This window comes from Orbicella faveolata, unplaced genomic scaffold (genome assembly GCF_042242905.1).
Source record: "Orbicella faveolata isolate gen_17 unplaced genomic scaffold, um_ofav_v1 contig_15, whole genome shotgun sequence".
NCBI lineage: Eukaryota > Metazoa > Cnidaria > Anthozoa > Scleractinia > Merulinidae > Orbicella > Orbicella faveolata.
In genome coordinates, this window is record NW_028301542.1 from 9,558,149 (window position 1) to 9,700,947 (window position 142,799).

Below are 142,799 nucleotides of genomic sequence, written 5' to 3' on the forward strand. Positions count from 1 at the left end.
GGGTCCGGATTTCGGCGAAATATTAGGAAGAAAAACATGAACATACAGTTGTTGCACACCACCTGTTGCCACAAGTGACTCATACTTTTCGCGCGTCTGTTCTCTTCAATGCTAACAGCTGATTGGCTAATATTTCACCTCAAAGTGACCAGTAGTTTGTGTTTACGCGCCCGCGAAATGCAGTCATCACCGCTTTAGGGCTTTTAAAATATAAAAATAAAGTTTACAAACTAGGAACACCCTTAGCAGGGCGACTGTTCAGCTCAGACGACTTAAACGATTGTTCTGTAGCTAACGTTAACATCCCTTTTTCAGCTAGGGTTTCGTAGTCTTCGGGAAATATAATATATGCGGAGCCCATTCAACGGTGCACTTGTCGAGTAAAAACCCATTAAAGCGTCAAGTTGTTGGGCATTGCATTGGGTTCTATGTGCTGTCGTGGAGACCCTCACAGCGCCCTTGGAAGGACCGAAGGAGCGATCGACTTGATATCAATTTGGTTCGACTGTATTTCACATAATTCTGCGTTTGGATCTATCAGCTACAACCCTGGCGAACGAGTCGACGCTATTGCTTGAATTATAATCATTTGCAACATAAACAGCTAATTAACCCCTTGGCACCGGTCAGGGCGTTAAAACGCGGTCTCCTCACACTTGGCTATGAATGGGCGCGAATTTGGACAAGAAGAATTCAGCGATGATCAGTTTCTTGCTGGCGGTGTAACTCTCATGTTAACTGGTCTCATTGGCTTTGTTGGTAACCTGCTTGTTTTGATTGTCACATACAGAATTCTCCGGCACAGACGAAATATCCCCAATATATTGATATTATTCTTAGCCTGGATAGACCTGCTGGTATTTCCTTTAGCGTATCCGCAGTCACTGATAAAGTACTTCTTCGGCTTTTACATTGGAGACTACGTGGCTTGCGACTTCCAAGCCACCACTATATCATTTTTATTTATGTTATCCATACTGCTGGTTGTTTTAATGAGTGTAGATCGCCTTCTAGCTTTGTATAAACCTTTTTATTACGATAAACACATGGTTTACGACAGGGAAAAAGTCAAGATTACAGCCATTGGTTTTGGATGTTCTGTACTCACTGTCAGTTTACTTCCAGCGTTTGGAGTCAGCAGAAATGTTCTACATTTTCCTGGGACATTCTGCCTGTTTGAGTGGGGTTCTGATACGGTAGAAGGTAAAGCACTCGTTTATATTTTTATGTCTGCGCTAGCGAGCGCTATGGTCCTTATTGTGACATGCAATTTACTCATTGTTGTTATGGCGTTAAGACTTTCAAATCGAAGGCAAAACAGTACAAATAAACCTCGTGAAGATCCGGAGGCGTCCAACGCAGGGAGTATAGAGCACCATCACTGTGTCTGTGGGAAAATGGAGCTTCAGTTTGCCAAGTTAAGCGGTGCTGTAGCAGTATCATTTGTCGGTTGCTGGAGTTTATTTTTAGTAAGTATAATTAATAGAATTCTTTATGTTCTAATTGCTCACTGTTTCGATCGAAAAAAATTCAGAGTAACAAGAATACGAATGTAGTTTGCCACTGTGGTGCGACTGATCTAGAGTTAGGCTTCAACTCAACTACTTTACAACTGTCCGAGAGATGACTGTGGAACGACAGGAGCAGACTGTGGTAAGACTATATCATAATACAGTGGTATGGCTGTGGCACAATAAGAGTGGACTGTGGTAAGACTATATCATAATACAGTGGTATGACTGTGGCACAACAGGAGTAGGACTGTGGTTATAAGACTTCTCACACGACAGTGGTATGACTGTGCCACGACAGTAGCATGACTGTGGTACAACAATGGAACGATTGCGAAACGACGACCATCTAATATGGTACGAAGGCATGGTGTGCCTGCAACCATTGACTGATTCGTTGGCTTTCAAAAGGAAGAAGATAGTAGGGCGAGAAAAGATTTAAAACAAAGTGGGGCGTATAACAGCAGCATTTTTGTTTGCGGTCCCTTGCCACATTTGCTCTTAGATCCGCCCATGGCTACGAGACTATGATCTAACTGCAATATCTCCAGAATAAACCTACAAGCTGTTTTCATCGAAACACGACCGCGTCTAGCGGAAACCAAGATCATATTCTCTTGCGGAAACTCGGTTGACGCTTTGCTTTCTTGTCTCAATTCTCAAATCCCAGCTTTTTTCATCTCATTGTTCCATTTTGATACCATTTTTCTGCCCATGCCACAAAGGCCTTCTAACCAGTTTAAGCCTAACTACAGTTTCTTTTTGTTATTTCCAGCTAAGAGTGACACTTATTCAAAGAGGTTGGTCATTTGATGAGTTGACAGACTTCACTGCAGTACGTCTTGCCTCCCTACACACAGTTGTTAACCCTTGGTTATACCCCTTGACTAGAAGGAAATACCGCGATGCATTCTGGTACCTACTAACGTTGTTTGCGTATTACGTCACATGTACATTAGTAGCCAGGCCTGGCACCACCCTAGGTGAGTATCAACCTCGATCCCGGACTCTCTCTCTCCTGTGCCTCACTCGTCGTTGAGAGAGTCACAGGAGAGAGAGCCCGGGATCAAGGGTGTGTGAGTATCAACCTGACATGCCAACAGTTTTATTTTTCTCGCAAACCATTATTTGCGTGTACTATTTAACCTGTTTAGTCTTACTTGCTATTACCTATACACCGGTCAACAGCTTTAAATAAATGTCTTGGAAGTGAAAGAGTTCTTTCATTGAATCGCATCTCTAGGAAATTGAATATTAAGTAAATGTTTCTTCTTACAGATGAAATTGTCGGTATACAGTCTGAAGCAAGCCAAGTTCGTGAACTCTACCAGGAGGAGCGACGACGCTCAAGTTCCCAGCGGCTAGTCAAATAAGAGCAAGATATCACATCTGTGAAACGTGAATGGCAGTTTTCGTTCCCAGGCCACTTAATACTTTTGGTCAGCAGGGGAACGACCGTGGTACACAGACATCGGAAGAAAAGTGGTGCATTTTCAGAATAAACGTTGTTTTTAGAGTTTGTTAAGGAGACGAGATATTAAAGACATTTGGCGGCAACATTGTTAACAAGTTGCTCGATTTTCAAATGTAAAATCAAAGAGCATTCTTTAGTATCTTAACATTTACAAATGAAAGTTGTGGTGACAGAAACCAGTCTTCTGTGTGGATGTTATTTTTGAAACAAGCCACCAAAAAAACAAAACAAAAGAAAAGAAAATTGAGCAAATTGTACATAGGAAAGAAACTTACAAAAAAAAAATAGACTTAACTTCCGGTACAAGTTGCTTTTGCCCCGTGTCCAAGTGACCAAGGTCTTGTGGACACGAGGGTACAGTGTGATGCACCACGATCCGAGTGATCTTGGATTGATCTGTTTAGTAAAGAACGCAAAATCCGTGATGGGCGGTAAATAGATAGGTAGATAGATATGGTTCAGGCAAGTTACGGGTTAATCAATTTTGGCTACGTAAGACAGGTACAAAACTGACGATGAATTGACGACCATTGATGGCGTTTGGTGCAGTTGATTTTGGAAATACGAGTTTCAACCACGCTGTACAGATTCAAGACATTTATTTATTTATTTATTTATTTATTTATTTAGTTAGTTAGTTAGTTAGTTAGTTAGTTGTTTAGTTATTTTTTAATTTTTTTTACGGGGACTGAGATGTAGACCTTGGAGACTCAAGCATTTGTAGCTATTTGTGACAGGCTGTTTTTAGCATTTTATTTTGTTAGTGTCCGATCCCTCAGTTCAAGCAACTCGTTTGCGTTTAAATCAAATTTGACAAAAAATAACAGGCTTAAAACGTTGAAGTGACGGGTTTCAGTCACGCAGAAAAATCTAAAGATGACGATGATTGGTTTAAAACTGACCTCTGAAGCGCATTTTCTGCGAATTAGCAAACAGGTATATAACTTACAAAAATTGATTGTTAGGTCTGTCAATATCTCACTGTATATATAGGCCTTTATTATATAAACGCGAGTGTTTTACTGGAAAATACACCACTTGTAAAATTTATACGAAACCACATCCGGAAGTCGGGTGGCGTATTTTCCATATCTCCACTAGTGAAGATATCGATGACTTCACTGATATCATGTTTGACCCTTCGATTCGATTCTCTGGGTTTTACAGTAATAATACAATACAGTCGAACCTTCCGTAAGCGACCACCCAAAATGTCAAGCCTTGGTGGTCGTTTACGAGAGCGTAGACCATATTGGGTTCAAATTCTGCCTCATTAGCATATGGTAACTGCAGAGACTTACCCCATGTTTTGAATGTTTTATTCACGTGAAAAGTCAATTCCGAGAAAAAAAATTCGGTACTATCAAATGGGAGATTCCCATCTCTTGTGCTACCCAGGAATGCGATAATGTTGCAACACTCTATTATCCAATTTTCGCTCTATTATCTGTCAAATGGTCGCTTACAGGAGGTTAAAAACAAAAGAAAATTTCAAACTTTTAGCTTTAAAAGTGGTCACGGTCGCTTACAAGAGGTGGTCGCTTACAAGAGGTTCCAAATATAATGATTTGACTTGGAAACTTTTTGTAGTTTAGAAAACCGGTCCCGAGGAGAGGTGGTCGCGTACGAGAGGTGGTCGCAACAGGAGGTTCGACTGTTTTTTGATACAACAGTTACTATATGTAACGCGAGCAAAATGTACAGTACTAACGATTTGAATGCAAATTTCACAACTTTAAAAATGATATCCATCGTCACGAAATCCTGTGTTTGAAATTTGTAGTCGTATTGGGTCCGGGCCTGAGATGTATGCTAACATAGGATGTTCACGGCTATCCTCAAATCTGGAGACAACTGAGAATTCCCAAGTGGATTGACTACATTTTCGTGGCGTAGCTTTCAGCCCCAAGGAGATTATTGACATTATTGACAGGGAAAAAAGATCATTAGCAAAAGCGACAGCTCTACTTGTACGGCATGCAAATAAAGCTATTAAAGAACACTGCGGTAACTCGCGCGAAGAAATGTTGTGCACGTTCATGGAAGCTCATGTCTAAATAGGACGCAAGTATAACAAGAGTACACTGCGGGGAAATGTTCCAAGCGGTTAATTTAGATAGCAGAGGCATCTTCGAAGATTCAGGTATATTAATTTTTGGGGTACATTTCGTAAATGAACAATTTGTTCAGTCGACACATGTATTTTTTATTTTGGGCAGTATGTTTAACGTTTTTTTATTGCTGTGTTTATGCCAGAGGCGCTTGTCTTTCCTTCGCTTAGGATAATTAATGAAGATATATATCCACCCATAGACTTTTCATGGCGTCCCGGCCATTCCTAACTTTTTGCGGTGGAATCAGCTCCGGGATCATTTAATTTGAGGTCCAGTTTGGGGATCATTTGCGGTCCGGGGTTCATTTGCGGTCCGGGATCATTTGCGGGCCTGTAGAGGCAGCCCTGGCCGGGGCCTTTGATTCTGTATGTCACATGATTCCTCTCTGGTTACCACAAGCGATCAGCCCATGCCTTTTAGTCCAAGATGTGTAATCGAGTCCAGCCCATAATTCATTTCGTGGCACCAATGTTTTGGAAGCGGATGTATGATCGCGAAGCCACGTCACGCCGACGCGTTTGGGCTAAACACGCTACAATTTTACCATTTTTTGACAATGTCTTCCATAGTTATAGCTGTGTTCAAAGAAACAATTGGTTTACTTGTGAGAAAAGGCAGGAATAAGGCAGCAGAGAAGTTAAAAGATGGCGATGTAACAAATCAAAAATTTCGTGGCTTGATCATCCGTGAAATTGACGATATCAAGTCCAAGTTGGAAGGGTTGTCAAGGAAAGATTTACTGGCAAGCATCAGCTTCTTCAAGGAAGGAATCGAGTTGTTGTATGAGGTGTTTGATAAGGCAAGGTCCAGAAGTGAGCGAGGTACCGTGAAGACACAAGCAGCTTGTGATGAAGCATTTTCTCTCGCGGAAGGTATGCGAAAGTTGGAGCTCAATGGCCTTGATGAATCAACTACGAGAGCGCTTGCCGACGCGAAAGAGAGATTTAAAGATGCCCGCAAGGAAGCAACAAGGGCCTTCGCTAATGAAGCTCTTGAATTATCAGACCGCATTCTAGCAATGCACTATCGAGTTATGGCGACAATACTAGAGAAACTAGACAATCCCGCGGATGCAGTAGCACCATGTAGAGTATACATTGAAGAGCTTCACTATCTGTCTGCTGTTCAAGAGTATTTTAATGTCGAGCTAACGAAAGGCTTACGGGCTCGATTTGGTAAGACTGAACGCAGAAAAGTTATTGCCAGCGTCTGTCACGTGAATTTTGTCATTTACGCCACCACGCTGATGGTCTGTTTCGGTAATAAGGAGCTGTCAAACTGGCCTTGCGTTGGCAGTGGGGAAGACAAAGTGAATCCATTGCGTGACGGAAGAGTAACTAAAATTCTGCGAAAACAAGGAATGGAATACTGTTGTGTCACACCATGGTCATTTGGTCAGGAGGGTGAAGAGGAGCAAAAGCTGAAGATCCCACAGGGTATCGCTACAAACTCCAGCGGAGACTTTTTTGTCGCAGACCGTGGGGATAACAACGTGAAGGTGTTTGACAGCAGCGGCAGTTTTACCAGTCCTTTCAGTCCTCCTACGGACGACGTAAATACAACGTTACAAGTTCTTGATGTGGTCTCAGACACGAATGACAACATCTACGTACTAGTCAAGTTAAATTCCTTTGGATCTGAGCACGTTGTTTACAAATTTAACAACACGGTTTATCTGCATGACAAGTTTCCTGTGAGAAAAGGGCACTGGCATAGACTGGCAGTCAATGACCGTGACCAAGTGTTGGTGCTGGGGAGATCAGATGGCGGTTTAGCGAGTGCTAGCGTGGAGCAAGAGGGGAGCGAAGAAAATGCTTCTTCCTCGCGTCCCAGGCGTGTCCGTGGGCTTCGCACTAATTATAAAGCATTGCGCTCCGCATTCAGCCCATCTAAATCACGTGTTCTGCCGACAAGGAGAACTGAGGAAAACGACGAAGTTGATGTGTTTGATACTGATGGACAGTTCGTTTGCAGCTTTGGAGAAGGACAGTTGAAGGATGCGAGGGACATTACCACTGTTAATGATGGCCGTGTTATGGTAGTGGACAGGGGCGATTCCTGTGTTCACATATTCAGTGAAGTTGGAGACCATCTTGACAAGTTTGCACTCCAAGGATGTTATTCCTTTCCTAAGATTGCATTTCACTGTGCAAGTAAACATGTCGTCGTCGCTGGTATAGACGAAGAGAAAGGCGTCCTGCATATGGAAATCTACACCAAGGATGGTGAGTTTGTGCGCAGCACTCAAATCGATGATGAAGAGATTGATGTCTTACAAGGGATTGCAGTGAATACCGAAGGTCGTATTGCGGCAGTTTTTGGAGTTGCCGATGTCAATTACAAGTTGCTTGTTGTATAAAAACATGTTATGGGGCCAGAATTGAACGTTTTTTTGTCGCATAAGCTTAAAGAAACTGAAAGCAAAGAAGTATAAGACGAAAAACTTGAAGAGCTGGATTGGAAACAACCGGTTAACATTGATTTGACTACCAACTGGCTTGATAGTTCAGTTGTTAGAGCGCTGCGCCGCTATCGCAGAGTTCGTGAGTTCGAATCCCGTTCAAGCCTGAATGATTTTTGTCAGGCTTTAATCGTTATATTAAAATATAACGATCAATCATGTCTTCATTGATCAATTTTCTTAACAATTATGAATAAGTGACCAAACAACAGTCCCCAAACCAGCTTTATCTTTATACAACAAACCCTGGAGTAATTCCACCTTCTCTGCTTTTTAAACATAGGTGTAGATGAAGATTATTGTAACACCTCTTTACACCTCCACTCAAAACAGTTATATTCATCTTTCCATTGTTAATATTGTTCGTAATGATAAAAGATTCATTTTTTTTTTTAATTATATCAGCGTTCCGGATGTTTATCAAAGAACAGTTGTTTAGGAGTCAGGGGCCATAATCGCTTAGGGCTCCTGTTAGAAGTACAAAATCAGTTATGACGTCTGTGACAGAGGAGAAATAACTCCAAAACTATGAGTAGGTTTATCTGTAATATTTGCTCTTCTTTATATCGTTATCGTAAATAGGTTCCGCACTTTACTTAGAATTGTAAACTTATCGTAATCTACTGGAAATGTCATGAGTTAAAAATGTATGCATCTTAAATATAGAACAATTACAAATTCATAAATGTTGACATAGAAAGAAACTTCCCTTTAAGCATTAAGATTACTTACGGTCCAGTATTTCATTAAGCTTCATTAATATCACTGTTCTTAGATGCGAAGTAGCATATTGTCAGCTAACACCGTTATTTACCTATATTTTGAGCAATTTCCTGAAACGTATCTTGAACGGAAGATATAAACGTTTAGCAATTTCCTTTACCGATGTTGGTATTGATGCGACTTGACTTACTTGTTTATTTTGTTGTAAACCTTAAAGTTCACCTGCCATTATTATCACACCGTAAGCACATATAAGCCCAATTTACCCCGAGTTAGCTTTGAGCTATGTACTACGAAGTTAAATCAACAATAAAGAGGACAAGAGAGTTCCAGATCTTTGCGAGTCCTTGCTAAGTCCTTGCTTGAATGGTTTGAACGCGTGGCCGTTCAAGCGAAAGCGTTTTTCTTCTTTTTTTTTTTTTCAGGCTTTATCACAATGTGTATTTAACTGGGATGGTTTTTCTTCTAAATCTTTATATTTAAACGCAGAACAAAAGTAAGAATATCACAAATTCTATTTCATGGAATGTTCAGTTGTCTATTTAGGATCCCAACGGATTTGTCAATACAATTAATGCAAATCCTGGTTGAGTTGTTTGCTTTTAAAGGAAGGCTTAAGGGTCAGGAACATGACTTCCTTAAGTTTCTGTGAAAACAAATATTACACCAATACAGGTAATAGCACTCAATTCTCGGAAAAGTGTTCCCAGTTTCCCAAATCCACAAAGCTACGCGAGGAAAAGGTCGGGGGCAGCTCATGCATAAATTAAATCAAATCAACCAGTCATGTGATCCGGCTTTACGTCGCCTAAGTATCCCCTGACAAGTGAGCTCAAGTAATTCAATGGCGCCTTCTGAAATTTAAACTTTTGTTGCTAGAGGAGTGTCGAGTGAACTCTTTGTAACGCAGGTCACCATGACCACCATGTCAATTCACCCTTTAATTCTGGTGCTGTAATTTTGCTGTTTATGTCCAAATCTTAAATATATTTTACACTTTTTTCTAATAGAATTACTCTGGAAGTGAAGCGTCGATTGCAAGATTAACAAGTCCATCAACCATCTCTGTTATTTAAAGGGCATGGAGGAAGGGTAGGTGCGGAGGGGTTATGGCCAGTTCATATTTGGTCGTTAATGTGATAGTTTTCATCAGTCCACCGATGCGCCTTGGTGAGAAATAACTTTAATTGTGCTGTGAAGAAACTGCTGGAAACAAACTTGACCCAGTTAAACTGTTACACTAAACGCTGCTGTAGGAAACCTTCACGGCTTCAACAAATTGAGGCTACATAACTGGAAATACAGTCTTGACTGAAATTCTGTTCAAAAAATAGAAAAAGCATTAAATTGTTCACTACTGATAGGTGTAGATACAATATCAACAATTCTGTATTGACATCTATGCTAAATTACGTATACTTTAGCCAATTCACTTGGACATTGGAAGTTATGTCAACAATCTGCAGTCATTATAGATAAGAATAACTTCAAAAAATTGCTATAAATATAATCTATGGCTATATTGAGAAAACTGACTCATAAAATCCTTCTTGTTGTTATCTATAGTATTATAGAAAGGTATATCAGGTTATTCTACCTTCTTCAGTAGAGGTTTTTGCACACAATATAAAATGTTCCATTATACTTCCGAGTAAAATGGTGTACAAACACAATCTCGAGGATTCGGACTTCACAAGTAACTCTATAACCATTACAACTAACTACGGCGACTTGCCGGTGCTAAATATATGATTGCTGCAATTTGAAAGTCAATTAACACGATTTATTTAAACTCTGATAAAGTCGAGGAAAGTAACTGTCTTAATTTTCTACTTAATTGCAGTCGATACTCCGCTAACAAAATGAATCATTTTGGTTCTTATTCTTGGTGACAAAAGGGTCAAGAGGGATGAAGTTGCGCCAGGAACACAACGATGTAATAAATGTTTAGTGTCAAATATAGGAAAAATAAGCACAAAATATCTTACTGATAAAATGTCCGACAGTCCAGCTGAGTGAGGTACTTTAAAAGCTAAACGATAATTTGATTTTCTCTTCTTTTTTCTAGAAGTCTCACTTCGTCTTATTCGTTGTAATAGTTTGTATAGATTGCTTGATGGTTTTAACGTCAATCATTAGACGTATCGCAAGGCAAACAGCAGTTATGATAAACAACACCCAAAAGGTTATCTTAAGGTACTTCATTAATAAACGACGATCCTGTTCGTTTCCTCGTCCGTTTGTGTAATCCTTCACCAACCTGATTCCTTTTCTCTGGCATATTTTTTCAACATTTTCGGCAATTACTGGTCTTCCCACGAAGTAACAGCGAGACTTCTTGTTAGTGGACTTAAGAGCTTTCTCGAAATCTATTCGCCCATTGATAAGCTGAATCTGTGTTTCTGCCTGGATATCATCTTCGCGTTCTTCGAGATTATCTCCTTCTTCCGCCGCACCGGTGACATAAAATTGGAAATTTACTGTTGCAGTGTTCTTCTCTTTGATCTTCTTCAGGAGTTCGCCGATAGTTTTCCTCAAAAAATAGTAAAACGCTTTACATCGAACTGAGCAGAAGATGTCAATTTTAATCTTTCTGCATGTTTGGCTTCCGTGCTCAGATAATTCTGATTTGTGGGCCAGGCAGCTGAGGACATCCAAGATATAACCACAGCCAGATCCTGTCGCGAAGAGAACATAGTGCGATGGCGACTGTCCATCTGTCACGTCTACCATCTGTTTATACAACTTCCAAACGGATGAACGATACGGTCCCCACACGTGGAAATTTGGAGTATCCGAATTGTGAGCGAGCCAGCTCGTCCATGGCAGGCACATTTGCTCCTTCTCCTCTAATATCGATATCACAAAACCGATGTCCCATGTTGAATCTTGCGACACTTTGGCAAATGTCGTAAAGGGATGCGACCGTTGTGGCAGTATTCCTGTGCTTCCTTTCACCTGGTGTAGAAGATAGTAAACATCGCCAACAGCATGCTTCACTTCCTTGTCGAGTTTGATGTACATGATGACGTACTCGTTGTTTCCAATCACTTCTTTGCGAATAATGCGGCCATGATGATGTCGATAGATCCAAATGGAGAGCAGTCGGTCGAAACACCAGAGTGCGAGTATGGGAAGGTTGGTGACTTGTGACAGACCATGGGTGATCTTTCGAATGTTGTCAATAGCGTACCAGATTCCAGCAAAGATGTGCAAGGCCATTGCCAAAGAATAGCTTCCATGGTTTGCGTAATGCGATCTGCTCAGAGGAACAAAGATGCAGAATATGACAATTATGATCATGAAACGGTAGATCTCGTCAGCCGTCAGATGAACGCCTGTGTGGTCGTTAAATGTCCAGCCCTGAACAGCTGCAGGATCCCAGAATTCCGACCAGTTCAGGTGGTCTGGATACTTGCTATAGTTGAACGTGCTCGGTGGATAATACTTCAGGTTTGTGCCGTCAATAAGGGGTGGAACGAAAATCACCAGTACATGGGCCAGAGATGGTATAGCCATCAAGAATACTCCAGCGAACGTGTGAATTCTTGAATGAACAGCACGGATTCCGTCCAGTGTAATCCAGTTTGGAGCGATCTCGCTGATGAAGTTTGGAAAGCACCACAGCATCGTGTAAAACATCAAGTTCTGAGAGGTAATGATCATACGTGCTGTGACACCCCACACGACATTAGTGATTGTCTCACCAATGTTGTACCCCAAAGACGCTTGGGGAATTTTGCTGCTCGTCCAAGCACCACGTCACCTTTCAGAACAAATCGATCAACCACGCACAGTGTCGTCACGATCGTAAATACTATCCAAACTAAGTTTTCGTAAGAAATACTCAGGAATGGCCTTCTGCTTCGTCTGATGGAGTGCTTCGAGTTCTGGGAGGAATGCGCTTGATCCTCAGGAATGTCAATGAAAAATCCCAGTGACTTCGGTGAGACGTTGTTGCTTCTGGAAGGCGGTCTTGATTCTTTATGGCACTCTTCCACTTTCTGTAATATAAAAATAATTAGCTGTCAAGGAACACAGTGAAATGAAGTATTTGCCCTTTTTGACTTTCGACTTTGATATTTGTTATAGAATCACAAAAAACTTCCTTGAGAAAACACCATTGGGGGTTGTTAATAAATGGCTTCAGCAAAATCATTATACTCCGGATGCTAGTAAAGAGTGATATGAGGGATGAAATCTGCCGAAAACCACCAAAATAAGTGTATGTTTTCAAAAAAAAAAAAGGATCTATCATAGACTGTTTTGCTATTATAAATCGATTTTGTCTAAATGACCTTACTTTATTTTACTCTTAAAATTGTTGTTACTACCCATAGAAAAACGTAATCCCGCCTTGGATGAACGGCCCACCTACATACAGATGGGTACAGGTGGTAACAGCATGGAAACTAAAAAGGTTAAGTTACGTTGAAATTAATACAGTTTGTCACAGTTAACCGCGATTAGCCGAATACTTAAGTTCAAATTCAGTCAGAACCATTCAAGACCTGGTCGAATATATTTAGACCACCCCATCAGTCATTACAGAGGGAACCGCGATCTTGACTTGGAAGACTGTACGGTTCCATTGATGTGTAAACAATCAAATAACAATGTGAGAAGTGAGGGAATGATATATAGTGCCCACCTTCAAATCTTGTAGAAACTCTTGGCATTTAAAACCCGTCTCATCTGTGTATATATCCATGATGGCCTTAAAATACAACGTAGTTTGTGTTAAAATACCTTTCAAGGGTCTTGAAAAAGAGAACGTCTGACACAATTGACTGTTGAACGCGGAAGAAAGAAAAGGTATACAACTGCAATACCTTTTGCCTGTCAAGTTTAAAAGCTTTTCTAAGTCTGGTGTTTTGAGTAATGTTACTGACTAGCTGTAAATTTTTGTAATGGCTAACCTTTAATTCTCCCTTTTCGATGACCGCAGCAAGAAGCTGAAAGACATCCTCTGCCTGCTTGTCAAATGTATGGTTATTTTGTCCATTCCTGTGAATGGAAGGTAAAAGGGAAATGGAAAAACTAATTGCTGACAAGTGACCGTACTCGCAGCTGAAGCTAATATCAAAAAGGCAACTGTCTTGACTTAGACCCCTCCCTCAAGTTCGCAAATTTCATTACTAAATTAACATTAAATAAAATAGCAAATCAATTTTGGCCAACCAGTAATAATGAGGACATGCTTTAAAACTGTGTACGTCAATGTAATTGTATTTATCAAAGCAAGTACCTCTTTGAATTCTGATTGGACGCTTGGCACAGTAGATTCGAGAGGTCCATTTTACCCTTCATTAGCAGAGCAACTCTCTTTAGTAGCTCCGTCTTCTGAGGCTGCAAAGTGCTGTTCTGAGGCACAAAGGGTTCTTGTAAAGCAAACAAAAAATGAGGTGTCCTTTAACCCTAGCTTGGCAGTTGCTACTTTATACTATCATTAGATATCGTAAAGACATATAACACAACATACATAACATAACCCCCGGAGGTATGAACGTTTTACAGTTCTAGTGTTTCAATTTGATTATCTTTGTCAATATCTCTTTTAAACGGAGTTGAATGTCCTTCCATAGCTCCAAGTAGCTTTCTAAAGTTCACTGAAAGAGCATCTTACCCACGTGCCGAAAGTCACTCGTTGGATCCCTTGCAATTCTCTTTCCAAATACAGCCTCTGTAATTACCTGACATCTTTCTTATTGTGACTTCATCTAAGTGTAACATTTTGTCTCGCCATCTTGTTTTTATTGCTTGTCTTTTTACAGTGAAAAAAGTAAATACAACATAGGCCAGAAACAAAGTCAAAAGTAAATGAATGGATTGGTGAGTTCATACTAACCAACTCCTTTTGTGTCAAATTTGAAGGTAAACTTCTTATTAATTACTGGGTATTTCCTTAAATGTCATTTCTGAGAACTGTCTCCCAGTTCTTGATTTTCCCATTATCGTTAATATTTAGTTGGACCGTGTGTTCAGCGCGTTGTAAACAAAACGAGTACGAGATCTTGCTGAAGGAATTTTTGAACAGGCCATCTTGCAAAGAATAGGCGAAATGGACAAGTGGATGGAATGCTCCGCTTGCGAGTGAGCCTTGTCACCAGGTTCTCTCTCTCTCTCTTTTCCTTCTCTCAATTCAACAGTTAAAGCGTTTAAGAACACTATCATGGTGATTGGCTGCACTGGTTGTCAAAACGGTATCAAAATTAAAAAGAAAAAAGTACGTTCGCGCGCATGAAAAAACGCCTCTAGAAAGTCAGTACAAGATATTAAGTAAATCGTTGAAGGGAGAGAAATAGATCTTTTTACCTTGGGTGGTTTGTTCTTGAGAATTCTCGCTTTCAGACTTTCAAATAGTCGCGTGTACATGAACAAATAATTATTAGATGGATAAAAGAACAATTATCTAGAGAATATCACGTAGTCTGTACTCGGAAAGCAAATCGCCCAAGCTAAAATAATCAGTTTTTGAGCAATTTCTCCAAGGAAGACAATTTGCGAAAAAAATGCTGGACGTTTTCAATTTGACATCACAACCTTGTGCATGGGTAACCCATTTTAACCCTCCTCCCCGACCGTTTATAGCTTCAGTGCACTAGCTAGTATTAATTATTGAGATAATTACTGAGATCATTAACCGGTTTCCTTCATCAAAAGTATGCGTTTTGTTTCGAAATTATGCTAATTTTTCCGCTGCCTAGCTTTCTTCTCAGGCAGCAGGAAAAAAACAAGGAGAATTAAAATACTACTCTTAATTAAAATATGATACTCAACTCGATTTAAGTGTAAATTTTTTTCTCTGAGTTATTAGCAATTGTTATCAAATAGTTTATGAGAGATAAGAGTGACGAAATCTTACCAGTCTCAGCATCGTGCAAGAACTTTGACCAATTGAAGCAATTATCAGGGCTGTTGTGCACGCAGTATCGGTTCTGTATTTCTTCCACCTGTTCATCCGTTAAGAGCTCTTCAAACACTTCCTTCAGAGCTTTGTTAAAGTCACTAGCACTGACATACCCTGTCCTCAGTAGGTCACAACCATGGAAAAAGTCCTCCTGCTTAAAATTAAGAATAAAAACAAATTATTTGATGCTCAACTCTTGATTGTCGGTGTTCTATTAACGATGGAATTGTGGTAAATTCCCTTCATTGACCCCAGACCACTTACACTGAGCCACTTACGCTGACTTATCAGACGGTAAGTAAAGGAAGAAGAAGTTCAGAAAGTCATTTGTTCATAATTTTTTCCTAACGGTTGTCATTTAGCTTACATTGACGACAAACTATACCACGGGTTCCTACTTTAAGACAAAACAGAGCCTAACACCATAAACAGTCAATCAATCAATAACGTTATTCAATGAGTCTCTAGCAGACCACAAGAGACCTACTACTGGGCGTCTATCAGCTGTTAGTGGTCCAAAGAATTAATCACTAATTCTAAGACGACGGTCTCCTTTAACGTAGTTTTATAAACAGTCTTACCATAATCCCTCTTTCGCGAACAAATGTCCTGACTTTATCCATTAGTTTGTCCAATGGAAGAAACACAGAACCCGTGGATAATGTTTCGTCTGATGACCGCCTTCTGCAATGTCAGGTGGAATGCAAAAGCTGTTGTAATATACTTAAAACTAAAATGTTAGACTGCAATCTCCATCAACTTTCGTGACATGTAGTGGGTTAGCAGCAAGAAAAAAAAGTCTAGCGACAGACGTATTAGATATAGAATAACGATAAATCAGATTTTTTTGTCGTTGATTCTGCCTGTAGAAATTAATAACGGTTAAGAGTCCGAACCTATAGAAGGCACCTTTTTCTAAATCCACGTTATGTTGGGTTTCAAGGAAATATTCTTTTAAGTTATTAAGTCAGTTGAAAAAGCCTTTTGGGTGTTAGTTTTGTCCGAAATGACTGTTAAAATTCAGCCGACTTTTGCGGCTCTTTGTCAATCTTCTTCAAGGCAAATGTCTTTCGGCATAAAATCATTTCTAGTCGGTCCCCCTGGAATTAAGACTTCAAGTTACTTTCCAGCCGTCTTAAGTCAGCTGAAATGAGCCTTCCTGTGCAATTTTAAGACAGACGGATCTTTTTCTTCTGAAAACCCCTCAATATCACGCAAATGCGATATTGACAACTAAAAACATAAATGAAGAACAATTTGGAAAGGACTGGTCTCAGAGCTTAGTCTCATATAACAAATTAATACTTCTCTATAAATAAGTTGTCACTTTATGTGAAAATTCACATTAATAAGCCAACAAGCGAGCACATCGAGGCAAAGTGAACAAAAACTATACCTACCCTTCACTGCCTGACATGTCTGTAAGATCGATATATCCTGGGGAAAAAACAAATGTTACACGATCACTGGATAGAAAAGACTGTTCACAGTTTTCTTGTTTTCTCAGTTGATCTTTGAGAGCCTGACAAGAACTTACAGTGAACTTTAATCGTTTCACTTGATGTATTCTAACAAGACCTTGGGAATAGTCTATTAAAGTAGATTATGAGCTCGAGATTTCTATCGCGCGATAGTTGAAGGGCGCAGCCCGAGTCAACTATCACGCATAGAAATCCAGAGAGAAAACCTTATTGCTTTAGTATAAATCCACTTGTCGGCTTCAAAACTTTATCTGGATCCTCTTCACAGACACTTCGAAAACGCCAAGAAGCGGGCTCCATTTTGTTAACAAGGGTACACTGCTACGCTACTCACTATCTACAACAGAATAGTGAGTAGCGTAGCCAATCAGAGAACGGCATTTGTGATAGAACGCTAGCAGATTTATACTAAAGAGGAATAGTGGATGTGCAATGAACTGTTTGAAGCAAACATACCGCTTTCCACCGACATGGTAATACAGGATAACTAAATGGTCCTAGCAAAATGAAATACTCTCTAGACCTGTGAAGAAAAAAACGTACAGATACATGTGTACAAATGAAGTTGTCTTTTTTTTGGTTATTGTAGTTACATGTATATAGGCTATGCCAATGAATATATAAGAAAATAGTGCAGCCACATGATTTGATGTACGATGAAGGGCTTCATTTTCAGTAAAGTTTGTATTTGTTTTGTTAAGGTTTATCTATTGATATCCTGTTTACCATTGAAGCAAACTGAAAATGAACAATCTCTATATCTGATTTTTAACACCGAAAACATCTCGTTACAGTTTTTTTTCTTCCATGTTTTTTTACCCCATGAGGACTACAACTGGGCTGTCAGAGATATTTTCTGCAGCACATTAACCGTGAGATGTTTTGCTCGTTTCACACGTTATTTGTCTTCTACAGAACGCAGGAGGACTAAAAAATTATTGCATTTTATGCGTTTGTTGCATGTCCTATGTAATTTGTATTCCGACAAAAAGGTTCCTGTGAAGATTAATTTCACTGAGGAGCTTGCACGGACTTCAACTAAAATGTCACATTACACTTAGCTTGTAATTTTGTTTATGCATTCCAGTCAAGCGTTTTAATGCTTAATACTTAATCAATAAAATAACAAAACGCTTCTGTATCTGAAAAACAACTGAACAAAACTTCCCATTTATAGCTGGATTCATTGAAAAGGATTCTTCCATATATCACCGCCAAAAGTAGAAGATTGACAAAATAAGGATATAAGCTCAGTAGCAGATTACCCTAAATCAACTTATAATCAAGACCAATAAAGATATCGTTTAAGTAGCTGTTAAGTGCTTTTTATAACTTTGCACTTAAACTAAAAAACTTGTGCTTGAAAAAAAAGTCCGGAAAGCTAATTGTTATGACTTCTTGATAAGTATTACAAATGAAAAATAAAACAGCTAAAGAAATCGAAGCTAAATTTAGCATCCAGTCCAGTTCTGATTATTTTGGATTTTATTCTTGTTTCGACCTGCATTAAAAAGAGAAAGGAGCACCTCTAAAGTAGCGTGGCAAAGCCAATAAGCGAGAGACTTACATAACTTAAGGGTGCTTCACGTGACAGTGGCTTGCTCTGTTTGATGAATTAAGATCATCTAACTAAGCGTGGGGAAAAAATTCACGTGATCAAGAAGTGTTGAATCATATTTAGATATTTCCTCACCGTGGACACTGTTAGAGGCCTAGTTACGTATCTATTTGTCATAACGGGAACCCGATAATCATTACATGGTAAGACAGCTCTGGAGAACAGGAAAATGCTCCAAAACCCCTTCTGTAGCAAGTTCTTAAATCCATTAAGGACACGCTTTTCATCACAGTAATTTTTTTGTCTTTGGCGGCCATGTAAGGGTAGAACTTCAACCCCAGCCTCTTTCCCACTCGGAATTTCGATTGCGCGTGTCGAGATTTCCACAGAAAGAGAAAATGCTGACGGGCGGCGTTAACTTCTCACCTTATTTTTTAAAGTTCAATAGCATGGCCATGATCACAATGCTGCGTGTTGTTAACAGTTTTAGTTTGTTGTTGTCCTCTTGCCGTCTCTGTACCAGGCCAGAATATATCACCCTCGAGAAATCACTCCGTGCGACAGGCGCGGCTCGAAAACTCATCGTAGGTACACTATGTCAGGGTGTGAACGTTGCCTCACCCTATTTGGCATCGCGTAAATCTTGAGGCCTATTCAGTTCCCCAACGAGGTAGAAAATACAGTCTAATCCGACTTTTCGAGCCTCCAAGGAAAATGAAAATTGGTTTAAAAAGGCGAGTAGTTCAAGAAATTGCATGGGGACAAAGTAAAATTACAGTGTTTGACTGAGAAGAGAAAAACGACTTTTGGCTCGACTTACCGAGAGTTTCGAAAATTCGAGGGTTCAAGAAATCGAGATTCCAAGGTAAACCACATTCAACAATTAAAGCGGACCTTACCTCGGTCAGTTCCGTCGTTGATACATTAGAAGATGCGTTATTAGCGTGCCATGATTACTTGGAGGAGTTCATGAGGGATAAGGCAACCAAAGTCGGCTGCCTGCTGCATAAGCATTCAAAAAAGTACTTATTTGTGAATTCTCAGGCAAAATAACCGAAGCAAATGGAATTTACAGTATATGTATATGGGTCGTTGACCAAGTGTGATGCCAAGATGGCTTAATATTGGCCAAGTGTTTTATAAACACGCAAAAAGAGAAGAGGCCAAGCAATATCCAGCCATCTTGACCGAACAAGCTTGGTCAATAAAGGATTTATTAAATGGGGTAAAAGACAATTATTTTCTTGCGGATTTAGGTCATGTTGCTCGCTCTTGGAGCTAGCCATATGATAGTGGCTTTTCACGGATAGAGATTTCAGTATTGATCTTTCGGATCTCGTATATTCCGTAATTAGCGCTCAAAATTCTTTTCGTAAGGTCACGCTTGATGCTCGCTTAAATTCGAAAATGTCCAATGCTGTTTCCGTTGCATATTACACGCCTTTCCCGCCTTTCACGCGTTTCTTTGTTTCTGATTGAAGGCACTGAAAGTAAGGCCCCTGCAGCTGACAGTGACAGCTGACATTTCACCTCGTTTTCACCCGATTTAGGTTCCCCGGTAGTCGGGGAATGCACCTTTTTTCACGGCTTCGCTATACAATGCGGGGGCTGAGCGGGGTTTTGGCAGGGATTTCAGATCGCGATCTCTTCTACAAGACTTGGCTCAAGTTGCATGTTCGCAGAAAACATGGAGGATGAGCAACTGACGAAGAAGGTATAATTTCAATCGCTCAATATCATGCTTTTTCGGATCCATCGATTTTTTTTCTTCTATTTTTCAATAGACTGCAAGAAAAGGAAGAAAACGAAGAGGAAGGGAAAAAAATAAGTAACCTTGACTTCAGTGGTGAAATCATGTGAAAGCTCCAGTCGTTAAAAAAAATTATAATCTATTTCACGAATTGCGCTTGATGTTTAGAGGGCGAAGGGAGTTCACTCTGAATTTTTTTGCCCGCAATACGGGCTTTTTCTGCATTTCACTGACAGTAAAAGTGAATGCTCCGGGTATCCCTCTATGAGGGGCGGGGCGGGTGTTTCAAATGACTGGTGCATTACGACAGAACCGTTATGTCGGTGGAAATGGAATCCACCGGAAGTTCGAGTAACTTGAAGTGGACAAAAACTTTGTAACAAGAGTTTTTACATTGTATTGCAAACTTCTGTGCGACTGTTTTAAATACCTTCTCAAAAGAAATCATTTCTAACAACACCAAATGTCGAAAACCAATTTTAAGTTCATATGAAACGTGAAAGTACTCGTGAAATGAGACTGATAATGAAATTTTCCTGTGTTTGGACAATCGGCTCTGAACTTTGAAATTAATTTCCTCCAGTTCCCCTGAGTAATTTGTTTTGGTGTTATTTCAGACGACTCTTTTATATCTTGAGCTCATAGAAAATGCGAAAAAGACTGTAATGTACTTAACATTATTCTGGTACTGGGTTTTTGTCCACTTCAAACTGAAATTGCTCGATTTGTTATCGAATTTTGTCTTAATACTTGCAGGTTATAGCCAGACAATATTTCCTATGTCACTTCACGAGCCCGCTTTGTTGACCCTCAGTAAGCTGGATATTTAACTCATCCTCGCTTGTAAAAACAGATTTATTCCAGTGGACTGTGAACACCGCATTTCCCTTATCGCTATGATCAGCTTACGCCTTTTTTCCGCCAAGATCACCAGGTCTTTCATCCTATCAGTTTTCTTGATTAACTGCCACTAGTAATGAATAAGTCACTTGAACGATGAACACTTACATAAGACCAGCCGAGGAATGAATAGAAAGCATAAACACCCAGGTGCAAATGTATTATTTCCTCAGCTGACCAAGGTCACGTGGACACGAGGATACAGTGTGAATCGAACATTCCTGTGTAACCATTCCTTGCGTTCCTAATGTAAGGGTGCGTTTCTTCCGAAAACGGATTTTGCGTTTATTTTTTAAACAGATCAGTCCAAGATCTCTCGGATCATGGTGCGTCAAAGGAACCGAGGAATCCACTCTGGGAAAGGATTCTTCGGTTCCTTTGATGCACCACGATCCAAGTGATCTTGGATTGATCTGTTTAGTAAAGAACGCAAAATCCGATTTCGGATTTAAGAATCCAATCTTGGATTTTCCTAAAGAAAGGCACCCTTTAAGATCTCTTGAAGGGCGGTAGACAGATGGTTAGATAGATATGGTTCAGGCAACTTGCAGGCTAATCAATTTTGGCTACAAAAGACAGGTAGAAACCCAACGATGAATTGACGGCCACTGACGGCGTTTGGTGCAGTTGGTTTGGGAAATACGAGTTTCAACCACGCTGTACAGGTTCAAGAAACCTTATTTATTTATTTAGTTAGTTAGTTATTTGTATCGGTAATCATACGGTTTCGAGTTCAATTTGGAATTAAGGTGATTCCTTAGTATTGCATTGCGCATCCCTACTGCGCACGATTTTCGCGTCGTTAGCGCGCACATGAGCGCGTGCGCGTACAAAACGTAAGAGATTTCCCTGAGCGCGATAGCGAAATAAACGAGCACGGTGACCCCCACTTTTTACTTCATAATTTCAATGAGAACAATATTCTCAATAACTGAGGAAAAAATTAGCGGAAATCTAAGGCTACTTTTTTGGCAAATGAAATAAATACTACAGAGGGAGACATAACGGGCCCAACAGCGCATATCCAAATTATAGAGGGGGTAAGTTTCTAAAGAAGCTGTGGTGCTACGCCGGTAGGGGAGTATAACAAGATAATTTGGTTTTAGCAATTGGGTTAATAATGTGAATTGGCCACCATAAAGAGATTTGAAAGCTGACGTTTCGAGAGTTAGCCCTTGGTCGGAGCGAATCGAGGAATTGTAGGTTGTGTGTGGTTTATGTACAGAAAGATGGAGCTACGCTATTGGTTGGTGCATGGTAATATGAAAAACAACAGAATAAATTAGTTGAATGAAAAGCGTTCGTTGATACCGTGAGGATTAAGAGTGCCGATTTGAAAAATAAATTTTTGTTCTAGAGTTTTGCGGCTTTCCGTGCTTCCTTGATGTAGGGAAAAGCCGCAGACTGCCCTATGTTGCTCAGAATGATTGGGGAAATTATGATTTGTTCAAATTATGTTTCCTTTAAAGGATAAAAAAATGCAGGGTATTTGAAGACATTTTTTCTGGGACGTAGATGAATAAACAATCAAAGAAAGTCAAACTCCGTGTGATATAACACGCTGCATTGAAAAATAATCGAGCTTATTTGTTGCGCGCGGAGATTACTAAAAGTCACCTAAATAACCGTATTTGTTAGCACTGTGGCTTGAAAACAATAACGGTGACCCCCTCTTTTTACCACGTTTTTAACATCTCCTTGTCCTGTAACAACAGCATACCAAGTTTCATCGGAAATCTATGGCAGATTCTTTTACAAGGGAATCACCTTAATTCGCACGAGTGAGTTTTTCAAAATGCTGAATTTGCACGAGCCGCTAATTTCAGTTTTCTTGTAAAACTCACAAGTGCAAATTAATTCCAAATTGAACGAGAAAAAAAATCATATGATTACTTATTAATAATATAAACATGAAATGATTGGCGTGGAGGAAGTGCTGGAAGATCTTTCTTGAAGCCATTTTTTCTCACTCTCATTTTCAAAGTTTCTGCACAAAATTTTCGTCAGCATTTTACGTAATATCATTGGCTTAGAAAATTTCCTATTGTCTTTCAGCCCATCATAATCTAGAATTACGTTGTGTAATTTGCACTGGTATTACACTTGAACTGCACTGCTCTCGGCCACTCAGAATCGCGTAATTTTTTCATGTGTATAATTAAGTTATTTAGTTATTTTTTTTTACGGGGACTGAGATGTAGACCTTGGAGACTCAAGCATTTGTAGCTATTTGTGACACGCTGTTTTTAGCATTTTATTTTGTTAGTGTCCGAGCCCTCGGTTCACGCAACTCGCTTGTGTTTAAATCAAATTTGACAACAAATTACAGGCTTTTAACGTTTTAAAAAACGTTGAAGTGACGGGTTTCAGTCACGCAGAAAAATCTAAAGAATGGAATGAATGGATTAAAAACTAACCTCTGAAGCGCATTTTCTGCGAATTAACAAACAGGTATATAACTTACAAAAATTGATCGTTAGGTTTATCAATATTTCACTGTATATATAGACCTTTATTATATAAATGCGAGTGTTGTACTGGAAAATTCACCACTTGTAAAATTTATACGAACCACATCCGGGAGTCGGGTGGTGTATTTTCCATATCGAAGATATCGATGACTTCACTGATATCATGTTTGACCCTTCGATTCGATTTTCTGGGTTTTTCAGTAATAATACAATACAGTCGAACCTCCCATAAGTGCTTTCGGAAGGTGGTCGCTTACGAGAGCTTAGACCATATTGGGTTCAAATTCTGCCTCATTAGCATATGGTAACAGGAGAGACTTACCCCATGTTTTGAATGTTTTATTCATGTGAAAATTCAATTCCGAGAAAAATTCGCTTACGAGGGGTGGTCGCTTACAAGAGGTTTCAAATATAATGATTTGACTTGGAAACTTTTAGTAGGTAGAAAACCGGTCGCCGTGGAGAGGTGGTCGCAACTGGGGGTTCGACAACAGTTACTATATGTAACGCGAGCAAAATGTACAGTACTAACGATTTGAGTGCAAATTTCACAACTTTAAAAATGATATCCATCGTCACGAAATCCTGTGTTTGAAATTTGTAGTCGTATTGGGTCCGGGCCTAAGATGTATGCTAACACAGGATGTTCACGGCTATCCTCAAATATGGAGACAACTGAGAATTCCCAATTGGATTGACTACATTTTCGTGGCGTAGCGTTTAGCCCACAGGAGATTATTGACATTATTGACAGGAAAAAAAAAAGATCATTAGCAAAAGCGACAGCTCTACTCGTACGGCATGCAAATAAAGCTGTTGCTGGCCAACAATTGGTGAGAACACGAAAAGGATTTTTCTGTTTACATAAATGGTAAGGTGATACAGCTGCAAGAAAATAAAAAACGCAAGAAAATGATTTGAATGTATATTTTCATATAGGTTTCAAGACACCCCTTCCCCCCCTCCCCCCCCCCCCCCCCCCATCCACTACATATCATCATGGGTTGTTACTGCTCAGGGTGTTTTAGAACAAAACGAGACTGATAGTTACGAAGATTCCTTTCAAAGTTTCCAAGTCGATGGTTTATCCTGTCAGTAGGGAGCTTACGAATCGACGACTTTCGGACGACGGCGCCGTTGGGTCACCTTATAGTCTCGCGTCGTCGTCCTGTAGAAATTTGAATTTACGATTCGCAGTAAAGACGACGACGTTTATGCGCGACCGGCAAATTTTTATTGTCTCAGGAGCTCGAGAAAAAAAATACTCAAGACAGACCAACAAAATGTGCTAGCATGGCAGAAAAGAAAGCGCAGCTGTACGTCGAGAAAAATTTGGGTTCTAAAAGATTAGGCTGGCTATAAGACCACTCAAAACAACAGACGAAAAAATCGCCTAGCTCTCTAGTTGAGCTATCTAGTCCTTGTTTCTAACTGTCGACACGAATGCTAAAACCTTTTAGTCCTTTCAAATTCATTGTACACCAAAAAATGTCTTATATTTCAGTGAAGCGTGATTAAAATGAAAGATTTTTCATACAGCAATTTGCTTTTCATTCACACCGTGTCGTGCTTTGACCGCTTTCAGTGTTGGTTGAACTCATAGCGTTCGCCATGGCACTGTAGAAGGTCGTTTCTTGAACGAAAACAGGCAAATAAAATTAAAATCAAACATCAAGGACATGCCCCTAATGTGATACTTAAATTATCTGGCAAAAATACCCGAAGTATCGAGGGAAAACTTTGAAAACTAATCTCACGGCCTCCTGTTTCCAAGACGCCGGCAAATCGCTCTCACCAACGTCGTCGACTTTGGCGCGAAGCTGGGAAGTGCTCAGAAACGCATGCGCAGTGAGCATGTCACGCAATCTAACGGCGGCGTCGTGCAAAAGTCGTCGATTCGTAAGCTCCCTAGTTATATATGAACGACGACGTCTTCAGCCTGGACAGCTTGTACGAAATCATGAGTGAGCTAGCACGCTCAAAAAAGGCTATTTTTCAGGATTGGCTCTCGAGACAAAACAATGAGATCCATTGAAGCAAGTCTGATTTGTATCTGTGCCCCAGATTCAACCAAGAATACCTTTATACCATTTACAGAGAACTTCAAAGCCAAATCATAAGTTTATAGCTTAGATTCTTTCGTTCAGCCAGTTAATAAGCGGTCTAACGCTGCCTTAAACAGCTGGGCATTTTAGTCAGTTTTTCTTTTCTTCACTGAAATCCTTCATATGAACATGATACTAATTGTTACAAATCTAATTAAACATGTTCAGCGCCCAGAAAGACGAGCAGAAAAGACTCAGACAGGTTTGACTTACGTATTGACGAGGAGGGTACAAAAAACAAAGCCGTGCAAAATACAACCAGAAGCAACAACGCAGCCTTGTTATCCTAAAGCTTAAGAAAATTATGAATCAGCGACAGGGACTGTCAATTTAAATTTACCTGCAAAAGACTGAGCCATTATATTTACCATTTTGCTGGTAGTGATAGCGAGACCTGATCAAGTTTTCTTGTAGGCAGGTTTGCAGTCAGAGGCCCGTCGGAAGATTCAACCTTCACTTGCCGTTAAAGTGTCTCGATCGTCTCGTTGTTGGCTATTTTTATAACGATCGGCTACCTCCGCTGTGACTGACGTGGAAGTGATGTAAACGTTGAAGTATGCTTGGCTGTCACTGGACACGTTGTTCCTTTTCTGCTTGTTTGTTGGGCAAACTGATATCCTTTGTCGCTCAAGCTACACGGGATGTTTTCTTACAGTAGCACGTACCACCAGCACCAACGCATATCTGCCCATTATTGTCTTTCAGTTGTATAAAACTCATTACAGGTTTGCAATCCAAACCGTGGTTTGTAATCAAAACCGTGAATTCCTGGGCATTATTGCCAACGAGACAGGCGAGCGAAAACGCGATCCTGTCGAGGCGGCAGGATATAGAGCCGTGCGTAGTTTGATGGCTATGCAGAAAAAAATCTCATAATATGATCTTTCAGCTCGATTTTCGCGTAATCCGGTTCCGTCAGTTTTATGTTTTTGGCCAGATTAGGATGTAGTCGATGTTGTCGATATATCACACGAACCAATCAGAACACTATTTTTCTTTGTGACGTTACGAGACTTACTTGTTCAGCTCTCCTGGGTGCGGAACTATTTGCCTACTATTCTGCTTTTTGAGGCGTAGACATCGTGGATTTGTTGTGATTGAATCGTACAATTGTTAAAGCTCAGCAAGACCCGAGTTATTTTCTGGAATGAATTCGAGTGTTGTTTATTTGATTCAGAGTAACGCTCAGGATTTATTCGCCATCCGTTCGACGAATTATTTCGGTAAATAGTTTGTCTGACATTCTGCTTTTCGCTGTGGCTACATGTCCGGTAGCCGGACGGGTTTTTTAAAATACTCTGTGTCCGGCAGTGAGACTTAATTTTTTATTTTAAAGAGTAAAACGATGTAACAAGAACTTTATGATAGGCGACCCCAAGAGGAATCGAACCCGGATCACCGGCATGGCAAGCGACACCCATTACCACTGCGCCACGGCAACCGGCCGGTGTCACAGTGATTTGGGTATCCCCGTGTTTTGGGTACCCCCGTACCCAAATCCCTAGTGTTTTGGGTACCCAAAACACTGAAAGCGTAAAACTGGGGCAAGTGAAATCATCCACAATTCTGCTCAAAACCCATTTATTTTCTTACGAAGCTTTGTCTCAGTAAATTAAAGCATTCTTTTGCTTGATATAAACACAATAGGTCTCTTAAAATAGTCGCAATTCCTAACAGACTGTCTTACCCGAGTCCGCAGTTATAACGACATACAAAACCGGATTCACGCGCTAAAGATCCTTGTACAAACATGCGCTTGGTGCCTATCGATAACCCTTGAAATATACGTCATTTTAAACGAGAAAGGCGCTTTTTAAACCTCGGACAGTGCGGTGATTGAATTTAATCAATATGCGAACGAACACACTGAGATGCGGCCGTCTCGCAATATGCAGGTCTCAAGCTGTGACTGACCTCTGTGTATGTTGCCAGTCAGAAATAAACTTTGTCTTAGTCTTGTGTGTCGCTCTTTCCTTGACCATCCCTCCTTGTAAATTTTGCCGGCGAACAATTCTCTTTGCCATTAAAGAAGGTTTTTGTTTCGGAGACAAAATCAAACTAATTCTAAATAAAGTAGACAAGGCTAATCTTTGGAAACAAATAGATCAAGTAGGATACCCAAATCCCTAGTGATATGGGTATCCCTCCCGAAGTGTTGGCTTGTAATCATTTCTTTAATTCAGGGTAGCCAAATCAACCGAAGATAAAAACGCAAAGCAAACGTACCTAGAGAAAAGGCAATTTCAAGGGAGGAAAGGACTATAGAAATCAGTGTCCCCGGGTCAGTGCCAAACTGTAGGGAATACCCAAAACCCTAGTGATGTGGGTATCCCCTTCCAGAGAGTTTGTTTGTCCTCGTTTCTTTAATTCAGGGTAGCCAAATGGACCGAAGGTTAAAAGGAAAAGCAAACTTACAAAGACGAAAGTTATTTCAATGAGGAAAGAACCAGAAATGCCAAAATGTTGGGGATACCCAAATCCCTAGTGATATGGGTATCCCCTTCCAATATGTTTGGTTGTTGTTTCTTTAATTCAGGGTAGCCAAATCGACCAAAGATTAAAGGGAAAAACAAACTTACGAAGACGAAACTTATTCCAATGAGGAAAGGACTAGAAGCAGCTATAGAAATGCCAAAACGTTGGGGATACCCAAATCCCTAGTGATATGGGTAATCCCCTTCCAATATATTTGGTTGTTATTTGGTAAAAAGGTTTGCTTTGCCTTTTAATCCTCGGTCAATTTGGCTACCTTGAACTAAAGAAACGATAACAAACAAACACTCTAGAGAGGGATAACCATATCACTAGGGATTTGGGTATCCCTTACATTTTAGCATTTCCAAGTCCTTTCCTCATTGGAATGACTTTCGTCTTTGTAAGTTAGCTTTGCCCTCTTATCTTCGGTCGATTTGGCTGCCCTGAATTAAAGAAAGGATAACAACCACACATATTGGAAGGGGATACCCATATCACTAGGGATTTGGGTATCCCACTTTCCCGGTGTTCAAAGATCAAACGACTTAGTCCTGGCTACTTTATTTGCATTTTTTTTATAGATGTCTTCGAAGAAAAACTGTTTTAATGGCAAAATCTAATGGGAGGGATGGTCAAGAAAAGAGTGACAAATAAATAAGTCTAAGACAAAGTTTATTTCAGACAGGCAACCGTACACAGAGGTCAGTCATAGCTTGAGACCTGCGTATTGCGTGACGGCCGTATCTCAGTGTGTTCGCTCGCATATTGATTTTATTCAATCGCCGAACTATCCGAGGTTTAGAATGCGGCTTTCTTGTTTAGCTTTGTTTAAAATGACGTGCATTTCAAGGGTTATCGATGGGCGCCAAGCGCATGTTCATACAAGGAACTTTGGCGCGTAAATGTGTTTCCTATGTCGTTATAACTGCGGACTCGGATCAGACAGTCTGTTATAAATTGCAACTATTTTCAGCAACTTTATGTGTTTATATCAAGATTAAGAAAGTTTTAATTTACTGAGACAAAGCTTCGTAAGAGGAGAAATGGTTTTTCAGCAGAATTATGGGTGATTTCACTTGCCCCAGTCTGTGGTGCATAACGCTTTCAGTGTTTTGGGTATCCCGACTGGGGTACCCAAAACACTAGGGATTTGGGTACGGGGGTACCCAAAACACGGGGATACCCAAAACACGGGGATACCCGAAACACGGGGATACCCAAAACACGGGGATACCCAAATCACTGTGACACCGGTAGCCTTCCGAATTCGGACACGGATTACTTTGAAAAACCTGTCCGGCTGCCGGACATAGAGACACAGCGTCTGCTCGTTGAAGGTGAATGAAAAATAAGTTAGTAAAGGATCAATGAGCTGCATGTAATTTCGATTTAACACGTTTTCAGGGAGACGAAAGTGTTGAGCAGAGAACAGTGAAAAACAAGCTTGCATGTAATATGACGAAGATTATCAATGTTGTTTGTTTAATTTGAACGTGTTTTTAAAGGATTATTTGCAATCAATTCGGTGATTCGCGGTAAGGTTTTAGGTGATTAATGGTATATGTTTGGTTGGAAGTTTCTTTTAATTTCAAGAACTTTGCTCAGAGGTCGTCAGAAGTGAACTCGTTGGTTCGATTTGAGCTGTCAACACGAAATTTACTCTCAAAGAACGCTTTCGCTCGACTTAACACCTGAATGATTCAATCGCGACCAATCCAAGTTACACTCACCTTCAAAAAGCAGAATATCAGACAAACTACTTACCGAAATAATTCTTCGAACGGATGGCGAACGAATCCTGAGTGTTACCCTGAATCAAATAAACAACACTCGAATAATTTCATTCATTCGAATTCATTCCAGAAAACAACTCCGGTCTTGTTGAGCTTTAACAATTGTAGGATTCAGTCACAACAAACCCAAGATGCATACGCCTCAAAAAGCAGAATGGTAGGCAAAATAATCGCCCAACGAGGTCCCGCACGTAGGATTTTTAAAAATACAAAAAAATTAAGTGTTTAGCGTTTTGTTCACCCACTGAGTTGAAAAATAAACAATGTTGTGTTCAATTACAGCGATAATTTGAAACATTAACTAAAAGAAATTGATTTTAACACCTGTTGTACTATAAGTATCCCAAATAAATATCACAAAATTCAATGGACTCCTGTTTACTAACTCAATTCACTCGTTGGCACTTACCGATAGATACAAGATAACAACTGATAGATATATAACAACTGGTTTTATTTTATTTTTTGAGGCGTTAAGGGACTCTCCTGTGACCGAGTGACGTGTGCTAGCATAGTCAATTGGATTTAAGTCTATTCGTTACTTTACATCGTCTGCTGTGACAGCTGAGAAGTTTCAGGACACTTTGTCAAATCGCCACTGCTGTCATATATGGTCGTGGTGAATATTCAACCTTTCTTCCGGGTAGGAGTCATGTCCCTCGCCTATTTCTTTTCAGGACTGAGTTACATTTTGGAAGAATTCGTCCATTTGCTCATTTTCCTTAATTTTCCTTTTATGGTGTAATTCCAAACCGTAAACCAAGGGAACGGTCTCCAATCGGACTACATCGGTAAAGGTCTTCATAACACACTGGTGCGGGCTGTTTCAGTTTGGAATCGAAATGGTTCCACAACTGGAGTTGCTTTTGACAGCTCCAAAACGTCATAATGGATCGCTGTTTGCCGAGAATTAAAACAAAAAGTAAAAGAAACGACACTAGTATTTTAAATATCACTGCCAGTTTAATCATCTAGAAGTCTATAATTTACAAGCTATTGTTAGTTTTAACTCTATCATGTATATTTCCTATATAAAGCCGGGAAGAAAAAGCAGATTTAATTAAATAATAGTGATTAAAACAGGTACAATATCAGGGGTTTCTTGTGTTGCTCCAAGCCGCTGTACATGTTCATATGATCAACAACGCTGGGCGAGCTTGAACTAGCTCGTGGTCGTTTGTTTTAACATAACAATTTAAATTGTAAAGCAACGGTTGAAACTTCTGCTATTTCACTCATGACGTGTACGACTGACTCGTTAAGGTGATAAATGGAAATTTTACCGTAAAAATATCTAAAAACAATTAAAACAGGCATTACATGACGCCACTTAATACAACTAAAAGGCTACCACCAAACTTATCCATCTTGTGCTGGAGTGCCACCCATTATATAACGCACAACTTTTCGTAAAAAATAAATCAAACCTACATAACTCGCACTTCATTAAACACATTTATCACGTTTCACTCTTATTTTAATGGCTATAAAGTTTCTTCCGTAAAATGTTGCTCTATAGAGAGTATTCACTCACGTGTCCAGCAGCCATGCAAATTTATTAGAACAAAAGAAAGTGTTTACATAAGAAAAGAGTTGAACTCCCACAGAATTGGTCTGGTAAACCAGCATGGCCGCCGTTTCATTGTTTTGGAACAACAATAAGGCTGCCATGACGTCATGTGCATAAGCTCCATAACTCCATCATGAGCTCAAGAAGTTACGTCACGGTCTGCGCAATGTCTAGCCTACAGGTTTCAAGTTCGTTGTTTGTTATCCAAGTTAATCTTCTCCGTCCTTAACCATCCTTGTTCCTTTCTGGTTTATTAGTATCTCTTAAGTGGTTTTGCATCTTATTAAGCTATTATTTTCAGGTTTCCTTCAATTTAAAGGTACTTTAAAATACCGTGACTGAGCTCCTTAAGTCCCAGATTTGCTGGCTGACGGATATCTCCTATTAGACACCTTCTACTGGTGATGTGTTAACCTTAATTTCAATTTAAAAAGCGTTTAAATAAAAAATGCATTAAAAATTCCTACAAAACACACCTCGTGCTACATTTTACTAGTTTGAACTAAAAACAATGCAAAAATCGGTAAGAAATATCTGAAGAGACAACCGACTACAAATGAAATTTCCCGCCATTTTTCTCTCCAAACGATACGGGCAGACCAGAAATGAGCACTTAACGAGAAATTCAATAAATTTCTCGCCTTTTTCAATACATGCCCATGCAGTGAATACAGAGAAAATGGCGCAAAATTAACTGTGATCTATCGATCTTATTTCCCGCCATTTTTTTTAACACTATAGAAAGACCATTGTGTTCGTTCAAAACTTCAGCTTGCAAAATTTTTCCCAAAACAACCTAAACACGAATTGGGAACATATCCTAACGTATTTCGGTCACGAGAAAATTAAAGCTTTCGTCAAATGCAGTTTGCAAGTGTTTCCACAGAATTTTGCATTCGTTTTCCCCTGTTCAGTTGCAAGTTCTAATGTTAGACTACGTCAAACCTACATCTATCATGCTAGCTTTAACACTGCTAGTGAAACAATCCTGTTATTTCCTAGGTCTTTAAACTGTGTGACATTTCATCATACGGTGCAGCTAGTTCGTCTTCCGTGATAAAATGATTCTCGTCATCTTCTTGTTCCAGGCGGCTCATTGGCTTATTTCTTGCCATCAGCGTGTAATACCGGTATTTCATTTCACGGTGCTTGTACACAAAGAACCCAGCCACAGCCAGTAGAGCAACAATGACCACAACTCCCACGCCAATCAACGCCATATTGGTTTTGTTTGTCTCCTTAAAATAAGCCACTGTTCCATTGACCGGGACCTTGACCGTGACGTTGACCGTGACCGTGACAGTTGGCATCACGCAATCTTCTGTTGTAGTCGGCGGAACACCGTCCTTGGTCCAGCAAAGCACAGAACGCACGTAGGTTATATTGCGAGTACCGTTGATGCATTCGCCAGTAATCCTCGTGACGTCACCCTCCCGGCACTTTGGACATGCGTACAAGGACTTCCATACGAAGTAATATTGGCAGGATCCTCTCATGATGTCCGTGTACCTGTTTTCTCGGCCTGGGTTACCAACTCCAGCCGTGACGTCACACCGAAGATCGAGGACAGTGCTGTATAAACCTAAAAGACAGTATAAAAAGAGCCATCCATCAGTCAGTTTTATCCACAGAATATCGGACACTTGGAATCTTTTTCCAAGAGAAACTCGTAGTGCTATGAATGAAAAAATGTTTAAGGCTAGAGCCAATAGTTTTTTCATGGAGTGATGAGTACTCTAATTCCAGTTTTCTAACGTTAAATCATTATCTTCTCATCGCTAAATATCATATATTCCTCGCAAGAAATCAGTCAGATTTCCGAACTTAAAGATCTCCGAACTTGAAGGCTTTATTCCCTTATTGGAAAATAAAATCAAATGTGAAAGACAAATGGCCATTAAAAACTCAAACTTCAGAAAATACGAAGCTAAGTGGACCTCTCTCAGCATTCGCGATGCGTGAAGAATTTTCCCTTTTCCCTTTTCTTCCTTTGTATGTTCCAACAATGAAAGCTAAGGTGTCATATTTCTTTATTTTTTCGAATTTCTGTACTTTTTCTACATTTTCTTCTGTGTAGTGTATCCTAAAGGCTTAAGCGATATAATGTAATTCGGAAACTTGGCGTTACGTTCTTTGCGCTAGTAGTGTGTGTGCGTTAGTTTTTAGTATTAACGTTAGTAGCGTGTTTGTAAATTATTTTTGGTCTGTGCTTTAATAAGGTGAAAAAAAAAAGAATTGAATGCAGTGTACTATCGAGTATTGTATTAGCACTAATTTTGTACGTAGAAGTTTAAATTGTAAGTACTTTCAGCAGTGTTTTGTTGAATGTTAATTGAAAAAAAAAAAAATTTTTTTTAAAAATCCAGTTTTATATAGATATAATATGTACTTCTAACCAATTCGGTGATCTGTTTTTATATGGGGTCGTGGACTCTTCTACAGATTATTCCTTGGCCTTTTTCTTAGGAATTTATTATTGTGTTTACACGTAATTATTTTAGCGCCATGAATTGTAATAAACATTAAACAATACTAAACAATCACGGTTCACACTTGTTACACAAACGATCCCAGAAATCATAGCGCCGAGGGCTGACATTCAGTCTTCTCAAAGTTTCGGTGTGGTTAATAGCAGACACGTTCAGTTCAAAATGTAGCTATTAAAATTTGAGCATTCCATAAATTGTAAGACACTATCTGACATTGCCTTCCTCTACAAAAACAAGTTCAACCCACAGCTAATCTTCTTGACTCTACAAATGAAGAATAAAATGAGAGTGCATATGTTTACAGTTTACAGTTGTGTGCTCAGTAACCTGGCCCATGAATGAAAGCGAGGCTGGAGGTGACCTTGCTTTGATAAAGACCTCTCTGCTTTTGTCATGTAAATGCACCTAGTTAGCATTAGAACAACTTGATTTACACAACAAAAGCAGTGAGGTCTGTATCAAAACAAGGTCACCTCCAGCCTCGCTGCCATTCAAAGGCCAGGTCACTGAGCGGACAACGGTAAAATGGTCTATTCAAAAACGTTTCTTAAGGAATTTTCATAAAGAGCCGCCTTTGAGAAAACGGGGGCACAATTTAAGGTATCATGGTAGGTGGATTTTTACGAAAAATGCGAAAAATCTTTTTTTGGCTGTTCAAATTGAGAAAAATGAGATAAATATTTTGCAAAAAGAATGGGGGAAAGGGCTTTTTGACTTTTAAGTTAAAGCAAAAAAACTATTTTTGAATATTATTAACCCTTACAGCGCGTTGACACCTCTAATTAAAATTCACCGCCAGTTGTCACAAGTAACGCGAATTGCGGTGTGATATTTCATTTGTGCACGCGAACTGTTCCTGATCTGGTTGTTTCATCGCAAGTTGGCTTTCGTTCTTGTCAAATTTTCTTTATGTCAGGAAGAAAAATTCTTACCTATTTTCGTCTTCGAAGAGACCGAAGAGGCGAAAATCTGGTGGAACCCACAAGTTCAGCGTCGAACAAGATCTTTGGCTCTGAGCGACCGTAGGACGCACTGTAACCAAGAAGAATGGTTGAAGGAACTCGAGGACAATAGTCCTGCCAATGAAGCTAAAGGACAAAATACAACAAGTGCTAGTCGCACGAAATTGTTGTAGAACGGACGCGATTCCGAAACTTCCACAACGAGAGAGTCAAGCGCAAATATAGATGTTGACAATGTAGACCTCGAGATTTCCTCTTTTTCATGCTTCTTGGCTTCACGAGGCATGGTTTCAAAAAATGTCTGGAGAACGAAGGAGCCTAAACTTAAGCAACATAATACCAATGTCGCCGACGAAATCTTTTAAGTAAAAGATCACGGCAGTTCAACTTGTAGTTTGTCCATTATCAGACGACTTCACTGCGACGCGGGTTTCCGCGCCAGAATATTAGTCGTCTGTTTATTTCAAGTTGTCATAACCCATTGTGGTGGTAAACTGACTCATGCCGACATCTGTCAGTGCGGAGATTTTTAACACCTATTCATGCAAATCTCATAAAAGGTTTTTCGTGTTTTTCTCGATAAAATAACACTGCATATAAGAATGAACATTTTTAGTTCGTTTACGCGCGTCTTCCGATGGAATTGGCTGAAAATCGGTAGGTATGTTCTAGGATACCTCCTTCGGAAAAAAGTGTCGGGCTTAGTTTAATTTCGCTTCCGTTTCAAAGTTATGGCCTCTTTTGTAGAAGGAAACGTCCGCGTTAAAAATATCAAAGTTTAGGAGGGTGTAGAAAAAAAACCAAACCACATCTGGAAAATCGCAGACAAGATTTTTGAGGGTGATGCGTGAGAAAACATTTCCGATGTAAATCGCGCCGCTCCGATAATTCACGCACGGAAGCGAACCAGTTTAAGCGAGGCAGTGTTTCTGGGTATTTCTTTTAATATCACTGCGACAATAACTTTTTAGAAAATTTCAAAGATATGATTGTATTCCATAACTATTAAGCTTTCAGAAAATGTATAGGTTTGATGGAGTTTTCTTTCAAAGCGCCAGCGTAAGAGCGCGATTTCCAAACACTGTCAATCCACCTACCATGATACCTTAATAACCGTCGCGGTGCTTTCTCGAGTGCATTGGTACAGTAATTCAGCAAAGTATGCTTCCCTTACCACCCCTGTAGCACTTGTCTCCATGAAGTAAATCCACAAACAAACCAGATCTGATGTCCTCTTTTGGTCTGTAACCAATCACACTACCCACACTTATGTCACGTGAATACCATGAGGACCTGCACGCCATCACAGGCCGAGGAATCTTCAATCTAGTGGCACGATCCAGATACGTGCACGAGCTGTTATCATGATCATGAGTACAAAGGTTGACATAAAGAGAAGGCTGGTATGGCCAGATGCCGGGCCTACAAATCAAGGACAAAATCTCCTTCAACGAATGTTTTCTAGATATTGACAACTAGGCATGGATCTGTGGGAGGGGTGGGTAAATAGCTAAACTTATGTCACCATCACTAGGCATCAGACAGGCTAAAATGAAACAACTCTACTCTAAATGGCACGGGATAATAAAAAACATTTATTTCCTTTCTAAGTTCAGAAAGGGAATTGTGATAACAAGTTTTTTTTAGCCGCTTAAGTTGTTATCCTTGTTACAACAATCCAGAGGGAAACACGCTTGCAGCGACGGCGTTTGTCAGACTCGGAATCTATTACAGCAAAACAATCCAACGGGACGACAGAGAATACGCAGTTACTTGGCTCCAACAGCAGGGTTTAATCCAATAACATACTCAGAACGTAGCCAGGATATAACCAGAATGTAACCCAATACGGGATAGTGCTATCTGGTGTCCCACCACCGGAGGCGTAACCGAAGAACAATTTACAAAACACCTGTACTTATGCTAGACTCTAAACAAGTGATCTAATATTTCGTTTAGTAATCCTAAACCCCTACTGGCTGCCAATGAGCTCATTGTTGTTCTAGGCTATTCCATCGTAGGCAGTCAGTCATTCTGCTCGTACATGTTAACTACTTACAACTTCAGGAAGTTCTAACTACGAGGTGTTACACGATAACACAGATAGACAGGTGGTTACCATGGTTATTGGACTTTCACTTAACTGCTAACTGTTGGCTTTTTTTTTTTTAAGGCTATGAATATCGGAAAAAAAATACCAGAAAAATATGTATACTCGGATCTGATCCTTAAATATACAGTATTTATTTAAAACTGTATTATGTATTTTCTTGTAATATAAATTTGCAAGCTCAAAGTCACACTCCTTGATTAAAATGTTTATCATAACTTAACTGTAACCCGCATATAAGAACCTGCTTGACCTTGCTTGGCTAAACAGGTTCTTATATTTTTGGGTATTAAAATGGCAAATTTCTATCAGCAGGTTGTTAAACCACTAGGTTCTCACACGCGGTTTCTACTGTTATTCTTCGATCATTGGGGGAAGGAGACGGCTGGAGAATGACAGAAGACAGGTTTGGATTCTGTTCCTTACCTTCGTAAACCACCCCGATAGGGTTCTTGATCTAATACCACTTCAATCATTGGTCCAAAAGGACGAGACAGCATGTTCAGGTCATACACCACACCAGGGGCAGCAGTAAACCTACATCCACCAGTGGTGCAACCATCTTTTCCTGGGAGTGACTTTGTGTTGTTACCGCACTGAAGACATTTCTCGCTTCCCTTCTGGAAATTACAACAACTTACTATTTACTGAGTGAGTGAGTGAGTGAGCGAGCAAGTGACTTATTGACCGACTGACTGACTGACTGACTGATTGACTGACTGATTGACTGACTAACTGACCGACTGACGGACCGACTGGCTGATGTACTGACCGAATGACGGACCAAAGGACCGACGGACCGACTGACCAATGCACTGACTGCACGACAGACCGACCGACCGACGGACCGATCGATGGACCCACTGACCGACGGGCTGGCTGACCAAGAGCTTGGGTTAGGCAAAAAGCAGTACTTCAATTGAAAGGCATAACATAGCATTCCATTCAAGCAGACAGAGATCGTGAAATGTTAGCATTTATGTTGGGGTAAGGGATTACTATGGTAAGACAATTGCCAAGAAATCTAACCTCGGGGGTCAAGACTTATTTCTTGGCTGTGTTCACACTTGGTGCCCACCTGCCCAAGCACTGGCGCCTGGACACAAAATAGTGTTGCATTCAGACACTGGTACTCCAAGTATCCAAATACCATTTTTGGTTTAGTGCCCGAATTAAAGGTCGAGAACTGGTGTGACTACTTCGAAAAAAGGTGTGTTCACATTAGTGCCCAGCAAGAATTGTACTCGGGCACAGTCTCAACATGGCCTTTGAGTTGCGTTAGCTTTTTTTACTCTTACGAACTTACTTCCAGCAAGTACAAATCTACCTCGTGTATGACAAAATCATTAGTCACGGCACGTGAGCAAAGTGCAAACTAGTCACTTCTCATTCAATATGAGCTGTACCTGGGACGCAAAGTAGCCATCTGGACATGGCGTGCATTTCTCTGATCCAGGCGAACTTGCTGTTCCATTTGGACAAATTGTACAGTCAGTATTATCTGCTGTACTGTTGTACCCAGCTGGGCATGCTGTGCAGTTCTGAGCCTCTCCAGATGTTACCCCAAGAACACTTATATTGAAGAGCTTCGCCTCAAATGCTGTTGAAAGCGTTCGTGAATCATCCTCTTGATGGAAAACCCATCTGTGGAAGAATGGAGCAAGCAATAAAGTTGAAACTGTGTTCTCCCATTGAGACTCAATAGTTTTTGAAGTTAAACATTTTTAAATGATATTTTGTACCTGAAGGAATAGTTGCCCTCTTTCAAGGTATGAACATGATTCGTGATTTGGCCATCTCGTTTAGTGTAATGTCTGAATTGATAGCTTCCTTTAGGGCGTGTACAGTTCACTTGTTCCACAACTGTGTCATTAACATCCAACACTTGAAATATCAAGTTGCAGTCCTGGATCTTCGCTAAATGCTCGCCTCGTGCCATTTTTGGCGCTACTCCAGTCAGGTTACAAGTGACAGAGCAACTAAACACGATCTTTGCCAGTTCAGACCCCACCTCAAATATGGGTGACTGCAGTTCAGAGTGTACCTCCCCAACAACACGTGCTGTGCGAATGAGGTTGCCTGATGAGATCCATCCACCCTACAAAAGAACAAATTTTAACATCGTAATCTGCCGAAAATAAGCCCATGGGCTTTGCACATCATCAACAATTATTTGGGGTGGGGATGGGTGCAACAAGATTTGGGGAGAGAGTTTTTGAACGTCTCAAGAAAGGTGACCCTCTTAATAGCTTTATTGTGATTTTCAAAACACATCCCATGAAAATGTAAGCCTAATAACAATACAATTTAGAAACCACCCTGTAAGAAAGTGCACTCTGAAGGTCTTGTCTATTCTAACTTGATAGAAACAAAAAGTAGCACGAGCTGTTGATGGAATGATTGCATCATCAAAGAGAATTTACAAGAAATACAAAACATTTTCTCTGTGTTTCTATCAAATTATTGAAACATGAGTAGAAGTTTGGGAGAACGTACAAAAAGCTATAGGAACACTTGCATCTGCCTCATGTACCCAAGCTTTCAATCGTATTTCTATGACCCACTAGAAGACAGAAATTTTTTTTGATGGGATCTGCCCAGTTCACGAGTTCCAGACAAAGTCGAGTCACTACTTGTAGCCCAATAGCATTCCTGTTAGACTCATCAAGGTTCGGGTTAGCTTTCATTTGTAGATTTACAAGAATAACCTCATCAGATTAACCCACCAACAGTTACAGAAATTAGACAAATCGAACAAAGACAAACTTTGATAGGCCTAAAAGAAGAGATATCTGACTCTAACTAAAAGTGTTAACTCATAATTCTATAAAATATGAAATTAAATACAGAGGCCCAGTTAGGGTTGGGAGCTCTGAGTATCCAATATATCCCATTAATTATTGACCGAATATACCATATGCCATTACAGTGAAACCTGTATTAAGCCGACATCCTTGGGACCCTCACTAGTGTCCGCTTAATACAGGGTGTCCGCTCTAAGCAGGTTCCAATATGTTGAGCAATAATAGTTATTTATTAACCCTTTTGTAACACAGTGTACAATCAAAGACTAGCACAGTGCAATGTCCAGTCAATCAATGCATCAATATGGAATAATCACTTTGCTTTAAAATGACATCACTGAACAATGTTAAACGAGTCTCAGCTGAGCTTTTAGAAGTAAAAAGCCCTTGAAGTGTCCGCTTATAGCAGGTTTTGTGCAACAAAATGGCTTAATATTGGTGTCTGCGTCCACTTAACAGAGGTGTCCGCTGAATGCAGATTATTTTACAGTAAATGCAGGAAGAAAATTTTGGGACTCAAGCTGGTGTCGACTAATAGAGGGTGTCCGCTTAATATGGGGTCCGCTTAATACAGGTTTCACTGTAATTTAATCTAACAAAAGTTAACAATTTTTCTACTCCATATCCTGGGATATCGGTTCTAAGTATCCCATACCCCATTTATTCCCCCCTCCCCAAAATATCCTATATCCTGTAAATGTTTTACCTAAATATCTTAGATCCCGAAAAACCCTAATAGGGCTTCAACATAAGATAACTTGTTATATAGCTGGCGTTTTTCCCGCTAAAGCACGCCCATTCATTGGCTAGTGACATCTAACAATGAAACTGTTTACCGCCAAAAGGCCCGCCAAATGCCACGAGCACGCAACATTGCGAAAGCTATGACGTCAAACGGAAACAGCTCACTGTTACCCGCGAAATGTTGACCACTGTTGCACGTGATCAGAACATGCAGTTGAAGGTGGCCTAATGTTGTCGCTGGAATCTCAGCACGTTTTTCCAAATTTGCTTTTGTTTTTGACCTATTTAATAGTATTGCTATATAATTTTAACAAATAACTTAACGACTGGTCCCTTGGGAACGGTGAATTTTGTTTCCCTCATTTTTGGGAAACAAAATTCACTGTTCCCCTCAGGACCAGTCATTAAGTGTTAATTGTCACAAGGTGACACCAACCTTAACACTACAATCTCCTGCGCATTTCGCAGTGAAACCATCGGGTAAAGTATTGTTCCTCCATATGTAGTAATGTTTACCGGCCAAAGCCACATGACCAGCAACACATCCCTCACATTTCAAGCCAGATGACTTCAGACCTTTTTCACATGCTTTGCACTCCAGTTTTCCACCATTATTTTTAAGTTCAAAACCAGGCTGGCATCTACACGGACGTCTCTCTGGCTTGTGAGATAAAGATCCTGAATTTTTGCAAAGAACTCTTCCACCATTTAAACCTGAAAATTGTGGAATGACTTTGGATTAATAACATCTTGAAGTTCTTTGCAACTATGTAGAATAAAACTATTATTGATATCCAGAACAATCAAGGTCTTGGTAAGTGTTATCAACCTTCAGCTTCAGCTGATAACATCTAACTTGTCTTCTATCTATCTTGAGGAGGACATGGGGATTTGCCGTGTTACGGTGTTGATGTTTTTTAATGTGGTGATGCGGTGAATAAAATGTCTACTTGCGGTGTTGCGGTGATCTCAAACCCTATGATGTGCGATGTTTGTGTTTTTCACACTGCGGTGTTTGGTGAAATGAAATTGTTTGCGGTGCTGGGGGTTTTTGATTTACCATTCTCAAACCTAAATTTGACCTAAATTTGGCATGTAAACTTCGTTAATCCATGCTAATTTATGACAAACACGTACCATTGAGGTTAATAATTTGTAACAAAATACAGACCATCACTTTCTAGTCAATCTTCAACATGCTTAGGTTGCCTATCCGAAGCTGTTTTTATCTATACGTAACTTGACAATCGACAATCGAGCTCAGTGTACGGTAAACACGTGGAGGAGCGAGGACAGAAACAATCCTAGAAATTCTGGAAACGCCAAGGCCAAATATGATGTATTATTGACTGCGCAGCTTTTTTCTACGCAAAAAAGGAAAACGTGGCGAAAACTACCGGCAACAAAATATATTCAGATGTCACGTCGGCAGGGGAGAAAGAAGGCTTTCTAAGGTAAGGAAGCCTTGTAAATTACACACGTTTACTTTTTGTTTTTCCTTTTGCTATTCGGCTTCGTCTAGAGGTCATTCTGATACCGGTCTATACCCACTCCCAGGTCCTGCGACTTTCTTGACCTTCTATTTTTTCAAACGATTATCGATATCGAACGCAAACGCAGCTAGCTCCGGAAAGCAATACTTCCAGTCAAGATAGGGCTTCAGTCTGTGGGTTTATACACCAAGAAAAGTGAGCGAAGTACATGTAAAAGAAGAGAGAGATCTGGGGTAACAGCCATCTCTTGAGGCTCCTCTCTTTTTTCTTCGTCCGCATCAGCAGTATTGACACATGTGCAATGAAAAGCGTTGTAATGTGTTTATTTTGTGGAAAATTGTTGAGGTATAAAAGTACTGTTTTAAGTGTATATGAACGAATCATAGCGCTAAAAATACGAGTCGCGGTGACGGAGTTTCGTTGACTTTTCTTGCGATGATGCAGTGTTCGTTAATTTTTTTTGTGGTGTTGCGGTGTTCAGAACCCCCCCATGTCCCCCTCTATCTTGGATCCTGGCGTGATCAATCGATGAAACCGATAATCGATAACAGTCGATGGCAATCGATATCAATCGATAACAATTAATCGATTGATATCGGAAATCGATCACCAATCGATGGCCAAAAAATTTGTGTTTTTTAATTGCCATCGATTGTCATCGATTGTCATCAATTGTCCTCGATTGTCATTGATTGTCATCGATTTTCATCGATTGTCATCGATTACCATATCTTTTGGGGAGGTAAAAAAATGATTTGACAGGAGAAATATGACGACATGTAATTGTGAAGATCATCGTTACCATCAACAACAGTAACAATAACTTTATTGATCTCTCTAAATGCGGGTATAATGCAAGAAAATTAACATTGTTAACACAAACTAAACTGGGATGAAAATGTTCGTACTCTTTCAAGTTACAACAGAAACCTACGGTTTAAAGTTTTCTGGTTACTGGCAGTCCATGGGAAGAAAATGCTCATTGCCATCGTACAAAAATGAAACAAGATTAATACTTGCGAACATGAAGCTTGCAAATAACAATCTCAAGACGCGAGTCAGAACAAGTAAGAAATAGACTGACCCTACCAGACACATAATGGCCTGTATTGACGTGACTACATAAAGATAGGTTAAAATATCAAGATACAAGCCAAGTATTTCTAGTAAGAACAACAGGTGAAGCAACAAATAATAAAACCTTTTCCATTTTTCGTCATCATAGTACGGACACCATCCGAGCGCACGTTTCCGGACTCGAGCTTGTGATTATCGATTGGTCATCGATTGGCCGATAGCAATCGATAACAATTAACTAATTGTTATCGATTGATATCGATTGATCAATTGGTTTCCGATGATCGATTATCATCGATCGATCACGCCGGGCTTGGATATCATGAAAAACCTCATCCAATTATTGTGTATTATCATTCAGTACATACATTAATAATTATTTTCTGGCCCATTTGGATTACATGCCTTCTAATCTGAGTGTAGCAAAGGTTTATGTGACGAACAAAAGACACTATACTAAAAACCATGCCTGATTTGGTCTTGAGCGCCAGCACAGTGTATTTCTTCACATGCAACCCTCAACAATATGGTTAAAAATGTTAGCATACTACTCTAAACACCCTAACTGATATCAAAATCTGTGATTTAAACAACCAAATGAGATACAATCCATACTCATCTAAGCCAGCAATTGTATTTTGACCGGGCGAGCGCCATCAAGATGCATTATCTTAGATGTACGCTAACAAAATTATCTAGTAGTTATTCAGCAAAGGTGCTTGCATTGCAGGCTTAATAGCGGGATGTGAAGTAACCAGGTCAGCAATAAATATGAATTTAACAATTTTCATCATGAAGTAAATGATTACTACATCACAGATTCCTACAACTATTGCTATAGTATGTTATTCAAATTTGACAAATGTAAATGACAATGAAAGGCATTCCTGTCGAAACACATCTTCCTAACTTGAAAACACTGTACTTTATTTCTAAAAGTTATTTGTTGGTGACCCTAAGTTAGTGAAGTTTCATAGTAAGTGAAAAAGGGTTAAGTCTGCATACGAGCGAAGTAGCCCAGCAGGCCAGAGCTTATCCTGGTTTCTGTAGCATGATGTGACTAGGAGTATTTCTACTCCCCTCTGGATGGGAAGCTGGTCCATCACAGGGTTACCCCCAGAATTAAGGTTGCCAGTACCCATTTATACACCTTGGGTGGAGAGAGGCACTGTGAGAGTAAAGTGTCTTGCCCAAGAACACATTACAATGTCCCCAGCCAGGGCTCAAACCCGAACCGCTAGATCCAGAGTCAAGCACACTAACCATGAGGCCACCACATCTCCAGTGGCGTTTCTAACAGCAGACATCAAAAACAAGAACAGCATACACAGGTCAACAAATCTTTGACATCTCTACTCAATTTTTACAGTTATACACCAAAACTGAAACTATGCAAGAGTGTCTACTTTCTGGTATATTTCAATTACCAGTACGCTTTTTTTTTCTATTTTTTTGCTTCAAAAGCTATGTTGCCATGCATTCTTGTCTTAACATCACGACCTGACTAGTCCTAAGACAAAGTGACCTGGAAAGTGACCTCATGAAATTGGGAATCTTATTGCGAGCAAGTGTTAAGTATTTCTTTTCTTTTCAGTTAGTAATGCTTTGAAAAGTGATCAATTTTTTAAAGCTTTACAAGCATGTTTAATTTTCCACAATTTCCAGAGAAGTAACTTTGCACAACACTTCATTTAACTCACCTTGAACTGTCACAAAGTTAGGATACACTGTAGTATTACACTGTGTACCACTTTGGGGTGGTGTGCATGAACATGTATTCAGGTCTCCTGGAGCATCAATGATGTCATCAGTTGTGCAGTTAGGCAAAGGGAGACACTTTGATGCACCTAACATGGCATATGTATTTGGCGGACAAGGCTTACATTGGTTCTGACCTGAAAGCAGTGAAAAGAGGGAAAAGTACATACATCAAATGTGACCAAGAGGTAGCATATCAAGTCATTTAAAGGCAGGTAGAAATAACGGAAACTTGAAAACATCAAAACAAATGATGCAAACAGAATAGTAAATCAAAATTATACAGGAAAACTCCATAAGATAATACCAGGGCACTAAAACAACATTGGTTCTAATTATGGTTCATAAGTAAATATATCTTACTCAGTGTGCTGTATTGCAGTAAATTTTAGCATGCAAAAAAAGGAAAGCCTCTTGTGATTCTGGATTAATTTAATTTAATTTTAATTTCAGAATTCTTGGAAGTTATCTTAACCCATGACTGTCTTGAGTTTGTACTGGACAGGAGACAATATTGAGTTCATTAGTGTGTTTGAAAAGACCTTTTTGTGTTATGTAATCCTTTTGTGTCAGACTGTAATCGATCTGTTTCGCATACATTACGTCAGAACTTGGCCTTTTTCATTTATCAGTTGAATTTTAATCTTCAGCTTGTGCAGTAGAGATCATATCTTTTTCTTTTGGACATTTTAGTATATCGAGGACACTTGAACTATCGTAGAATGGTAGTCAAGGCATGGACATTTGGACTGTCGTACAATGTAGATTCAGAGTGTTCATGTAATTGTGCATACTCAAATAAATGTTTATCTGATAAACATGCATAACTGTCTCGCATTCTCCAAACCCTCCTTGTGTTTAGAGAGGCTATGTAAACACAGAATAAGTGCTCTATTGCTTGAGTACTTAGACTTTGTCAAGGGTTATATATTGAATACAAAATATACTTAAATGGAATTAAACATAGTTAACAACTAGGAGCTAGTCTGGTCAGTAGCGTTTTTAGTAAGCGGTTGTTAGTGTCTTGGCCGTCTGTTAGCATTTGTTAAGCATTTGGTGCATTCTGTAGCGTTTGATATAGTTCGATGAAATTTTACATAGTTTATGACCAGGAGCTAGTCTGGTCAGTAGCGTTTTTTGTAGGCGTTTGCAAGTGTCTTAGCCGTCTGTTAGCGTTTGTAAAGCGTTTGGTGCATTCAGTAGCATTTGTAGCAGTCATATGGTTGTGGGAGCCCTGGGGCTGACATTGTCCAGCAGTATTCTTGGTTAGTACATGTGGTGTTGCCCCATGTGCTTGCAGTGTGTTTGTTGCTCTGTTATTGTGGCGTTGTGGGTTGAATTATAGTAGTTTAGCGGTCCTTGGCGTTCCCTCCCTATCCCCCCTCTTTTCAGCAGTTTTTTTTCCTCTTTCCACTGAGCCATCTGGCTCGAGTGTGACGGGTTCCTGTAGGAGGGCCTGGTGCAGGGGGCTCGTGGCTTGGTTGTGGGTTGGGCAGACCAGTCAGGTGTTCTAGCGCCTTGGGGATGTGACTGCGGTTGCAGCCGCCAGGCTATGTAGGCACCTTCCCTCCACTAGCAACTTGGGGGTTAAACAATATTGAAATGTCTTCTTAAAAGGAAACTCAGGGGAGGAATTCCATCCTTCCCCCTCTACCTTGTAACATAGTGTGGGTATGAGTTTGCATACATGCACATCTGAAAGTTGACAAACACTACTTTACACAATAACCATCATCCATGCATAAACCAACCTTCCTGGGACTGATACTGGAAATACGAGCATGGAGTACAACTTGAAGAACCTTTCTTGGTATTGAAATAGCCTTGTGGGCATTGTTTACACGTCACATTTGGTTCCTCAGTACCAACCTGAAATAATAATAAATATTATTAATAATTATAACATTTGTTGCTGATATTTTAACAGTAAACATTAGGAAGCTGCATTATTATTGGGCGGCTTTCACCATGTGTGATATCCCATGTCAGTTTTGTTTTGCCCACTGTACATGTAAAGTAAAAAAATCCATGTTACTGACTGAGTGTCAGGGCTGGAATGGAAAACATTTGATTAAACTAACTCGAGTTGTACCAGACCAAGCACAGCTGCAATATCCCTTCAAAATGACTGAGAAACTCACTTATTCTTTGGAATTGACCCAGGGCTAAAACAGTGGTGGTTGACTGGTTGCCAGTGACGATTATCTGGTGAAAGTGGACCAAGGCCACAAATTAAGTTACAGTCTGATCACTTGACATAATTATGAATGATACATATTCTATATGGAGCTTAAAACTATTGAAATAACTTGGAGTTGTAGTAAAAAGCAAGAAAAAGTGAATTTTACCTTTCAAAAGTGACGAAAAGAGTCCAAAACCCATGGTCATTTTTTAAAATTGAACGTCCGCCATTTTGGACATCTTTCCTTCCGGTTACTTCCATAAAAGGAATGCCCGTCGCCATGCTGTGACATCACTATGCACATGCATTTTTTCACGTCAACAAAATTTGTGAAGAATCGATCTTGAGTCAAACCTACATCTAGCTTGCATTATGGCTGAGATCGAGCCTTATTCTTTTGAACCTATGCGAGACAGTTCAGAGTCAGAGGAAGACGATGTTCACAAGAGTCAAGATGAGCGCCGAAGAAGAAATACATCTTGGTGTGTATGCGAGTGTTCACTGTTGTGTGAACTGGGAAGTGCAACAAGGAAGCTGTAAATAAAATACAATTTCAGGTGAATAATACTTTTGTATTCAGCAGATGTTGATTATTTTGGCACTAGGAAGCTAATAAACAGCCATGGACTCAGTGGGAAGAAAGCGTTGTTTGATTTATTTCATTTATTTCATATATTTTGTTGTGGCGTGCGTGGAAGGCTCACTTGGCAGTGAAATGGTTGCGATATAACCTGTTATTTTGGTTCAGACATAGAGGCAGCGCAACCGACTTCTAGATGTATAACACAGCACCCTCTCCCTCAAACGATTTGTTTACAAAGGGAAGTCCTAACGATCGCTATCGAGGGTTTGTGTTAAGTGTGCAGAATGAGAGCACCAAGAGAACTAAATAACATGTAAGCTTACAGTATGTACACAAATGGTCACAAATAACTTGCCAGCTATGAGATTTATTTCAAACGTTTCATTGAGCTCAGTTAATCCTCCAAGATAAGATTCAATTATGCACAAACGTAACATTTCAAGCTGTACAGTGCTATATATAATTTGATTTGAGGACAATCTCAGTTAAAACGTAGTACTTGAAATTCGCGTGTTTTTCCCATGAGCGCAGTGACATCATGCTATGCGCCCAAGCCTTCAACATGGCTTTCAAAATGGCGGACGTTCAAATTGTTCAGGCACGGAGCTTTTTGCTGTTACAATCAGGTTAAAAAGTTAGTTCACATCCTAAAACATAGCGATTTGATTACGACATATCATGTGCTTTCGTAAGAACGACTTTTTAAAAAATGGGTTTTCGCCTTCCGTTCTCCTTTAAAATAAAAGTAACATATAATGTAGCTTTTTCTGACTGCATTTCTTTTCTTTTCTTTTCCTCAACTCTAACTCTGATGAGTTTTAAGTTCAGAAGAATTCCTTGTGGAATCAATGGTTTCAGAATTGCAAATAAAAGATCCTAGCTATTCTGATTACAAATTTCCGGACAGAGTTCTTTCAGGTCCACAAACCACATGCTGTTGTCTCAATAACAGTTTTTGAAAATTTATTCAAATAAATACAATATTTTTTGTGATAGACAAGAGGAATTGTAGACCACTTTACTTTGTCCTGAGCCACTTAAGACTATATTTAACAAAACTGGCCCAGAAGTGCACACCGCCAAACAGCTAAGTGAACAAGTCCACATAAGTGGACAGAAGCTTTTTAAAGTTTAATTTTGTTTTTTCCAAGATACAAAGCTAATTAACACATTCATGAATCATCATGGAATTACTAGGAAAGTTGAGCCAGAGTACATCAGATGAGAGTACATCCCATACCAGATTAGAATCCTAAAGGATCCATGGGTTCAATTCTGTTCAAGCCTGAATTGTTTCCAGGCTTTAATTTGACAACTGCTTAAGTTGAGTTTATAACTGGGATGATCAATCATGAAGATAGATTATGTTACTTACCATGGTTATAGAACGAATAAAAGCCTTGTCGATGTAGGATACTGAACCAAAACTGAAGCAATTTTTGCGAAAAACCCACTTCAGTGTATGGGTGCCCTGGAAATTAAAAAAATTATAATAAACCTTTAGCTTCAAGCTAAACATCAAACACTCCAAGACATAATCCTTGTATTGTCACCAGTTGAACAAAATTAAAGTGGTGAACTTTTATATTATGTCTTCTATTGTATACTTTTTTAAGATCTCAAAGGTTGACCCTGCAAGGCTTAACTTACAAAATAATCACACTTGTCTAACCGTAGGGTTTAACCTAACATGAACACTAGCCTATAGCTAAGTCAGTTGCCCAAGATTGTCATCCTGTTACCAGTCTGAAATATCAGAGTGGGCAATCATTAGTAAGGATACCATATATTTAATCTCGGGTTCTCGATAATCAAGAGAAAAATTGTCCTTGCATCCATAAAATTCTGATGGGACTCACTCCCCACTCCCCCTCTAAAAAAGTAAGCCATCCTGAAATAAGCCTTGCAAATCTCAGATGCATTTAATACCTATGAATGAATGATTTTTTTAACTGCCGCGGATAAAAGAACAATTCTCAGAGAATATCATGTGGTCTGTAACGTGAAAGCAAACCGCCAAAGCTGAAAGGGTCTGTTACATAATTTTTATTAAAAAACTGGATCATTGGATAATGCAATACAAGAGTTTTCATTGGCTTAGCCATCATGAGTTATGAGCCATTACACCATGTTCTATAGATATGGTAAGCATATGCATGATTTCTTGGGGAGTTTTTATTTTTCTATCAGTTTAGTTTTCTATCATTTTAAGGCATTTTTAATAAAACAGTTATTCTACTTGCGCTAAAGTTAGATATGAGATGATTATAGCCAACTCAGAGCTGTACGCCTTGTTAGCCATCTACATGCGCTTGTGGAGTAATTGTTAACTTTAAGCCGCCTAATTTAAAATAATTGAATGAGGAATGAAATATAATGGTTGTTTACCACTGTCACCCTGTACGTCCTGTTAGACCACTGAAACTGGTTTCCCTGGAACTCTAACATTTGTTGATTGTCGATATAAAAGGCCAAACCATCACATCCGAAAAATCCTGGACTCCTACAGGTTCGGCTGTCCACACGATAATCAAAGCTGACTTGGCTGTTATCCATGACAAACTTCTTGTTGGGCATTAGCAGTACAGATGTCACACACCTTATCTTAGTATTATCCCCAGAATTGAGTGTAAAGTTATCGGCTGTATAAAAAAAAAAAAAAAAACAGCAATAAAAATTTAAGAAATAGAAAACTTTTTCCTTTGAGTTAGAGAAGTTTAGGAGAACAAAATACTATAACACTATAATAGAAACATGAGTAACAGGCTAAGGCTTTTTCAAGTTCTCCACAAACTTTGACATGTGTTTCTACTAATCAATTAGATTAAGAGCTATAGATCTCTATGAGTTGATAGTTGATGAGGCCAAAGGCCCAATTAGCTATCACTTCGTAGAAATCGAGAGGGAATAATCTGTTGTTTTAGTAGAATTCTAACTAAAATTAATGTAAATAACAGTTTTCAATTATTTTTCTACATGTTATTAAGCTTCTGCTTTAAGAAAATCGCATGGATTGAATTGTCTTTGGGACTTTGCAGTTGTCTACGTGCACGCCTGTTTTTTCTATAATTTCACGTTTTTTAAAGTGAAAATACCATTAATATCTTTCTTTTAGTCTTCTTAATAACTTAATCATCCATTTGGATCTAAAATTACCTCCAACACCTCAGGAAAACAAAAAAAATGTTGTCATTTCATAGACGAGCAAGGGCCACTGCATTCTAATGGCTGATAGTGTGCGAGTAGCTCAGCCAATCAGATTGCAGCATTTGCATTAGAATACTAGTCAGAGGAGGTTTGACACGTGCCGAACTGCATTATGGTAGAGGTAATTAACCAATCCCGAGCGTGTGTTTTCTTGCAAGTCGATTTGGAAGGAATCGTCGCTCGAGGGATGAAGAGGATTTCTTGAGGTGTTTTCTCAGGATTAACGAGTTAAGTGATGCAGTTGCTTAACGGAAAAGAAAGGTAAGGATCTAAAGATTTAAGTTTTTGCTTTTTTCAACCATTTTGTCGAATTTTCCTGCCACTATTGGGATTCAATTGTAGGGGAGTCCAAAATGGCGGATCATGGTCACGATTTACGTTGTGCATAATCAACCAATTCTTGCTCTGAAACAATGGAGTTTTCAACCAAGAAAAACGTACCATCGTATTCTAGAATAGTTATAGTTTGTTTCTAAGACGTCGCACCCCATCGCACCTCCTACCGTTTTCTCGCTATATTCATCTAAAGTTTGACATTTTTTGCCGGTAAACAAGAGAACACTATTGTCAAACACTAAGGGAAACTTAGTTGTTTTCAGGGCATTTGTTTCTTTTTAACTCGATTTATATTTTTGCGGCTGTAAGATTACATTGATGTTATTATTTTTACGTCTGGTGCCTAGTAGATTACTGTATTTTTACAGATTAGTGTTACTCAACGAGGCTATTGACCTTGAATTATTTAAGATCAATAGCCTTCTTGTAATTTATATTGCATCATTTATCTAGGCATAGCTCAATATTTCTTTACAATTGTTGTTCTCAACAGGGATCAGAGTTCACACAATTGATTTCCTTGTGGATATTTAATAGCTGGTGTTTTAACCAGGAGCTGTGGAATGAAAAGAGATAGTCCATCTTCAATGTCTCTACTATGCTGTAGTTTTGTGTATGCTTCATGAGTTTTCCTTTATGAGGAGAAAAGTTCTAGTATCAATGATTTACTTTCATGTTTTGGAAAACTGTTCTCCAAAACATGAAGCTACCAGTTTTAGACTGTAATATAATGTTGATAATAAAATAATTTCAACAAGAAGATCTTTTAGATCTTATAACCGCGCTTTTAAAATTTAACTGTTTGCTTAGCAGTACCATCGGAATGTAGTGCACATTTCAAAGCAGTCAGTGATGATTCTTTTCTTACTGTAGACATCACATCACTTGATCAACACAAACTATATTATTGCACCATCAGTGGTAGCCGTTGACAAATCTCCGATGACGTAATGGTCCTAATCTAGAACTTTCTTCGGGATATGTATGGTCATGAACAATATGAGCCACTCGATAATAACACTATTAACAACAGCTTTCTTTCTTTAAAGACATGATTAAATTTGATTGGTGTTTTCCACGAGTAAAGGGCTAGCAAAGTAGTCACACAAGTCATGTAATTTAATAATGAAACTCTATCCCGACCGATGTATCGATTTTGGTCACTCCAGTGGCTACAGATTGAAAACGTGACAGAAAATTGGCGTTACTTTCGATTCTCACCAAATTTGGACAGTGGGAAGATCTCATCATTAGCCAATTACAGGCCATTTTTCAGCTCTTTTCCTCACATCCTCCCCCCTCGGGAGAATTTTGTCAAGTTAGCTAATTTAGCATGCAAGCCACCATAATGGTGGTCGCTGTCGGCGAAATATTTATTTGCTCAAAATTGGGGCAAAATCTTTCGGAGATGGAAGTCAGGACATTTGTAAGGATACAGAAAGTAATATGGGACCAGTTGGTGGCTTCTAAGGCTCAATTTATCCAGAAGTAAGCTGTATTTTCGTTTTCGTGCCGAAAGCCACGCGGTGAAATATTATCGGTTTGTTCTGCTGTCTTGTTCTCTTTTTTCTCTTGGTCATTTTTGTAGCCCGCCGAGGCCATTCTTTTGTCTAAATGAGTTGAAAGAAGTTCGAAAAAGATGTTCCCATTCACGTTTAAGTTCTCAGGCGATAATTCTGGAGTTTTTTGGCCGAAACGTCGGCTTTGTTATGTTCGTGTTTTTCGGTTGCTATGGGCGACCGTTGCTCCTTTTGTTAGGTCAAGTCTGGGGAGTGAGGTCACAAAAAAAATTCTAATTAATTCTGGTTTTGTTCGATTTCGTTGAAATTTTAGCATGATAAAGCTGGATTTTTAAGGAATAGATTTACCTTCTGCCAATGTGTGGTAGCTATTAACGCCAAAGTGATATATCGCTTCGATGTCAGGGTTTTGAAGAGATTTTTTGCAACGTGTAGGTTCGGCGTGATTTTGTACTCTGAGATTTCTGTTGACCCTGAGGAAACAAGGTTTGGCGAGTAAACATTACAGATTGCATAATTCAAAGTTGGCCGAGTGGAGATCTGCGTCTGGTCTCCGACAAAAAAAAAAAATAAAAAAAAATAAACCAAGGGTAGAACATGAACCACGCTCGGCCCATGGCCGCGCGGTTAATTAAAGATATTGCTTTGTATTGTTTTGTTTCTGTAATGTACAGCTACACTGTATTTGTTTGTTGTCATCTGTTTTGTCTATGTGCATGTGTTATGTACCTATCTCATTTTGGTACAAGGCCTGGTGCAAAATCATCACTTTTGTGGTTGTCCAGAATCACTGAATGATGATTGGTGTTTTCTGAAAGGACAGTCCAGTTTGTCAAGGCAATTGAGGCCCAAGATAAACCCTAAATAATAGTCAACTCAAGGTTTTTTTGTCAAATACTGTGTAAATCTTACAACTTCTTATCGTTGTTATGGTAACCATTCAGTCCTGGGTCTATAAACTTTATGGCATTAAACAAAGACAATGTGAAACCAGTCCTCAGTCAATATTGAAACTCTGGATTACAATAATGTTGAGTTTTCTTTCAAAAGGTTATTCTTAGGCTCATCTGGACACAAAAATCGCTTTCCAACCCTAATATACAGATAAAGTGGTGGGATAGGTTCTTCCAATAATTGTCTTTTTTATACTAAGAATGAACTGTAGTGTAAATGGGCCTTGAATACAAGCATGGTAATCACTGTTTTGTTGCAAAATTATTTGATGCCCTATTCTCTCCAAGGACGGACCAGGATTTTCATTTCAAAGCAAAGTGACCATTTCAGAACTTTGGTGTGGTATGGCTGCCTAGACTCAATTTTATTATAATATTATAACATTTTTCCAGCTACTGAAAGATGTATAATTTCAGTTCACTGATAATTACAACATTTTTTTAGCTACTGAAAGATGTATAATTTCAGTGCACCGATAATTGGGTACATGCAGTGATACACTAGTAAGCAACCATTCCTTGTGACAAACCATAATACCCTCATCATTTATGAAAATATCTTCTGCTCATAATATATCAAGGACCACCCTTTGGGATGCCTACATGTCCTAGCTAGAGTGTGTTTGTCATCAAATTGAGCATTCTCTCTCACACATTGTGAACTAACCAGCTATGATATTGGAATTTTGTGAAAATATGCAAAAACAATATTCATTGCCAAAAAATTTTAAATAATTTGTAACAGTTAGATGTAAAGCCTGCTTTCTGAATTAATTAATTGAGTATTTCACTTCTGATGATGACCTGTTTAACAGGTATTTTTGCAAAGTGTCCCAAATTATACGAGAGTTTCACTCCATTGACCAGTAACGAGAGAGGAGTATACAGACAATTTTTCAGTAGTACAGTAAGGTACTGCACTATAATCTCAGGCTATGATACATATATGACATACGTTGACAGAGTGCACAAAAAGTCTGACAAATTCCGATTAAATTTATGTTAGTGTCCCCAATTAGTTATCTTTAGCTAAATACTCTGACACTCAAATAAAGTTTATGTATGTATGTATGTATGTATGTATGTATGTATGTATGTATGTATGTATGTATGTATGTATGTATGTATGTATGTATGTATGTATGTATGTATGTATGTATGTATGTATGTATGTATGTATGTATGTATGTATGTATGTATGTATGTATGTATGTATGTATGTATGTATGTATGTATGTATGTATGTATGTATGTATGTATGTATGTATGTATGTATGTATGTATGTATGTATGTATGTATGTATGTATGTATGTATGTATGTATGTATGTATGTATGTATGTATGTATGTATGTATGTATGTATGTATGTATGTATGTATGTATGTATGTATGTATGTATGTATGTATGTATTAAATAAACTATACCTCTTCAGTTCACTGTTAAATAATAGAGTACAATTTTCAAGCCATAAGCAAAAATGTAAACAATAACATGCAGTCAAAACAAATTGCATTCAAGCTTTCGTATGCTGAATATATTATTAGCTGACAAGCGTAAAGCTGCAGTACTCGAGAGAATGATTATTCAAGTATCGATATAAGATGTTACAAAGTGGCAGGATATCTGGAGGAAATAGATGCAAATATCCATCTGTGTGTGTAGTATTGATCAGTCGATCGCGCGTGGACTCATCTTCGCTCTGGGACTCGATCGCAAAAAACCCCCACGTTTTCAGTCTTCATCGATCATAATGTGCAGGTAAGGTAATCCAAGGAGTTGAGGAGCAGAATAACATTCAATGTTCAGCATTTACACTGAAAAGATGAAAGAAATTCAGCTTTTAATGCATCTTCGGTCTCCTTTCCAGAGATCCGAACAGCATGAAAGAATGTGTGAACTGAAGCACATTGTAATATTTACCCAAAATGCAGTTCGGCGCATGGCCAACCTCCTCTAAATACTAGTAGAATTCTACTAAATGTAGTTAGATCATGGGCTTGAGGTTTATATCAGGGATGGAAATCAAAAGTACATGTATATTAATCTAATTGTTTTTTAGTATAAATCTACTAGTCCTTCAAAACTTAGACAGCAAGACACTGGTTCATGTTTTATAATTGAAGGGGTGAGTGCAAAACCATGCTAAGTGACGATTTGGGTGAAAAAAAAATTTTCACGAAAGGGCTTGAATTTTTGCATGTGGTCTTCAATGTAATAGGAAAACGTGGTCCTGTATTTTTGTCGCTGGTTTTTGCTTCGTTTATAAAGACGCCGCTAGGAAAACCGAGTGGTTTTTCTGCATACGCAATATCTCGAAAACGAAGCGAAGCTTAGCGGAAAAACTACGGGACATTGTTAAACATACCTAAACAAAACTGCATGCGAAAGTTGGAGCATTTTCGACAAAGTTCACTTTTGATTAAAATACCTAGTGCCCTTTACCCGCCGAGGTCTTCAAATAAACGAAGCCGGGCCTTTGTTATGATAAACAGAGCCGAACCTTTGTTATAATAGCCAAGCCAAGCCTTTGTTATAAGTCGAAGTCTCGCCTCAGTTTATTATAACAAAGGATCGGCCCGCCACGACCGCAAGGACTTTGATTTTACTTAGAAACCAGCAAAATGTCAATTTCACGCAACTTATATAAGCTCAAATTTGTTGATTTCAGGTCAAAAGTGGTTAAAACGTTGACTCATGTTAACGTGCGACGGCAAGGATGTTGATTTCTCTTAGAAAGCAGCAAAATGTCAATTTCACGCAACGTAAAAGCTCAAAAATGTCGATTTCAGGTCAAAAAAGGTTTAAATGTTGATTTCATGTTAACCCGTGACGGGAAGGTTGTTGATTTCACTTAGAAAACAGCAAAATGTTAATTTCACGCAACGTATAAACTCAAAAATGTTGATTTCAGGTCTAAATAGGTAAAAAATTAATGCTGATTTCACGTTAACGTGTGAAGGCAAGGATGTTGATTTCTCTTAGAAAACAGCAAAATGTTAATTTCACGCAGCGTATAAGCTCAAAAATGTTGATTTCAGGTCTAAATAGGTAAAAATGCTGATTTCACGTAACGCGTGACGGCAAGGATGTTGATTTCACTTAGAAAACAGCAAAATGTTAATTTCACGCAGCGTATAAGCTCAAAAATGTTGATTTCAGGTCTAAATAGGTAAAAATGCTGATTTCACGTAACGCGTGACGGCAAGGATGTTGATTTCACTTAGAAAACAGCAAAATGTTAATTTCACGCAACGTATAAGCTCAAAAACGTTGATTTCAGGTCCAAATAGGCAAAAATGCTGATTTCACGTTAACGCGTGACGGCAAGGATGTTGATTTCACTTAGAAAACAGAAAAATGTTGATTTAACGCAGCATATAAGCTCAAAAATGTTGATTTCAGGTCTAAATAGGTAAATATGTTGATTTCACGTAACGCGTGACGGCAAGGATGTTGATTTCACTTAGAAAACAGCAAAATGTTAATTTCACGCAACGTATAAGCTCAAAAATATTGATTTCAGGATTAAATAGGTAAAATATGGCGGCCGGAAAATAGTGTTAACATCTGGAACTTACTTTGGTTATCTGGGACAATGACTATCTGCACTGAACAAATAAACATCAAATAAGCACAGCAACGTCTTAAATGGCTAAAAATCACGAGATAAATACATATTTTTCGACAAACGCGATCGTAGCTTTATGTCACGCACCGCCTAACAGATTAACAAATTAACCCTTCTGCGCAACGTACAGGTCTCCATACATCTGCATGTCCGCTGATCCCAGAAGTTCAAAACACTACCAATCATGCCGATATGAAATAAAATCAACGCAACCTGGATCACAGATCTATGTTACAATCGATCGCTACTTGTTGGCCATTATTATCTTTAAATGAAAAAAGCCGAAACAATCTAGTTCGAGAAACACGAGCAGAACGTGATCGCAATGCATGCCAGGAAGGGTCTTTACACCTCGTGCGTGGGAAAACATGGCGGTCGATACAAGACAAATTTTATAAGTCTAAAACCAGTTCTCGCTTTCCAAACTTTGACACTAGCAACGCTCGGCAAATGGGCCACGACTCACCAGAGGGTATTTTTCTTGGGCAAGAACTGCTCTTGGACTTTGCTGCCTGGCTCGATCTGACTTCGAACGCCGATAACACGATTACGGTATATCAGCTGCCTTCGAAGTTTCAGAACACATTTTGATTCTTTAAAACGTGCTGATGACCTACGGGTTTATCGAGGCTTTATGATGCCTCTCAACCACCAGGCAGGCATACAAGGTACTTTAACACAATGCTTAAGATATTAGTTGACAGAGCTCTAATGCAGCACATCTCTTTTTTGTTCGATGGTATTTTGTTTGCCGCTCGATCGATTCACGTGTTGTGCTCACGTCACAATAACCGATGTAAACAATCTGTTCCCAGATTTCCGCTCTATATATGCTGTGAGATTTGATTTTGACTTCATACACTATAAACAGTCTGCCTGTTTGCTGTTCAACAAATAAACTCCTAAAGACATGGCTAGGAAAAGCCAAGTATTTTTGCATACGTTATAACTCGAAAACGAAGCAAAAACCAGCGACAAAAATACAGGGCCGCGTTTTTCTATTACATTGAAGACCACGTGCAAAAATTCAAGCCCTTTCGCGAAAATTTTTTTTTTCACCCAAATTGTCACTTAGCATGGTTTTGCACTCACCCCTTCAATTATTAAATCAAATTAAGACATCCACAGATCATGCAATGCAAGGATCATTGACAATTGCACCGCATTGTGTTGCTCTAGGTGTGTGTGCCTCTGCATTTATTAAGCCAAGTTTTTGATTGTAAAATGACAATCAAAGATACACATTTACCAGTTGATGTACAATTGCAATTTGGAAGCCATGGTTCTTAATCCAGAAAATGTTATGACTAGAAGTTTATGAAAAAATAAGCAAATACTTAGAATTGCACTGAATACAGTTAAACGAATGAATAAATTCATTATTGAAAAGCTCTTTTTTTACTCCTGTTCATACTGTGAAAAATCTTCATTTCATATTTGGTTGCAACTCTTGTCTTCTCTGGAACTGCCTTGACTAGTAAATTTATCTTTTATTTAAATACTCTTCACAGACACTTGAGAAATGCAAAATTGAATATTTTGATTAATGTAAGTATCAAAATGTAAATTCTCTTTGCTGTGCCATTGCAAACATGTCAACTCAACAACTCATGCTGGTGCTTATACATGTATCAAGTCATGGAATTGCAGTCCACACTTTCTTTGAGGGTGTTATCTGTTATCAGTCACTGACATAAGCTACTCAGTCTGTAAACATCAGAGTTCTGCCAGTAGCAATCAAACCTAATGGTTGGTGTATCCATCTGCATAGCTGTCAGTTTCTTTACTCCTCTACTTAAAACAACTAAAGGAGTTGGCCAGGCCATATCAATGATACGATATCCTGTATTTATTGTATCTGTATCGACAGGAACATTCTATTGGAAAAACACCACTCAGAAAATTCATGTACCAAACTAAATTTGGCTCCTGAGTGGCATATTTTCCATATTCTTACTAGTGAGGATATTGGTGATGTCATTTCCCCCTTTTTCACACTAGGTGAAAATGACAAGCGATAGATTCATCTATATAATAAAGGGAAAGTTACATGGTGACTTGAAAATATGAATTTTACTTTGTAATCAGTTTTAATTTAAGCAATAATTTGTCTCTCAAAAATAACATTCATATCTTCCTGCCACCACATAATATCCTGTATATATATCTACAACACACGACCGTGTGTTTGTCACACACGTATGTTGTAGATATACAGGACTAACTGAAGATTAAGTGAACTGCATCATAAATAATTTATTATGCTTACCACTTGCTCTCCAAGGTTGACATAGGCCTTTGACATAGCCACGTGAAACTTCACAAAATGTGACAATATCTGACCCATCAGGTGGCTTGGTACCATTGTTAGTCCAGTCCTTCCAGTTGTTAATGGTTTCCCCCCCTGACCCATATTGACCAATCTCACATGGAAGGCACTTGACATCAGTTATGTTTCCAGACAGGCCTTGTCCAGGGGGGCAGTCACAGGGTATTCCATGCTTTGGACGTGGAGGAGGAACACCTCCTTGACTAGAACTTTATCACAGCATGTCAAATTAGATATATTTAACTTTTTAATACAATCTTCTCATGTACCAAGTTTGAGATCTCTGATGCAAGATATGAACCACAACTTTTCCCCTTGATTTGTGGTTCAAAGACTGTGTCATCAGGCACAGGCCATAAATCAATAAGGGAAAAAATGAGGATCTGCGTCTCAAAGTGCAGACCAAGAAACAAGTTAGGTTAGCACTTAAGATGTTTGTTATTAATATCTGGTACTCTGGAGGAAAAAAAAACTGTTCTTGAAAGTCAAGTGCATGGGAAGCGAGTAACATCGTATGACAGTGACAACATACAGTTATACCGACAGAATACTTTGAAATTTGTAAAAAGTATAAATAATAGGTATTAGTTGTCAGAGAGATGTCAAACAAATACTATGTGCCTGCAAAAAAGTGAAATGATGAAAAAAATTTACAGATGATCGACTAACCCCTAGTTTGCATAATCTGATCCTTTACCAGCCATAACTTGATTAAACAATACACAAGTTAAAAAGAGTTGAAAAGCAAGTTGTTGACTAAACTCATTTGTAAAGCCAATGATAAATTATAGTTTCATAGGTCAAGCTATTAATTAAAGTTGCCACTCTATATATATTCCACCATTTAGAAAGACTTTCCCTGAAGGTCTGCACTACTGAGAAAAATGCAACTACCAGTAGATGTTTCAATGTTTGTTTTTTGTTATCAAAAAGATGACATTTCTTCTGTTAAATAATCCTGAAAAGAGTTGCATCAGCAGGCAAGATATCATGCAAATTTTTTTTTAATAGAAAGGTACCAAGTATAAAATACATGTATACTTTGAAACGCAATACTATTGCCGCTTTTCATGTGACGTCATCATTTTCCAAAATAAGAAATTACCAATCCTTCTGAAGTTTTAGTTTCATCAGATGTAAGACCCTTTAATAATTTGATGTTTTGTAACCTTTAAGCTCGACAGGGTTCTTCATTATGTAATAGAGCATGTCTGAATTTCCAAGTTTATGCATCGTGTGACATTAAAATGGCAGCCCGATAAGGCTCTCAAGTAGGTCAAAAGATGAGTTATTGCTGAAGTTTTTGCTAACTAAACAGTTGCCCTATAAAAAGTGTTTATTTCAATGTTTCGGAGCTCTAGAGTTATAACTTTTCATTTCAATGGCAAAACTCGATGACAGATGTTTCTATTACTTTACGGCCGCCATGCTGGTGTCCCTTTGAGGGGCACAAACATGGCAACTCCATACAAAGCTCTATAAATTTGAGTGAAACACTTCTCTGAATAACGAGAGAATGAAAAACCGCACAGATCTAAATCTTGGCAAGGTTGTTTATATATCAATCATCTTTCATATCCCAGCTTCTTGACTTAATTCATTGGATGGTTATGATTTTTATTTCTGATGGCGTGACACTGCAAACCAGCCATAGATAGCTTCTATTGCTTGTTCTATCTAAATTTGCCAGTAACATTCTTTGTTCTGCTGTAGAAAGTTCAACAAATTTCTTATGAACATTTGGAAATAATTTTAGAAGCTAATTTCTAATAGGGTTTGTTTAGATACTTAGCCTGTACATTCTGAATGATGGAATTCATTTATCCAGTGGCGGGTTCAGAACTTGAGCTAAGGGGGGGGGGGGGTGTTTTGCTTGCCCTGCCAGCTTTTCTTCCTTCTGTTATTTCTGCTTTTTTTACCCAAAATAAGGGGGGCACCCCCCCCCGGGCCCTTCCCCTAGATCTGCCACTGTTATCATTGTTTTACACAAACTACAATTCCAATTGGTTCTAATAGCAAGAAAGCTGGGTTACTTAAGGTCCTTTCAGGGAGGGGAGAGGGGGCCCTTATCACTTGTCTGCATTTTCAGATTTCCTAGGTTACTGAGTAATTGATAATTTCATTATTACGCCCATTGTGGGAAAATGAAAGAACGTTTTTGAAAGAAAGCCATTTGTCATGACCATTTGTTTTATATATATCATCACTACTTTTTGGGTTGTGGAATTCACCCTGCCAAGTCCCCTCATTGGCTTAGAACCACTTTCAGTGTAGTACTATTTAAGAAATAGAAAACATGTACTGAGTTATGTATCGAGTTATAGAAACATGAGTGAGTTATAGAAACATGAGTGCGGCTTGTGTTCCCACAGCATTTCTTGTTCTCCCAAACTTTCACTTGTGTTTCTATAACTTAATAGAAACACGGAGAACATGTTTTCCATTTCTTTTAGAAAACATCGCGACCAAGAAAAGTAAAACAACTTGTTAACTTTGATTGTCAAAGTGTAAATTCTCTTTGCCCGTGCCATCATTACGTCAACATCTCATGAGAGTTTTGTGTTTCTATCAAGTTATAACAACACGATTTTTAACCAATCAGTGCGTGTATTTTCTTAGGACTGTTTTCTAATTGGTTCTACAAGGTAAATATTTGTTTTTGTTGCAATTCTTGACCCTGCCAACTCATGAAAGAGTGATATGAAGTTTTAATGATGTCCATTGAGCCAAGAGCCCTTGCAGATCACACATCTTGAAAAAAAATAGCCTTATTTTACTGAGTTTGTCATTTGTAATTTATCTGAATCTTCCACAACCTTTACAATCCTCTGGTCATATATACAATTTCCTCTTTTCAGCAGTTATCAATCATACAGGGCCTTCAGAGCAAAAAGTCTAGACAAAAGGTTGAGTTTTGACGGATGTCAATCATGTCCGCCTCTTTTCTGAAAGCTGCAGGTTTGAATGCAAAAAATTATCCACTATGACTCCACTTGTAAAAATTATCACTTTAATTATTTGGGACATGTAAGACTAATAGCTACTACAAAATACATTAGGTTTCAATATGTCCTTCAAATTTATAATGAAGACCTTTGTGTGGTTTATCAATGGCCATTCACATGCACCAATGATCACAATATTTTATTAATTGAAGATGGATTTCGATGCGAACTTGAACGGTTTATTTCAGCAACAACAGCATCGATTGTACGTTCGGCGCCTATTTTAATGTTGTGGTTTGAAAGAAAAAAGGAGAAATTAACAGGAAAAAAAAAAAAGGTCTGACGTCGTGTCGAACTCGACTCACGACAAAAGGTACACACACTCGGCCCACTCAACGCCTTATCACTTGTGCTAACGAAGCAACGTAAATGATGGAGCTATATTTTATGAATACAATACTTGTATCGGCTCGAAAACAAGCGGCTAATGTGACGCTTCGTTGATTTCATTGTCCAGCAAAACAAAAGGTTTCTTTTGTTTCGCGTTCGACAAAAAGATGCCGCTAGGAAAAGTGCCTTTTTTTGCATATGTTATTTCTCAAAAACGAAGAGCAACCCAGCGAAAAAAACTACAGAGCAATGTTTCTCAGGTAAAACGAAGCCTACGTGCCAAAATTCGGCTATTTTTGAGCACTTTCAAAAATAGCCAAAAAATCAAGGGGACGTTCTTGCACGCGGTCTTTCAATTATGAAATCATGCAAATCTACACACACCCATGTTATTTTTGCACATACATTGTGTCTTGCTTAGGGCTATAGACCTTTTAATTTACTATACTGTATTACCTACACCACAAGCCTTGAGGTCAAAACTTAATAATCTTGAGATTTCATTCAATACAGGACGGAAGGCGGAGATGATTGACGTCTACAAAAAATCAACTTGTGGTCTAGACTTCCTGCGGTGAAGGTTGCACATGAATGAGAATCACTGTAAAGATTTCTTTACAGTGTTAACTTTTAACTTGGTAAAATTTTTTTTTTTCTTTGATTTGATTATAACTTTGTACAACACAGAAAATCACATGATAATGTTTCTAATGGAGATATGTCATTGTGAGCTACATGCTGTTACCACAACACCCTGCTTAGTACTTGTTATGTTAATATATTCTTGCAAGAACGTTTCATTGTGGTATTGATTCACCAATAACTTGTGTGATATTGAAATAACAAAACGATGAATCTCCTGGTTCACAGACCTTGTTTAGCAGCTTGATGATGCCTTGACTTCTTTTTTCGTCAAACATTAGCTTTATACTAATTAAGCTTTTAGTCTAATGTTACTAGCTTTTGTCGCGAAATAATATCAATAACTGCCACGTTAGAGTCGTGTTTGTATTCCTAACAAATGGTTTGTCTTGTAAAAACTGACAAATCATAAGACTTATGACATTTTTCAAACGATTCGGCATTTGTGTTAAGCGAGCAAACAGTAAGTTCAACTGTAATACCACAGTCGCCAAGGTCATAATGAAAGAGGAAAATTAGATGTAACTTTTCCTCTTTCATTTTCGTATGGATCATACTGCAAGGTTATCTCAAGTAATTTCTGTCAGTTTCCCATGCCACAAAAAGCGAAAAATCTATAAATTGAGAGAACCTTCACCTATGAAATATGTGCAATGCGAGCATAAAGTATAAAGCATATAGCTTGAACATAAGCTAGTTATAGATTCGAGATCACTCTTCAGTCCACAACATTGGAAAAGGAAACTAATTATAAAGTTGTATAGAATTGCGCTAGCACTGAGTCATAAACGTGGAAGGTTACTTAATATGTAGGTTTTTTTTAGTCGATCAGTTTACAATCCGTACAAATGCAGAACTACTTACCAATCGCTATTAAGGTAGTACACAACAGATCGAGTTTGTGTTTTCACATCACACGGAGTGACATGCCGCGTGTAGCTCTTTTGTTGACACGGATTAGATAGCGCTAACGGGAAAATGAATATAAAAAACAGTGCGCCAAGATACTTCAAGCACAGATGGCGCTCCATTCTTCGAAGAAAAGTAAGCTTGGAACCATTCCTCCTCCGATCAGTGCCTGTGCTCTTGTGACGTCACGTCCTGTTGTACTGTTTTCCTTTTTTGAGGAAAACCTCTAGCTATAGCTCTGAAAGGTACCAGTTCTTGAAAGTAGGAATTTGGGGCTTAAATATCCTTGAAACTGAAATTTCTAATGTTCAGAACAAGTTTGGTCAACTTTTACTTAGATTGGACCTCTCGAGGGGGACGCTGGGATTTTCGGGTTTACGGTTTTGGCCATTTTTTTAGATCGATTTTTCGGTTTTTGCACTTGAAATTAACTTCCACTGCAGTTTTCGATTTTGGCGTCTAGTGCGGTTTTTGTTTGTTTCCTTTTCTCGCATCCGGTTTTCGGTTTTGGGTCTAAGGAATGTCGGTTTTAGCTATTGTTTGTTTCGAACACTACCTCTTTCGCACCCAATCGAGGTTCGAACCCCTGAACTCATTATAAACTTTCTATTTCGAGTTCGCCTTCAGTTTCAATGAATTAAAAGGCGAGAAATAAACAAGTTTTGCATGATTTTGTGTCATTATTTCCATGCACAAAGTTGTCTTTTTTGCCTTGTAACGTCTGCAGCGACTGGCAAATTCCAAAACGAGACGAAACAAAACGAGCTCTAGGCGTGTCGCGACAAACTAGTGGGTGGGACTACTTTACAGGTCGTCTTCAAGGGTAGACAAGTAAACCACGGAAAACCAAAGTTGACGGTTATCGGCGATTTATTGCATCAACATAAACGATCGTAAACTGAAATAACAATATGTAACGAATTTCTATCAATTTAGCGGAAAAGTTGCGTAACAAATAGTCAAAACTTACACGAAACAAACTAACGACTTGGAATGGATAACATAACGAAATTGAATAACAACGCATCAAGAAATAGCCAGCGTAAATACTACGCTAAGATACTAAATAAGATTCGATCACAGAAGTACACAACAAAAGAACTAATTAACAGCTCAATGCTTTCGAGCCTAAAAGGTGGGCGTTCACTCTAGTAACGTTCAGAACACTTTCTAATTTAGACGATTATAAATCAATCCAGATTGTACAAATGTTCCTTTGTATTCCTTCGCCCATGGCTATAAAAAACGTAACCTAATCAAAATGACAAAGGTACTCACATATCGGTCCCGCTTGAGCCAAGGGTTAGGAAATCAAAAAGCATCAAGAGTTCAAGGTTGACAAGACCACGCGAGATGGAAAGGAAAACTACTTTAAAGGGACGCTAACTCAGCTTTTATACGCGCGTGGTGACGCTTAAGGGTCCGATTACAAAACCAATAAAAAAGAAGTAAACATTATTAACTAATCAAAATTGACCTTTGTCTAGTGTCCTTAACATGCCTAGTAAGAGAAAGATAAGTGGATGCGAAACCTCCAGCTACCTTTGTTTCACTGCTCATTAATTCTTTTGCGTTCAGTGACGTTCCCGTTGCCGTTGCCGTCGTGGTTTCGTTAACTCCCTATTGGGACTATCACTCGTTCTCGCCTTTTCACGCGAAATAGGTCAGTTCCGATCTACATGACATGCGTTTCTGTAAGGAAAAAATGATGGCGGCCTCAAGCTATATGTCGAAACATACGAAACGTCAAGTTAAATGAATTTTGTTTTCCAACACGTGTTTTATTGTCATGTTAGTCACTGCATTTTGTGTGTCATTTGTTATTAAGCTACGATGACCAAAGAAAAAGAATATTCAGGGTAAGGGTTTTGGGAAGCGGGCCAATTTTTTCTTGGTTACTGCCCTGCCCCTACCGCTTAATCCGTGTCAGTTGAGTGTTGAAAGTAATCAGGCAATTACTTTGGTTTTGGTTTTGGTTTTACCAGGTTTTGAGATTGCCTGAGTAGTCTAACTATAACTGGTAAGTAATTGGTTTGGCTTTGGTTTTACCACACTCAATTGAGAACTGCTCTAGAGGACGCAAATTAGATTACGAGAGAGCACTTCTTGATGCTCCAAGGTCCAGATGTGTTCTACACGAATCAGAGAGTATTTTCGATTTGGAGAATGGAATCGTGTTCTCTACATGTATACCTCAAAGTGGAGCGGTATGTTAGTTCGCATGCTCAAATGAGGTTTTTGCCTGGAAATAGACAGCTATAGCGGAGCTCCTGCGCGCCGAAGGCCCCCATGCCTTAGAAAATTTGGTAACCCATCGATCTCAAAAATTTGGGTTGTCACGTGACTATCCGTACGTACGTACGTACGTAAGTTGTCCACATTATGCCGGCATAATTTTGAGCATAATTGTGAAGCATGAGCATCGAGCATTGTGCCAGCATAATAGTAAGAAAAATTCCCGGAAATATGTCAAAATATCGAAAATGAATAAATAAATACATCGGAATTAGGTACAATCTCGAAATTGGGATTCTTGATTTCCTGTGGAGAAATATACGTGACAATCGACTGCCCCAGATTTCACGACAGGAAACGGACGTGGCCACGTGGGGCGACTGGGAGTCTGGGACTCATTTATAATCATCCATATAAGTATATCAAGCGATTGTGTTTTATTTTAGGTAAAAAATGAGTGATCCGGGGGAAAAATTTTGAGCATAATAGTGGGACCTTTTGAGCATAAAGAATTAGCATGATAGTGAAAATTGTGAGCATAATGTGGACAACCCTATACGTAGTCCGTGCATACCTTGAAGAGTAAGGTAGTAGCACTACTACTATAGGTACATGTTTGATATTGGACATCCATGCTAAAATTAATTGACAGCTGTCAAAACAAGGTATCCGCTGACCAGCATCATGTGACCATATCTCGGGTTTTGGTCAAGAGCTCATAGAGGTCGCATGTTTTTTAAGTTGTCCGACCAGATACTAGGTTTTCGATTGGATCGCGGGCTCAAGCCAGGTTATTCCTCTGGGGGAGAGGGAGGGAGTACATGCAAAGGAAAAATTTCGGCGCAAATTAATTTAACCCTGACGCGTTGTTGACTTTTCTTCCGACATGTTCCTTGCACAATCATCTTCTGGAAAGTCCATGATACTGATTGCGTGCGTGATTTCTACAATCTTGGGTACACTCATTACGTATGGTTTGTTAAAATGTAACAAGAAAAAATAGTGAAACCACACACTTAACAATCATATGCTCACAATTGATCATTTTTTGAGTTTCTAATTCAGGGAAAAATATGCTCTTTTCATTTATGGTTAATTAATTGTCTAGTCAGGAGCTCCGCTTTTAGGCTTGGCTAAAAATATTGCCCTTTCTTGGAAAAATATACCAGTTGAAGGATCAATGGGGTTACAAGCACCTTCGGACTTGGGGGACAAGGTAAACTTCTTGCCCGAAAAAAAAAATAAAGTACATAATGGCCGAATTTAGAGTGTAGAAATCGGGATACAAACACGCTCAAATTGCAGTAAAGAAACAAAAACCTTCACAATTCTCACGCTTATTGAAACTGTTTAGACCTGTTTATATAATTCCAAAAATAGTCAGACCAAAAGTCGAGAACCATTGTAGAACGGCTATTTTCAGAAACCATACATGACCAACCACAGTAAATTTGTTTAGCTGCTGACCACGGTTCCGTCACGCCACCCCACCCTACCCTAATGCGTAATTAGTACCCTGTTTGTTTGGATTCCCATCATTCAAGGCGAGACTGGAAGACGCTTTTGTTGAAAAAATAAATGGCGGCGAAGAATTGTAATTCCGGGAAATTCTAGTGAAGATAACAGACAGACAGAGCTGCTCACGTGAAGTTTCGCTCTTGAAGGATGTTCACAGAAGTATAAACCTGAAGTAAAGAGAAAGGTAAGCGAAGAGGGATAGACATTCAACTTTATGTTTGTAGATGTTACAAGCTAAAGGACGGCCATTAATGTTATGCGGTTTCTTGCTGTTGCTTTGTCTGATGGACTGCGCTGTGTTCCGCGCATCATTTTGAGTTTTCTCTTTTGAACTTTTCTTTTCTTTCTCAAGTAAAATGCTTTGAATTATTGCTCCCCTGGGCCTCAAATGTCCAACAAACATTATTCATGAAGTCGGGGCCAATCAATCTGTAATTTCGGTAATTTGTACTTTCGAGAAAAATTGTACAAGAATGTAACCTCTGTAATTTCGTACCCTGTGAGCATAGTCACTTCAAACTTTCTTACATAAGGTAGGAAAGAGAAAGGCCACTCTGCTAATGGCTTTGAATTCCTTTGATTTGACAATCAGACAAGTGTTCAAACTGGACATACTGGTTTTACCTAAGTACACATGCATATTCTTAAGTTTTGCTAACTTTTCCTGCACCCATGCTGTTTTGTAAAACGAAGTGTAAACAGAGCATCGCTGCTTTGATTTCACACAAAGATGTTGAGAAAGGAATCAATAATATTTCAGGGATCTGTTGAGAGAGTCTTGGAGAGATACTTTGCCTGACTGTACTGCAGTCAAGGGCTGTGTCAATTTTTCTGGAACTCACCTGAACAAAGCAATAAAGCGGCTTATTATATGACTAGCTCCGTGAGCAGGCAAGATGAATCACATCCTGCGCTGTGATTGGCTACCAGAGTGGGCAAGATGAAGCTATGTGGCCCGCTCAAGACTACCTGCTGTGTCCTGCAAGAAAAATTTCCCCGAAAGCCATATAATAAATCCTTTATTTTACCAAGCTTGTTTGGTCAAGATGGCTGGATATAATTTGGCCTTGTTCTTTTTTTGCGAGTTTATGGATCTCGACTCCATCTTGGTCCAAAAAAAGAACTTGGCCAATATCCAGCCATCTTGACCTCACACTTGGTCAATAACCCATACATATACAAAACAGGGCTGTGGTCTAGAAGTGCCCAGGTGCCACAGGTGACTAACTTTTGCCTTTGGGTGACTGAAAAAACTTATAAGCGTAAGTTCTGGGCACCCAGGATTTCCTGGTTAGGAGCCTTTGGGCTCCTCATAATTTTTCGTAGACCACAGCTTTGCAAATCACCAAACAATCAACAGAGATGCATGTAAACAGCTACATTTGAATCACATGGTGCCAGAATGGACAATAGAGGTAACCAAAACATCAAGCTTAAGAGACAAAAAGTTTTTTCAAAGTGATGCAGGAAACATAAGATTGCCTCTAAGACAAACATGTAGTTATCTTAAAACAAAGCAACAGCAGCCTCTGACAAGGATAAACGTGATATCTGTGAAAAGAAGTAACATAGTGTACCTTCAACAGTTTTAATCAAACAGCCAGGCTCGGCATCTCAAATTACATGGAATGCAAGTTTACAAACAACACATTCACAGAATATTTCAAACCTTGTCCCTCTGAATCAACACAACTTCTGTGACAGTTTGGTTGTTGCTAGTGGCTGAAAGCTTCCCTTAGCATAAGATTATTAAATAATCAATTTCCTTTTTGAAAATCTGTAAATCTTACATAAGCAAGTTTCTGCATCTATGAAAATAGGGGAGACAAACAAAGGTTTCATGTGTACCAGGGTTCAACTGCTGGTTACTATACCTACCAGTACTAAGGCTGATAATGATGTTTTATTCATTTATTTTCTAGCTCTATCATCTTACCAGAATGGGATATGACACAGGAAGGTTTACGTGCACAGTTGATGAAGAACTGATCTGTACAATTTGTGGTGGGGTGTTAGAAGACCCTCTCCAGGCCCCAGCTTGTGAACATGCATTTTGTGCAGCTTGTATTCATGAGTGGCTGAATCACCAGCAGACATGTCCAGTAGATCGACGCAGTCTAACTCCCCATCAACTGAAACAAGTACCAAGAATTCTAAAGAATCTTTTATCGAAGTTGACAATTAAATGTGAAAATGATGCATTTGGCTGTGAAGGTGTAGTTAGACTAGATCAATTACAGTCTCATCTGTCCCAGTGTGAACACAATCCCAAAAGGCCAGTTAACTGTGAGAAAGGCTGTGGGCTGGTTGTTCCTTTTGATGAGCTGCCTCAGCATAACTGTGTTCGTGAGCTAAATAATCTCATCCAAAACCAGAACTTCAAACAAGCACAACTGCAAGCTCAGATTGATGACCAGCGTCAGCAGCTTAATGAACAGAAACGTGAGATCCAAGCTCTCAAGGATATGATCCGAGCAATGAGAGTGATCAACTTGCCACAGGCATTGCCTCTTTTGCCAAGCAACCTGCCACAGGCAGATCACTATGACAACGAAGTTCATCAGTGGTTAGCTGGATTACAATCAGCCAGAGTGACACGATGGGGTGGAATGATATCAACTCCTGACGCTGTCCTCCAAGCAGTGATTCGCCGAGCACTTGCAGACAGTGGATGTCCACCAGCAATTTTAAATGAACTTATGGAGAATGCTCATGAGAGAAAATGGCCTCCAGGGCTAAGTACTCTTGAAACACGACAGTTAAATCGTCGGCGTTATGAACAGTATGTATGCAAGAGAATTCCTGGAAAACAGGCAGTGGTGATTATGGCGTGTGAAAATGAACATATGGGTGAATCTATGACTTTAGAACCTGGTTTGGTAATGATTTTTGCACATGGAATTGAATGAAGTTTTTGTCCATACTAAAAAACCATATGTACATGTAGTAAGCCAAGGAACAAGATCCATCAGTCACTAAGTCACCGTAGCTCAAGTTAGACACCAAGGCTCTAGAAAACACTATTTTTATTAGAAATTGCAAAGCTCCTTTTTGCAAATATACTAGGATTATTTACAGGCATCAACTTCACTCTTTGAAAAATAGCAACCCCCTCCTCAGGTGGAGGCACTCCTTATAATGGCCTATATGGGGAGGCTCTACCTGAAATGGGTACCTTTCTCAGGTTTCATGCATATATACTAGACATAGTTATTTAAAGGGTAGGGATTTCACAAGTTGAGCTATATGAAAGGGTAGGGAAATCAGAGTATCGTGGCTCTCACTACGCATGAACTGAACAAATAAGACTTGTTTTTTGGTTAACATCTTTTCTGGTTATGCTTGGTGTTCTCCCAAAATATTGTTCAGTAACTTCATTCCAAGGGTTTAGTAAAGGGATGCAGTGCTTTTTAAGTAGGTGTGCGAAAGGGACTGTACCTTTTTTCAATAAAAGGTATACAAAGGGGCAACTTTTTTGACAAAATGGTATACAAAAGGGTTAGTCGTTGGACGTTGGGGCAGAGCCTCCCCATATAAAACTTTCTAGAGAACGCCTGGGTAGCAATCACGGAAGAGGGAATTATGTGCACTTCCTTCAGCTAGGGTAGATTCTTAAAATGTAGAACAACATTGGGACCATCCTAGCTATAAGGTAGAGCATCTAGAAGCTGAAAATGAACGTGTTTGCTCTACGATAATGGGAGGCAAGATGCTTTAATCGATTAGCATGCTGAACTCTGGATTGAGTGGTCCCAGTTCGAGCACTAGCCAGAGTCATGGCATTTTGGGCAAGACATTTTACACTCTCAATGTGTCTCTCCACCCAGGTGTATAAATAAGTGACAGCAAATTTAATGTTGAAGGGTAACCCTGCAATGAACAAGATATTCCTAGTTAATTAATTCTACTGAAACAGGGATAAGTTCTGGCAGTATGCACCACTTGACATGATGCAGACTTAACCTTTAACCTATAAGATAATGGAGAGCAAATTACAAGGAAATGAAATAGAAAACATATTAACTTGTTATGACTGTGGTTGTGAAAGCTAATATAAATAATGTTTACTAGGATATTTTTATGTAAGACACCTGAACGTTGCAGTTCTCAGTCATTTTTGGTGATATTGCTTTTCTCTGAATTTTCTTATAGTTTTATTGCCCAAAAGATCGAACATCTTACAATAAGAATGGCTTAATTTATGACATTTAATAGAATATAAGGTTTAATAATTTCAAATGAATAAGCCCCTTGAAGTGTTGGTATTGCAACCTTTAAAAATATGTACATAATGCCCATGTGTGCTGAATAGTGGGCATAGGTTTGTTGCAATTCAAGTGTATCTTTTTATGCAGCAAAGAGTATTTCAGATCACAAGAAGTTGTAGAAAACATGAACCATATGTGAGGGTTTTCAGTATTAAATGTTAGTGAGCTTAGCATATTCAGTTAACTACCTTCCTTTTTTGCTTTATTGACAGATCCATATATCAGAAAAACGAAGATCAAATACAATGCTGTTATTAAAATATTCAAATGCAACTTTCATGTTCAGCATGGGTTTCATGTTTTTCATTCAGTGATTACAATGTTTTCAAAGTCCCGGCAACCTGCCATCAAGCACTCTATTTTTTATCAAGGTGGAAACGAGGGAAACAAGTGACGTTTTCCCTCTTCTCCAATCTCGAAAAAAAAATCCCTTATCACTATACAGTGATTGAGTGTTGAAATACTCTGCCACTGAGTTGCTAGAGCAAGAGTATGAAATATTGCTTTGGGATCATATTGAGCATCCTGCGAAAATCAGCATAAATTATTTGTTGATCATTCTAATCATTAAAGTGTATATGACATGAAAAATAATTTCTGCTTATTTGAAAGGCCTTTCAAAATGCAGAAGAATGGCGTTTTTCTTTTTGAAATATCTTTTTTTAGTTTAGAGATATTGACGTTTTTCTATTATGCAAATTAGATCAGTAATGACGTCATATTGGTTGCAACTAAAAAATGGTAAAATACTGAATAAACATCTAGAAATATTGAAGCAGTGTTCTTGAAACTTGGCACTACAAATGTACACCACAAAAGAAACAAAATGACACCCTTAGTGCTGTTGCCATGACAACAGTTTTGCCGCTGGTGCAGTCTTAATAAAAACTGAAATTCCCAGTTTTTGTCTTAAACCAAGAACCATCTACCCCACCCAATCTAATGATGGGAGTTAAGACAATATGGGAACTACGTCTGTTCCAAGTAGGACCCTTTTTCTCACCTTAGAGGTTGCAAATGGGGATACAGTCAAACCTGTATATAACGACCCTGTATATAGCGGTCACCCTGTGCATAACGATCACTGAACAACTTCCCAAAAATCGTCCCTTATATTTACTGTTAAGTTGACCTGTATATAACGGTCTCCTGCATATAACCGACGCGGTCACCTTCTAGACTTCCTGAAGCCACGATTTCATTATCTTTCAGCTGCATATAACGGTCACGAAATTGGTGTACGATTAACAAATAATGACAAACTTAATTCATCAGCTCGTTAAAGGCAGGGGTCTCACAAAAATACAAATATTAGTACTGAACACAACTACTAATACATGTCATCGCCTAGGTGCGACAAATGCTTGCGGCAGATAACAGTAAAGTGTGGTCGCTTTCAAACAATATTTACTGTATCTGTAACAACACAACCGTACCACATTGTTTTCACTTTCATCATAGCTCCCTGATTATAACACTGCACTGTACTTATCTGTTAAAAATTGTTGTCAATAAATGTAAATTGAGTGATTTTCCCCTTAAAAACGTTGTCCATTAGCTTTCAGTAGACTTTTACTGCACCCCCCTAAAAGTACACCACGGACACTTTATGGGCCTTTTTTATCGGGTTTATTACGTTACTGTTACTCGTTATTGTCAATAGAACGTAAATTGAGTGATTATTTGCACATAAAAATGCTATTTATTGACTTCCAGGGGAGTTTAAAGGAAACCTGTGTATAGCGGTCACCCTGTATATAATGGTCACCGGGCAATTTCCCAAGGGTGACCGTTATATACAGGTTTGACTGTATTTGGTTTTTTGACAGAAAGAGACTGGAGCAGAAGTGCACGTCGGACATCTTATGGACCCTATGGGAAGGGACAGGAAATGAAAATGAGAACTGCATAGTGCCAAACTAGATGAATAAAGTAAGTTTCTTATGATGAGAAACACTGCACGGTTAGCACCTGAAAAGTTGCTTTATGTGAAGGACTGGTAATATTAGTCCAAGCTCCTTGCAAAAGAATCAAGGAATAAAAGAATTAAAAAAGAATGCCTGTGAATATGTTTCAAACATATGTAAAGAAAATCAAAATTAAAAAGACACCCTCAAGATCTTTTTAAAATGTGCACCCCGCCCTCAAGGAAAGGTTTTGTAACGTCCAAGGAAGGTCCCACTCCCTGAAACCTATCCAATGGTCAGCGGTAATTTTTTATAATCAATATGGCGGACAATTCGACCGAGAAAGGACCATGGAGGGAAACCCTGGAATCCTTCGTTAGATATGTCGCCTTAAACCCGAAAGAGTTTATTTTATACGGTAACTAGCGATACTTTTGTTCTATGTGCTTCTGTTGTAGTGATTAACAGTTGTCTGTCAGCATTCGATCTTTTTGGTCGGTACTTCATTGGACCTACGTTATTTACAATCGAGAACAGTTTGTTTGTTTTTGTTTGTTTTCATGTGCATCGTAATGTGCTAAATATTTCGCTATGTTTACAGTGTTCATAATCCTGACTCCTTTGATGGCTGTGAGCGCGTTTTTATCTTTGAAGTTAGCAAAACACATAGAGCGAAGTGAAAAAGAGAAGAAGAAAAAAGGTGTGTTGTTAATTTGTACTTCTCTCAGTTTTTAACCCCTATACCTAATAACAGTAAACGGTCAGTGTAAAAAGCAGACTGCAGACTGCAAATTTCAGACTGCAGACTAGGAGTAAAATGCAGACTGACAGTAAAATGCAGCCTGACCGCAGACTGAAGACTGCAGAGTGCAGACGTTTTTAAGTCTATATCGTGTTGCTCCCATTATCAAGTATTAACCATAAACAGCCTAACATAGGCATTATTCAGGCTAATCAGAGTGAAAGTCTGCACTCCAGTTAGCATGAATATCACTTGGTTAGCTTGAATAAAGCTCGGTTGACCGGTTTACGTTTAGCTCTTGATAGTGGCAATGGTAACAAGGACGTAACAAATGGACCAAAATCAATCATCGAAAACCTAATTGATTAATTGATAATACTCAATATTATTCAATACTTATCAATTGATTAGTCAAATTACTCAATAAACATCAATCACACGATTCGGGATCGGATTATAGATTTTGATTGATTACTAGCGAGAATGAAACTATTAAAAAAATCATTCACACCTCGAAGTGAAAAAGCCAATCTGAAATCAAACGAAAAGTACCCACTGTGTCTTACCTGATATGGAGCAGTTAAACCCGGAGATTGCACGAAACAGACGTGCAAAAAGGAAACCTGTACACTTAGGACACACGGTTTACAGAGGAAAAATTTTCCTCCAGCATAAGCAAGTCTTTGAACATCACATGGAAACTGCAGGATGGTGCACTGGAATACATAGAATAAACCAAGAAAATAATTCATTGCCAGAATACTGAAGAAAATTGTTCCTGACCAAACTGTTTTGCACCTTGAGTGAATTCAATAACCAAACTTCAAACATCGTTCTACATGTGCAGACATAGGACTTCTTGTCTCTAGCTGTGTATGGTGTTAACAGAGGTTTTGTGACTATGATGATGTTCAACCTCGTTCCCGGGGTCTTTCCTGCATTGAAATCCAAGATGGCAGATGCGAGAGGCAAGTGTCCATATACATACATATACATATACATACATATATATATCAATATTTTTCGAAAGAAATTGATAGAAATCAAACTCTAATGACAAAAATCGATCAAAATTGATAATCACAACAGCTTTTGCTATTGATTTTTACTGATTTTCTGCAATAATGAAATCATTGGTATTGAAAATTATCGCTTTTATTCGAGTATCAAAATTATCGATTTGTTACATCCTGTGGTAACACAAATCAATTGAATAGTCTGCAGTCTACAGTCTGCATTTTACCCTCGGTGTACATTTTATCCCTCAGTTTGCAGGGTAACCGGCAGGCTTTCCATTCAAGGACATTGTATGTTTTGTTTTGTCTTTTTGTCTTTTTGTTTTTTTGTGTTTTTTGTTGTTGTTTTCTCTTTGTTGGCAATCTGTAAACTATACAAATCACCAATTTGTAACCACTTTATTTGTAGTCTAAGCCAAGTTCACATTTAAGGCCCCACAGAAGTACCTATATAGCTGCCAGCTCTTGCAGCTGGTGTCAAAAACTTCAATGTCGGGATGGACCAATAATTATTACTCTCACTCAGTAGAAACATTTAAACTGTTGCTTTTAACTAACAAACTTTCAAAACAAATTATTAGCTTGAACCAAATACATTTAGTTAAAAGAAAAGTGTTGGTGAGTTATGATGATTCTTGTGTTTTGAAGGGAAAAAATGCTAGCCTCGCAACGTTGTGTAGCAAACCACAACTTTGGAGAACTTTGAAAATCTTCAGAATGTCTGGAGATTTTTTAATATCTTCAGATGAGGTTGGTGTACTTCGAAAATCCTTGGAATAAAACTACTTCACTTTTAACTCAGTGAAAATTAGGAGAGGGATTCATGTGGACAATACAATTATAATGCTTTTTGTTAGGTGTCCGTCATCAATACAACACTTTGTTCTTGTTTCCCTGGCATGACCACGAACCCATTGAAAGGGCCTTTCATTAACCATTCAAGTATAAATGTTGGACATCAGTTTTCTTTGAATTAAACAACTTCCTAAATATATTGTCCCTTTTTGTTTTTCTCTTTTAGCTACTCGACAAACAAATATAGCTAAATCAAGACGCAGAGCAAAAGCTGACTGAATCGTCATGTTGCCAGACTCATGTCTATTGGCCTTCAGGTAGCAATACTACACATGAAGAGCTGTTAAATACACTGTATTGTACCCTGTGCAATAATTCATTGAACTTCAGTGTACATAGCAAGCAAACAGAGAGGTGGCATAAAAGCTCCTATATGTCCATGTTACACAAAAAGTTTGAATGTTTTAAGCAGCTTTTCTAGATCCTGTACATATATCCTGTAGAATTAATTTTTTTCCCTTACAATTAGTACAAATTTACGCACAGTCTGAGAGCAATAATTTTGTAGGATATAACACAGAGATTGTCACGAACTCTTAATTAACTTGAATCCTGTATCTGAAATTCAATAAATCAATACTGGCATTTTTGTACAATGTATCTTCTGCATTCTCTTGCATTTTTAGAACAGGAATTGTTGTGCACAATAAATTAATTGTGTACTACATTTTCTGTGTGAACAAACACAAGACTGATTTGAATGAGATAAAAGCTGTAGTGTTACTGTAATTTCACACTCTGGACATACTGATACAAATATCTTGTCTGAATAATTTACATTCAAAAACCTGGATCATTGAATAACGCAATTCAAGAGTTTTCATTGGCTTAGCCATCGTGGGTTATGAGCCATTATACCATGCTCTACAAATATTTTGGTGTATTTTCATTTTTATTTTATTTTTCTACATTTTGGGGACGTTTTTAATGAAAAAATTACCATAAACTCTGGCAGATAAACCGTATAGTTTTACTCAAAATTTTTGTAACAAATTGGGGATACAGCTTATCTGCAATAAATACCAGAGAAAGGTCAAACATATGTTTAAGTCAGTAAACATATCATGCTCATACAATTACAAAGCTAAAATTATGGGTGAGGGTGTTAAGTATTCTCTGTTTTCAATGTTAGTTAGTTTATGTGGGTTTACATCAATGAAGCAATGATATATATGTAACACGTCTTTCTCAAGACTCCACTTTTGATTTACTTTGATTTCTTTCCAAAGATTTTCTTTTCCAAAATTTGACTTACAAAACTTGTGGTGCGGCTTATCTGCAAGTGTGGCGTATCTGCCAGTGTTTACAGTATTCCACTCAAGCTTGTTGGATATAAGATGATTATAGTCAACTTGGCACTACACACCTTATTGGCTATCTATCATCTCATATCCAATGCACACTCATTGAATAATTGTTATTATAAGTAGTAGTAGTAGTAGTAGTAGTAGCAGTAGCAGTAGCAGTAGCAGTAGCAGTAGCAGTAGCAGTAGCAGTAGCAGTAGCAGTAGCAGTAGCAGTAGCAGTAGCAGTAGCAGTAGCAGTAGCAGTAGCAGTAGCAGTAGCAGTAGCAGTAGCAGTAGTAGTAGTAGTAGTAGTAGTGTCATTGTGGGTGATTTTCTCTCGCAGCATCCGAGTCCAAACCATGGACTTTGGGAGGCAAAGAGGGTTTCTACTTGATGGAGAGGGCCTGCCTGAGAAGGTGGGCAGTAAAAAGGAGAGTTATTTGCTGGAGTTCATGTATGTTGATGTTGCCAGGGATTTTGTTGATGTAGCTTTCCATGCCCTTCTTGATAGTACCGAGGGCTCCTATAACCACCAGGACTGTCATTGTTTTGAGCCCCCACATTCTCTCTATCTCGATTTCCAAATCTTTGTATTTGTTAAGCTTTTCCATGGTTTTGACTGAGGTGTTGGCGTCGAGGGGTGCGGTCATGTCAATGAGAAGGCAAGTTTTGTCCTTCTTGTTCTTTAGCACAATGTCTGGCCTATTAGCTGTGATGGTTCTGTCAGTGTGGATGGGCATGTCCCACAAAATGGTGATATTGTTTTTCTCGGTGACAGTCGTGGGTTCATGCTCATACCATCGATCCTTCACCTCAATACCGAACTCTTTGCAGATCTTCCAGTGCATGTGTGCAGCTGCCTTGTTGTGGCGGCGAATGTATTCAGTTTTAGCCAGTTCAGGGCAGCCAGAGACCAGGTGGTCAATGGTTTAATCAAAATGGCCACACAGTCTGCATTTTGGGTCCACGTCAGGCTTCTTGAGAATGTTATGTTGGTACCAGCGTGTTGAGAGGCTTTGATTTTGGGCTGCGATGATAAAGCCCTCAGTTTCTGCCTTGAGGCCGGCTGCTTTTAGCCATCTGTGGGTCTTGTCTTGGTCCACACCAGCCTGTTTCACCCGCTGTGGGTATTTGCCATGGAGCACTTTTGATTACCACTTGGATCTGAGCTGTTGGCAACCCTGGTGTTTTGCCTTGGCCTTTGTTTTGCGGGCATAGGTGGTGCTCGCCTCATCCTCTGCAGGTGGTGTTGCAGGCACTTCCAGTTCCCAGCTAAACTTCGTTGACTGTCTGCTGATGGAGTACAAGGATCTCTTGTCGTCATGGTCTTTGACAAAGTGGAGAAGGGTGTCCTATGTCTCCTGGAGGTATTTATCAAGACCGATAGTGGTCGTCTTGTGGGAAAGCTCCAGTTTTATAAGCCCTCTACCTCCTTCGATTCTGGGCAGGTACAGCCTGTCCACGTCAGATTTGGGGTGGTGCATTTTATACATTGTCAGGAACTTCCTAGTCTTTGTATCAAGTTTGGCCAGCTCTTGTAGCGTCCAGTTTATTATTATTATTATTATTATTATTATTGTTATTATTACTATTACTATTACTATTATTATTACTATTATCATCATCATCATCATCATCATCATCATCATTATCGTTATTATCAGCTTATCATGGTTAACAATACTAGCTGGTTAATTCACAAGAATAGGGGAATCCTTCTTTACAATATTTGCCTCATTAGCATAAGCAATTCAGTTTCTGATGGAGCTACATGTACAAATAAATCAGTTCTGAATATTGAAAGGCAAAAGTACGATTAACTCTGCCAATGAATATGAGCCTGATGTATTGAATACTTGTTGTGCAACACGGGTTTAAAAACTCAAAATTTTACAAAGAATGTATGAGCTCATTAGCGCTTTTGCCACCCAGAAATTTTGCAGTTTTTGAAAGCCAATATCTCCTTGAATATTATACCCAAAAGGCAAAAAATTTCACCAGGGATTAAGTTTCACTAGCTCTTTAGCTGCTTGGAGTCAATTCATATCTAACATGTTTCCTTCTGTAAGCAAAGCGGTATGGAAATGAGCAAAACTATAAACAATGACGTCAGCATGAATCCCCCTATAGCCAAGGAGTTTAATTGAACTCAACCAAGAGCAGTCGTTGTAATTAAGTACTAGCAGGTGGGACAACTAGCATTAAACTGTAACCATGCAGCTATACTCAGGTTCAATCTGCTGCCCTGAGGTCTGCCCTGTGCTGTAGTTGTACTGAAGTTGTTTGAGAGTCACCAGTTACACCAGATACACAATAGCTACATTCATACACTGACGCCACCATTCACTATCAGTGCACCACTGTAGTAATTACAGTTGTGGCATTGTCACTGCTACTGTTGCACATGACACTGAAAGACATACAATCCTCATTTCAGCATAATGAGGGACATGTATAAACTACGGGACACCCAAAAATGTTTAATTTTGCAGGGGTTTCATTCAAGGCTGGGCCATCTAGAGAAAAGCTTCTCTCATAAAGAAGTTTAATTCAAGAAATTTTGCCCGCCTGTGAAAACCAAGAGAACAAACCTTTTCCCTACAAGCATGATTTGCCCTACCCCTACTTCCCATATTTGCACCCCCCTTCCAATGTTGTAACCACACGTTTGAATCATTCTGTTGTTTGTAAATTTGCAGAAATCTATTTTGCCATGAGGAGTTCATCATAAAAAAAAATGTGTTATGTATGTTCAGTTGAAGTCTTCATGTCATAGCGTGCATTTATGTCTTGACCCTTACGTTATTGCCGTGTTGGCCAAAGGCTTGGTGTTTTATTGATGAAAACAATAAACTCTCCGACACTAGAAAACACCTGTTTATTTCAAGGAGGATCATTTAGGTTACTATTTCCTGTCATTATTGATCTGTCATCTGACAGTTTTTCTGATGGTATTTCACATTTTACTTCATTCTGAAGCCCTCTACAAATATTCAGAAACTTGCACTGAACACCACATGTAACTGGGGACTGTAAATTGACATGACATCTTAGTGAGTGCTGTACATCCTCAAGCCAAACTGATAGTAACATATGGTGTGTAGGCATTAAAAGAGAGTCTAAAGTAATTCCGTAATACATTAGAGGTAATGTGATTAGGTCCTAAGGATTTCCAATGTTCTTCACTGTCTTTACTTTTTGTTTCCCTGAGCCTTTTGAAGTGGACTTCTCTTGCTTGAGCAACCTTTAGAACAACAAATTATTATTAGTAGAGAAAAGAGTTCAGCACTGTTGTTACACCCTGATTTTAAAATCTAAATTTTGTCAACTTTGTGACATAGTTTTTGCTGGTTTAACTTTGTGACATAGGATAACCTCTTCCAGGCGTTCAGTTAGTTGGGGCACAGCATTCAATTTGGCTTTCTCTTGCCGCTCTTCTCCCCTATTTTTCACTCACCCTTTTTCGTGCTGCACCGTAACTAACTGAATGCCGGGAAGAGGCTAGACATAGGAGAGTTGGATTTAAATTAATTTTTTAAATTAGTGAATTAAATAAATTACTGAATTAATTAGATAAATTAAGGTAAGAAATACTTAAATCAATTAATCAAAGCGAAGTTATCATTTAAAAAGTTATATACAATAATTCTGGTTATAATCCCTCAAATATTTTTGCTCATGCTGATTGGTCTAAACGCATCATGTGACTGAATATTCTCCAGAAAAAACTGGGGAATATCCGAGTGATATTCCCCAATTTTCAAAACTGCGCGTGTTGTGAAAAATATTCGAAGAATAAGAAACACAGTTGCCTCCATTTTACACAAAAATATGCTTTGTTATTTGTCCTTAAACATTATCTGTTCCTCAAAGCTCACAGTTGACACAGCTTTCTCTGAAACCTGTTCACTTCTCTGAACAGAAAACGTCTGCAAACAAATATCCAAGTGTATTTCCATGCTAAATGGAGCCTATTGTTTATATAGCCATTTACTTGCCTTGTCTCTTATTTTGGGTAGATCATCAAATGTCAGACTCAATCGCTGTTCTGGTTTATCTCTTTTCTTTCCTTCTTTCACATACACGCTTGGAAGTTCAACTGGAAATGGTTTAATCCGCTGACTGACCCAACCATTTTTTTTCAGTGGGGGTCTGGGCTGTTCGCGCTTTCCTTGACGAGGCATCAGTAGCTGAGCTGCATGGCCCATGGCATGCTGCCAAACAGAAGTTAACACGATGATGTTACGTTGGTAATTAGGCACGGACCATTATTTTTCTGAGGTGGGGGGGGGGGGGGGGGGTGGGCATGAAAATTTTTTCTCATCTTTAGGTTGTGCATGATTTTGTTTGCTGGGCAATAGCTTGTATCAGAATTTATTTTGTAGTCATGTACAGGATCTGGAGAGTAAAAAGCCCTTGCTCAATTTTTCAGCTGTTTTTTCTGTGCAGGAAGTTTTTTGGGAAATTGCCCATCACCCCTCCCCCTCCCCCTCCCCCTTTAGATTGCAAAACAGTCGTATTTTTTGCGAATGCGGGCGACGGTCAATATTCGAACGAAAGGTCTGAAGCGAATGTAAAAACGGCGAGGGAGAATGGGGAGAGACGCTAGAAAATACTCGCCTCTCACGCCCCACGGGCGTGTGACGCTCGCGCGCTTCACACGCGAAAACGTCCAAAAACGACTGTTTTGCAGTCTACTCCCCCTTCAAAAAAATAATGGTCCATCCCGTACAGAGTCAATCATTTTTCAATTTATGAAATAACCCATTCATTGGTCAAAGCAGAATGCCTGGAAAGTAGGTAGCTGGTGGTAAGTGCGACAAAAGATATAGCCAGTGGGAAACATGGGAAAACGTGATCGATGGCCAACATAGAAAATTTAACTGCTGTGAAGCACAGGAAAATGGGTAGCCAGTGGCAAGTGGGGAAAACATAAGTGGAAAGCGGGGGTAAACCACCCTAGGGAGAAGCACAGGAACACATGTAACCGGTGGGAAGCACGGGAAAGGCCCTGTGAGCTAAAAGGAGATAGGTCTTCACTTTGCAGCTGATTGGCTGACAATATAGAGTCTTTCCTCTGATTGGTTAGAACAAGTAAGCATGAGTTTGTTCAGCAGAGAACTGCAACCTCGATCCCAGGCTCTCTCTCATTTGCCTTGTAACGGTTGAGAGAGAACTGAGTGATCAGTAAATAAGAACTGAAGATATGATTGTTCATATATATAATCTTTCATATATTCACTTATGCAATACGTAAGAACGTTAGTTCGTTTACAGGAAAGCTAGAATTCAAAGACATACCCTGTTTGGCAGTACAGGATTCTTGTTACGAAGATTAGGATTGGAAGATGACGGGTTCATGTTCAGTCCACCGAACTTGAGTCGAATTTTTCCGCGCGTTTGAGACATATCTGGCAAGGGGTTTGTTCCTTTAACACTTCCATGTGGAATAACAGGCTTAGGACGGCTTTGAGGACGCTTTTTCACCTAGAAAAGAAAGTTGAAACTCCATGAGGCGAAGGTCTGACGTGACGCCGAGAGGTACTCAAGTCACGCAACGCTTAGCGGCGTTTTTGGACAACCTCGTTCCCAGCTCTCTCTCCTTTGCCTCCCTTGTCGTTGAAGACAAAGACTGGTTGCGGTTGTCACGTGACCACCTGTGAATCAAACTTTTCCATCGGGGTAGACAAGGGAGGTAAAGGACAGAGCCTAAGAACGAGGTTGCGTATTCGAATTGTGAGTTGACTGCGAGTGTTATTTGTACAAAGTTCCTTACAAACCTATTTCCTAACTTTGTGTAAGAAGAATGAAGAACCTGATAATCGCTATTTCTCTTGCGATGCACCATGACGGTTTTTGTTTGATGTTGATGATCGAAGGCTGCTTTAGAAACTTCCCTTGATTCATTTCTCTTCCGTTTAGTTCTCATGCTTTCGATATTAGCAAAATAAACCAACCTTGCCAAACACTATGTGCAGAGGCTCGGCATACGGGGATTTGTTATCACCAGCTGCATGTCTGGCCTTAAGGCTCTCCATGTGCCTCCTCAGCTGGTTCTCTGTCAGGCCTATGACCCGGGCCCCTGCCGCATAGTGGCCCACAACATGAGGTGCTTGGATGCGCTTGTACTTGGTGTGATAAAAACTGCGGGGAGAAGCTTGATATCAATAAGAGCAAGAGAGGGCGGGATAAGGGTCAGCTGCATTTTGTTGTCTTGATTATCAACAGAATGATAGTCTAATGCATATTAGATGTTGCGCATGTTGTTCTTGGCAAAAGAGCGACAAGACAGTTAACTGATAGCCGTAGCTGGCGAGATTCGTGAGTGAGTGATTTTTGGTGGCGGAGCCGCCTTTTTATTCTCACGCGGGTGTAGCTCGCAAGCGGCGAAGCCTTGGGTGAAATTCAACTCGACTCCTTACCAATACCCTCTCGGCTTCGCCACTCGCGTTCACGTACGATTTCGCCGTCAAAACAAAAGCATTCCTGCGCTAAATCCCGCCAGTTACGCAGGTTAGTTTACTGGTAAAACTAAAGTATGAGACTGAAGAGTATGGCGAGTAGGTTCCACTTACCCCACTATCTCGTTTATTGAATGGAGGGCGGATCTCTTCATAAATTGCGTCAGTGCTTCAAACAGAAGATGCTCTCTCTTCCTTTTTTCTCCAACGGTTGCTTGAAAAGATGCGAAATTTGGACGGTCAACGGAAAACAAAGTCCACTCACTAGTTTTTAAACAAGTTTTGATTTCAATTAATTCAACCGGGTAGTAATTGGAAGGTTTACGTCTACAAGGAACATTTTTGAGTACTAAAATGGACGATCCTTACCCAATCCTTCTAAAAACCGCTCCGTGTTGGTCATCAAGTTAAGAAACTCGTAGAAATCAATTTCACCATTTCCTGCGAACAAGAGGAAACGAATGGGATTATCTATCTATAGCTACACGGGAACATGGAGATGCGGGGCTGTCTCCGACAGAGATATGCAAATTCACAGAAGACTATATCCAAAGAGACTACCTGTGAGAGCAAGCTACCGTGGTAACCGGTCGCCGTTTCGCCCGATAGCCAGTTCGCCCGATGTCAGTTGTTCGCCCGGGCTGAAAGTACCTTCTCCCGAACTAAAAGTTCAAAGAGGGGATGTGTCAACTTTTCTTTCTTTAAACTAAATGAGCGAAAAAGACAACATTGTGGGCATAATGAAACAAAATTACACTTAAAACATGCCTATTTCTCGTTCTTTAATCTGCTGACCACGGAACTAACAGTCCGCCGGGCGAATCGACTATCATGCAGTCCGGGCGAACTGGATTCAGGCGAACTGACTTTCGCACGAAACGACCGTTAATTATCTACCGTAATGTTTTCTGACCGTTTCTTACGGGAGTGGTTTTTCACAAAGGAGAACTCAGTGCTCTTTGAGGACCACTATCCACTAGAGAGACCATTGGAAGGAGGGGCTCATTTAAACGAGCAAGTCTAGAGACAAGAGCAACCGATGCGAGGGGCTGTTCGCGCATCTACGATAAGTCACTTAATTAGTCAAGTGGGCTCTATAATATGGTGCTGTCTACAATAGGGGTCCATATGAAATGAAACACTATTTATAAGGCAGCACAAGATTATCATTTTTATCGCGTTGGGAAAAAGTTTTTTACCGTCTTTATCCATGGCGCCCACTACTTCTTGTAAGTCTTCCTGTGATAGGTGAATATCCACAGATTTCAGCGCTAAATCCAGCTCCTCGGCGTCAATCGTTCCCCCGCCATTGCTGTCGAAGAGGTCAAACACTTCCCTAAAGGCTGGTGGGAAAATTAACGAACATGGTAAACCCAAGCTTGATAGTTTTAACTAGAAAGAAAACATCGATAACGTTCAGAAAAGTTGATCGAATCCGCCAGGAAGTTCTGGCCCACAAAACCAGCAACCAATTCCTGCCTTTTTATCGTAGAATTCTTAACACATAAGGGAAAAATTACTGCATTCTGATTGGCTTAAACAGTTAAAGTTTCCATTAGCCAGCTATTATACTGGACACGAAAACTCGTGCCCAAACCTATTCAGAGTCCGATACGAGTGTGCACATATTCTTGGTTCTCAGAATAAGCAGATCAGGAACCAAAACATGCCAAACTCAATCGTGATATCTTAATTTAGTATGTTTTTTTTGGCACACACTGATCAAACTAACCACGGAGCCAGCAGCTCGTTTAAGATTAATTTTTTTCAGCGAACAATAAAAGCTGGAAGAGAAAAAAAGCATGATAACGAAATGCGCGACAACGTAGATAAAGGGCACCAAGAAGATTGAGTGAGTGAATGTTTCGTGAAGTTTTCCTGCTACGCTGTAGCTGTAGTACTGCGTGAGCGTGCTATACTAGATGCAAAGGGAAATACGCGCGCACTGATTTACGGTATTTTTTTCATCAAAAAAACCCATGGTAAAATTTGCTCGTCAAGACGTGGATCATAGTTAGCTAACTATGCGTGGATAAAGTTATTTTAATACCTTGAACCTGAACTTCTGTCAAGTGTGAACAGGACGGGCTCCCGCTTTCAACGTCTTCTGCGTCGGATGGTAAAACCACTCCATGACTTGAAGGCACGATATCAAACACCCCCTCCTGTGAGTAATCTGGAGATGATAGTGTTTCCGCCGGGCTGACATCGCCTTTTTTGCCCAAGGCAAAGGCATTGCGCCGGATTCTCCTCATTTTACGATTTCCCAACGAACTTTCATTTATGATTTCTTATCAACATATCTATACCCACTTCACCAAAGAACCATCACCTTAACTTACTAATTAGCTGAATAAGTCTGTGACGTCATAAAGCCGCGCGCTCTGGATTTTCTTGGCGAGAAAACAGGAAACCTCGTTCCCACGCTCTCTCTTCTCTGCCCCTCTTGGAGGCGGAGGAGAGATAGCCTGGGAACGAGATTGGAGAACAGGAACGTCCAACGACTGCGCACGCAGAAATTGGGTCGAGCGTTTTTTTTTAACAAAGCACTTGCTAACGTGCCATCAAGCCAATCTTTTTCACGCTTTCGGGAAAAACGGTGACCCCGGAGAAGACTTTTAAATCGCAGTTGATTTCCCTTTCGTAAACGGTCGAGGCCATTTTAACAGTTGATGCCATGATTGGTAACCAAGCTTTTCGTAATGGACGATGCCACACCTGCTCTACTGTAGTTTAGGCCTGGACTAGGCTGAAACTGGTTATAATTTGGTGATAGACTAATACGCACTCACCAAATGTTTTTTGTTCACTTTCACACTGGTTTGCTTGCGGTTAGGTTTTATTTGTTGGTTAGGGCAATACCAAGAAAGTGACCTGTTATAAATAGATGTTTTAGTGATTTGGCTGATCAACCTGGTCACCATGGCATGTGAGAAATTCTCGGTTCGATACTAGGTGGTGACTTACAACCTTTCCTTTTCTTTAATTTAATCAGGAGCCATAATCGGGGACGGAGACCGTAAGCGCGCGCCATTTCTAGTATTCTATTTTTAGAACAAATTGCGCCATCACCTAAGGCCCACGCGCGTACATGCTGCGAGGATTTTTGCGGATGTCGCGCGGGGGAAATGGCTTCCGAAATTCCCGAAATTTTTCATGTTTTTGGCCCACAACTCAACGCGTTTACGTCTGTTGGAATTTTGCTTAAGTATTTTCGTCGTAAGCTGCTCCAGTTTGAGTGAAGTAAGACAGTGTCGAATTTAGGTATGTTCCGCTGTAAACTTACATATATCGCTGACCAAGTTGTGTTCCGACGGATGCTTCTTTTACATGAGCTGTACATTACTCCACTTTAAATTTCACATATGTTGAAGATTAACAGCTTTTCCATTACACAGCAAAAAACTAGCTGGATATATTTAGATATAGCAGAGCTTCAGGACTTCATAGTTTCCTAGCTCCTCTTGCCACACGCTTGCGAGGAATTTGTCAGTCTATCGCGACCGAAAAGTAAAACAAAATAATTGCTAGTTTGAGTTTCGCTTGAATTGTAAGCAACGCTTGATGTTTCATCAAGGCCCAATAACTTTACGTCCGTAGATACTGCTCAGTTTTATTCGTGTAAAAATCCAGTAAATTCTCTGTTGTCGATTAATGAGAGCGCCCGCCGATGCGTGTTTTGTACAGTCAGTAAACATGACAAATTGTACTCCACCGCACTTTCGTGTGAAAGCGTACATCGAACTCAAACAATAACTCTATAGTTTTTAAATATGTTTAAGATTGATAAATGTTTGAGAACATATTAAAAGCTAAACTGAAAATATGTGAATAAAGCAGAAATAATCAGCAAAGTTACGATGACGCTTTCTTTAATCAACTTGGAATAACGATTTCGATTTTGTTGATCGAGTTATCAAAACTCCTTGTCTATTTTCATTTTCGCAGTGTAAAACTTCACTATGCTTACGTTGAAGAAAGACACATGATGTTAGTAGCCTTTTTTGCGTTCGTGAAATTTATTACAACAGCTCAACACAAAAGATAACGAAAGAAATCTTTGTCAAGATTTGTTGACAATTGAAAACACCGACTCGGACTTGAAAGTGCACGAACTGCACTATGCAAATGAGCTAATTGTACGCGTCAGACTTTCCTTTCAAAAACTTGTGCAAACTCACCAAACAAGCAGAAACAATAAGAAACCGTCAAAACAGGTTTTGGTTATGATGAACCATTGTCTGAGAAACTCACAAATTAACTCGATACCAGATTAGAGAGTTTTCTTGCTATATTCTTAAGTCAGAACAAACGCAAAAACATACAAGTAAGCTTACAACTAGCGTGAGCAGATCTTATTATTCATTCCCAGCGCGAGATTGAAGACTTGTTTTCGACCCTGAAAAACCCACCTTCTCCGTTAGCTCAGAGCATAAAACTACATATAAGCGCCCTGGTTCGTATTCCCTGCCTTATTCCCTACCATCGCTGTGAAAAATACGCAAGAGAATCTCTCAACTCTCACCATTTGATCACGCAACGTGACAACATCCACGCGAGAGCCCCCGACATGTACGTGAATCCGCGCGGATATGTGACCTCAGGATGGCGCAATTTGTTCTAAAAATAGAAAAATTGTCCCATATCATAGGTACGCGCGAATCCCGAGACTTACGGTCTCCGTCCCCGCTTATGGGTCCTGATTTAATAGAAAAGAAAATTCATTCACAGTTGTTGCGAAAATGGCAACGACCGTTTACAAAAGGGAAAAGTGCACAGCTGCAAGGAAAAACAGGGCCTGATGCAAACCTTTCATAAAATCCCTGCAGTATCAGTTTACCAAAATTGGGCCGGGATGGATGCAATATATCAAACACGAAAGACCGTGTTTGACCACATTTCCAAACACCAAGAAGAGAGTTGAAAATACGACGTGCAGCGGAGTAGTTTTGACGAACTTCAAGATGTTTGGAAATTTGGTCAAACACTGTATTGAGTGTCTGATATATCTTCTCAATCGAAACTTAAGAGAAAATGGAAGAAAGAAAATCGAAAAAATCTATACTAATTAAGATCAGACATCCAAACATCGTCACGGTCATGATTTCCTTTGTTTAAACGTGATGAATTATTAATGAGTTTGAGAATGAACAATGGCAACTGCTGGAAGTAAAAGCAAATATGTGTTCACTCCAAGATACGCAAATGAGAAGAGAAATTCGTGAATAATACTTTTTACTTGTGTCCAGACATTCACTCAAGATTAATAAAAATTGCGAGATGCTGCAACACTCTTCAGTAGATCGTCTCAGCTAACCCATACTCATAGTACAGTGGAACCCCGCTCTACGGACACCCGCTTAATACGGACACCCCGATATTACGGACAGTTTCGTTTTCCCCGACGAAAAGCTCATATATTTTTTCTAAAATTAACCCCCTTATTACGGACACCCGTTAATACGGACAACGGACACTTTTCTGTGTCCCAAGCGACAAACTCTTATACATCGTCAACCCCGCTTTACGGACACTGTTTGTATCTGTGCATTGTCTATTGTCATTGTCATGATTATGTGCTAATTAGAGATTTTGTACCCTGGTCAAATTATGACAGATTTCGGCGGGTTAATACAATTTTTATTACTAAATGAAATAGTGGCAAAATAGCATGACGCATTTAACCAGTTCTTTCTTCCGGTTACCCAGTCTGCAGTCCTTATATAAAGTTTTCTGCCTGATACGCTTACACAAAAGTTTCACTTTCTTGGTCTTTTGCTACACTCCTTGCTTGTAGCCTTCTTCCTCTTTGACGTCTTATGCTTGCCACTATCACCATCGGCCTCCGTTCGTATTGCTGGGTTGTTGCCAACGTCTATTAATTGTTCAAGTAAATCCACGTGCTTCCTAGGACCGTCAAAAATATAAACACCCGGTAGTTCCATACCAAGGCCTCCACCCCGATTAACTGCTTTTCCACATACTTCAACTGATCCTCGATTAGTAGGCTTTGAAATAAAATGGGTGACTATACCAGTGCGGTTTTTGGTGTTTGCGAGGTAATATGGAATGTGGCCGATAACTCGACTTTCAGTTAGCACGGCGACCGCGTTTTTGTCCTCACCATTTCCCGGCTCTGGTTGCAAAGGCAAAATTTCACCGAGAGTGATACAGTTAATGATTTGTAATTTACAGTACAATTAAGAGCAGCTTCGCCTAAATATCAACTAGACTTGGAAATAGCGAAAAAATCGAATTTCTTCAAACTCGCCCAGAATGAAGCCCTACGGGCACTAGTTACAAAAATATCGTTTTAAGTTCGATAAATCAAAAATTATTTTTTTCCGCAACTTTTTCGTTTCGATGCCCCAAATCGGCCAAAATCCATCGAAAATGAGCGGTATATTCAGAGGCTCGTAAACTCAAAAGTAAAAATCTTCATTACAAACTGATTGCACGTCGTATTTGTACTTCCTTTCTTGTCTATTTAGAGCTAAATAGATCGTGATTTGATGAGAACTTAAATATTTGACGAATTTTCTAAATTAACGACCCAAGACAGCTTTACAAGAGGTCTACATTTAGCCTATTTTCAAATGCTAAAAAGGCGTTCTGGTACACGGCTTTTCCCAAAACGACTAGTTTGGTGTGAAAGAGCATTCTTTCTTCTTCAAATTAGTGAAATAAAATTTTTGGGTAAATAAAATCGCGAGCGCTGAGATAGCGAACTAAATGCAGCACTTCTTCCTGAAAACGTGACCTTTGACCCGAGCGTAACGAAACCGATTACTGCAAGAAAACCCGGAAGAAAAGCAAATGCTTCGTTATTTTGAAACAATTTCTAGTGATATCTCTCCGATACCATGATTGCAAGAAACTATTTCCAGATATGAAATCTTACAGGGTCAAAAAAGGAGCTAAAGGGCGCATTTTGACACAATAACTTTGTTTGCTGAGAATTGAAGTCAATGACCGTTAACGAATTCCAGTGAAATTTGCAAACTTGAAGTATGTTAGCCGATACTTACCTGAATATTTATATTGATAGAAGAGTCGTCTTCTTGGATTAACCTTCAAAAGAAGCAGGATCCAGATTTGAAAACCTCTAAAAGAAGAAATGTTTAATGTTCCGTGACCTGCCCGCTGCTATAAATTAGCTTAAATTCCATGCACATGCCGACCGCATGTTTGTCGTAAAACCAACTGAACTCCACTGACAGTTTCCATGGGCAACCCCAAAATAAACAATCCCCAAAAATGTAAAGTGAAATTGGCTGTCTTCATGAACATTTAGAAGCTAGAGTCAAGTTCCATTACCTTAAAAGTGCTTGAATTTATTTGTTTGCGTCGACTTTGTCCACTACTCTCACGTTCGAATGCCGCGAATCGGTCACGCCAAAACAGTGCAGACCGTGCAGACTGCAGACAACACCGCGGTGAAACGTCGGCATGCGCAAATTGGTACATTTTTTGGCAGCCGCGCGCCAATTTCCCGCGCAAAAATTTAAAGGAAAACATGGGAAACAACCGGTGTCACGCAAAATTTACGAAAAAAAATTGAAAAGTTCATAGAAATCTGTAAAAGGAAAAGAAAGCAGGTAAAAGGAAAACTTAAGACTTTTCAGACACAAAGTTTATTAAGTTACCGGTATTCTGTTGATTTACCATTTTGTTTTGAGCTTTACCAAAAAAGTTTGTAAGTCTTAAAACCCGTGTCATGCTACGAGCCGACGGCGTAGTATATTTTTATTTGTTTTTATTAATCACACGATGGGTGACGCCGGAAACGGACGACAAACGATGTGTAAAAGAAGGAAAAATGGGAGAAGAAAAAGACAATTGCAGTGATTCAGCTTCGCTCAGACGAGCTGGAAAAATTTTGGCAAGGACTGAGGGATTCCATCCGGATCCTTGATTTGTCTGAAGCACAGGAACGAGATGAATCGAAACGACAAACGAAGTTCATGTCCATCGTCATGGGGGCATAGCTGGCCAAAATAGCGATCCCAAACCGACTGTATCTGGTCTTTGACCAGGTGGGAAAATCTTTTCTAAACTACAAACCTGGAAAAAACTGGTGCACTAAGTGCAAAGTCGAGGCGGACAAAAAATTCAAGGAACACGGAAAATACATACCACGGAAAAGAAAGACCTGCAACAAGCAGAAGGTAGAACAATTTTTAACTCTCAAGTCATTTCTGTTAGCTCTCGTTGTACCGGCTAAAACATAGACAAATATATAAATAACGAGGAAAATGTCATTTATAGGATACCGATGACCCACGAAAAGAACAGTGTCATGAAAATATTTTGGCCGCCTTTTAGTTGCTCCACTGCTCGCACATGCGCAGACGTTTGACCGCTGTGTTACTGCAGACACTTGTTTGGGCTTTTCATTGTGACTCTTTTTTTTGGGTCTAGTTACAAAATAGTGTTAAATATATCTGAAAGTCTGTCATTTATCCACAGGCTGCACAAGCGCAGAATTGACTTTTGATTCAATAGACAAACGCGTACAAGACTTTGTATGGGAAACTTACTCAGTCTGCACGGTCTGCACTGTTTTGGCGTGACCGATACTACGCAGTATTCGAACGTGACAGTAACTACTGAGTGAACAAAGTAGAATCAAGCACCTTTAAAAGGTAATGGAACTTGACTCTAGCTTCTAACTGTTCATGAAGACAGCCAATTTCACTTTACATTTTTGGGGATTGTTTATTTTGGGGTTGCCCATGGAAACTGTCAGTGGAGTTCAGTTGGTTTTACGACAAACATGCGGTCGGCATGTGCATGGAATTTAAGCTAATTTATAGCAGCGGGCAGGTCACGGAACATTAAACATTTCTTCTTTTAGAGGTTTTCAAATCTGGATCCTGCTTCTTTTGAAGGTTAATCCAAGAAGACGACTCTTCTATCAATATAAATATTCAGGTAAGTATCGGCTAACATACTTCAAGTTTGCAAATTTCACTGGAATTCGTTAACGGTCATTGACTTCAATTCTCAGCAAACAAAGTTATTGTGTCAAAATGCGCCCTTTAGCTCCTTTTTTGACCCTGTAAGATTTCATATCTGGAAATAGTTTCTTGCAATCATGGTATCGGAGAGATATCACTAGAAATTGTTTCAAAATAACGAAGCATTTGCTTTTCTTCCGGGTTTTCTTGCAGTAATCGGTTTCGTTACGCTCGGGTCAAAGGTCACGTTTTCAGGAAGAAGTGCTGCATTTAGTTCGCTATCTCAGCGCACGCGATTTTATTTACCCAAAAATTTTATTTCACTAATTTGAAGAAGAAAGAATGCTCTTTCACACCAAACTAGTCGTTTTGGGAAAAGCCGTGTACCAGAACGCCTTTTTAGCATTTGAAAATAGGCTAAATGTAGACCTCTTGTAAAGCTGTCTTGGGTCGTTAATTTAGAAAATTCGTCAAATATTTAAGTTCTCATCAAATCACGATCTATTTAGCTCTAAATAGACAAGAAAGGAAGTACAAATACGACGTGCAATCAGTTTGTAATGAAGATTTTTACTTTTGAGTTTACGAGCCTCTGAATATACCGCTCATTTTCGATGGATTTTGGCCGATTTGGGGCATCGAAACGAAAAAGTTGCGGAAAAAAATAATTTTTGATTTATCGAACTTAAAACGATATTTTTGTAACTAGTGCCCGTAGGGCTTCATTCTGGGCGAGTTTGAAGAAATTCGATTTTTTCGCTATTTCCAAGTCTAGTTGATATTTAGGCGAAGCTGCTCTTAAAACGTTTTGTTGCCGTACAAGTGTCGGCCTTAGTGTTTGTATCGATAAAACACGCGTCCCTGACTTTTTTCCGAGGACCCCGGTTAATACGGACACCCCGTTAATACGGACATTTTGGCATGTCCCCTTGGCGTCCGTATTAACGGGGTTCCACTGTATGTTATTTGTTGTAACTGGTATTGACATAGATTAATATATTGCCGACATGGAACAGAAAACTGTGCGCTAGCGTAGTACGCGAAGGCTCACGATTAGTACGTTTGTAAAAAGATACGTAAACAACTCATCACAAAGTCTGCATTGCCCACTTACACGCACGCGCACTTCTGAGATATGATATAGTCATTTCAAATGTACTGAAGAGTTCTCAACTAGTATCTAACCAACCAAAAGGTAAGCCCCATAATAGTGTCACTCTGGATCCATTAGACTTTGAGTCTATTAAAAACAGGAATCGGAACAAAAACAATGTCCATTCGTGTTGATTAAATCAGCAGATGACGTGACGAGGGGTTCTCTGGCGCGTTACATGAGTTGGCGTGACTCACGCAAACCTCAGACTTTTCTGTGACTTCTCTCTGCGCCCGGTATGCAGCTTTTCAAGGTTCTTGTTTGTAAATGCGTTGTTGTTTTAGGCAAATACGGAACCCAAAGCACTAGGTTAGCGAGGTTACCTCTGTTGGTCTGCATAGCATCTGCCTCACTGTCTTCCTAACTGCGGTTCGAAGCTCGCGAAGGCGCCAGCAGAACAATATTGGATTGACGGATGAGTTCATGTATGCCGTGGTGTCTGTTAAATTCCATGCGCTAGTCAGTTGAATGCGAGGAACACCAAACATTACCATGGCAGTAAACAACGGTAGATAACAAAAAGTCAACACGATGTAAAACACGAAAGTGTCCATGGCACGTTTTATCGATCGCTCCGTGCTCTGAGAAGTTTCAGTATTTTCTACAGCCTGTCTTTGAGCGTGAATTTGTAGGTGATGATGACGAACAATCCTGCAGACTCGGATGTAACAAAAAGTTGAAACTAAAAGACAAATGACAATACAAACAGCTGCAGAAAAATAATACGCCTTCTCTTTCCAAAACGTTGAAAAGGAGATGACAAAGATAACGATCCAAAGAGTTACTGAGGCATATAGAGCGCGATGCGCAGTCATCAAGTTTGGATATCTCATGTGATAGTGAAGAGCCAAAACCGATCCACACTTATAGCTGTCATTGTCGCGAGTGACACTCCACATGCACAAAACGACAATGGGTTCACCACTTCGTAAAGGAAATCGTTTTCCATTAATTCAGAGGCAATATAAAGCGGCTGTACAACAAACCCAACTAGAAGGTCAGAAAAAGCCAGACTGCAGAGCAAAATGGTGGACGGCGAGCGCAGATGAGGAGTTCGCGAGATGGCGGCAACCACCAGAATGTTGCCGATAATGGATATGAGTATCAGTGGTACATTCAATACACAGTTTATGATGACAACAGTTTCAGGACGAAAATTATCGCCACAACTGCCTGAATAATCAGTATCAGATTGGTTTGCCATTCTCGCGTGCGCTGGGGCACACTGCGCTGTTCAGATCCAGTACTTGATGTGTACAGCTGGGCAAATGTGATTCCTGATAACTTGACGATATGCTCAACACATAAACAAAAAAAGCCTGCCGTGTTTAACCGATGTAGTTTAACTGGTCGTTAACTTTAGCTCCTAAACGACTTCTTCAGTAGTGAGCGACCTATACTTCTACGAATTTCGATTGTTCAATGTCCGTACAGGAGAGACTTCCTCAGATGTCACCGGTTCTATTTAAGTGATCAGGAAATTAATTTGTGCGATGAAAGAAGGCGACATGTGATGTGAGTCAGCTGCATTTTTGTAAAAATATTATTGCAGCATGTTGCATATTGCAAAACCAAGAGACGATGATCTACTCTCGTGATGTAAAACCCATACACCAAAAATCGAGTATTAAGTTTGACTCTTAGAACAAGTAATTTTGGGCCTAAAGCAAATAACTTCTTTTACCACTTTGTAGTTTTAAATTAAACCAATCTTTTTGAACAATTTCCTGTGAAATTTTAATCTAAAACTGCTGTCAGCTCTCAAGCTCTCATTGACAATGTTTGATTTGTCATATTTTACGCTCTATGTGTCTGTCTCTGTCAAGTTTGATTTTGTTACGATCAAGACATGCCAAATCAACCTCTCTTTGGCATGCTATTGATATTCGGTTATAACTTACAGTTGGACTTTGTAAAGCCCTTGATGAAACAAATAAATTTCGGGAGAAATTTTAAAAGTTTGGCATAGAGCGGTTTTCAATTGAGTGCCGTAAAACCAAAACCAAAGTAATCAATCTAGCCAATCACAAAAGGACACAGACAAAACAGTGAACCATTAAAAACTCGAAGTAATTACATGCAATCATTACATGCAGCTGTCTCCAAGCGCGGGAAAACGCGTACGGGAGAGTCAAGAGTGGTTTTGGTTTAACGTCTGATTGGATGAGAAACTGGCGCGAGTTTTTTTAAGCCAATCGTGTAGAACCAATCACTTTTCGACACTCCCTTATTGATAACAATGTTGCATTAACCATGGAAATGACGCAGAAGCCACAAAGAAATTATTTATCAAATCCCTTCATGTAACCAACAGTCAGTCACTCGGACAAAGATGTTAAAAGGACAAACTAGGTCCATTGTCAATAGATTTCGAAACCTTTTACATTAATTTCGCTCGGTTCAGTTAATCTGAATAAGTTGTGACAAGACCATTGCGATGTCATGTTACAATGAACTGATCATGATTTCCATCTGGTTATGCTGAGAATTACTCGTCCACTATATGAAGCCAGGAGCCCATCACTCAGAGTGTGCAACTCCCATACTAAGCCTACGTCACGGCAGTTTTACAGACCGGTCTATTTTAGACTTCTTTTCCCGCAAAATAGGTCAGTTCCAGTCTACATGAGCGCAAATCGGTAAGGAGAAAAATAGCTTACCTCACATCAGGAGCCCATCACTTCTGACGTCAGTTAAAAATTAAGTCCGTGCTTGTGATTGGTCCCTGAGGTTCCTGTGGAGGTGTGAATTCGCGGTAAATTTAAACTGAAAATAGATCGATCTGTGAAAACGCCGTGACAGGAATATGGGGTAGTTGCACTCTCCTAGTGATAGGCTCCTGATGAGGCCTAATGCTGTCATAGTTTGGAGAAAAGAGAACAGGATTTTTGTAGGCAGTCTTAGAGGAAGCTAAAGAAAGCAGACACTAAAGTGAGGGAATTAGAGAGGAAGGACAGAGAAGCCGAATGAGAAATAGAAGACAGCGTTAAAGGGGACTGCTGGGTAAAGGATACTTGGGAATTACACGGTAGGAGGAATGCAATCAAAGGGGAAAGTTGAAGAAATACAACTGGTCGACGGAAGATGGAGAGTTGGGCGGGAGAAGAGATGGATGGATGGTCGTAAGGTGGGAATGAGGAATTGTGGACTATTAGGAAGGGGAAGACATCCTAACTCTGGAGAAGAGGGAACAGGAAGTTGGAAAGGTGAGCAGTGGCTTTAATAGTAAAGAACGGTTATCCTGAGACATAAATTTACCGCTAAACTACTTTGGTTTTAAAACTATGAGACTGCCTTTAACAAAATCCTTCGGTGTTCACGGGATTTCTATGTCCCTCATCAAATTGCTCACACAAAAGATGAAGACATCCTTACGGTGATTGTGACTGAGAAAACGAACCAGAAAGAGCACCGAACTTTTCAACACCACCGAAGTGAAATTATCCGAATATTGCCATTTTCAGACAGAACATGAAATATTTCAACTTCAAAAAAATGAAACCCGAACGGGAAAACATTTTCCATAACAAGCACGAACCCAACATTAGGGAGTTAAAAAGCAAACCACAACGGCAATGGGTGGAACGTGGCTAGAAAATGTTTCATGAGCAGTACCATGGCTGTGCACCTGCGTTATAATAGCTGTGTTATTACAGTTGAGCCTGCGGTCCAATATTCTCTTGTTTAAAAAGGCATACAAACGAGGCGAAAGGGTCAATACAAAGCAGAATTGACCCTTTCGCCTCGTTTTTATGTCAAACCGCTGAAAACTGTAATAACAGCTATTCTTGGTACATTTCTATGCCGTTCTCTACAAAACAAGAACATCAAATGACCAGATTCGTCCACACTACGCCGAAGAAATTTGAAAAGGCAGCTTTATTTCTACGGTTAGGCCTACCGTCTACAATAATCCACCACGAAGACGGAACTTTTCAAAAACGCTCTTCAAACCGGAGGAATTTGAAAACGCCGGCTTTGCATTTTAGTCTGGACGGAAAACATTTTGAAAACGGAGCTTTTCGGAAACGATGACGTCATGATAATGATGTCATTTTACCCACAAATCCAAAGTGACCGGTGATTGTTGCGTTTTTACAATTATCCAGCGTAGTGTGGACGGAAAACATTTGATACAAACGCCGTTTTCAAATTTCTCCAGCGTAGTGTGGACCGGGCCTTACTCTAAAGAACGTGAACCCCGACGGTCAAGTTTTAAATTTCTTTCTCGAATTTTACCGCTGCATACATATCTGTTTTGGGATAGCTCTGACAGTGATACTCAAACTGAATGAATATTACTGTTACCGTCGTGGTTGCTTCAACTCCCTACTCTTAAATTATCTAGTCTTCAATAGCGGATCTATATTCACTGAGGAAGTACAACTGATTTGTTATGGGACACCTGTGCGTCACCATTTTTCCTTTAAATATCAGAAGGTAACTCAATAGACTTCTTCAGCTTGTTCAATGTCTTCTGGACTTTTAAAGCCTTCAAACGAGCGGCAGGTTGATTTACCCAACACTCTGTCATAAGCTTGGCCATTGTTTGAAGAGGCTGTCGACAAAAGAAGATTTCTGTCAAGATTTCCGTTTATTACAAGCTAAAACGTCCAGGCCCGGGTTGTTCGAAAGGTGGATAACGCTATCCACCGGATAAATCGCTCTCCAGCGGATAGCGTGGTTTGTTTTGTCAACACTTATCCGCTGGATAACGATTTATCCGGTGGATAGTGTTATCCAGTCTTCAAACAACTGGGACCAGTAAGACATTAATTGTCTAACGTTTTTCTTTCCCAAATTCCTGACTTTGAGTTGTCTTTGACACTCTGATGATGTCAATATGAGCAAGAGGACTACAAAACACCTATCACACCGATCTTTAAGGACGTGAGACATATCTACTTGTTTGGCGTGTTTTTTTTAAGTACTATTTCAAAAATGAGTGCGAGGGTTTCATCAGGTTTCCAAACGCGAGAAACATTTGAAACCACGAGGCCGCAGGCCGAGTGGTTTTATTGTTTTCGAGCGTTTGGAAGCCTGATGAAACCCGAAGCACGAGTTTTTGAAATTACTTCTCCAACAAAAAAAATTAGTTTAAATTATCATTTGAGTAAGTTTTCTCAATTCAAATATTATATTTGAGACGTGAAATGTGATTATATCACCTAATTGCTGCTCTGTGACAATTTTTGAATATTCATCAATGTCACGCTGTTACCTAGTTGTTTGTCAGTTCTGAGCGCACACGTTGCTTCGTAAAGCAAATGGCAGAGTGCAGATTTAGACCTCCTAAACTCGCGAAGAAGAGGAAAAGTGTGTGACCAGCGCTATTCCGAGGTAACGTGTGCGTCTAGTCTGTTAAATGCAGGGGTAGATAGTAAATTAGTACGCCTTAGAACTGGGAATCTCTAACGTTAGTGTCATTTTAGGTGTGGAAGTGTACAGCAAGGTTGAAAGCGAACCAAAAGACGAGGTCGGCACCATTGAGCGAGAATTTAAGTTTAGAAAAAGAATGGCCTTTCTGTTTTGGGGAGTTTAATAACTGTACCGTTACATTTAACGTCAGCAGTAAATTATTTAGGTTTAAAGTTTGTTTTGTAAAATGTGTGATTAAATAAAGTTGTTTTTCGTCATGTGTTTTTCTTGCTTTATCAATATGCAGAGTAAGAAAATTTGCATCCGTGTTTGAAATTATTTCCAAAGACGCCGTGGTCTCATTGGGTTTCTAAACCCATCCACCTGACCAGAATAAGGAGCTCTGGTTGGGTAAGAGCTGCGTGAATAATTAATGAGTTTGAGAATGTTTTTCTTGTCTGGTTCTTCTAGTGGAAAACCTGGTGTCAAAACTGGCATAACTGCGTTTTGATAGCTTGGCAGCTAACCAAACAAGACAGTGGTTACTTCGTGAAGTCTTTCCAAACTTCTGAACCTAAGTACATCAACTGAAACCTGGTGTAATACGAAGTACATCGCACTCTCGCAAGTACTCTAGTAATAAATGAGTATACCGAAATATGATACAAAGTTTCCGTTTTACTGAAATGTCCTCCAAATGTTAAGTCAGCAGCAGTGTAGCTTAGGTAAATTAGAAGAAAATTAAAAATGAGCTAAAACTTGTAAATTACACTATTTGAGTATTTTAAGTGACAATTCTTTGTCTCGCCTTGATTCTGCCTCTACTGTCTGTTGTGACCTTTGAACTAATCTCACCTCGTCTTTAAACCACTCACTGGGTACTAATGGCCGCCTGTTAGCTGTAAGGACAACTTCCCTGACCTCTTCAAAACTTGGATCCCCAGGAAGAATATCATAATATGGTAATTGGTACTCCTCACTTAATCCAGTTTCTAAAATCAACGAACAAATGTGGTTGTCATAACCAAAACGTAAAGTAGTTTGAATGGACTTGAGCGCTCTATACTTACAGGCCTTGTTGATTTGTCTTTGATAAAAGTTTTTTGAATAGCTCTGAGCGCGGCAGAGGGGTTAAAGAAATCATGAGAGTGTGCGTGTTCGACAACAAAATGATCAGCGCGTCCAAGTAACTGAGCAATGTGGATATACATTAATATAATGTATACATTAATGTATAATGTAATTTTTAACATTTTGTAATCTATCCTTTCTCTTATAGGATATAAGTTGAATGTTTTTACTAAGTGGATTTTAATTTTCTTTATTAGGATTTGTATATGTTTTGTAACAAGCGCATTTGATCATTTATGTATAGGTTAATTTGCGCTATAGAAATATTTAATACTATTATTATTAAATTATTATTATTATTATTATTATTAAAGATAATATTAGTGCCAGTGCCCATATTATTATTATTATTATTATTATTATTATTATTATTATTATTATTATTATTATTATTATTTTCTTGCATTGTGTTAACATAATAATGTGTAGATCTATATGTGTTAGGGACCCTGAGAGCAATTCTTTTGCAGCCATTTGTAAACCTGGGACAAGTGTACACTTCTGAAAACACTCGATGACAAATTTTTTGTAAATCATTTACCACTGAAATCACCCTGTTCAGAATATATTGTAATGAAAGCAGTGTTTCAGAGATTCTGCTACAATGTCACAGCCTCTTCAGAACAGACCCGAGGTGTATTCCCTGGACTTGACAGAGAAAGACGTTAGTACATAAACTGCAGGGTAATATTACAGTTATTCTCCTTCAAAGGGAACGAGTATTACCCCGTGAGGGGGTGTGTCCCATAAATTAAGGGCAGAGGTACTCGCCGTTCCTTTTAGGGATTAAAAAAGCAGTTTTGGTACCTCTTGGGGTGTTCAGCCTCAAAAGATCCACAGCGGGAGCTTTTGCACGCAGTACCTTTTAAGAGTATTGTTGTACTATTTTGTGTTGTTTTAGAATTGGTAACTCTTAAGGGTAAAAAGAAAATTCAAGCCACACCCACAAAACAGGATCTTGCTACCTCTTAAGGGGTTCTTTTCAAAATTTCTGACGAGCACGCCCATCCTTTTGAAACAGGAGCCCTCCTGGGGATATTGTCCAGACCAGATGATAATTCACGTCACCACTAGAGAGCCTTTGAGCCTTTTAAGAGGTTTTACCGTAACCTTAAAAGGTCACGGTATACCTTCAGGGGTGTCTCGCGTGCAAGCGATGTAGCGCGTAGAGTTTAAGGTGGCTCCCTATAGTTTTACGATCGCGCGAACGCTGAGGAAGTAATCTGCACGCGCTCAAAGGTAAATGTCAGTGTTTCTCGATATTTTATTACGTCAACATGAGCACAAAAAGCAAAACTGACGTTGAATTTTCTCGCGTTTCCTTCGGTGAAATTCCGTAAAATTTGGCAGATTGGTAGAAAATATTTTACTTTAGTCGGAGCTCGTTTCTCAGGGAAATCTATAAGACCAGATTTTTTTTATTTCAGTGGGTCTTAATGAGTCCAACGATTCGTCGATAACGGATTCACCGGAGTCTCTGTCAACATCCCGGTTATTGCTGCCAAGTTCCCAAATTTTTACATAACCTTTCTTTTCTCTTCCCTCGATTTTTTGCCCGCCTTATACGATAGCTATAGCTTCATCCGCGTGGCGAACTTTCGCATCTTAACTCATTGATGTATTTTCACTCGTTGTTCGCTGCTTTCGCTTTTTCGAACTGGTCCATGTTTTTAACGTGGTCGACCTTTACTTATAATTTAATAGAACTACACCTAATACCAAAAATGCTTGGTAGTCAGAACAACAAAGCTGATCAACTGATGAGTAGTCAATTCGTGACATCCGTAGGGGTAATTCCCGCGAAAATCGTCTCGGTTGATTGCATACGCGCCATAGGGCTGTCAATCAAGATGTAAAGTCTTAGTTCCGGCGAAAACGTAAAACCGCGATTTCTCCGCCAATATTTAGTCTTTTTCAAATTTTTTTTTCAGGAATTAGACATTATTCTTCGACCACTACTTTGACCCAAAAATCCAAATTTGAAGAAAATTGCCGACCTGAAGGTATACTGTAACCTTAATTCAAGTAAACACACCCTTATATTTAATTTTCTGTTATGTTCATGTAAACCTTCCATGCAGTTAACTTGATAAAACAACAAAACTGCGGAACACATACCGTCTGATTTACACCTCCTTGTTATCTCCCACAAAACCAATCCAAAGGAGTACATGTCCGCCATCTTAAATGCGGCAAAATGTCTAGAATTCAAAGCGTCAGCTAGCACTTCAGGTGCCATGTATCTTTTAGTGCCTACTCTTGTGTCTGGCTTGGCTGCTTCAACTTCATCAGTTCTTGATGAGTACTTAACAGAAAGTCCAAAATCCGCAATGCAGCAGGTGAGGTTTTCTTTCACTAGGATGTTCTTGCTCTTGATATCACGATGCGCAATGGAAGGTTTGCCCCCGACGCCTTGGATTTCAGTATGAAGATGAGCTAGTCCTGCAGAAGCAGACAATGCCAGTTTGATCATGGTTGTCTTATTAAGGCTGTGGCACTGTAAGAAATCGTACAGTGAGCCATAAGGGTGATAATCCGTTATCAGGTACATCTCTGTCATTTGGGGTTTCCCAATAATGTCTGATGCTATGAAGCCAAGAATGCTGTCATGGCGAAGAAGAAGTGTTTGATAGATTTCTGTTTCCCACCTCCAAGAGGATTCACACTGGGACATAAACATTTTGACTGCTACATCTTCCTCATGCCACTTGGCCTGCCAAACCTTGCCATACCTTCCTTCTCCAACACTCTTGACAAGGGTCACTTCCTTAGCAATGGTTCTCTGTATCTACAAGACACAGAAAGAGAACACGCACAATAAAAACCTTAAAGTGCTACTATGATGAAATTCGCATCTTTGCTTTGTAAGCCATTTTAAAACATAAAAAATGCTGTTTACCATTTTCAAATATCCCCTTTCGTTGACCACAGATGGGTGTCTCAAAAACTAAGACCTAAGACCTAAGACCCCCTCTGAATCTCAAAAACTAAAACCTAAGACCCCCTCCAAATCTCAAAAACTAAGACCTGGGTTTGCCTTAATTCGAAACTGGGTTTGCTTTAATTGGAGCATGACGAATTCATTAAAGTAAACTAAATCAGCAACGGTGTAATTTTTGCAGCCCAAAATTGTGCTTTTGAAGATTTGGATTCTGTTCGATCGAAGAAATCTTTGATATTTCCAGTTCGGACATGCACCAACGTCACTGTTCAGGACGATGCAACATTGATTGTAGACGACAAAACGGTAAACCCCCTTAACGTGTTCAAGACAATTCATTTACATCGACAACAACGTAGTAGGACACGTTAAGATGCGTTACGACGGAAATGTCAGTCTAGATCACATGTAACCGACAGTGTCACATTTACATTTTACATTTGGATTCTTGCAAAGTCACCCAGTGACACTAGTGCAAGATTATATAAACAAAACTTAAATACAAAAATAAATAGGGAAAGCTCATATAAAAAGGAATAAAATTCCATTTTCACATGCACAAGTGTTGGTGCGAACGTGGTGGCACGCTGTGATACTGATGTACATCAACCGGCGTGAATTTTAACGGCTTTACGCGCGTAAATGGCTTTGATCTGTTTTATTTTACCACGTAAATTAAATGTTCTTTTTTATCTTAGTGTCCGGCAGGTGGAAACAGCATTCTCCAGCAGTCTAAAATTTTCACAGATTTTCAACAGACAGCGTTACCAGTCTTTAATACTCAACTAAGTTTGTTGGACTGAAATGCCAACCGAGTTCACGAATTTCGCGAGCTTGATCAGACTAAAAAATCACCATGTTCTTGACACTTAGTTGTGTTTGTGCAGTGCATGAAGCTTCTGAGCTTGGGCATACTGAAAATAATTGCGGTTGCTGTGTTTATTTCCGTCCGTCAGAGGCGTTGAGATCTACGCCGAATAACGTGAAAGTGTAACCAAGTCCGAAAAGGAAATATCCGAGATTGTTCAAAGTCTTCAAAGAGGAATCAGATCTTCGAAAACAAATAATTTTGGGCTGCAAAAAGTACACAGTTGTTGATTTCAGTTTCGAATTGAAGCAAATCCAGGTCTTAGGTCTTAGTCTTAGTTTTTGAGATTCAGAGGGGCTCTTAGATCTTAGTTTTTGAGATTCAACGGGGGTCTTAGGTCTTAGGTCTTAGATCTCAAGTCTTAGGTCTTAGTTTTTGAGACACCCGACCACAGATATTTACGTTTTTAAAATATGCAAATTAGCCAAGTGATGACGTCATGAATGCAACCGAATTTTGATCAAATATGATGAAGAAAAATATCTCGGCGAATTTGTATCCTTAATGTTTGATTCTTTGCATTAAGATTTTACAAGAAACAGGGTACCAGTACAAATACTGATGTACAGAACAGAACAAAGGAGCAATTACAAAGGAACTGTGTAAAAGAAATTTAGACACATGGCTGTCTAGCCTGCTAATGAAGGGCCTCTACTCAACGTTAATGTCAACCCACCATCTAAAGCAGAAATTGAACGAGCGCTGAAGTAGCTGAAGAATGGGAAAGCAGCAGGTCCAGATGGCAGCCCCCTAGTAGACCCAAAAACTACAACAGCCATGTTACAACCACTTTTCCTTCAGATCTGGGAAATGTAGAAGGTTCCATCGGAATGGAAGAATGGCTATCTTGCCAAGCTGCCCAGAAAAGGGGATCTTGGGCTCTGCAAAAACTGGAGGGGAATCATGCTCCTCTCAATTCCCAGAAAGGTTTTCTGCCGCATTATCCTACTGCATCCCTGAGGATAATCATCGAACAATCTACAGAATGGCAGACTCCGCTATACATGAACTTTCTCGACTTCGAAAAAGCTTTCGACAGTGTTGACAGGAACGTCATCTGGCAACTCATGGGTCATTATGGAGTTCCACCAAAGTTTATTAGGCTGATTCAGGAGTTATATAAAGCCTCATCCTGTCAAGTCATTCACAACGGGAAATTGTCAGAGCCATTTGAGATGAACACGGGAGTCTGTCAAGGCTGCTTGCTGTCACCAGTGATCTTCACAATGGTCGTGGACTGGATTATGAGAGAGTTATAATTAGAGAGTCAGGGTAAAACAGGTACACAATGGAGACTTACATCTCAACTCCATGACCTGGATTATGCAAATGACATATGTCTTCTATCTTAGAAACTGCAACATATTCAAACCAAGACCGACCATCTGGCACTGGTTGCAAAGAAAACTGGCCTCAGGATCAGCAAAGAAAAGACCAAAGTCATGAAAGCTAACAGGAAACAGCGTGAGAAGATCAAGCTGAAAGATGTGGAACTGGAGGACGACCACAGCTTTACGTATTTAGGGACTATCATCACATCAGACGGAGGAGCGGACGAAGATGTAAAAAGCAGGATAGGCAAAGCCAGGCAGGCCTTTAATACCCTAAGACCAGTGTGGAACTCAACATCAATATCCGTAAAAACCAAGCTATGAATCTTCACCACCAATGTGAAGTTTTTCTACACGGTTCCGAGACCTAGAGAGTGACAAGATCCATATCAATCAAGCTGCAAACCTTCACTAATTGATGTCTGAGAAAGATCCTAAAGATATACTGGCCAGAGAAAATCAGCAACAGGGAACTTTGGGCAGAACAGAGCAAGAATGTATTCCAGCAGAGATCGCCAGGCACAAATGGAATTAGATTGGCCACACATTGCGGAAACCAACATCTGATACAACCAGACTGGCACTTGAATGGAACCCGCAGGGTAAAAGGAAGGTAGGAAGATCAGTGAAAACCTGAGGAGGAGGTCAGTGGAAGAGGAGCTTAAAGAAGCCAACATCACCTGGACTACGGCAAAAAGAACAGCCGCGAATAGAGTCCGCTGGCGCAGCATTGTAACCGCCCTTTGTTCCACCAGGAACGTAATGGCCTAACTAACTAACTATGGCTTTCTAGCATTATAGTATGCTGGACTCTGGATAAAATATGGCCTGAGTTCAAGTCATTGAGTTGTGTTCTTGAGCAAGATGCTGATGCTTTCACATAGCGTGTCTCCTCTAAGGTTTTAGCCTACAATGCAGGTGCATTTTGGCAAGCGAGTGCACGTAATTTGATAAGGCATCTTGGATTCAAACTTGCAAGAGACGAAAAGGGGTCCTAGGGAGTAGGGGTGAGGCTAACGGAGGAGTAACGGCGGAGGCGTAGGGAGAGCAAAAATACTGAGACAACATCGTGGCAAATCTACTCACAGAAAAAGGCCTACACTGCAGGCTACCAAGGTCTCAAAATAGGCAGTGGTAAATTAGTTATTCCTTGGGGAGGTGGAGGGTGATAGCCCTGCAATGCTTAGCTATTTATTGACTTGAAATTTATAAAGGTAAATTTAATAGCTGACATGGCACCTTAGTGAAGCTGAAGTTTCAAGTGTTTATCCCAGGTCAGAGCCTCATCAACCAACCTTCACATTGATAAATGGCTAAGTATTTCACTTGCCCTCCAATGAAGCCCAGAATTTTTTTTAAGTTAGAAACTAATATTATGGTAACCCTGTAATACCCTGGTGAAAACCTCATAGGATCTTTGAGGACCCACAGATCTTAAAACACCTTCTATGGATCCTAAAAGAAAAGGATGTTTCAAGGATTCTTTAAAGATTATTAAAAGATCTTGCAAGTCTTACACGGAATGGTCTTGTAAAGATCTTTGCAAGGATCCTCCACAATCTTCAAAAATCTTTGAATATCCTTAAGGATGTGGTCATGATCTTTGAGTATCCTGGCTAGAATTGTAAAGATCTTTATAGATCTAAGCAAAACCCTTTGAGCATCTTGGTCAAGATCCTTGATAAGGTCCTCATGAAGATTGTGAAGGACCCCCCCCCCCCCCCCCCTCTCCTTGGAAGATTTTCACCAGGGTAGAATAGCAACTCATCCAGGCAGGAGTGCAAAGTAATACCCTTAGTTATTTCATATGCATGTAATGAGAACCCAATAAAAACACTGGCCTGACAACCTATTAGGCTCAGACACATATGTTACCTTTCACAAAGCTCTGAAACATTTAATACATGCATTGAACTTACCAGACATGGCATATCAGAACCACTGTCAGAGCTCTGGTCTAACATGCCATTTGGATTTTGTCTTGAAGATTCTTCATGCCATGTAGGCATTCTGTGTCGTGCTAATCTACATCTTGACAAAGATAACATGAGTCAATATTAAGAATTAATTATTTAATTAAGAATTAGTTCAATGATTGGCTACAAAGACATTCTCTTTTTCTCATCTTGAGATAAAATTTGACAAAATGTGTGTGTAGATCTGAAAATGCCTGCCTCCCTACTTTATGGATGTGTACATTGCAAGTGTTGTACAGAGCCTGCTTTAAATAGAGAACCTACAGTGTATCTGGAAAGGGAATGAGAAGGGTTTTGTGTCACTTCCCCCTTCCAAAAAACAAAGAAAAACAAATTATATTTCACATTTTGCAGCTCCATTTTACAGATACTGGTACATCCCCACCCTAACAATCATTGGAAGTTTCAAGAGAGAGGGGAGGGTATTCAAAATGCCAAAAACCATCTGGAGAGATAGAGATTATTTCTGGAAAAACCATTTGTTTGAAGACCAAAAGCGTACACCTTCACTTCTGGTCCTCCTTTTTGGAGCAAGAAAACCCTAGCTTCAAACAATCCTGCTGTGCCAAAATGTTCTGTTGTAGCAGGCAAGATAACGAAGTAGTAGGCAGTAAGGGCCAGAGATGGATTTGGTATTAGTCAGAATAAATGAACTCCAGTGTGCAAAAAGCATTAGATTATTTACTGCTGTTGATAAAATTGCTCACGCCAGCACATTTTCACAGTGCTGCCAGCCCATTCCTGTTGTTCCTTCTGGCTAAGGAGTCAGGCCCAGTTAGGATAAAATTCTATCAAGCTATATGGCATTGAAACAGCAACTTAGAGGCAAAAGAAAAGATGATAAACAAAGTGACTTCTGTTGAGATCCCAGTAGAGGTGAATGGTCCTTCCGAAATTGTGACACGAAAAGGTTTGAAATTCAGGTGGGGTGCTAGAAAAGGATACACCATACCCGCTCCCAACCAGCCGGCCTCTAACAAGCCTCATGCTATTGGAAATTATGGATAAACCTGGAATGAGTATATTGTTCCAGTGAAAAACAAAAATGCCTGCAGGAAGAGAGGGGGAGTAATTAAACAGGAAGCAAAAACAACCACAATAATAATAAATATAGACTTACCGCAAATAAAGGATGCAAGATAAGATTAGAACAATTAGTGCTGCAACAACGGCTCCAATAATGATTTCATAGTCAGCATACTGTTTCTTTACAGTTACTTCAAATGGTCTATCTGAATATAAGCAAAATATCAACATGAACAACGCTGAAATCATAGGGTAGTGTCTGGTCCCCTCATAGCACTTTCTGTTTTAAACTTGGGATATTTTTACTCATTCAACATTGTTTTGCAAGTTATACAATGGCTTCTAGTTACAGTTAGGTCTGATGGTTTACTGATAACTGGTCAGTAGAAAGGGGCTGATAACCTACTTGAATAGAAATTGTTAAACATTAGCCCACTTATTATACCACTGACAGACAGATATAACTGTCAAAGACAGACATACATAGAAACTGCTATAAGAGCTACTCAGTATACTACCAACCCATAAACATTTTAGGTTGGTGGAGACATTTAACCCCCAGGGGGAGGGGAGAGGGAGGATAGAATCTTCTATAAGAGGAGTATGTTCAAGCATATGTGCTTTAATACCCTAAGGGTTTGCTTTTGGACTTGAAAAGGTTTAAGATTTGGACGTTCTCTTGGTATGAAACAGGGAATGCTTTGATATTGCCTTATTCTTATTATGGACTTACTTGGCTGTTTATCTGGAAATGGCAGTGTGACATTTAAGTTACATAAATCTCCTTCACAGCAGAAGACTGGATGTGCTGTATTTGTGCAAATTATCTTGTAATGATAATTATTTGCAATGCAGCCTTTCATTAGCTGTTTCTCTTTAAATGAAGAGAAACAGCCATAACCTGCCTTACACCTCCTCTGGGGTTCTTTGCAATCACTAGTACTGCACTCTACACATTCCATGTCCTCACAGTGTGGGGTAGATATCTTTGTTACATTGGTTTAATATCTTGTAAATAAGCACAAAAGCTAGATGTAAAAAAAAAAGATATAAATATGTGCAGTACCAAAAAAATTACATCTACACTACCTCAAAGGCATATAAACAGAATGAATTGTGTAGTTTATCATAGACTGTTCACAGCCCTCTATTTTCTCGCATTTTTGTTCGATAGAATTCCGAGAGCAGCGGATGCCAATGCAAAACCTATTGTTTTCATTGTTTTCCTCATTCTTTTGTCCTTTTGTGTTGTTTTAAGCCCTATCCAAATAGGAAATGTTTGGCGACCAAATTGTTTGGTAACCAGACATTTTCCCATATGGACACCTTGTTGTGTTTGATCCTGTTTGATGAAATTTGAGCGTTGACAAACATATTTTGATTGAACACTTTACAACATTTTGCTCCATTTGGACAGAGATCAAACATGTTTGAAACCATTTGGCCACTTAGTTCAATATCAAGATGTTTGGTCACCAAACATTTCCTGTTTGGAGAGGGTTTTTAACTGTGTCTTCTAAACCAAGTAAGGACCAAAACTCTAAAATATAAAAACATATCAGCCACTTTGGGGGTTTCAAGTTTCCTGTATACTACACACACTGAAGAAGATTTTGACAGAGGTGAAGTTGCTATGTAAGTTTAGCTTGCAGAAAGGAGACCATGCGGCAACCTTTAACCTCTGCAAACTGAAGGGGTAAGGAAAACTATTTTCTGATGTTGGGGATTGAAGAACCTATTTGTTGGGCTGAATTTCATTGATATAATCAACCATTTGTTGTTGAAAAAACTTAAGCTTCTGGTATTCAAGTTTAATTAATTACAGTTGAACCTCCGATTGCAACCACCTCTCGTTAGTGATTGCCTCTCCTCTGCGACCAGTTTTCAAAAATACCCAAAGTTTCCAAGTTAAATCACTATATTTGGAACCTCTCGTAAGCAGCCACCTCTCATAAGCGGCCACCTCTTATAAGCGACCACGACCACTTTTAGGGCCTGTTTACAAAGAGAGAGGGTTACCCTAGCAAGCAGGTTATCCTAGCAATCACACATTTTGTCTTTTTTTCTTCCTCGTGTTTACAAGGCAGCTAGGGTTACCCTGGTAGGCAGGTTACCCTATCTGCGTGTTAGGGTTACCCTGGCAAGCGGGTTAACTTTTTCCCTTGTAAACTCTCCAGGTAGGGTTAACCCGCCTACCCGGGTTAACTTTCTAATATTATTGTTCCCAGACCCTTTCAGTGTAACCACGCATTAAAATGTCCCGGGTTGTAGGGTTACCCTACCTGTAAAATTTTGCTTGTAAACCTGGCCTATCTTTTGCCCTCCAGCTAAGGTTAACCCGCTTGCTAGGGCAACCCTCCCTCCTTGTAAACAGGCCCTTTAGAGCTAAAAGTTTGAAATCTTGTTTTGTTTTTAACCACACGTAAGCGACTACCACTAAATGGCAACTACCGGGGATTTTTCTCGAAATTAACTTCTCGTATGAATAAAACATTTAAAACATGGGGCAAGTCTCTGCTGTTACCATATGCTAATGAGGCAAAATTATGACCCAATATGGTCTAAGCTCTCGTAAGCGACCACCACCCGTAAGCGACCACATAGGCTTGACATTTTGGGTGGTCGCTTTTGAGAGGTAATCAACTGTATTTCTAAAGCTTAACTCGTGTCTGACATCTCTTTCTCTTTTCAAATGTCCCGCGGAAATGGCATAATAAAATATTGAGATAAAAACCTTTCAATCACTTGCACTGAATGGCCGTAATTTACATAAACTACCTTACCTCATTAGAATATTAGTCCCGTGGTGAAGGTAAATGCAGATAAAGGAGGTCGACAAAGGACAAACCTGAAGGCGCGACGCTCGGCAAACTCGACCCCAGGGTCTTCTCTGATATTAAATCCAAGTGGGGAGGGGCGGGGGGGAGGGATGGGATACTCTACAAAGTTTCATACCTGAGAGGCTCCACCCCGAGGTCCCATCGGGGAACAAAACAATTAACGTTTACGTTCACCTGTTCACTACTGCTCTTAAAATAGACGGGCAGGACTAAATAATGAACAAACACGGGCAAAAAAAAACACACGAGCCATTGCAATTGTCCTGGTAGTTTTCAGAGCTTTCTTCTCCTTTGCAAAGTCTACAGCAGCTTGTGGTGAAACTTTCCCACATTTGATTTGTTTTTCGAGTAGGCAGGTTACAAAATAAACCGATAAATGACTCACGGTAAAGTATCAGCGAACGGCATTGAAATATGCGAACAAGATCATTGTTACCCTGGTATTGATTTCGGCAAACTCTTCAGAAAGGCTTTGCAGAATAGCTGGCAAACAAATAATGACACAGGGGTGTCTGGAAAACCCGAATAGCGAATAGTCGCGAATAGTCCCGAATAGTGCAAATAGTCTCGAATAGTGCGAATGGTGGCGAACAGTTGCGAAAAGTGGCGAATAGTGACGAATAGTCGTCAATAGTCACCGCTTTAGATCTAATATCCAGCGTTAATTAATCATCCAAATAAGTAACAGAATTTCAGTGAATTTATTACCTTTTCTTCTCCGGACTCAGGCTAGTAGGCTGTCCATTGCCGACTTTAAGGGGATCTTATACTCTCAGACATAAATTTTTCTCCAAAAAACCATTTTTTTGGAACATGAAGATTCAACATCCCTGTCCATTTGTAAATCGTATTTTGAAACGATTTTCCTCTAATTACTCCTGAATTTACGTTTAAATTAAGAAATCTGAACACTTCTAGCTATATTTCAAGATAGCGACACCCATAGCAACCATTGTTTACAGTCTAAAAGTACTCACAAAATGGATTCAATTCAGTACATTTTAATGATACTTTACACAAACGCTTTAAAGATGTGTAGTTATGAGAATTTTGCATCATGGTCCTGAACATTGTTTCTTCTACCATCTTATACGCTCCTTATACTTGGTTAACATTTCTATGACTGGTGTGTATTCGGGTGTTCAATGAAACACTTATGTAAAACCTTTAAATATACCTCTCCCCCTGCCCCTAACCTCCCCCCTAGTTCACAGGACTAAATTAGGCTCTCGGAGACCGAAGTAAAACTTTAAAGCCTTATTTCTCAAAATGACCAAATAGACGGATCATCAATATCTCGCACACGATATCTCCACTGGGTTTTAACAGAATGTTGTCAAATTTTCAACATTGGTGAAGGACACAATTATCTAGGTCTTAAACCTCCAAAATTTGTAATTTATTACATTTTTTCCTGTTATTTAGTTAATATAGTTAATATTACTTCATATAAGTATACTTTTTCAACATTTCACGAGAAAAACCCCCCTCAAAACACTGTTTTCTGAGGTTTGTCTCCTGGACAACTTGCTTATGGACAGGATGAACTTAATTCCATACTTCTAGAACCATTCATTAATACGTTATCGTGTTTATGATGAACACCACTTTTTAACACTAAGGAGCTAGTTATTCATCAACTATCGTGGCACGTGAGCTGGAAAAGCTCATTTTTGAAGTCAGAGTGCAAAGTCCTTTAACGTGGTACCAAAACTGTTCCACAGAGTTGTTTTGCGAAAAAAAAATTTAGGTATAAGACCACCTCAAGAAAACAGAAAACACAAGGATAACCTAATAAAGACATATTTACGCTTTTGCAGCGGTTAAAACAGAAGAAATTACGTTTAGAACCACCTTTTTGTCCTGATAAGCGTCTGTGCTTTTTAGCGGGAAAATCCCATCCTAAGTTGCTACGAGGTTGACTGCGAGATACTGGGTACCCTATTTGCTACTGTTTGCCACTATTTGCTACTATTCGCCACTTTTCGAGACTGTTCGCCACTATTCGCACTATTCGTACTATTCGCTATTCGCTATTCGCTATTCGAGACTATTCACTGTTCGCTATTCGCGACTATTCGCTATTCGCTATTCGGGTTTCCAGACACCCATGACACAGGAACAAACATCAGCTATTTTCAACGTATCAACTGTCATATAGCGATAGGTGTATTTTATGGCTACAAACCGTTCGATACTAATAAGTGTCAAATGAAACAGCGATGCAGAAACACTGAAATAAAAAAGATGACGTGGCTTTCCTTATGGTATCGCCACAGGCGGGCCAGACGTTGAATACGATCAGTACGTGACATTATGCTGTTGGCGATTGCGTTACAATTTTAGCCGTTTATAAGACAATGTATGAGAATGCTTCGAAAATTACTCTAAATGCTACGTGTAGAAAATAATTGGAATAAACTGGCTTATCTTATGTTTGCATTGCGTTATTTTGATGTCTCTGGGTTCCTGGAGGTGGTTTAGAGCCATTTTGGCGAGTTTTACTTTCTGGCGGTTTGCTTCCCCTAAAGAGAAACGAAAGGCGGACGACCCACTGGCCCGACGGCCCGCACTCAAAGCTCCGTAAATTTCAATCTCGTCAAAATTGCCTCATGGCAGCCGTCGATAACTCTTCTTCCCATTCGCTTTCTCTCAAGGTTCCAAAGTTTATCTTAAGGTGGTCTTATACCTAAATTTTTTTTTTTTTGTAAAACAACTCCGTGGAACAGTTTTGGTATCACGACTTTGCACTCTGACTTCAAAAATGAGCTTTTCCAGCTCACGTGCCACAATAGTTAATGAATAACTAGCTCCTTAGTGTTAAAAAGTGGTGTTCATCATAAACACGACAACGTAATAATGAATGGTTCGAGAAGTATGGAATTAAGTTTACCCTGTCCATAAGCAAGTTGTCCAGGAGACAAACCTCAGAAAACAGTGTTTTGAGGGGGGTTTTTCTCGTGAAATGTTGAAAAAGTATATTAATATTAACTAATATTAACTATATTAACTAAATAACAGGAAAAAATGCAATAAATTGCAAATTTTGGAGGTGTAGGACCTAGATAATTGTGTCCTTCACCAATGTTGAAAATTTGACAACATTCTGTTAAAACCCAGTGGAGATATCGTGTGCGAGATATTGATGATCCGTCTATTTGGTCATTTTGAGAAATAAGGCTTTAAAGTTTTACTTCGGTCTCCGAGAGCCCAATTTAGCCCTGTGAACTAGGGGGGGGAGGTTAGGGGCAGGGGGAGGGGTATATTTAAAGGTTTTACATGAATGTTTCATTGAACACCCGAATACACACCAGTCATAGAAATGTTAACCAAGTATAAGGAGCGTATAAGATGGTAGAAGAAATAATGTTCAGGACCATGATGGAAAATTCTCATAACTACACATCTTTAACTGAAAGCGTTTGTGTAAAGTATCATTAAAATGTACTGAATTGAATCCATTTTGTGAGTACTTTTAGACTGTAAACAATGGTTGCTATGGGTGTTTCTATGTTGAAATATAGCTAGAAGTGTTCAGATTTCTTAATTTAAACGTAAATTCAGGAGTAATTAGAGGAAAATCGTTTCAAAATACGATTTACAAATGGACAGGGATGTTGAATCTTCATGTTCCAAAAAAATGGTTTTCTGGAGAAAAATTCATATCTGAGAGTATAAGACCCCCTTAACCACCCGAGAATCGTTGGTTTTCCAGCTCTTGCTTGCCATTTTTGCCCCGTCTCGATCCGTAACCGATTATCTTGGCCACAGGATTTGAATTTCGTGATAAAGTCGCCTCCAACCGTCGAGAGGCACGGGACATTTTTTGAGGCGGTTGGAGGCGACTTTGTCACGATGGTCTGGTCGCTAAGCTACAATACCATTTTTGTGGAATTTACGGAGCTTTGATTGCGGGCCGTCGGGCCAGTGGGTTGCCTGCCTTTCGTTTCTGAGTTAGGGGAAGCAAATCACCAGAAAGTAAAACTCGCCAAAATAGCTCTAAACCACTATAAAATGTCTAAGCAAGCAACCGGAACGATGATCCTGCTGGTATACGTTGGATCAATAGTGATCTAATCGGCTTCACATATGAAATGAAGAATACAAAAGCAGAAACCGACACAACGTAGGATCATTTTTGGAAGGTGTACTATATTTCGGCTGGCCAAACCAGCCTTCTTCAGGTACAATGAGAATTTTACATTGGGACGTGTTTTTAGGTAGCCGATATTTTCGTAATACCGGAAATACGTAAAACTAATTTACATTGCAAATTTAAGATAAGCATACGGTAAAATAAAATAACATAATAAAAGAAGATAATAAAAGGAAACAAATGGAAACAATTAATTGTAACGCAATCGCCAACAGCATAATGTCACGTATCGATCGTATTCAACGACTTCTGGGCCGAATGTGGTATCGCCAGTATTCCGTTAGAGATAAACTTTTTATGACATAAATCTGTGTCGCGATAAAAGCCGCTCCTACTAACAGGTCTGCATGTTCTCGCCAAACAGACCAGCAAAATGCTGTATTTGCTTGGCAATCTGGGTCTTATCTTTACCGCCATTATCACCAGCACATTCATCAGGATCGTCACAGGAAGGCTTGGGACGTTCAGGATTATTGCCATCATGGTGAAGGCAATCTTTTCCACTTGGTACTCCTGCTTCCAAACCGTTTTGTTCATAGGACATATTAAAACAAAGGATCCCGCTTTGGATTCAGTTACGTTCATGGCGAGTTTTCGGAGTTCAGCTTGCGGACGCTTATGCCTAACGGTTCGCAGCTTCGGAAACTAATATGAGCGGAAACAATCAAAATCACACAAACTTCATTTAGGCAGTAACACTTCATCAAGCAATATTTCACGGAGTATAAATTTACACTTCGCAAACTAACGTGAAGTACCATTTCGCTAAGACTGCAAACAGGCTCCGACGAGCGGTGAAAAGAGAATACATCATATACCATCGCTTTGCTCTCCGAATTCTTCAGTTTTGCGCTTGCCGGCTCGCTTCACTCGCCGAATTTTTTTCCGTCCTTGTGGGGCGCTTATTCGCAGGCTACATTTCGCCAAACACCTCAAATGACCATTTAGTACCAAGCTGTATTTCTCAACGTAGAGAGTAACGTACATTTCCCAAACGTTCTCAAGTGCGATTTGTTAGAGTGACAAATACAATTTCGTAAACAGCGAATCAAAATTTTGTTAACTATCTTGAAGTAGCATTTCCGTAGTGCTAAACTTTGAAACACAAACAAAACACTGAAACAAATGTTACTAATTGTTATTCGTCATCAATAGTTAGGTTAAAATATGTTTTTTTATTCGCGTTTCGTCATTGAAAATTGCAGTCGTCGACTGATTTTCTGGTTGATTCGAAAAGGAATCCAATTTCCAATGTAAGAAAAAATATTTTGCCGTAAAGGGTAGTACTGTTAATTTAAAGTAACTTAGAAACGTCGACGAAGTTCAGATATTATGAGACAAAACTTTGACACTTAAAGTTGGTTTTATTTTTCTTTCGATTCATAGACATGAACACCATCTTGTTTTACTCTTCTCATTTCACCTGAAATCCATCTTACATGGTGCAGGATTTGCAATTAATCTTTGCGTCGTCTGGAAGAAAAACGAAACGAAACAAACCTCGCTTTGTTTTTTAATTTACTTCTCTCCTTCAACGCCTCTCCTTCTCTCCTTAAATTTTCGAAAACTTAAGGTGGCTCTGAACCCTACCTACAGAATCTTTTAAACTTTGCCAAAAGTTGCGCCTTATCATGCTTATCAAAAGTTGATAATATAAAAGAATTTCACCGTGCCGTTTTTGACTTGTAAGCCCCTAAAGCTGTAATTAAGGGCGTGTTTAGGAGGTCATATTGTTGCTATGGTAACCTATTGTGTCACGAAAATGATAACAACGTGTTCATCAATGATTGGGCAGTTTTTTCATACCATGATTAAAGCATCAAATGATAAAGAGTGGTTTTAACGACCCATCAAAATCTAAGTGCTGGAAACTGTTTTGAGCCACCTTAAATACCTAAATGACAGATTTCCCTACCCTTTCATATACCTCAACTTGTAAAACCCCTGCCCTTTTATATACCTGAAGCCCGAAAAAGGTATCCCTTTCGAGTGGTGCCTCCCCGTAGAGGCCATTATGGGGAAAACCTCCACCCCCCCCCCCCCCCACCGGCTCTTGGGCGGGGCAAAGCTCGTTTCGGCCACGATCGCAAGTCAAGAAAATGAATTTCGATTAGTCATTGTTATCTAGATCTGTTATTTGCAACAAGAATCAAAGGGAAAGGGGTTTAAAAAAGCTATTCAAACAGAACTTGAGACAATCCCATTGGTTCGTTTATGTTAGACTGAAACAGGTTAAGTGAAGAGCGTCAGGTGCCTTGTATTGATATGCTTCCTGTTAATGCTCGTTTGATAATAGTCAAGTAAGGTTTACTCACAGAGAACAGGCCGAGACCAAGTTGAAATCAGTACAGCCCTAACATGCACTTGAGAAGAAAGTCCATTGTGAAACGTTTAATTTACTTGGAGCTAAATTTTACGATTAGTGATCTGTTCGATAAATGAGCATTTAATCTTTCAGTAGACTCATATTTGGTGACAAGATTGTGTGGTGTGTCGCAAAAGAAAAGCTTAGCAAATGGGCATATGTTATTATAAATTATAAGGGAGTGTTTTGTTCCCTTTACTACCTGAATCGTGGATATTAGAGTACAAATGAAACGCAAAAGATATAAATGAAAAACAAGTACAGTTGTCTCACAGTTTGCTATTCTGAAAACTGGCCTAAATTAGTCTTCTGTTATCGCCTTCGTCCTTTTGATCTCAGCTCGCGATAGCGACAAACGTACCTCACAATCAGGATTTCGAGAAAGAAAAATGTTTTGTAGCTAATTTCTCGTTCTTTTTGTGTGAATGTCCAGGAGAGAGTATTTCTTTAAAAGAACTGTTCTTGGTGTCTAATCTCTTAATAGTTATTAGACATTTTGCAGTAAAAGACCAGAAGTCTTGTCGAAAATCAACTTTTTGACCACAGCCTATCCAAACAATATCCAAGCTAATGAGAGAATGTTGAGTGAGTCAACCTCCCGCTCGTTTGAAGGCTTTGAAAGTTCAGAAGACATTGACCAAATTTTGGCCTATGGATTTTTGCGAACTACAAAAAGAATGCCCTGACTTTAGTGTTACAATAACCTGTATAAAAATCTGATAGAGTGTGTGAAAGTCGTAGGGCTTCTGGGTTGTTCCATTTATACGAGTCGGACAATCGAGTACTGTAATATCAATCTCCCCTGACGTACTTTTCTCTAATGTCTAAAAGAAACAATAATACGCACAGCTTTCCGGAACAAGTCAGATCTATTTTGAGAATATGAAAATTGTTTAACCAGTTGGTTTAATTTTTTTTTTTTTTTTTTCATGTTGGCATACTTCGAGTTTTGTCTGAAAATTAGAATATTCTGCCTCTGCCATCTCTGTTTTTTTTAACTTTATTGTCTCTTCTACTTCTCCTTTGGTTTCGCCAGATGACTCCTCTGTAATTTCCATCCGCCATTCGTTCGTTCGTTCGCAAGTGCCTCCCGCATTCGTGCTTTCCTTTGTTTGTTTGTTTGTTTGTTTAATTTATACTTCTTAACTATTATCTTAGTCCTTTAAAACATCTGGTTGGTTTTGCTCAGAGACTGCTTCGTTCTCAGAATGACACACAATCTATTTTACGTAGTTAACTCCTGTCGTTTTAATATCACTTCTTTTTTCCTCTCTGTAGGAGCCGCTAGTTTGCTATCACGTGACGCAGCTTGAGCAAAATTGATGCATGCCCCTCGATCTCCAACTCTGTTGATTAGAAACCGAGAGGCTCGTTTTCGTAATTTCGTCTTGCGATATCGTGTGACTGAGTTTCTAAGCTTAAAGAGAACTTATCTTCTGCTTTCATCAGCTGTCTAAATTTTGAGGAATAAAAAAACTTTGCGTGGGATCCTAGGTGTGCAATCGCGGTCTAATATATATCTGTATTGATTTCTGTAATAAGGCATTTGATTGGTTAATTTTATTTGCTGCCCCCCTCAGCTGTCTTGTCGTGCAATAAATTGTTACTTCCCTTTAGCCGATGTAAAATTGTGTTCGCCCCCCTTCAAAGTGTAAGGCAACTTGAAACTTTGCAAATCTCCGGAAAATCTCGTTGAATTTGTCGGAAATCGTCGCCCGGGAATAATCAATAGCCATTCGCTGCATCAAGTCGAGGCTGGAGACAGACTTCACAAATATATCTCAGATCGAAGAGTGGGGTTGGGAGGCGAAACTAAAGCAAGCGATGTATAGCTCTCGGACAGCCTTTCTCGTCGTCTCTGTCCTATTTCAGGTGGCTAAATGTTCTTTAGGTATGCTATGGTTATGCATTATTGACATTCAGTGAAAGCTTCTGGCAATATTTCATCAATTTGATTTGTTTTATTGCGTTTTTGCCACTAGATATTCGCATTCCTCTGTGAGTTTGTCTCTGCGCGCGGCCTTCAGTTTACCAATATCAGCTTTTCTAAAATGTGATTAAAGATTCGGAACAATATGATTTCAAACATCGATGGACAGAACAAGATGAAAATTAGCGAAATAAGTTTTGCAGTGTGTGCAAAATGTGCTTACGTCGCAATGTTTTCAGGTGTGTGCAGCAGACGGAATTTCAGACAAGCTAAATTCCCCCGAATTTGAGATGTTGCGCGATAAATTCGCGCTCACATTTTATTGTCAACGCTACCAGGTTAACTGTGTGTAGTATTGGATTTATTATATTTAGTTGTTGTAGCTTATATTTACGCTATTTCCTCTGATTGGCGAGGACCGAGTGGAAATGTGAAAAATTTTGTAAATTTGACAAGGTTTAACATCTTACATTTTAACTTTTATACTGCATCTTGGTTTCTGCATTCTGTGCATTTATTTTCTGAAAGTTGCAGAGTAGCGTCACTGTTATTCATTGTTGAAATATAGCTCATTGTGTGTAGTTTGTTGATGCCTCGAACCGTCAACTGGGTCTCCAAATTCGTCAGTGATCATGTTGTGTTTTTATTTACGCTCGCAGGCTAATTACTTATTCCTTTGCGTGCGTTGAGCCTTCTCTTTGATGCATATTTTCTTTGCTTTGGTTAAGTAATGCGTGTCTGCTAAGAATGTTTGGTCTTTCTTTAGCAAATAAGAAAAGTTCATCTGTTGTGTTTGATTTTTCTCCCGCTATGCCAGTCAAAAGTGACTGCCATGAATAATAAATGACAGAAAAAAATGTAGCAATTTCTGAGTCTGAAGCTTCTATAGGGGTTGTTAAATCAATGTACACTTTTTCTGCTGTTTTTGCTGAAGTTAAATCTTTTCTGGTGTTAATTAATAACTGCGTGGATCAGATCTAGTAACAAATAATGGCTTAACCAATATGAATAAAAGTCATTTCTGTGGTACTGCTCTAAACAGATAACACTTCTTGTTTACCAAATCCTATTTGCAATATGCTGAGGAGGAAAAGTTCATCCTGTTTCTAGAGAATCTTCATACTTCAGAAACCGTTTGAAAATTTCATTGTTCACTTCAGATCATGTTGTTTTTACATGGTTGAGGTACATGTATTGTTTTGAGTGCTGAAATTCTCTATTTGGTTTTATAATAGCTATAAATTGTTTTTCTTTCCTGTTTGAGTTATGTTTGTGTTACTTCTTTTCATCACCACAAAGGCAGATTTATGCCATAATAAATAACGGACCACGCAAATCTAGATTCTGGGAGCACCTTATACACATAATATTGAAAAATCAGAGTGCTCACCAATATACCTGACGTTCATGACATTTTTATGACATCTTTTTATGCAAATTCTGGTGCGTAATTGAGATTTTATTAGCCTTGGGCAAGTGAGCTGGGGGAGGTGTCTGTATATTGTAATTAAAACCTCTAAATACTTCAAAGGTTATTGATGGTTTTGTCATTCCTTGTTTTAACTTTTTTTTCTGGAGTGCCTTGTGACTCATTAACCCACAGAATTGCTTGCTACTGCCAATCAGTATCATTGTGGGTGTGTGTTCATTGTAGTTTGATCAACATCTAACATGTGACAGCGTTGCTTACCAGTTGTTTCATACAGGGCAACTGTCTACACTTAGTATGCAAACTCTACTTCTATTTTGCAAGGTGTCCATTAAAACTACTGCCATGTGATGTACATGTAGTTATTTCAGCCTTAAATACTTTTCTCCTGACTAAAAACTCTACTTAGTCAACGGTAACAGGAATTTAATGTACAAAAGGTCATTATCAATATTTTATCTTTTGGAATAACAGTCAAATGTGTTCAGTCTTTTTTTTCTGGTCTCCTACTGTTTCTGTTGTAAAGATCCTGGCTTGTGCTTTTTAATTATACAACCCGTAGTCATTTCAGCAATATTTGCTATTGAACTCTTAAACTTAATTTCATCCCAAACAGCATTATTTCAAACGCTGTCTGTCTCTCTTTTGTTATTATAATCCAGCAAATATTAGACAAAAGCATAGCAAATATCTTGTTGGATACATCTTAGCTGCCACAGTTGAAATATACATGCCTCATCGCCGCAGATTGAATAAATAGTTGTTCCCATGTATAGTTTGAATATGTATACTTCTCACCATAATTTGAATATATTTGTTTGTTACCACAGTTTGAAACTATACCTTCGTGCTGAAGTTTGAATATACTCATTTGTTTCTGCAGTTTGAATGATATATTTTGTTACTACAGTTTAGATATTTTCATTTGTTCTACAACAGTTTGTATGACAGTACAGTATATGGTACATGTACATGTCTTTCTTTCAAATGTTCTTTAAAAACTGTGCACAGTTATGTACAAGATGTTGGATTTTAGTTATGGATGTTGCACAAACCTGTAATAAATTAGTTTTGTTCTAGTCTTTGTTGAGACACATAATAAATTATTTATACAATAATTTGTAATGGGCAGCACAGAGGTTCATAGTTGAAAGTTTTTTGTAGTGATAAAATATTGAAGAGGGTACGTCTTTAAATTGCCAAGGAACAGCTGGTTTTGTTCAGTTTCCAATGAGCCGTGGATTCCTTTGTTGTAGTAAGAGTTAACGCTTGTGTTAATGGAAATAACTGAACTATTTTGTGGTTTGTAGGTCATTCCAATTTCTGTGGATCAACCTCCTGTGCTCTAGAGTTAAAGATGAAATTTTTGGAATGTTTTAGAATGAAAGATAAAGTTTGTGAATAATAGAACTTGTCTATGTCATTTCAGAATCCCGGAAATAGACAATAAAGATTAACAACACAAATACTTACAGCCAAGTTGCTGGGTATCCACATGTATTTTGGCAGAAAACACCAATGTCTGTTTCATGACAAGCATAATCATGGTTTACAGCTTGTGGTTTCTGGTTGATTCAGCTTGGCCTTTGACTGTCGTATTAGCATCTGTATGCTAATAATCCTCTTGTTTTGACTGTTTTGGCAGTATGAAGTAAAAAGAACACAGGTTTAACCTTTGTCCTGTAGTTTCACAGGTGTGGTTAGGAATGGCAAAACACTCTTTTTGTACATCTATACAACATAACCAGACGTGTAGGCATATTGAACCAACTGTAAAAACTGGAAATGTACATATTAGACATCTACAAAACTAGCAGCAATCAAAGATTATAAGGGTGCGTTCGATGCCTGAAGTCACTTTAAAACCTTGAATGATTTTGTTACCTGACTTTCAACTCCTGTGTATTGTTAAAATCAACATTTTTATATCAACAACTGAAGTTTTATAGACAGATTTAACATAATGACAATGCCTAGTATTTTCCTGTCTTTATGGTAAGCACTTACAAGTCCAGTCTATAATGACGATTTGTTGATACGTTGCGTGACAGTGCCAGTCTCCGTAGACTTGCCAGTTTTAATAGCACTAAAATGTTTACATTTGCCTTCAAACTTCATGCTTAGCATTTTCGCATTTACTGGTAATGTTTAAGCACAAAAGCTAATATGTAAAAGTATATTTTTTTTCATACAATAATGTACAGTATTTAGTGTTTCCGCCAGAGCACGTCATTGCGGGAATCCCGCGTTACAATCAGAGATGGCCCCCAGAAAAACGAAATAAGGGCCAATTTGGCCCTTTCCTTTTACAAGACTGCAGGCTTAACACAGGCATAATATTTTAAAAGCCATCCCGGGGCTCAAAATTGTGATTGATATGGTCGCCAATGCAACAAGCAGTTCATCCTTGGCGATCAAAAAGTCTGGTTTAGTCGCCATATTACGGTGTAATGGCAACTACACCTCTCTGTGTTGACGATCAATAATGGTTATTTTGTCACACATTATGTCGCTCTAGAAAAATCATGTTGAAAGATCTTTGCTTCTAAAACATTCAACATAGGAAAAGAAGTCAATCCATCCTTTTGCTTTGCTGTATTGATTCTCTCATATAGGAAAACTTCCAAATGGCTGACCGTGTTTGAAATCGCCCTATAATGCATTGCAAACCCTTGATCATTGACTACATGTAGGCCTAAGGATTGTTCTCTTGTAATGCACGGATTCTTCATACTAGTATCTGATTCAAAAGAAACTTTATTGAGTTGAAACACTTCAAAAAGCACTTACTGTTACCGGTAAATCATAGATCCTAATAAACTGCTTTATTTTCCTTGGTACCCTGATGCATTTTTTCCTTCTGTAGCTTTCAATTTAGTGGCCCCTTTCCTAAAAAATTGGCCCCTAAAAAAGATCTTCAGGGGCCACTTTAACTCTCAAGTAATATTTTCTGGCTGAAACACTGAGTATTCTAAGCTGGAAGCAGGAATATCAGGCAATATTTCCAATTGCATACTTGTTTATTGTAAGCAAACTCCGTACAACTGATTCAAATATTTCCGCTGGTGAGTGAAAATATACAGAATTCACATTGCCATTCCTTGGCTCAGGCTTACTCTTGTGGATCTTGGCTTCAGAGTACTTTTCCATCAATTCTGAACGTGCAATATTAGCCCTTGGCTGGATAAATGCTGAAGTATATTTCCCCACTGGAACTAGTCAACAAAATAATGTAATCAAAATACCGCCGATGAAATATAGTTGTTCCCATGGTTGACGTCCCAAAGCCGAGGTGAATCAAAGTCATAAAAATTTGTGAACAGAATTAAGTTTGTGTTGATTTGCACTGTTTACACTATTGGTTTTTTAATACAGCCCCTCCAAAGGTGCCAAGATTTTGACAGCTCGCTAGCTTAATGTGTCAAATTATTAGCCAATTGCGTTTTGCCACTAGCAACATTAGACAAGTCTTTGACATCGTTAATTGCAGCACAATCTAAGCCAAGAGATTTTCCCTTGTTTACCTGATCCTGAATGCTGAATGCTGGTAGCAGGCTGATTGCTAACACTACAGTATCTGAATGTTGCAGTCTTTTTGTTATGTATTAATGCGTAGACTGCTGAAATGTATTTTGGAATAGCAGTGCTTGCTCAAGACTTCTAGTGATCTGTTCAGTTGGTTATGAATGAACACACATTTATAAGCTTTAAAATAGGAGAAAATATACCTTCATGAACACTGTATTAAGAAAAAATGTAACAATTATCCACTGTTTTTTGTAAGTGTTGAAGTTTACAGTGTGTTGCACTGATACTTGCATTAGAACATTTTACTCCCATATTCATTTCCATTCATGTCAGGCTGTGCTCTAGAAGCACCTGGGTGCCATAGGCAACTAACTTTTGGGTGACTTGAGAAACTTAATTTTTTCTTATAAACATTTATTAGTGCTGGGTGCCCAGGATTTCATGGTTAGGAAACTTTGGGCTCCTCATAATTTTTCTTAGACCACAGCCTTGCATGTACTTTTTAACCCAGGAAGAATAATATAAGCTGGTAGGAGTTGTCACGAAGCTCTTTTAAGATTTGATTACCATGGATAGACACATAAATTATTTTTGTTCTTCAAGTTTAACTTAAGTTGACTCCATAGTGTGATCATTTATCTTGTTGCATGCTAGTATTAGAGTTTAAGAGCTGTTTTCGCAGTTGTTTTTACACCCAGTCCTCTCTGACTTGCTACATGTAGTAAACAATGATGAATACTATCATTTATGTTTAAATCATGGCTTTTAATCTTGAATTTAAAACACTTTTCTTGCATTTCTGTCTTCACAATAATTATTTGCATGTTATGTGAACCAATCATGACAACTTGTCAAATTTGGATAACAACGCACCATTTGTCACTCTGTGTAATTGATAAGTGCTACTTTTAGGAAAGTGTACTTAAAACAGTATAATTATGTCAATAATAAGTATTATTTAAGAAATAGAAAACATGTACCGTGTCTCTATCAAGTTCTAGAGACACGTGAAAGTTTGGGAGAACAAGAAATGCTGTTTCCACAGCTTTTTCGAGTTCTCCCAAACTCTCACTCATGTTTCTATGACTTGATAGAAACACGGAGAACATGTTTTCTATTTTTTTTAGAAAATACCGCGACGAAAAAAAGAAAAACAACTTTTTTACTTTGATCATCAAAATGTAAATTCTCTTTGCTCGTGCCATCATTACATCAACAGTTCATGTTAGTTCTGTGTTTCTGTCAAACTTTAGTATAAATCTACTAGCATTGGATCACGAACGCCATTCTCTGATTGGCTACGCTACTCACTACATGTACCTATTCAGTGATAGATAATGAGAAGTGTAGCAGTGTGCGCTTGCTAACAAAATGACGGCTGCTTCTTGGCGTTTTCGAAGTGTCTGTGAAGAGGATTTAGTTTAAGTTTTGAATGACTAGTAGATTTATACTAAAACAATTAGATTATTTGCTCATGATTTCTATGCGTGAAAGTTGACTCGGGCTGCGCCCTCGTCAGCTATCACGTGATAGAAATCTCAAGCTCATAATCTAATAATTTGTTTAATAGAAACATGGTTTTAAACCAATCAGCATGCGTATTTTCCCTGGGTTGTTTTCTAATGTCAATTAATGGCCTTGTGTTTATTAATAGGAGAAACCAATGTAACAAAGACACCTTCTCCACCCCAGAAGTATGTGGAATGTGTAGCTTGCACTGGTTGTGAAGAATCTTTGGGAAGTTGCAAAGGAGCATTTGGCTGCTTTACAATAATTAAACCAGATGATGAGAAAACTGGTTATGATGTGACTAAGGGATGTATTGAAAGTGCATTAAACCATATGATAACCTGCGAGAATGCACACCATCCTGTCTATTGTTGTGATGAATATATGTGTAATTGGAATGTTACACCTCCATTTCCAACAACACAGCCAGGTATGTTCAAACTGTCCATTTTGTTACAGCCATTGTCTCAGGAGATTTTTCTAGTAAAAAATTTGTGCTTTCTCCTCTTACAAGGGTAGACTTTTGATCCCTGATATTGACTGCTCACATCTTTTGAGTTGTACTGTAAAAAGTCTTAAAAGACACTGTCTAGCACTGTAATTCTAAATGTGTGGTTCCAGAAAATATCCATACCCCCTCCACGGAGGGTTTTTCCAGTTTGACCCGCCACCCCCCACGATTTTCTGTTCCAGGGGGCTTCACAGTACTCCTCCCACCCCCTGGAATTTCCATGATTTTTTCTACTTGGACCCCCCATACCCCTTGGAAATTCTGTATCCGTAAAAAATAAGACTTAACTGATTAATTGATAAAATTTAGCCGCAGCTGTTGATAGTTACATTGTAGACAAAGACATACTTTTTCACTGTAGACTGCAGATGTGGTGCGTTTCTTCATGTCATGTTAAAATGTTTGAAGTGGTGTTTAAACTAATAAACAACTGACTTAGAAGTGCTTCACTCCCAAATGGCATAGCAGCTGACTTTTTCTTCATTAAAGGAAGTTTTCATACAAGAATCTCGGAATGTACATAAAGCTCTTTCAAATAACCGAGTCAAAGTTTTAATTTATGGATGGTCAAAACAACATATCGAATTACTTTACACATGCAGTAAAGTCGTCATGCAACAGTTTTTTCAAAACAGCTATTTCCCAAATGTCGCTTTATTTTTTCTTTCGCCAAAGGAATATATCAATTAAGTCATATCTCTTTAGTTTGTAAATGATAGTAAATTCATTTTGTGCCTTAGTTTTTTGAATTGTCATACATTAATTTCATACGTGAAACACGTACATGTATTGTTCAGTTGGTCTATAAATGACTGAATGAAATCTTGGCTACCGCTCCAATTACAACGCTCCTCACTGTCCACGTTTACATATAGTTCAAGGCAAATGGCTTTGAATCAACTTTGCTCACTTGAAACAAACTATTACCTACACGGATAATGATGAAAATATGTGATAACCTAGTTATGGCAAGTCCGAAATGGGGAATAATTTTGTACAAGTATCAAATGAAATGAACAAAGCATGAATCATGATTAATGTGGGAAAAAGCATCCAAGCAGCATTTAAGCTAAATACAGCACAATCGTCAAAGTATAAATATCATCAACGTCATTGTTCATGTATTGCTGCACCTCTTCGTCGGCATTTTGTTCAACTTGACGTCCAACAAACATGATACTCAGGATTGCCATCTGTCGTACAACGTCGGAAGAAAAATGGAAAATATATGACAAAGAATCTAACATTTATTTCAACAGATGGAACATTTCTGTTGGTTTGGTTACCTGAATCAATTGGGAAAGTACGGTAGTGTTCATTCAATCGCATTTCACACCCACTGCAGGGCTCAAAAAATATTTGAATTCCACCTTGCCCGTCAGGCAAGTAACCCTCAAATTTTGCTTGCCCGGGGCACTTCCCCACTTGCCCAAGTTTTCAAACTCATTAATAATTCATTAACCCAAAAATGGAAGTCAAACTTGACTGTAGTCCTCTTAGTGCTGATCAGTTTCATGTTTACGCCATTATATTGTAATACTTTCACAATTTTTAACTTCTTCATTCTGCTTTTATGAAGTTGTACGGTTTGTAATGATTAACATGGATGAACTCCCAGTTGAAGAAACAAGGTTTGCGAAGTTGTTACCGTTCGTTCGTGTACTTACTTCCTAATTCCTGTATAACATGCTGGGTATCTTCGTTATTATACAGCCTTGAATCAATTTGTTGAATTCGTCGAAGATCGCGTTCGACTCCTTGAATGTTCACCTGCGTCTTGTCTAGCTGCACGAAATCATTGTGAAGAGAAGGGCGAGAAATTTGCAGCACACAAAATTAACAACAAGTCGCCTTCCCACTTCAGTTTTGACACAGGCACAGTGTCGAATTTGAAAAGCGGGCGAGAGCATATTTTTTCATTTGGGTGAATGAAAAATAGTTTCAGTCGAGGGAAAACGTCTTCGTTTGAAAGAAACACTATTTTATTTTGATGACTTACTTATCCATTTCTTTTTAGTAATATAATACTTTTCATTTTGCGTGGTGGCGCCCAAGTATATATGTTATCACTAGCAAACTTGCATGTTTCACCGAAAACAGAGATCTACCTGGATTTTAGCATCAAAAATGCTGGCTTCATTTTCGTGGTAGAAATATGCAGTCTCTTTTCGCGTACAATTTCTACAACTGTAATATATCGTTGTTAAGTTAAGTTTTGTACAGAGAAACTGGAAAATACTCGCAGAAAATAAAATAATTGCTAACATTTTAAATAAACACGGCATTTTTGTGCCCAACACAGCTATTTTTAACCCTGGAAAGAAATTTGATCGGGAGAGATTTTGGTCACATGCTTAGGCAACCACTTCTGAGCCGTGAGTACATGTCACGTAATCAACAAAACAACGCTATAAATTGTAATTTTCGTCAAGCTTCATCTAAACGCTTGATTACCCTTGAGCCGAAAATTTACCTTTTTTTCTCAAAATCGTTGTCAAAAATTTAGTTGGCGAACGGCTTTCCTGGGTCCTTGCCCATGGGGCAAGTAAGGAGAGAAAGTTACTTGCCCAAAGAGAAAATCTACTTGTCCCGGACGACCGGACGGGGGTTTTTTCAAGCCCTGCCACTGGAAAGAAAACTCCTTTTGAAAATTTACCGCGTTCAGACCTCCCTACCCCTCAGGATTTCTGTGACCCTCTATGGGGGTGGAGGGGGGGTATGGATATTTTCTTGGACCAGACAATAATTGGTCCAGTCCTGAAATTGTTGTCAGACTGAGTGTAAGAGTCTTACATGTAGATGTGGAGCAATTTCTGGATAGGGTTAAAGGTAAAAATAAAAGCAGCAACAGAGGTACATGTAGAAAATGATTAAAAATATTTTAATTTTAGAACATGTTTGAGATCAGTAGCTTGAATTTTGTCTTTAGCTTACATGTAAAGTATATACGTATATATATGTGACCCTCTGTGGGAAAACTGAGCTTGTGAACGCACTGTAAGGTAAAGGTAAAGGTAAAGTCTGCATGTGAGTCACCTGACCCATCAGGCCAGGGCTTATCACTGGTTTCCGTAGTATGAAGTGACTTGGAATATTTCCACTCCCCCTGGATGGGATGCTTTACTTACAGCACTTACTTTGCCCGTACCCATTTATACACCTGGGTGGAGAGAGGCACTATGAGACTAAAGTGCCTTGCTCAAGAACACAGCACAATGTCCGTGGCCAGGGCTTAAATCCGGACCACTCAATCTGGAGGCAAAGGCACCAACCATGAGGCCACTGCCCCAATGTAATGCTTGATAATGATTTGCGACAATTTTCAACTTTGTGTAACAGATTCTTGATATGCAATCATTCAAGAATGATTTTCTAATGTTTTTCAACATATTGAAAATGGTTCCAAACAAAAGAGTAACAGGCTGCAAAATTTAATGCTTTTAATCTCAACACAATGGCAATATGTGTGGGGGTCATTTTGATAGCATGGTGCCGTCATGCTATTCTACAGCGTCAATTAAACTGGCATGAAATAATCACTATACATCTCCAACATCTATGGAACATTTTATTGAATATTGGACCATTTTTTCAATAGCATCACAAACTGTACAATGGCATCTTGAACAGAAATATTTTCAGTTGAACTATATACTTATTATGTGGAATTAGCAATGTGGCAGTCAGTGAACAACCTTTCCTATAAACCTGCACATGGCCATAACTCACACCAAGCATTATTCAGTAATCCACAAATTACATATTATTTTAATGTATAGTTTGAACCTGGGTTGATCTCTCTACCTTCGTAGCCAGCTACGTATGATGTTTACAAATTGAACAGTGGATTAACAACCTTTTTAATTTTTCAGTCCAGGCGAGATTGTATTGACATTGATCTGCTATAACCATGATAAATTTATTTTCAGGTAAACCTGAAGAGTTTTGTGTCAGTTTTGCCAGATCAAACAGTTTAATTTTGTGTGTTGCATTTTCTGTGTAATTTCCAGACTTTTAGGCAGTGAGTACAGTTTAACATTTTACAATAATTTGTAAGCATTTGGAACTGAATTGAATGTTTTGGTGCAAAATGCTCCTCAACACTTGGCTGTTTCATTGAAATGCTTTTTCAGCAAAACGCATTGGGAAACACCATCAACATTTTTAAATGCATTAAAACATTTTCTGAAGGCATTCTGATGCCTTGAAATAGAAAACGGTACTGACAACACAATTTTCATTAAGCCTGGTTTTCCCAAACAGGGTCATGTATACACACGTGTAGTGGATGTGTAGAGTCCAAACTGATGGTTACACCGTAGGTAATTATAGATAATATGTTTATTGTCATTGTCAATTAACATTCATGGAACATTTTCTTCCAATCAGTATCATCTCCTAGCAAACATGGCAAAAGTGAAAGCACAGAGTTCATCCTGTTGAGTATTTTTGCTCCAGTAGCTGCTCTTATAGTCGGCATTATGGTCGTTTGCCTGGTGTATCAACTTTTACAGAAACGTCAACTTAAGAATGGTAGATATCCAAATCTAAGGTATGTTCGGCATGCAACAACAGTTCATGAAAATGGTTGTGGCACAGTAACGGAGTGTGGCAAATGTAGTTCGTCCAAGTTTTCAAAATTTGCTCAGCGCACAGCAGCACAAGATTTAGACTTGATTCAAGTCATTGGTGAAGGTCGATATGGCAAGGTGTGGAGAGCTCTTTGGCATGGTGATGATGTTGTGGCTAAATTGTACATTCCAAGTGAGGAGAAGTTTTTCAAGAATGAAGTTGACGTCAACAACAAAGTAGGAAATCATGAAAACATTCTTAGAGTACAACACTGTCACACTGCATTTTTATGGAATAAGGTGACATACAGGTGTATTGTAATGGAGTTTCATGAGAATGGGTCTCTCTATGACTTTCTTAATCATAGACCTGTCAGTATAGAAGAGATGTGCTCTTTAGCTCTTTCTGCTGCTCGCGGATTGAACCATTTACATGGTGAAATCTATGGACGTAAGGAGAAGTACTCCATCGCACACCGTGACATAAAATCCAAGAACATCATGGTGAAATCAAATCTCACGTGTGCAATCGGAAGCTTGGGATTGGCTGTCGTCCATGACAGATCACAAGATAAGATCATCACAGAGGACAAGCGCAGGGGAACAGCACGATACATGGCCCCTGAGGTACTGGATGGCTCAGTGGTTAAATCCTTTGAGTCCTACAAACGAGCTGATGTGTATTCCTTTGGTCTTGTTTTGTGGGAAATAACAAGAAGAACGTTTACTGAAGGTACAAGTTATGAAGTTGTACATTTCTGTGTTTCTTTATCACGGTCATGCTGTTGTAAAAGGAGACATTGATGCTGCCCTGAGAGTTGTGTCTGGCTTAGAAATAAGTGCGTGCTGGTAGAAATATTTTATTCTACAGCGCTCATGAGAGGATCCCTGGCTGTGTCTCGTAGGATCTTGTGTAGGATCTTAAAGGATCCTGTAAAGATCATCACTCAGAACACCTGATGAAACTATTCAAACATTAGTTTATAGCTTCCTTATTTGCACTCCTCGTGGGGAGCAGGGATGGTGCATTGGTGAGAGCGCTCGCCTCCCACCAATGTGTACCGGGTCCAATTCCGGCTCGGTGCCATATGTGGGTTGAGTTTGCGGTTGGTTCTTGCTTTGCTCCGAGGGCTTTTCTTCAGGTTCTCCAGTTTTCCTCCCTCCACTAAAAACAACATCTCCAAATTTAAATTCGACCAGGATAGAGGACCCATATGAAAACCAGCTAATGCTGATGTGGCTTCTTCTCTAAATGTTAATTTATTTTACTGTGTTGTCGTAAGTCTCGCATCTTTTTGTTTTATTTTTAAGGCATCAGGCCAGAGCGTTATGAGCTTCCATTTTATGACATGGTAACAGCAAACCCTGGCTATGATGAAATGAAGAAAGTTGTCACTGAACAGGAGAAAAGGCCGCTTGTTCCCAACAGATGGACGGAAAATAGCGTAAGTGATCTATCACATGACACAAGTTGTGTGCTTTTCAAATATAAAAATTTCCCAAGTTCATCTCGGTGCCTTACATGTACTGCCCCAAAAAGTTGTTGATGTTGATGATTACCAATAATTTTTTACCATTATATAGTTCAGACCACTCTTCACTTGGTACTGTACGTTCTTAATCACATAATAACTTCATGTGATAACTACACTACTTGGAAGGGAATTAAAAAAGTGTAAGCCTACGTGTTTAGTGTAGTACACAGACACCTGTACCTAACTCCTGTCCATAATCAAATGCATGTACAGTTAAAAAATTTCAACTAGAAGACATTTTCATGATTTGCCACCAAATTCTCTTTGCTAACTTTTAAAGAAACATTCCTACTAGTAAGGAGAAGTGATGTTTTGAGAGTGTGATTGAATTTTATTGTTGCCATGTTTTTGTTTTGTTTTTTTGTTTTTTTTTCCAGGCACTTGAAGTTATGGGTAAGTTGATGAAAGACTGTTGGAAACAAAATGCGTCAGCTCGTCTCCCATCACTCAGAGTGAAAAAGACCTTGTCAAAGCTAATGGAAATGGTTAAACCACCACCAACAAATACATCTTTGTCAGAAGAATTGTCAGCCTTTCAGGATGTCAATATACACATTCCAGAGAACTGTGAGACTGCCAAGGTGTAAAGTCATCAAAGGGTATAATAATTAGTGTCATCTATGGCATTCACCAGTTAACGGTGATCAACAGTCATTTGTTAACAAGTGACACCATAGATTACTGTAGCCTGAATATGCTCGCAAACCCTTGTGAGGTCACCCAGCTTATGATCTCATCATGTCCTGACTCATGAATGCGGTAACAGAGAATTATTCCCTTTCAGTTATGAGCTCTTTCACTTTTTTTTGTCTTCACCTCCAGACCAAATATTGCTAAAGTAGTGTAGCAGTACTCGTCTGCTACAGACGAAAAATGATGTATGATTACAACTATTTAATTAGGATTATTTTGTGTTGTTGCACTTGATAGATTTTCTGGTTTTTTTTTTATGTAGACTGAAAGAATAATTTTGAAATGTATTTTACGCCTGATGCAATAGACCAATTTTGATATATTCAAATTAAGCCTAACACAATAGACCTCAGCATGAGGCTCTGGAGAATAAACCCCACAAACTCTGTAGTTATTCCCCAGAGCCTCATACTGAAGTCTATTGTTTTAGGCTGAATTTTAATGTATTGAATTGGTCTATAAGGCAATATAAAAAGTTGTCTTGAACACTGAGAAATTCTGTGTGCATGTGGAGAAAAGACCACTCTGTTTTTTGGTAGTGCCTTAGTAGTTTTAACGGGTTTTTACATTAAAAAGTAATAATACATGTATTGTGTCACAGATCTAAGTCCCTTGGTTACTTGTAGATACCTCATTAAGAGCTCATCATTGTGAATTAGTTGCATCAACTACGCTTACAATCTGGAGTTTACACAAACATGCAACTACTAAAGGAGTGGTGCTTGGAAACAAACTGTGTACCGCTCTTATTGGTAGCTGCAGCCTGCAGTGTCATTGGTTGCATGTATTGTACTAGTGGCCATTTCTGAGTTGAATTCTACCTCTGTGTCAAAGCAAGTCTTGGACAAAACCATTCGTGTGAAAATGTGTTCTGCGTGCAGATTTATTTTCATGTAAATCAAACTTATTTTCATTAGAAAGGTTTTGCACAAGGACTCAATCACAAGGTAATTTGAAAAAGGCCTAACACAGGTGACATGTATATATTAACATAGTAGACAATGGTGACTAAACACTAGGGTTACCAGCTGATCAGGAATCGACAGTGTTATTTGGCAAATTTCTGTCACCAACAAAAATGAAAATAGTATCAAAATTTAGTGAAACAAAAAGAAATCTAGGTAGGTAGAGTGGGAAACTTTTTTATGGAACCAATAATGATAACAAGTTTCCTGTGTTCTACCTCCTGAAAGCAATGCTCGCTAGCTTTCATTTGAAAAATCGTACATACTATGATTTCACTCAGAGCCACATTAGCTCATGATTGAGAGTGAAAGAGCAAGATATTAAAACCTCCCATAACTGCACACTGATCTTGTGTAGTTGCTTCACAGCTCATGACCACTCTTAAATATTAACAAAAGTTTGGCAGTGTCTCTTTTCGGTATGTCACCTTCCCACGAGTATGTGCCTCCTTTAAGTAGAGGGTGACCTTTGAATATTGGTGCAACATCACAGGGGCTTTAAATAACTTAGCATGGTAGTTTTGCTTTGCTAAGCTCCTCATGTTCATAACATCGTTTGAATTAAGGATTTTATATGGTAAGGTACAGAGGGCTGATGCAGTTTCTAAATCTGAAGAGATGTCACAAATGTGCTGGGGTGTATAAGTGCTTTATCATACTGAATAATAAGACATGTACAGTAGGAGATTGAGGGATTGAATAACTATTAGATGTGCCTTGTGGCAGGGCATAGACGTCCCTGGGATTTGCAAGTGCCCCAGGGCTTGACATTTCCTGGAGCATGCAAGTGCCCTGGGACAATCAAGTGTCCTATAGGTATGGCAGGTCCCTGTGGAATAAAGAAGTGCAGAGACTTGAACCTTCTCTGAAGTTTGGCTATTTTTGCCTGATGAGTGCAAGTTGACAATAATACTGTTTTAAGTCAGATTGAAACCTAAGGTGCTTGCCATTATGCCAGATTGACCGGTCAGAGACCAAACCAGGCCAACCAAGAAGAATGGCCCTTACCATATTTTATTCGTTTTCCGAAATCCCTACATAAGTGAAATATAGTGAAGAGAAGTAGGGCAATGAACAGGTTTGTCAACGTGGAATGGCAAATTTCGATCCGACCGGTCAATGTGGACCACCTCCAGAGTTGGTCTCGAATATTCCGGTCGGAATAAACCGAAACGGATCTTTCCATTTGACTGCCAACCGAAAATTCCGGAATCTTTGGCATATTGAAAAGTACCCCTGAATTGGGTTGAGCTGTTTCTGTAAAGCGTTAACTTATGGTTATCCTGCCTGTAGTTTTTAATCCAAAACCGTACTACACCAAAGCTACCCTAAAATGACTCCGGGGCTCACGAAAAATATATTTTGTAGTTAGTAAGCTCTATGAGCTATAAAAAAAAACTGTATACATGTATATGATGACTAGTACGATTAAAAAAACACCCTTTGGAAAGAACACCAGTTAAACTGATTCCTCCAGTTAAATGGGAGATGGCCCAGGGACTGGGCTATCTGCAGGGGTTTTGCTGACGTACCCCCAGCATTAAATTTGCAGGTACCCATTTATACCCCTGGGTGGAGAGACACTGACACTGCTGCAAACGTTAAGGAAACCACTGTTCAATAACTCCGTATTTTATATTGTTAAAAGAATGTAACCGTTTTTCTAATGCAAATCCTTTTACTTCGACTCTGTCTTACCTGAATACTACTGTACGAACAGGGGGCTTGGGCCACTTGTGATTCCATAAATACACGTTGGATACGAGGTGATAAATAACTAGCGAGGTGCCGAGTTTATTATTATCATGTCGTATCTAACAACAAGGGCGAATGGAAAGATATTGTTTTACCTAACAATTATTCCACGAGCGCGCGTTGGATATGAGATGGTATGCGCCTCGTTGGCTATAATCATATCGTATGCAACAAGCGAGAGTGGAATAATTGTTTTATTAATATCCTTTTCAGAAGTCGTACTCAATGTTTACAAGTGACACGCGACTCAGTTGTATTTTGCACTTGTGATTTACAAGTCGGTCTCTTGTAAAAGTTTTTTTAAATTTGATACTTACCATCTTTTACAAGGGTAGTGGTACACCTGTAGTTACAAGTCGGACACTTGTAGCCTGGACTTGTAACGATTTTTATTAAACTTGTTTTCGTCTACGCTTGTGCATACAATGGTCCGACTCTTAGATTACAAGTGTAAAAGCTTTGTTATCTAGGGCCTGATTACATGAGCCGGGCTGCTTCGGTGTGCCGAGATGACATTCAGCCCGGTATTGCATGAGGCGAGCGGTTGATGGCTGATGCGATGAACCGCGGGAGACCGGAGCGAGCTTGATTTTTCCCTTTTTTTTTTTTTTTTTTTTTTTTGTCTGTACTCTCGCTGGCTCAGTGAGCCGGGCTGACTCGGCCAACGCGATTAAATGGGAAAATCTCAGCCCAAGTAGCCGGGATCTCGGCTAACCGGGCTGGTCCGGTTGTCATGTAATCGCGAAGTTGAATTTTGTTGCGTTTAACAAACGTGCCGAAATCTTGACAAACTGACACCAGCCCGGCTAACCGGGCTAGCCCGGCTCATGTAAGCAGGCCCTAAAATTGACTGGTTGACGTAGTTGTCATCATCAATACTATAGATTGACTTGTGTTGCTCAGAATTAGAGTATAAAAGGTAACAGTTCCTACTGAAATTAAAATTTGTTTTCTCTAATCACAATTGGTAGACGATTACCGCTTAGTCTATCATCTTTACGCCAGCTCAAACTGAGCGATATATTGTGACGGTTTTGCTGCTGTTGTAGTTCTTCTAGTTGCCTTTGTTGCACATTTACAAAACTCCAGGTAGTTAAGTTATTTGAGACATTTTACGGCTTTTTGTAGTTTGTGGGATTGCATTGCCTATTATTTCTTGTATATTCGGGAAAGAAAGCATACCAAATCGAAATTGAAAAATTTTAAACTAAGCCACACAGTCGACACTTGCCTTACTCACCTTCCATATACGGTATGAATAAACAATAGCCTCCATTTGGCGCGAAAATATGTTCGGATATTTGTCCGCGGACATTATCTAATTCATGGATTATAAACTGTGATAGCGTGACTAGGTATGGGGTCAAATCCGATTCACAGGCGGAAAGCGAGAGCTTTGTAGTGATTTCCTTCCATGATAAAGGGTTTGATTGATTTTCTTTGATGAGGATGATATAGATCCCGGCTTCAGATAGACTACGAGTGGTTCCTCTTTCGCTTAGAGAAAAAAAATGGCCGCGCGAACAGCGCGCGAAAGACGCGGTTTATTTACGGTCTCGCTATACGGACTAAGCGAAAGAGGGACTACTCGTAGTCTAGGCTTCAGAGGGAGGCCGACTTACTTGATTTGTAACAATTGCAAGCGGTGGTGAGGATCAGCTTTTTTAGTTTCTGATTGAAAATATGGCTCACTACTAAATCGTCTCTTTCTTTAATACCAGACAGTCTTCAGAAATTGGAATGTATCACTACGGTCAATGTTTTAAACAATGTTTATTTTCTACATTTGATGTTAAATGTTACCAATGATCCTGTACAACAGGTTACTACACATCTTAATAAGAGCTTTACACGAAAGCGAATGGTACTTGTAAAAATACCAATATTATTTCCACTCCTTGCCAAAACGCATTCGTTGAAACGATTTATTTTTGAGAACAAGAACAATTCTAAGGACTTCTACGTGGGACATCTCTTATTATTTAACTTTTTCTCACTATTTTTATTTCTTGCCTGAGTCCCCGAAAACTTGTATTTAATTATCATGATATTCTTAATTTGTATTCTTTTCTGTACAGGTTTATGAATAAAATAGCAACTGGAACTGATTACCGCTAGAAAATTGAAATGTTCGTCTGTCGCTCAAATTATCCGACTTCATAAATTTATAAACATAGAAATAAACATGATAACATATGCAAGGATAAACATTAAAATATCGCAATACTACGTTTAGTTGTTTTATAATTCTAGATTGTAAATTCCATTTCCCATAGGTTTGACGGAGGCGAGGGGCATGGTGACTGACCTACAAACAGAAGAAATAAAATAAAGATAAGCACGTGACCTAAATGAATACTTCAGTCGCGCTACCAGGGGCCCGGCCCGTAAAGCCATTTTTAGTTCATCTGTATCTAAAAACGGAGAGGAGTATGCGTCTGAAACTTCTTATATGAAGGCAACCTCTGTTCATGTTAACAATACGTGAATAAAACAGCTCTGTAATCATAAGGTTTGAGAGTTTGCTACGACTTTCCGGGTGCGAAAACTTTTCGGGACCTTCGAAAAAGGGACCCCAGGAACCTATCTCCCACAATTATCTAAATAAAGAATGATAAGGAAATTGAAGTACGACATCTCTTTTATGACAAGCTGGCGTGCAATTGCCTGATTAGTTCGTAGCGATTCAAAAACTCTTAAAGGTGGTTTTCACTAGGTTTACCAAACGGTAGCGCGAAAACAATATTGTAAATCCAGTCATGGCCACCCTTGGCTTATTTTCGGGCTTTACGTCATACATAAGTTTTGTAGAACGTAGCTAGGGGAAAACCGTATCCTAGATGCAGCGGAAGAATTTGAAACAACGACAACAACAATCAAATGGCTTTACAAAAAAGACTTACCTCTGCACATCTTCCTCCTGACTGCGTCATCAACTGACAACTCGTTTCCATAGCAACAAGACCCATTCGTCCGAGGCTCTTCGCAATCTTTGGAATCTAAGAAGCTGTCAACCGATGCAAAGCGTCGTAGAGGAGTCAACTTTGGAGAATCACCTTGGTAAAAATGTGTCTCTCCTTCACTTTGGTTATTATTTGGAGTCGCCCCAAAGAAATAGTTTGTGCTGTCGTTTACAAGAATGCGTGGATGGGGCAGTGTATTACTGCAGGCCTTTCTCAGTTTTCTATTGTCACTTGCCTTTTCGTTGTAGAAAATTTCCTCCATTCCGGTACAGTTTGCGGAATTCTTCGGGAAACGTTTGATCCTATCTTGGGATTTAGTTTGTTTACAATGCTGGTCTGCCACTCTGGTACATGGGAGAGACTTACCAGCTTTTGGTGTGTAAAAGAATGGCAAGTCTGTAGGCAAACGACATAATCGTGTTTTCTGAGCTGACCGTTTAACGTTTTTGTTCCCGGGCGTTTGTCGGTTTGGAGTCGTGTTCATTTCTGGGTTCAGCAACGTCGGTGAAGATTTCTCGGTCACATGACAGTAGTCTTTACTAGAGGTTGTTAGTACATGTGAAGCTTGAATTCTTTTGTCATCAGGCAAAGTGGCGGCTGACTGTGTTTGTACAGTGTGCGAAGCTTGAGGTACATCTTCTGCCTCCCTCACCTGGCGTTTGCTGTGATTTTTGCTTCTTGGAAGCGTTACATTATACATGGATCTCGAGCGCGTCACGCTTGGACGCCTTAATTTGTCTTCATTCTGCGCATTCGTCGTCGTCGGATTTTGAATTTCTTTATCTTGAAAGGAAAGCTCGTTCTCAAGGGAGAAGGTGACGTCATGCATGGACTTTGTTCTTCTGTGCTTGTATTTCGGACGCGACCTATCGCCACGGCGTAGAAGTGACAACTTAGAAAAGAGATTTCTTTTCATACGTTTTGGTTCTTTCTCTTTGTTATAGTCACTTTCGTCAGAATCAAGGTAATCATACTTTGCTTCATCACTATCAAAAGTTGCAGAGTTTTTTTCTCTTTCTGATAACGCCATTGCCTTCTCGAGCCAATCTTGCAGTTTTTTGTTGACTTGGTTGGCAAACTCTTCACGATCCTCCTTCAACTGTGGTCGTTTCACTTCGACATCCGTCGGCAGAACTTCGGTAGGATAATCCACAACATCGATCCCTTCGTCGACCATTGCTGTTTCCAAGGAACTCTTTTTGCTAGACAACTCTGAAGGTGGTTGGCTTAATTCGCCATCTTCTTTGTCCGACAGAGGTGCATCACTTTCAGAGGATCGCTCTGAAGGCGTTTTCGAGGTGTTGGCTATTGTGGCATCTCGTAACTTTTCAGTAAAGTACGCCTCCAGTTGTTCTAATGATTCACGCTGAACATGCACTCGATCTTGTAACTCAGACCCACGCCTCGACTGCGATTCGTTATCACCGAGGGAATCTGAATCAGAACTTGTTGTCATGGCGGAGAGCTCTTGCAACGCTCCAAGCAGTTCCTGCATTTCCGTCCCCAGGCTTCCGCGACGCTGATCGAGTTTCTTCAAGATTTCTGATTCATTTGCATTTCCGTGGTTTGTTTCTTGAGACGTACCCTGGAGATCGTTTAGAGAATTTAACAGCATATCCATCTGATTCTGCACTTGTCCATCAACCACTGTCTGGTTTTCCCCGTGAAAGTCTCCTTTGATCGATGCTATTTCTTTGCGTTCTGGGCTCGACGGCGGGGTTTTCTTTTTGAAAGTGTGCGAAAATTTAGTCAGTACATTTATCAGTGAGCCTCGTCGTGGTGAGGAGTCAATTCCACTGTCCAACGTGGCAGTTTTTCTTGGTGACGACGCAGCACTGCGGGGTAAGGAGACTGAAGTTGGTTTACTGCTTTCTGACGTAAGAATATCGCCGCTTGATCCCCTTCTCTTCATCAGAAGAGGACTTAGCTTTTTATGGTGTTTGTCCATTTTTGGCGTCAAAAGGACTCCTTCAGATCCTCGCCTTGCAAGCACCTCTGGACTAATAAGTCTGTCTAGTTTGACAGGACTTGGTAAAACTGGACTAGCTGAATCAGTTTCATAGTCTCCAGCGATGTTATGATGCGAAGCACTTCTCGTCAGTGCAAGGGGACTTTTGGGTGCTTTGTGCTGATTGGCTCGCACGGCAAGAAGAACCGCTCCACTGGATCCCCGCCTTCCCATATTAGGAGACGGTTTTCCTGATTGAGCACTTTGCATACTCAACAGTACCTCGCCACTGGAACCTCGCCGTCCCATATTAGGATTGCGTTTGCCTTTTACGAGGCTTTGATTGGCATTTACGTCAAGAGCTTGGATGACTTTTGGGTTAAACTTGCGGGAGTTTGATGGCGAATCAGGAGTTACCGGAAGCAACCTTCTCACCCGGGTTGACTCGTCTTCGCTGGTTGGTGAACGCGCCACATCTCTCGGACGATTGTTGAGGACTTTTCGTCGCAGGTTTGGAGAATTGGGGTTAGAAGATACGTCAGTGGGTTTATTGTCTGTGGAATTCACCCGCTGGGAGAGTGAAGATGTCGCACCTCCTGGGACAAGTTCTTGAAGGGCGCTGTATAAATCCTGTATTTCGTGGATTGAGGCAGAAACTCGGCGTCGTTCTAACATTGCTGCAGCGCGTTTAGGATCCATCTCTGAATTGA

The 142,799-nt window shown here is 39.3% G+C and overlaps 10 protein-coding genes, 1 long non-coding RNA gene and 2 pseudogenes across 20 annotated transcripts in view; 6 read left to right on the forward strand and 7 right to left on the reverse strand.

Moving 5' to 3' along the window:
• The first annotated feature begins 252 nt into the window (after nt 1–252).
• On the forward strand, nt 253–5,299 carry LOC110051274 (prostaglandin E2 receptor EP4 subtype-like). The gene is made up of 3 exons (XM_020757305.2): nt 253–1,469; nt 2,287–2,494; nt 2,790–5,299. The coding sequence occupies exons 1-3, from the start codon at nt 663–665 to the stop codon at nt 2,882–2,884; spliced, it is 1,110 nt and encodes a 369-aa protein (XP_020612964.1). The 5' UTR covers nt 253–662; the 3' UTR covers nt 2,885–5,299.
• Nucleotides 5,300–5,349: 50 nt separating this feature from the next.
• On the forward strand, nt 5,350–8,617 carry LOC149113470 (uncharacterized). Its single transcript, XM_089288344.1, has one exon. The coding sequence runs from the start codon at nt 5,587–5,589 to the stop codon at nt 7,456–7,458; it is 1,872 nt and encodes a 623-aa protein (XP_089144470.1). The 5' UTR covers nt 5,350–5,586; the 3' UTR covers nt 7,459–8,617.
• A 691-nt stretch (nt 8,618–9,308) lies between these two features.
• On the reverse strand, nt 9,309–17,146 carry LOC110051307 (uncharacterized; annotated as a pseudogene).
• Nucleotides 17,147–30,669: 13,523 nt separating this feature from the next.
• LOC110051277 (endosome/lysosome-associated apoptosis and autophagy regulator family member 2-like) lies at nt 30,670–64,511 on the reverse strand. 2 transcript variants are annotated; one of them, XM_089288346.1, is made up of 12 exons: nt 64,315–64,511; nt 59,414–59,676; nt 49,887–50,140; nt 48,874–48,969; nt 46,485–46,602; nt 44,676–44,870; nt 40,842–41,119; nt 38,600–38,955; nt 38,264–38,501; nt 37,284–37,477; nt 35,922–36,169; nt 30,670–32,878 (listed from the first exon to the last, which is right to left on the reverse strand). In XM_089288346.1, exons 1-12 carry the CDS (start codon nt 64,479–64,481, stop codon nt 32,295–32,297), a joined length of 2,991 nt encoding a protein of 996 aa, XP_089144472.1. In that variant the 5' UTR covers nt 64,482–64,511; the 3' UTR covers nt 30,670–32,294. The 2 variants fall into 2 exon arrangements, with proteins under 2 accessions (XP_089144472.1, XP_089144471.1); XM_089288345.1 differs by having other exon boundaries at nt 59,414–59,682.
• LOC149113471 (uncharacterized) lies at nt 50,776–52,592 on the forward strand. Its single transcript, XR_016206816.1, has 2 exons — nt 50,776–50,966; nt 51,535–52,592. It is a non-coding gene; the product is annotated as an uncharacterized LOC149113471 (long non-coding RNA).
• A 3,606-nt stretch (nt 64,512–68,117) lies between the features above and the next one.
• LOC110051337 (E3 ubiquitin-protein ligase NRDP1-like) lies at nt 68,118–73,155 on the forward strand. The gene is made up of 2 exons (XM_020757371.2): nt 68,118–68,296; nt 70,035–73,155. Exon 2 carries the CDS (start codon nt 70,053–70,055, stop codon nt 71,019–71,021), a length of 969 nt encoding a protein of 322 aa, XP_020613030.1. The 5' UTR covers nt 68,118–68,296; nt 70,035–70,052; the 3' UTR covers nt 71,022–73,155.
• Nucleotides 73,156–74,576: 1,421 nt separating this feature from the next.
• On the forward strand, nt 74,577–77,500 carry LOC110051267 (small integral membrane protein 15-like). The gene is made up of 3 exons (XM_020757294.2): nt 74,577–74,705; nt 74,889–74,987; nt 77,067–77,500. Exons 1-3 carry the CDS (start codon nt 74,609–74,611, stop codon nt 77,117–77,119), a joined length of 249 nt encoding a protein of 82 aa, XP_020612953.2. The 5' UTR covers nt 74,577–74,608; the 3' UTR covers nt 77,120–77,500.
• Nucleotides 77,501–78,506: 1,006 nt separating this feature from the next.
• On the reverse strand, nt 78,507–79,222 carry LOC110058905 (uncharacterized). The gene has a single exon (XM_020765575.2). It carries the CDS (start codon nt 79,032–79,034, stop codon nt 78,573–78,575), a length of 462 nt encoding a protein of 153 aa, XP_020621234.2. The 5' UTR covers nt 79,035–79,222; the 3' UTR covers nt 78,507–78,572.
• Nucleotides 79,223–81,045: 1,823 nt separating this feature from the next.
• LOC110051268 (uncharacterized) lies at nt 81,046–88,349 on the reverse strand. Its single transcript, XM_089288347.1, has 8 exons — nt 86,698–88,349; nt 85,847–85,990; nt 85,017–85,088; nt 84,762–84,861; nt 84,144–84,330; nt 83,488–83,673; nt 82,185–82,400; nt 81,046–81,430 (listed from the first exon to the last, which is right to left on the reverse strand). The coding sequence occupies exons 1-8, from the start codon at nt 86,900–86,902 to the stop codon at nt 81,257–81,259; spliced, it is 1,284 nt and encodes a 427-aa protein (XP_089144473.1). The 5' UTR covers nt 86,903–88,349; the 3' UTR covers nt 81,046–81,256.
• Nucleotides 88,350–94,269: 5,920 nt separating this feature from the next.
• LOC110051257 (melanocortin receptor 4-like) lies at nt 94,270–96,126 on the reverse strand (annotated as a pseudogene).
• Nucleotides 96,127–97,958: 1,832 nt separating this feature from the next.
• On the reverse strand, nt 97,959–112,597 carry LOC110051270 (bone morphogenetic protein receptor type-1B-like). 2 transcript variants are annotated; one of them, XM_089288349.1, is made up of 7 exons: nt 112,175–112,597; nt 110,125–110,419; nt 109,486–109,597; nt 108,309–108,414; nt 103,368–104,037; nt 100,974–101,110; nt 97,959–99,318 (listed from the first exon to the last, which is right to left on the reverse strand). In XM_089288349.1, exons 2-7 carry the CDS (start codon nt 110,351–110,353, stop codon nt 99,187–99,189), a joined length of 1,386 nt encoding a protein of 461 aa, XP_089144475.1. In that variant the 5' UTR covers nt 110,354–110,419; nt 112,175–112,597; the 3' UTR covers nt 97,959–99,186. The 2 variants fall into 2 exon arrangements, with proteins under 2 accessions (XP_089144475.1, XP_089144474.1); XM_089288348.1 differs by having other exon boundaries at nt 108,309–108,420; nt 112,175–112,596.
• Nucleotides 112,598–120,385: 7,788 nt separating this feature from the next.
• On the forward strand, nt 120,386–136,876 carry LOC110051301 (activin receptor type-1-like). Of its 2 annotated transcripts, none has more exons than XM_020757336.2 (5): nt 120,386–120,643; nt 127,294–127,578; nt 132,049–132,963; nt 133,542–133,675; nt 134,143–136,876. In XM_020757336.2, exons 1-5 carry the CDS (start codon nt 120,577–120,579, stop codon nt 134,350–134,352), a joined length of 1,611 nt encoding a protein of 536 aa, XP_020612995.1. In that variant the 5' UTR covers nt 120,386–120,576; the 3' UTR covers nt 134,353–136,876. The 2 variants fall into 2 exon arrangements, with proteins under 2 accessions (XP_020612995.1, XP_089144479.1); XM_089288353.1 differs by having other exon boundaries at nt 120,386–120,624.
• A 2,058-nt stretch (nt 136,877–138,934) lies between these two features.
• The window catches only part of LOC110051262 (uncharacterized), a 22,054-nt gene continuing 18,189 nt past the window's right edge, over nt 138,935–142,799 (reverse strand). For all 7 annotated transcript variants that reach the window (XM_089288351.1, XM_020757287.2, XM_020757289.2 and 4 more), the window contains 2 exons: nt 140,082–142,799; nt 138,935–139,486 (listed from right to left, as the gene is read on the reverse strand). The exon at nt 140,082–142,799 is cut by the window's right edge and continues 54 nt beyond it. In XM_089288351.1, the coding sequence (XP_089144477.1) occupies nt 139,428–139,486; nt 140,082–142,799 (2,777 nt within the window). In that variant the 3' untranslated portion in view covers nt 138,935–139,427. The remainder of the gene's footprint in view (nt 139,487–140,081) is intronic.

What these genes read in the sequence shown, in the direction of transcription:
- LOC110051274 (XM_020757305.2), top strand. Translation starts at nt 663, where the DNA reads ATGAATGGGCGCGAATTTGGACAAGAAGAATTCAGCGATGATCAGTTT. An exon ending in GTTGCTGGAGTTTATTTTTA is followed by an intron (nt 1,470 to 2,286) that starts GTAAGTATAATT and finishes TGTTATTTCCAG; the next exon opens with CTAAGAGTGACACTTATTCA. An exon ending in CAGGCCTGGCACCACCCTAG is followed by an intron (nt 2,495 to 2,789) that starts GTGAGTATCAAC and finishes TTCTTCTTACAG; the next exon opens with ATGAAATTGTCGGTATACAG.
- LOC149113470 (XM_089288344.1), top strand. Translation starts at nt 5,587, where the DNA reads ATGATCGCGAAGCCACGTCACGCCGACGCGTTTGGGCTAAACACGCTA.
- LOC110051277 (XM_089288345.1), bottom strand. Translation starts at nt 64,481, where the DNA reads ATGGAGCGCCATCTGTGCTTGAAGTATCTTGGCGCACTGTTTTTTATA. An exon ending in TCAACCTTGGAGAGCAAGTG is followed by an intron (nt 50,141 to 59,413) that starts GTAAGCATAATA and finishes TTTTTTATACAG; the next exon opens with CCGATAACTTTACACTCAAT. An exon ending in ATGGCTACTTTGCGTCCCAG is followed by an intron (nt 37,478 to 38,263) that starts GTACAGCTCATA and finishes TGTAATTTCCAG; the next exon opens with AAGGGAAGCGAGAAATGTCT.
- LOC110051337 (XM_020757371.2), top strand. Translation starts at nt 70,053, where the DNA reads ATGGGATATGACACAGGAAGGTTTACGTGCACAGTTGATGAAGAACTG.
- LOC110051267 (XM_020757294.2), top strand. Translation starts at nt 74,609, where the DNA reads ATGGCGGACAATTCGACCGAGAAAGGACCATGGAGGGAAACCCTGGAA. An exon ending in GAAAGAGTTTATTTTATACG is followed by an intron (nt 74,706 to 74,888) that starts GTAACTAGCGAT and finishes CTATGTTTACAG; the next exon opens with TGTTCATAATCCTGACTCCT. An exon ending in AAAAGAGAAGAAGAAAAAAG is followed by an intron (nt 74,988 to 77,066) that starts GTGTGTTGTTAA and finishes TTTCTCTTTTAG; the next exon opens with CTACTCGACAAACAAATATA.
- LOC110058905 (XM_020765575.2), bottom strand. Translation starts at nt 79,034, where the DNA reads ATGCACTGGAAGATCTGCAAAGAGTTCGGTATTGAGGTGAAGGATCGA.
- LOC110051268 (XM_089288347.1), bottom strand. Translation starts at nt 86,902, where the DNA reads ATGAGGAGAATCCGGCGCAATGCCTTTGCCTTGGGCAAAAAAGGCGAT. An exon ending in TCAATAAACGAGATAGTGGG is followed by an intron (nt 84,331 to 84,761) that starts GTAAGTGGAACC and finishes TTCTCCCCGCAG; the next exon opens with TTTTTATCACACCAAGTACA. An exon ending in ATCCTGTACTGCCAAACAGG is followed by an intron (nt 82,401 to 83,487) that starts GTATGTCTTTGA and finishes TCTGTTTGGCAG; the next exon opens with CATGCCATGGGCCATGCAGC.
- LOC110051270 (XM_089288348.1), bottom strand. Translation starts at nt 110,353, where the DNA reads ATGGAATGTGTAGAGTGCAGTACTAGTGATTGCAAAGAACCCCAGAGG. An exon ending in TCTTGCATCCTTTATTTGCG is followed by an intron (nt 108,421 to 109,485) that starts GTAAGTCTATAT and finishes ATCTTTGTCAAG; the next exon opens with ATGTAGATTAGCACGACACA. An exon ending in GTGAGTGGTTTAAAGACGAG is followed by an intron (nt 99,319 to 100,973) that starts GTGAGATTAGTT and finishes TTTTGTCGACAG; the next exon opens with CCTCTTCAAACAATGGCCAA.
- LOC110051301 (XM_020757336.2), top strand. Translation starts at nt 120,577, where the DNA reads ATGTATAGCTCTCGGACAGCCTTTCTCGTCGTCTCTGTCCTATTTCAG. An exon ending in GGTGGCTAAATGTTCTTTAG is followed by an intron (nt 120,644 to 127,293) that starts GTATGCTATGGT and finishes GTTTATTAATAG; the next exon opens with GAGAAACCAATGTAACAAAG. An exon ending in ACAGATGGACGGAAAATAGC is followed by an intron (nt 133,676 to 134,142) that starts GTAAGTGATCTA and finishes TTTTTTTTCCAG; the next exon opens with GCACTTGAAGTTATGGGTAA.